Below are 127,789 nucleotides of genomic sequence, written 5' to 3' on the forward strand. Positions count from 1 at the left end.
GGCCAGTCCATTACAGGGCTAAAACTCAGACAAACATATTCACACCAATAATACATTTTTGAGTCTCCAATTCACTTGACCTACATGTCTTTGAGCTGTGGAGGAAACTCACATGAACACAGGGAGAACATGCAAACTCCACACAGAAAGGTCAATTTGAGCCAAGACTTGAACTAGTGACATTCTTGCTGTGAGGCAACTGTGTAACCCACTGCATCACCGTGCCGCCCAGTAAACATACCGTAAACACTTCATTTAAAATTATGCTAATTAAATACTAATTAGAATACTAAAAACTTGTATCTATTTGAAACAAATATAAATTCATGGTTTATATTCAAAATATCCCATAGACATTCATTGAAAAGGTCCCCACACATATCTATGTATCAGGACGTCACAGAGACTTGGGAAGGTCTGTTGTATTGGGCTAGAAGGCAGCCATTTAGTTATGCCCTAACAACCACCTAGCAACACCCCTAAAAGAGGTAGGAAAGAGAAATCCATAAAAGAGAACGAAAGGGAGAAGGAGAGAATGAGAATATAAAGATAGAGTGGGAGTCATTTGTGCCAAGTAAGTCGATCTGAATCAAATGAAAGAAGAATAGAAATATGAGTAAAGATGCAATCCCAAGAATACAGATGCAATAACGAGCTTTGTAAAAATAAAAAGTCTGTAATAGCTCAGATAGTCAGGGCTTGAAAGCAGAAAACCATGGCAACGTGCAAAAAATGAAAGGAACTGAACTGTGTTGCCCTCAATGAACTACAATCACACCAGGCTGATATATTCTCATCAATCCATCTCGTGCTTTAAAGATATCCACACGTTCCTTTCATTTCCAGCATAGAGCATATCTCTGAATCACATGTGATGATCCCATCTGCTTCAATTTAAGACACAAAGATCAAATTTAATATTGCACTGATTTATGTTTGGTTTGAAATACATATGTTTCTCTGCCAAGCTGCATTGGGTTTACATTCTTTTCCATCAATTAAGATTAAAACAAACTATGTGCTGGGTTGTACCTTGTACTTTGTTCATTCATTGAACGGATTTTCCCCCAACAGAAAGTGTTTGAATAATCAATTGTCATCTGATGTGATTCATGATCTCTTTTGCCCTGATCTTGCTTGCCATTATAACAGTAGCCTCTGGTATTTCATGGAATAGAAAGTCACTTGTATTTATTTAGCTAGTGACAATCTTTTGTTTTGAGCAAAACAAACTTCGCAATGACCCCATATGTGACTAAAGCTAATCTAAATGGGAGAAAATGTTATTCTTGGCTTGCCAATACTGCTTTAAAGGGCACTCTTAGTGTGCGATTAAATTGTGTATATTTTACAAACTTACAAACACAAGTTTCTTACACAAGTTAATATCATTATTTGAACCTTGATTATCTAGGGATGTGAAAGTGCTTATTGTTGTCCAAAAATAATGAATAATCACTAAATAATCCTATGGATTAATATTTACAAAGGTAGTAAGCTTGCATCTACAATCAGTCTTTTTTCTTTGTCGTTTTCTGTATTATTATTTTCTGTATGTCGTAATCAACTTGACACAGGTGCTCTGTATTGTTGCAGGATATACAGGGAGCTTAAGTGTACTGTAAACTGGAAGGTCTGGTTGATCTGAACTGTACATGTTTTGTTTATCATGTGCAGCCTATTTAGAGTGCAACCCCCTGTGTGAGAACATTACTTTTACCATCCACCCTGATCGCTAACATCACATTTGAGGGTGAAGTGAGGTGCTACTAGCATCACCAAACAGAATTGTTTACAGAATACCCTCCCCACTCCTGTCTTCCATTGATTGGACAAACATAGGCTATATTTCTGCCCCAAACTAACACTATTGTTAAGCCAATTTTGGGCTGGTCTGGATGCTCCAACAAACTGAGACATTTTTTGATAATGCTACAGAGCCAACGTGTTTACACTTTTTGGGGAATTTAATCAGCGTGGCTTACTTATAGCAAATTGACTGCATTCCAAACTGGGATAGGGGAAAGTATTTTAACATTGGAAAATTACACACACACGACCTTTAATTATTATACATAAATAAATACTTGCTTTTCCATTACGGGGTTACTAAAGATTATTTTCTCTAAGACGACATAATTACTAGATTAGTTTAATTAAACATAGATTAGATAGTGCCCCTCCCTAATTGTCTAATTAAAAATTAAGCATGCAGATGGACTGGGTATTTTACAAATGTGAACATGCTACCATTATTGAGTTGGAACAAAAATGAAAACTTGTTTTTCAAAGAATTTTACAAAAAGGTATTTGAAATATGATGATATTCACTGAAATATAAGCAATTTGTGGTTAAGTAAATATACCAGAAAAGATTAAGTACTTTTTACATTGAATAATTTCGTTTCAGCATGAACTTGAAAATATTAAAGGTACACTGTTTAACTTTTGGCCCTCTAACAGTTAAAAAATAAAACTGCATGTGTCTTGCGGAATAACATTGTATTGGTAATGACGTAAGTTGTGCTTCGGCTCTGCTCCTCTGCAGATGAATGTGGTTCAAGGCACAGGTGTACACAAGGATACAGGATATCTTATCAGAGCAAATGGACAAATAAATAACGAAAGAAAGAAAAAGACGGATATCTAAAAACATGTCATCTGAGCAGATAAGTGCCATGTCTTATTGTAGTGGTTTCTACTCAATTCACTGATGACGTAGTGATGTGACTTAAGGTGTGGTTATGAGTGTATTAGATGACCCCTCCCCATTTTCAGTACGGGGCACCAGTTAAGAAGAGGTCCTTTGTGGACTGGGCTGTTAGCAAAAGCCTAACCTCAACTATCTTATAGTCTCTTTCCTCATCAGGTCAGAAACAAAGGATGTGGTGTGTCTGTTGGTGTCTCCTTTCCCGTCAAGTTGGAAATGCTGAACAAGAGTGTGTCTACCCGGGGGACATATTTATCCTTTTTTGATGAGGAGGAGATTGAAATCTGGTGCCTTTCTGATCCTGGTGTGTGATTGACCACTGGTGTCTGAAGTTTTTTGCACTCTTTCATTAATAAAATTGTATTGTTTTTAACAAAAATTACATAGTGTACCTTAAGTAAACTCAATTAAATTATTCAATTCAAGCATGTAAAATGGATGCTCTAGCTTATAAGTAAATATTATTTATGATTGTTTGTTTTCTTAACAATGTGACATCATCAGTAGTATTCGGCTGGTCATGTGATTTAACACGTCTGTCCCGAGGGGAGCTCCCTCCAGGGAGTACCAGAGCGGGCAGTTGGAGGATCCCTGGAAAGCAAACAGGTCTACCTGTGCTTTGCCAAATTGACTCCAAATTAGCTGGACCACCTGGGGGTGGTCGAAGGGTCCAGGCCAACCAATGCGAGGGGTTGAAAGCACTAGCCACTTCCAAGCTCTGGGCGTAGGGTACTAAGGGGATAATCGCATCTGACATACCTGGGGGTGGGGCCTTGCAGCAGGGGGGAGCAGGAAACGCCACATCGAGGAGCGTTGCATCGTCCCAAGGTGGCTGCACTAAGGGGAAACTTGAAGCACTTACCTTGCTCCATGTACCTGGCGTAGGGCAGGTCAGTGACTGAGGAGAAGGGCCTTTTGGGCCGTCCTCAAGACTCATCACAACCGGCTGGCCGGGAGTAGGGTTCATGTGGTGCAGCCGGACACGTGAAGGTGGGGGGAATGCATTTGCGGGGCCCTGGCTGCGAGTGCTCGGTATCCAGTTGCCATGGTAACGGTGGCCGTGGGCACCAGCTTTGTGACCCAAGGAGAGAGGAAACTGCTCTTTTTTGACAATGTGGGTATGGCAAACACAAAACAAAAGGGAACAATTAATTCTCCCCCTGGCCCTCCACCAGAGGACGGAGTGGTCTGGTCACCAGCTCCCGGGTTCCAGTGGACATTTTCCTCCTTGGTTCGTCCGTCTCATGAGTGCTTAGGAGCCTTCTTGGGGGTCTAAGCGCCAGGCCGTGAGGAGGGGAGCAACAGCCTCTTGTGGGGGCTCTCCTCTGGAAGAAAGAAACCTGCGACCGCAATGTTGCTATGGTCATGTTCTCGCAATGAGAACATGAAACATCCACAAACGCTTCCTCAATGTAATTAGGGCCCAGACACGTGAGGCAGCGATTGTGGCCATCAGAGGTGGAGAGATAACGACCGCACCCAGAAACTAAACAGAGACAGAAAGGCATCTTTAAAAAGACGCATCATTAGACAGACGTTCACGTCAATGTGTTTGCTCAATTAGAGAAAATATACTCTTTTTCAGGAATATTTACTCTATTTGGCTGTCAAAGCACCCCGGGGCGTAATCTGCAGCAACCACTGCAGAAGGTGAGAAATGCGCTGTATATCCAACAGCTATTTGCTTCTTAGAGGTGAACGGACCGGCAGAGTAATTCAGCTTGCAGAACTGAAACGCTCGGCTCCGAAGAAAAAATCTGAATGAGTGGTTGCGAGCCAGCTTTATACCCGTATGTCCGGGGGAGTGGCATGCAAATTCCAATCACCAATTCTCATTGGCCTTTTCTCAAAGATCTGAGGTGTTTGAGGCTCCCAAATGCGATCCCTAATGTCACTACATTGACACAACGTAGAGTGAGTGACAGATAGGGAACTATATTTTCTAGCGGAAGGATGGCATTTAATGAATTTATTTACAAATATAACAAATATATCTTTTAATGAACATTTGTGTTCTTAATATTTTCATTACGTGATGACCGTTTTATAAAAGCAAAAAAGGCACTCGAGGCTCTGCCATATTGTGAATATAGTCATTGCTGAAGGGGTAACAATGCCCTTCAGCCGTGACTATATTCACAATATAGCACTTATTACTTAAATATAAATGAGTTGGAGTTATTTATTTGAGTATTTGATGCTGATTGGTCAATACAACATTCCATCAGTGCTAAAATAAACAATATAGTAACAGGCATGACACAAAACACCTGTTCATAGCTTCTGACTCACAGTGTAGCACCCAAAGAATAAAGTTGCTGTGACTTTATTCACAATGTTGCACATCCCCTCGTACCTTATTACCTATTACTTTATCATGGAATGCCATCAGAAATATCATACAAATGTTGTGGGGAATTTTTCTTTTTTTTCACAAACAAAAATCTTTCTCACTGACACACACATTTAAACAGTGCTCTTCCACTGCATACATTGTTTCCATTTATTCTGCTCGTGTGGGTGAAGAAAAAAAATATTTCTTGTCTGAATTTGTTAGTACCATGGTCTCTATGCACCATGGAGTCTAACCATCTTCCTGATCCTATAAAATATATTTGCTCTTTTTGTTACGAATGCAGACAGCGAAGGCAGACGAGGAGAGCGGATCTAAGTGCAAGCTTTACTTTATTGAAACACAAAAACACAAAGGAAAACCCTCAATGGGGAAATAAACATAACACAGAAAACACAGGCAGGGAACACACACTGGGCTAACAACATTCAACGAAAGAAAAGGACTGAACCAAAAACCAGGATATAAATACACAAGGACAGGATGATTACAAATGATACACAGGTGAGAACAATGAACAAAATGGCAGTGATGATGACAGGTGGATACTGGGAAGTGTAGTTCTTTTAAACAATAGACTAGTGAGACAGTGGAGCTAAACAAGGGACAAAAGTGAAAACTACAGAAAACAAAAGGGACAAAAATGGAAACCAAAGGGGCAACGGTAAAACAAGACAAGGTAACCCTAACATAGCCCCCCTCAAGGATCGGATTCCAGACGATCAACAGTGACAAAACAAAAAACAGGAAGAACAAATGTCCATTGACTGGGGGGGGGGGGAGCTTGTGGTGGGCAGACAGACCAAGGGGAGCAACAAAGGGCAAACAGGCAGTCCAGGGGGCAACAAGGGGCAGACAGACAGTCCAGGGGGCAATGAGGGGCAGACAGACAGTCCAGGGGGCAACGAGGGGCAGACAGACAGTCCAGGGGGCAACAAGGGGCAGACAAGAGGTCCAGGGGGGCACAGAGGGCAGGCAGGAAGTCCAAGGGGGCACAGAGGGCAAGGACAGGTTCAGGTGGTCTGGGAGCTGGCCACAGGGCAAGGGTAGGTTCAGGAGGCCTGGGAGCTGGCCACAGGACAAGGACAGGTTCAGGTGGTCTGGGGCCAGGAGGCCTGGGAGGAGGCCACAGGACAGGGGCCGGGTCAGGAGGCCTGGGAGGAGGCCACAGGTCAGGAACAGGGTCAGGAGACGGAACTGAGGAAGGCTTAGGAGGCGGAGCCGAGGAAGGCTCGGGAGTCTCTGGGGCCTGAGCCGTAGGAGGCTCTGGAGGCGGAGACGTAGGAGGCTCAGGAGGCTTTGGGGGCAGAGCCGTAGGTGGCTCTGGAGGCGGAGCCGTAGAAGGCTCGGGAGGCGGAGCCGTAGGAGGCTCAGGAGGCTCTGGGGCGGAGCCCTAGGAGGCTCGGGAGGCGGAGCCGTAGGAGGCTCGGGAGGTTCTGGAGGCAGAGCCGTAGGAGGCTCGGGAGGCGGAGCCGTAGGAGACTCGGGAGGCGGAGCCGTGGGAAGTTCTGGAGGCTCAGGAGGTGGAGCCGTGGGAGGCTCAAGAGGTGGAGCCCTAGAAGGCTCGGGAGTCTCTGGGCTCTGGAGGTGGAGCCGCAGGAGGCTCGGGGAGAAGGGCCGTGGAAGACTCGAGAGGCTCTGGAGGCGGAGCCCTGGAAGGCTCGAGAGGCTTGGGAGGCGGAGCCCTGGAAGGCTCGAGAGGCTTGGGAGGCGGAGCCCTAGAAGACTCGAGTGACTTGAGGGGCGGAGTCCTGGGAGGCTCGAGAGACTTGAGAGGCGGAGCCCTGGAAGGCTCGAGAGGCGGAGTTCTGAAAGGCTCGAGAAGCTTGAGAGGCAGAGCCCTGGGAGGCTCGGGAAGCTCGAGAGGCGGAGCCCTGGAAGGCTCGGGAGGCTTGAGAGGCGGAGCCCTGGAAGGCTTGAGAGGCTCGAGAGGCTTGAGAGGCAGAGCCCTGGGAGGCTCGAGAGGTGAAGCTCTGGAAAGCTTGAAAGGCGGAGCTCTGGAAAGCTCGGAAGGCGGAGCTCTGGAAAGCTCGGGAGGCTCAGAAGGCGGAGCTCTAGGAAGCTCGGAAGGCGGAGCTCTGGAAAGCTCGGAAGGCGGAGCTCTGGAAAGCTCGGAAGGCTCGGAAGGCAGAGCTCTGGAAAGCTCGGAAGGTGGAGCTCTGGAAAGCTCGGAAGGCGGAGCTCTGGAAAGCTCGGGAGGCTCAGAAGGCGGAGCTCTAGGAAGCTTGGAAGGCGGAACTCTGGAAAGCTCGGGAGGCGGAGCTCTGGAAAGCTCGGAAGGCTCGGAAGGCAGAGCTCTGGAAAGCTCGGAAGGCGGAGCTCTGGAAAGCTCGGAAGGCGGAGCTCTGGAAAGCTCGGGAGGCTCAGAAGGCGGAGCTCTAGGAAGTTCTTAAGGCGGAACTCTGGAAAGCTCGGGAGGCGGAGCTCTGGAAAGCTCGGGAGGCCGCAGGTGCTGGCTCGCTCCCCGTGACATGCGTAGGCGCAGGCTCGCTCACCGTGACATGCGTAGGCGCTGGCTCGCTCACCGTGACATGCGTAGGCGCTGGCTCGCTGACCGTGGAAGGCGTTGGCACTGGCTCGCTGACCGTGGAAGGCTTGGGAACAGGCTCCTTGCAGTAAGCCGCTAGATCCATTTGTGGTCTTTCGTTCTGTTACGAATGCAGACAGCGAAGGCAGACGAGGAGAGCGGATCTAAGTGCAAGCTTTACTTTATTGAAACACAAAAACACAAAGGAAAACCCTCAATGGGGAAATAAACATAACACAGAAAACACAGGCAGGGAACACACACCGGGCTAACAATATTCAACGAAAGAAAAGGACTGAACAAAAAGGGACAAAAATGGAAACCAAAGGGGCAACGGTAAAACAAGACAAGGTAGCCCTAACACTTTTATGTTGACAAATGTAATTTTGTAGACATGTTAAGGCAGGGACAGTTGATTAAGTACTATTAATACAAATTTTTCGATAATATTGCAAACAGCTTTTAACACATCTAAAAAGAGAAGGTAAAGTGATTTGGTCACGACATCTCAAAGCTAATGGGATACACATACAGTTATACTATTACTGAATGGCATGTTACTTCATGCACCACAGAAAACAATTCACCTTTAAAAAGCTCAGTACCATTAGTTTGCTGTTTGTATTCAGGGTTCATTTTAAGTAACGCTTACACAATATGGTTACATAAAACTCCACCATGCAGATGTGAGTGTTGGTTGAAGGGAGTTAGAAAAAGGTGTCAATGTTTTTTTTATTTTCTTCTTCATTTTTCTTCTCTCATAAATTATTTAGGAATTCAGAAGGCAAAGTCAACTTTTCCAGTGTAAGACATGCAGTGGAGTGACCATTAAATTTCAGTAGTGCTCTCTGTGGTAAGGAATACATCCTTGAAATATTGATCAGAGGACATGAATGGATTTGTTTGTTATAAATGTTCCAAACCTATGCAGCATCTTGTAACAACAAGCACGACAAAGATAGACTAACTAACTAACTATCTATCGATCGATCGATCGGTCGGTCGGTCGGTCGGTCGGTCCGATCGGTCACAGGCTCAGATGACAAGGTATCAGATTTATACAATTAGTGCTTCTAGAGAATTACTGTAAATAATCACTGCATTTGTCCCAGTTTACCAGGTTAGTGGCATCAAATCTTAGAAAGATATTCAGTGTTTTGTTGAGGTGCTTTATAGCAAGTTAACTAGATGTCCACAAGAAAAACTGTACATTCCACTGTCTGGTTGAGTAAAATCTCTGCGGATATTCTAATCTATTAACATCTTTAGTTGTAAACCTTTTAATGAGGATAAAATAACTGAATGCATGTTTATTATATATGAATTCCATCAAGTTTTCAGATGCACTAAAGCATAAACTAACATTTTACTCATAAGTCTATATAATGAGATGTAGGTCAAGATTAACAGTCAGGCCAAACATTAATAGGAACTCTACAACTTTGATATGCTGAGCCAGAAATAGACAATCACCATTCAAAAGAAAATGTATCTCAATCTTTTCGGCTCAGTTTAGTGGTTGCTACGAGACCAGTTGACCCATCTGAGGTGGACAAGGTTTATTTTTATCCTCTTGGTTGGTGTTTTCCAGATAGATAAGACTGTAATCTGATAAAAATGCCATAATAAAACTGATATATGAACAGAGCAATTTAGGCTTGTTTAGGACATTTAATGATGCTCATATGTTTTGGGGTTTTTCCTACATATAACAAGGACACTAAACATAAATTAGAGTACACATATTATTGCTGCCATGTGCAACATTTGTATTTTTACTTTAATACTCATTTGGTACACTTTGTACACACACACACGGGCGCGCACGCACGCACGCACGCACGCACGCGTATGGTATAAGTTTTAATGCTACATTGTACATGGTACATTGCAAAAACGAATGCTTAGAAAAATCTAAAAGCAATGTTATATAAGATTATAATACAATAGCTATCACAAAATTTGTGAATTGGTTTTATTACTATCATTATGTATTTTTACCACTTAAGTATTACAGTAAGAACCTATTCAGTACATAAAAATCACTGTAATGAGTCAACCACTGAAATTCAGCACGAAAGGAACATTGCATAACAAAGATAAATAAACGGTGAGTAAAAGACTTTTCAGCAAAGCTCACTTTGGGGATGTTACAGTGCTACAGTGATCCTAGTTCAACTTGCGAAGGCATTAACAACATCAAGGTCATTGGTTATTTTCCAAGTTGCTTTGTATAAAAGCATTTGCCAAATGCAGAATTGTAAACATTACACAGATTTTCCGCTGCTAAATCTGTTTTGGGATGCAAAACACAAATATGTATTTTAGTTACACTTTACAATAAGGTTGTATTATATTAGTTAGTATGAGTGTTATCATAATTAAATGCATTATGAACTAATATGAACAATTAATTATTTATTTATTTATTTATTTATTTATTTATTAATAAATTAACATTAACCAAGATTAAAAAATGCTGTAAAAATGTGTTAATTGTTACTTTGTGATACCTAAGGTATACTGTATTTAATAATGTTAATAATTACAACCTTACTGTGAAGTGTTATCTGTATTTCTATACAATAATAATATTTTACACTATGTTATATTCACCACAACTTAAATGAATTCATTTACAGAACTTTTCTTAAATATAAGTTTTAGATGCATCTTTCAGTTGGAGAGACCTCAGTTTATTTTATAGTGTTTATGAATAACATCAGTTTCTGTCTGTCTATCATAATCAACCTGCAGTCTATTATAGCCAAATCGCTGTACTTATTAAACTAGAAAAGTTTTCAGGAATTTTGTAATAAGATCACTTAAACTCTGATGGACCTGTCACCTTGACTATGCAGCACAATCACATAATATGTGACCTATGTTTTGTCAGGCCTTCATTTGTTTCATTTCTTTCTGATGACACATGGTTGTTTTTGTCACGATTCCCCGTTGTCTGCTCAGTGTTCCTCCCCTGTCACCGGTCCCAAACTACACTTCCCATAATCCCCTGCTCTCATCACTGCCAGTGTCATTGTTTCCACCTGTGTTTAATTTACTTATCATCATCCTTCTGTATTTAAACCCTGTTGTTTGTTCATTTGTTGTTGGTTGTTGTATGTTATGGTTGTCCTTGATTGTGTTCCTGCCCGTGCACTCCGTGGTTGTGTTTCATGTTTATACTTGTTATCCCCTCGTGGATGTTTTGTTTGTTCCCTGTGTTGTTCAGTTATTTTGAGTTACCCTGTTCACCCTTTTGTTCCTTCATTAAAGAACTGCATTTAGATCCTCACTCCTCGTCTGCTTCATAACAGTTTTAATTGTGAAAACAGCAGCTTTGAGACCTTGACTACAAAATGGTAGGAAAACATCAGGAGAGCGTGTTTATAACACATTGCCACAAAACTGCCATCTGCTGTTTATATCATACAGTGCAGTGGTGTTCACAAGCTTGAGTCCACTAATGTCAACATTGTTTCTTTGTTATTTCATTAACATTTCGAGCGAAAATTGAACTGAAAATTAACATGAATTTTATAACTTCTTAGAATTTGGTTTTCCCAACTCAAGCTGGCATGGACTCCACAAGTTTGTACAAAACCAGATGGACCATGTAATCCCAGCCTGGCCTGAGAATTTTCTGAAAAGCATCTTGTGTGCTTCAGTGGAAAAACTAAAAGTATTTACATACTGATGGTAATTTAGATCAATAAAAAGAGATGCACAGACATCTTGTGGCCATCTGTGGTGGTTCGCCTGCTCAACATCTCACTGCCAACACATTATTTCATCCTTTTTTACACACTGAAATAAATGTGTGTCTAGCTGGAATAAGACCAACACTGTTACTTCATTTGCAGCTTTATTAAATCAAGAATGTAGGCATTCACTCATACCCCTTAAATCAAGAACGTAGACGGCCACGGCATTCGCCCACGGCATGGAGAAGATATCAGTATTGCTTCCTGTATTTCTAGGATATGTGTAGAATTGTTACTCATGCCGCATGCACAAAAAGCGCAAAGTGGGCTGATATGCACGATGCCTTTGAAGAAAGCATTCATTTAAATTAATAGTTCACCCAAAAAGGAAACTCATCACTTATTCACCCTCGTGCAAACCTAATGTGTATGACTTTCTTCTGCAGACAAACAAAGATTTTTAGAAGAATATTTCAGCTATGGGGCCATACAATGCAAGTGAATGGTGATTAGAACTTTAAAAAAAGCACATAAAGGCAACATAAAAGTAATTCATAAGACTCCAGTGCTTTAATCCATGTCAACTGGACGATATGATAGGTGTGGGTGAGAAACAGAACAATTTTTGGAGCTTCAAAGATTTTGGTTACCATTCACAGATTTGAGATATTCTTCTAAAAATCTTTGTGTTCAGCAGAAGAAAGTCATACACACCAGGGATGGCATGAGGTGAGTAAATGATGAGAGAATTAATTTTTTTGGGTGAACTATCCCTTTAATGTAATTGGCACTTCAATAAATACAACAAATAAAATTCTAGTTCATATTTACAACATTTAGTAAGATATTTCTGATTTGTGCAGAGAAGTCGTAAGCAAGATGAATCTTTGTGATAACAATATTTTTCATAATGAAAACAAAATGCCAAAGCAATCAACATTAGTGGTATGAAAACAATGTTTTTCAACATAAGGCTCAAAATATCACAGGACAAAGGACGCTTTAGTTTATTGAGATAGCACCATAAAAACTGCATTGCGATGTCATGGTGCAACTAAACTGCAATTTGGGACATCTTTTTATGCTGGAAATTTTCAGTTTTATGTAAAATGAACCAGATGTTGACAAATCATTCAGTAAACATTAAAAAGTTGAGACAATGATATCATAATCTTTTTCTTTTTAGAATCACATGTTAGAGAAATATGTCAGTTTATCAAATTCAAGATTTATGTGGGTCTCTTTCTGTGCCACTAGCAGCGCCAAAGGGAACAGAGCTTGGTTCTAGAAGTAAAATATTTTTTTTCAAAGGGGAATTGATGATTTGCGATTATTTATAAACCTTTAAAGCCAGACTTTCTATGAGCGCCAAGGTTGTTAATTGATGGTATATACTTCTGCTGCATCCATCAGTCTGAGTTATTTCAACTTTTTACAAAATTGCACTTAATAGCAGAATTCCTGGTGAAGAACTACACTTCCCATGTTCCTGCAGAGAAAGATCATCCAATCAGAGAAAATCGCAGCAAACAAACCATCAAATGTCAAAATGTTGTGATATAATTTAAATATAACTTTAAATCAACATTTTTATATTTCGCCATAGTTTTTAATTCAATGATGTCATTTGCAATGCATCGTGTGATTGTAGTTCATTTCCTCATGAAAGATGTGAAGTGCACAGTCTTGTATCTTTGTCTTTTTATCCGATTTTCAAATAGTTTTGCTTTAGATCAAGATTTGTAATGTTGTGATTCACCTCGGAGCTGGTTGGTTTGGTTCATGGCTTAGAACTATTTTATGAAGTATTTTATGAAAAGCCTATGGAAAAAATGAATGGGAAAAATGGGAACCAAGATGGCTGAAAAAGGGGGTGCACCCATGGGCACTTTTAAGTTCTATTGAAAAATAATTACTGTTTTCAAAAAGGTTTCCCTAAACACCCTATCTTCCATTGGTTGATCACAGATAGTCCCACCCCCAAACTCACTCTATCGGTTGAGTCAATATTAGAACAAACAGTTGTTTAAATTGGAATCAACCTACAAAATTGATTGATTGTTTAATGGAATCAACCTACAAACTCACTAGTTGTGTTTGTATATTAAGCTGGGATAGGATAAAGTATTTTAACATTAAAAGAACTGGACACTTCAACTTTAAAACATTAGACAAATTCAAATGTTCATTAAATCTGTCTTTGAAATAGCAAAATGTTGTAAACCAATGGGATACTGTCATTTTTAGTTAAACATTGAATATGGTAATGTTTCTTTCCCGGATCACATGTATTAAGATTCCTTGAACAGATATCACAAGTAAGGCTATGATTTCATGTTTCTTCCTGTAAAATAATCTTATATGTACTCACAAAATACCATAAGATCACTAGGGATAACAGAACAGGAAAGAGAGAAAACAATTTATCATTTTCTTGGCTTTCTTTTCCGTCTTTGTAGGAGAAAGTCTTGCCTCCTTTTCTCTGCGAGGAGCTCTTGAATCCTTTTATTTTGTGTTTTCTCACGGAACGGCACTAGCTTTCTGAGAACAAAGTGGTTAAGTGCGACTTCGTTTAGACCGACAATTCTGTAGGACACATCAATGGAGTTATTTTCCTTTTTATCCTCTGACCTATGGAGAGTAACTATGGCAGGAGGGCTTGTTGCAGTAACTCTAGGCAGTGGTGTTGTCATAATAGTTGTGTCAAGTATTTCATCATCAACAGTACTGGTAAATATCGAAGTGACTGGCCAGGGCTCTGTAGAAAAAGAGATGGACTCTGATGATTCTGATTCTGAGATGTGTTCTGCTGAGGCACCGCTCCAAGTTTCCTCCTCGTAGAAGGGGGCGCTGGTGTCCTCCTTGTAGGTGGGTGTGCTGGTATGCTGGTTTTCCATGGTGACAGTATTAGTGGTGCAAGCGATTGTCATTCCTCTCTTTAGGGTCAATGGTTTGACAGTGGTTGTGTAGCCCCAAGGTGTGGCAGTGGTACTGGGTCTTCTCCACCTGCTGACAGATGGTGTGCCTGCTAAACGGCTGCTGTGGGTGCTGGGCTTCAGTGAGGTCCTGTGCATCTGTGTGGTCTGAACAGGAGCTGTTGCAGAGGGGGTTATGGGAGGTGCAACAGTAGTGTAGGTCCAGGGTCTAGTAATGTTGAATTCAGTGGTGTAGTTGCCCTCATTGCAAGACTTGCAGCACATCTGTCTATAGCCAGGATTGGAGCAGTACTTACTTAAAACCTCCATCCGACAGAACACAGACTTATCTCCTTTACAGCGAAACCCTGGAAGACAAACCAACAAGAGGCTTGTGTTAAAGGAATAGTTCACCCAAAAATACAAATTCAATAATCAAATACTCGCCCTCGTGTTTTACCAAAACCTCGTGATTTTATAAATTCTGTGCCGTACAAAAGGAGATGTTAGGCAGAATGTCAGTATCCGTCACCATTCAGTGACATTGCATACTTTTTTTCCATACAGTGAAAGTGAATAGAGGTTGACATTCTATGCTCCACAGAAGAAAGTCATATGGATTTGGAACAACATAAATCAGAATAATTTTTGAATGCACAATACTTTTAAGAAATTATAGGAATCTTATAAGTATCTATAAGGTGATTCTCACTAAACTTGTCAAGAAAATTTCTTGCTCCTGTTTTAATTCATAATTAAAATAAATAAATAATACATAATATTTTGTATAAAGAAAATGAATACTTTTTTTTAGGCCATTGAGATTTTTTTTTTAACATAGTGACATCATTTACACAACAGTTATGCACATTTTACCCCTCAATTCTCATTACTGCAATGCGAAAAATATAATATAAATATAAATTCTAAAAATATTTAAATATCATATAAGTACTCCCTTGGTACCTTTCACTTTAGCTGATTTGAATAAAAAAAAAGAAAAAAAAAAAGAATTTTGCAAAAACTTTTTTTTATTAGTTTATGGTGTTTGAGTAAAAATATTACTTTTACAATAATTAGAGTTATCATAGAAAACCATGGAATAGTAAATGTAAAATGTCTCAAAGTATTACGGTAATAAGAATTGTGGTGTAAAATGTGCTTAAGTATCCTGAAAATGTATATATATATATATATAGTCCTTAATGTAGGTTTCATTGCCTTTTTGGTTTAGATATCCCCTAGACATTTTCTGACAGGTTTCATGAGAATCACCCAATATGAAAAGGAAAGAAATGAGAACACCAGGAAATGAGGAAAGAAGTAAAATTCAAATTATTCAGTTATTCAGCCAGAGAGGAACAACACAAGCATCTAATTATCAGTATAAAATTATGAAGCACAAGTTCAGAGAGTATTAATATTTATTTTTACTTGACTCTTTATTCCCAAAAACACAGCTGACAAGAAACCACATTAGTTACATAGAGACTTTCTGTCAAACACAGAGCGTGTACAAGACAACACATATCATTTTGCTCAGTACAATGTAAACTGCTTTGAAAATGTCACACCATTCACAGTTTAGTAAATACTTTGGTAAAAAACCTCTTGACACCATCAAATCCATTGGAATAAGTGACACAATTCTGAGGGATAAAACTGTAAAAAAATTGCAAATGGAAATGGCACATCCTGGACTACATTTAACCAATCACATTTTGCAATCGCAGATACCGAAAATAAGATGCTACAGTCTGGAGCATAACAGCTTTGACAAATACGCCCTACAGAGGCCAGCATTTGACAAAGATTTGAGAACTGACTCATACTAGAGCCAAATGCTGCATTCAAATCCATGGAGGGGATTTCAAACCTAGGTTAAACCAAACCTTCCAGGTTAAATTAAAACAGTCTTAATGATTAATAATGTGGCTAATAATGTATTAGATGTGAAGTTAGTAGAAGGTGTAATTCCAGAAAAGGTCTGGAAGAACAGTCTAAAATAAATGCTACCATTACTGCCATTTGTTTTTTTGTTTGTTTTTAATTGCAAAGTTTGTTTCCAAGTCCTGTGTGTTTGGATAAAGGAGGATTTTTTAGCCTGGACCCTGTTATATTCATTTCACTCTTAATTACAAAACATAATATTCTTAATCAGTATTCTTGTCTTGTTTTGCAGTAAAAATGTCTAAACATCCTTAAAACATGGTCAATTTACTAAGAAGCACAACTGTGTAAGAACTTGTTTTCAGAGAATATATCTTGCATTAAGTTTCTTTTTCTGACTGTATTGGGGAATATTTTTTCCTTATTTTAAACAACCTCTACACAATTTCTTTTTTACATTTATGCTTAAAACAAGAAAACAAAAAATAATAGTAATAAAAGATAATGTGGTAAGTAAAATAAACTTAAGTCAAGATATATTCTCTGAAAATACATCTTAAAGGGATAGTTCACCCAAAAATGAAAATTCTCATAATTTACTCACCATCCAAGATGTGTTCTTCTACAGAACACAAACAAAGATTTTTTGAAGAATATTTCAGCTCTGTGGGTCAATACAATGCAAGTGAATGGTAACCAGAACTTTGAAGCTCCAAAAATCACATAAAGGCAGCATAAAAGTAATCCATAAGACTCCAATGGTATTACATATGTCTTCTGAATTGATGCAATCACTTTGGGTTAGAAATAGATCAATATTTCAAAACGTTTTTACTATAAATCTCCACTTTCACTTTCAGAATATGAAAGTGGAGATGTATAGTACAAAATAACTTTAATATTGATCTGTTTCTGACCCACACCTATCATCTGAAGATATGGATTTAACCACTAAAGACTTAAATTTAAATTATTCCATTATTTATTTATTTTTGGAGCTTGAAAGGTTTGGTCACCATTCACTTTCATTGTATGGAACTACAGAGCTGAAACTTCGGGAATTCTTCTTAAAATCTATTTTTGAGTTCAGAAGAAGAAAGTCATACTCATCTGGGATGGCATGAGGGTGAGTAAATGATTAGAATTTTCATTTTTGGATAACCCTTTAATGTCTTTTGCAATTTTGCTTATAAAGTAAATATGTCTTGTTTTAAGGATATTCAGGTATTTTTTAAAGACAAGACAAAACTATAATAGCATTTACCTGACACACACATAGGCAGACATGAATAAATGTTATAATCCTTTAAAATATCACAATAACCTAAAATACAGTCTTATATATATATATATAATCATCACTTTTCAGTTAAGAAAACCTGCCCTGCAAGGTATACATAGATAAATACAATAATTTATTTTAGTAACTTGTGTAAGAGATAACAGTCATTGAATATATTAATGTTACTAAGTATATTCAACATCATTAATATAGATACATAATAGCTGTATAGTTAATAAAAGGCCTTCAGACACATGGTCTGCATTGCTAAAGTTTTGTTTTTCCACAGACTTGCAGTCATGATACAGCAAAGAGACCATGATATAATCAAAATATATTAGCAAGATATATAGCAGCATCTGACTCTCTTTGCTGTAAACATCCATATTTGTTGTTGTTTACCTTCTATCCTTTAGCTGCCTCTTTTTGGATTTCATGGGTATACAAACCGAAAGTGATACCCATATCTTTTCAACCAAAATTAAGGCAAAATTGTCTGATGTGAGTGGAAAAATAAACTCTTTTGCTGTTTGTTATTCTTTTAACCAAGTTATATAGAAGCGTGAGGTATTTTTTTTCTTCAATACAATGTCAGATCAACACGCAACCAATTTATCAAATAAAAATGCAAGAGTGATAAAGCATGCACCGTCATACCTAACATTTTGGTCTTTTCATAGAACGTACCAGTCCTCCAGAAAATATACAGAAAAATAATTTGGGTAAAAACCAGCTTAAACAGAATGAAACATCACTGTAGATGCTGCGTCATCTATTGTGATTTTACCCTGTATACTCAACTCTCAAGATCTTAAAACTTTTTCCAGAAAAAATATATACAAAAATACATAACATATAACAGTCAATATAAGTTGGAGTTATGACCTTTGATGTCTTTTTAGTGATAAAATTCTTTACGCTCATATTGTATATGCATATAATTGTGTTTACATAAAATTCAGTCACCAACAATCCCAGATCACCTCCCTGACACAGAAGGGTTGTTTCATTTATTGAATAGATTGGTTGATTGATTCTGCCTGGAAGTCGTCACAACAGTCTTATCCATATTACCTGACACAGAATTACCATCGAGGCTCCTCAAAACAAGGCCCCTTTCCTCATAGGCATTTATCGCCCTCTTTCAACTCAATTTAAGTCGCCATGTTGACCCCTCAGCCCTGTACAGAGTGAACAAGGGCCGAGAAAAGACCCACAGAATTCCCTTAGACGAAGGAGAAGTTAGGTGAAGGAGCAGACTCAGAGACACAGAAGTGGTCAGGGCATAGTATAACAGAGCCATAGCGTAAGAGAGAGAGGCAGGGTCCAGGAAAGAGCAGACATGCAGCAAACAGCAGGCTCCTGATTGGAAAGTGGCCGTTTACTTGAGGAGATCTTGGGAGCTGGGAACTCAGGGTCCGCTCTGGAGAGCCACTGGATGAGGAAGTTTCCTTTGTCATCTGAGTTTTGAGATAGAAGGGCAAGATGATTTAGGAACAGCTTAATTTTTTTGGATTAAAGGGATAGTTTACCCAAAAATGTAAATTCTGTCATCATTTAGTCACCCTCAAAATCCCCCCCCATACATTTTTTTTTTGTCAAGTTCCATAAAGGGGGAAAAAACTCCTAAAAGAACATAAAGCACCATAAAAGTAGTCCATATATAAGCAATTTTAGTAACACTTTAATAAAGGTTACATTCATTAACCTTTTAGCTACAACTAACAACAATACATTTACAGCATAACCAATCTTGCTTAATGTTAATTTCTACATATACAGTACTAAAAAATATTTCACATTAAAAGTATGTTTTCATTTGTTAATACCCCCCTGATGGAGGGAACGAGAGGCTGTGTTGATTGTAGTGACACAAGGGGCTTCTTCCGTGAGCCTCGGATGCTTCTGAATATGAAAAAGACCAATGCCAAATTGGCGAACAGTATTTGCATGTCCCGCCCCCGGACATACAGGTATACAAGGCGGGATGTGCCTCTGTTCAGTCAGATTCTGCACTGAGGAGACGAGAACAAGGTTCGGCCATTACAACAGCTTGGTACAGTGTTGTGGCAAGAGGGACACAACGTCTCGTTCCCTCCATCAGGGAACGGGTTTACACTTGTAACCTAGACGTTCCCCTTCTGTCACTCACTCGACGGTACGATGGGGATATACCCGCTGAAACCGTGCCCGCTAAACTCCCCAAATCACCTCCATCGCCAGCCGGGTCGTCCTCAATTTGTGAGAAGAAGGAGCAACATGGGGGCAGCTGGAGTGACGTTTCTTTTAAGAAAGGAAAGCCGTGACTGCAACGATGCCATGGTCAGTTTCTCGCAATGAGTACACGAACCATCCACAAATGGTGCCTCGGTGTGATCTTGCCCCAGACACACAAGGCAGCGCCTATGGCCGACAGAAGCAGAGAGATATCTGCCGCATCCAGGAACAACTCAAAGGTGGAACGGCATCTTAATAAAGACACGTCTTTAAAAAGACATTCAGCGCTAAGCGTCACTCTTTTATTTTCTCTTGAAAATAATACTCTTTTAGAGGAGTGTTTGCTCTTTTAAAAGACTTTCAAAGCACCTAGGGGTGCGGATTGCACTGGGGTGAAAAGGAGGGAGAAAGCCACTGGCAATGCACTGTAGATCCAACAGGAAGCTCTCTAGAGGTGAAGTGGAACAGAGTGAGGTTTCAGCTCCCTGAACACACACAACCGCGGAGCTTGGCTCCGAAGAATCTCAAGACGTGTTTTTCAAGTTTCAAACTAGATTTTTTTTTTACTTGACACAGTAACCTAAAACAGTTTATGTTTATGATGTGACACAAACAAAGTGAGACGTCCCAAAAGCAACCTTTTGACACAGGTGCACATTTACACAGGCTTAGAAAATAATTCTCGGACTGACTGACAAATTAAAATTGCGAAATGTATTGCTGCGAACTGTGGGCCAATGATTGGCATATGTTCAATAATATGGAAATAAACAATATATCTGATTCTATCAATGGAGTCTTATCAATGCTTTACTCATCAGCCACAATAATGAAATGCATTTTAATTACAGGAATTATTATATATATATATATATATATATATATATATATATATATATATATATATATATATATATATATTTAATTTTAATTATTTAAATAATTTAATGATTATATATATTATATTATTGTTATTAGAGGGGCTTTCTTTGCAAATATTTATATATAGGTTTAATAGTGATAAATTTGATTAATTAATCAGCATACCATGTAATACATTTGATGAAGATTTTTAATCAATTGACAGCCCTAATTTTTATATTTATAATGTATCTATAATTGACACCTAAACCTCATAATGAAATATACTTTGGTCTATTCCTCACACAAAGCTATTGTATGGCTTCAGAAGATTTGGAATGCACTGCATGAGTCGTATAAACTACTTTTAAAATGCAATAATGATGTTTTTTAATCCTTTTTGGAGCTTGACAGGTGTGGAAATGTTACGTAAAGATTTTTCTCCACATGTGTACCATGAAAACAATAAAAGCATACAAGTTTCAAATGACATGAGGGTGAGTAAATAATGACATCATTTTTATTTTTTGGCGGAATTATTCCATTGAGGAAAATAAAGTTGTTGTTTTTTAAGAGTCATAAGTGCATTAACAGTTGCTTTACAAGCCACATTGGACACTCACTTGGACATGGCGCCAGCTGACATGTTCTAATGCTCTCAGGTTTGGTATCCATGCAGATGCCAATGGCATTGTCAGGTGTGCTGCACATAACCTGCCGCTCCTGAGTTCCATTGCCACAGGTCACTGAGCACTACACACAAATGAAGAACATATGCTCATTACACATATAAAAACTCATTGTAGCATTCATTTCATTCTCAACATTAATGTCAATTCTTTATTCTTTATTGTATGATGGTGTGGCTGGGCTTTTTGCTTTATAGACACAATGCAGAGAGTTATTGGGGGGAGAGAAAGGAAATGGTAGGCATTGTATGAAAAACCTGACCCACACACACACTTACCTGAGACCAAGGTCCACTTCTCCATTGTGCAGGGCACAGGTGCCGATTACAGGAACGGCGTCCCTCTGGCCGGTCGTCGTTACAGTACTTGGCGTTGACAGGTTTGTATGATCCGTCCACCTCAGGTCTCACACAGCGCACAGGTCGAGTCTGAGATCCAGTCTTACCACATGATTTACTGCACTCCTCCCATTCTCCTGTCACCCATCTGTTATACAGAACACACACACACACACACACACACACACACACACACACACACGCTAGTTTTAGCATCAGACAGCACGCCCAATAGGCTGCATCGTTTTAAAGCTCCGTCCACTAGATTTCCCACCATATTTAATTTCAAGAAAAAACTACTTTTCCTCCTAGACCGTTTGTCCGATTCCCTAGAAAATTTGCATGTATCATCAACAAAATCATCTACTTATGACAAAATTTTTTATCATGATAGACCTAAACGTTCTAGTATAGCTCATGAAGAAATTCAATGGTGAGCTCGCCAAAATGGACATTAGGCTGTATCTACGCAACGCTTGAGCATATTTACATGAAACATCTAGGTTACTGTTGTAACCTCCATTTCCTGGAGGGAGCGAGACGTTGTGTCAAAGAAGCGACACTAGGGGTCTCTCTTGAGAGCCTTGTGCATCTCTGAACTTGAGAAAAGGCCAATGAGAAATTGGCAGACAGAATTTGCATGTCCCGCCCCCAGACATATGGGTATAAAGGGAGGAAAATGCATCTGTTCATTCAGGATTTTGCCTGAGGAGCCGACAATGAGGTTCGGCCATAACAGTGAATCGGTTCAGCGATGTGGCCGGGAGGACACAACATCTCGTTTCCTCCATCAGGGAAAGGAGGTTAAAACAGTAACCTAGACGTTCCCCGTCTGTCGCTCACTTCGACGTTGTGTCGAAGAAGAGACACTAGGGGTCCAATTTTAATCACGCCATGCACTGAACCGTGTATGTCCGCTGTTGACACAGGTGCAGGCAGGCAGTTGCGTGCCAAAAACGACAGGCCATGTCAGACTGCACGTACCCTTCCCCAACGCCCTATAAGATCGGCATAGCCTTCTGGTTCCCTACGCCCCGATGTGGGGGGAACAAGGTGACGTGCCAAGCATGGGAGCAAGCCGTGACAGTCGTGCCTTTTCTCTCTCTATGTTTCTCGCATAGAGTTAAAGCGACTGAGGCCATCTTAAAGCTATCACACGCATTGGGGAAGGCGTTCTTTCCCAATTCCTATTCTTTCAGGGGGGAAAGACCCTGCGGAGACCACACCTGCCCAGGCTGGGGGAGGTAAAGAGTGGTGGAATACATCATATGGGATTCAAAGTCGCATGTGGAGAACGGCACGGTGGTAGATCCTACCTTATTGGGAGGGAGGAGTTGCTACAAACACGGCGACCGGGGGGCAGTGACGACTGCCCAAGGGAGATGCGGGTCCGCTCGCAAGGGGACTGTACCACGGAAAATATACACAGGGGGATAAGTCCACACGGGGGCCCGACCTGTGGAGCACCTATTCCAGTACAGAGTAATTTGAGTACTCTCATTGGGTTTGGTCGGGGAATTCCTCCGCTGAATTCGCGGACCAGAGGGCTAGGGAGGAGTCATCTAGGGAGCTGAGTTAGTGGGATTTCCTGGGATAAGAGCGCATGATATTACCTCAGTGGAGGGAAAGGGCGCTAGGTGCAAGCGGTACACCCGGTCAGTTGTTACCGCGTTACCAAGTTGTACCGGCTCGGACCTGAGAAAACACGGGATGAAACCGACTCAACCCTGAGATTGTAAAATCTCGTAAAGGTATTGGGTGTTGCCCACCCCGCTGCTCTGCATATTTCGGCTAAGGAGGTGCCTTTGGCCAGTGCCCACGAGGATGCCACACTAAAAAACAGAGGTCTGTCAAGGGTCCGAGTCTGGTGGCAGGCGGGGGTGATAAACACACGGTGCGTGCCGCGGTGCCATGCTCGTCTTGGGACTTGAGTGCTGAAGTGGTCTCATATGCATCAACCCCAGCGGCACGACCGCCACGGAGGAAGCCATATGCCCCAGGCGCTTCTGGAAATGTTTTAGAGGGACCGCCGTGCCTGGCCTGAACAAGGTGAGGCATTCCAGCACTGACTGCGTGCGCTCGTTGGTGAGGAGTGCTATCATTGAGACTGAGTCTAACTCCATGCTGAGAAAAGAGATGCTCTGAACCGGTGAGCTTGCTCTTTTCCCAGTTGACCTGAAGCCCTAAGGCTGAGGTGCCTGAGCACCTGGTCCCTGTGGACGCACAGTAACTCTTGTGGCAAGAGCTGCCTCTGTGACCTTCGTAAAGAAGCGAGGGGACAGGGACATGCCGAAGGGGAGGACCTTGTACTGATACGCCTGGCCGTCGAACCGAGCCCGCTGCCATCCCCAAATCGCCTCCATCACCAGCCTGGTCATCCTAAATTCCATTGGAAAAAGGTGTGATGCGGGGGGCAGCTGGAGTGGCGTTCCTTTTTAGGAAGGGAAGCAGCGATCGCAACATTGCAGGGTAAGGTTCTCGCAGTGAGAACACGAACCATCCACAAATGCTACCTCGTGTGATCACGGCCCAGACACATGAGGCAACGCCTGTGCCCGTCAGGAGCGGAGAGCACTTGACCGCAGCCAGGAACTACACGGGGCGGAAAGGCATCATTATAAAGACGCATCCTAAAAAGGACGTTCAACGCCGCTGTGTAATGCTCTTTTAGAGAATTAAACTCTTTTACAAAAATTATCTTTTAGAGAGTGCTGTCGAGTGCTGTTTTGCATTTCCCTCCCTTTATACCCGTATGTCCATTGGCGGGACATGCAAATTCTTTCTGCCAATTTCTCATTGGCCTTTTCCCAAGTTCAGAGATGCGCAAGGCTCTCAAGAAAGGTATATACCAATCAAGATTGGTATATGTCATCACTAGCATGACATGAGGGTACCTACACAGTTTCAGAACAGCGCCACCTGGTGGTTTAGAAATATGAAAAATGGCTAGTTTGGCCTTAAATCATGAAATTGGTCTCTTTAGATTCCATGGGGCATACAGAGTCGAATGATACCCAATTTGCTATGGTCAGCCATACTTCTTGTCCACCATTTTGAATTTAATGTCAAACCTAATTTTTTTTATCTCCTCCTAGGCCATCCATCTGATTTGCACTGATTTGCAAATTGTTGTGTAACATCTTGGGTTTCTCATGTCAAAAATTTTGTTACACAAGACCCAAACCGTTCTTGTGTAACATATAAAATAATTATATGGCAAGATGCCAATAAGGATCCGAGGCTGTATTTCATGAACACTTTGGCATATTGACATGAAACTTCATTTGTGGAATTGTGAATAAGCCCTGACAATATCATGTCAATTTGGTGACAGCACAACCTATTGGTCAAAAGCACTTGTATTACAGTATAAGTCATTAAACTAATGTCTTTTTTTCAGCACTTAAAATAATCATCAGAATCCTAAATTCAATCAAAGTTGTTAAATAATGAGTGTTTTTTACTATCAGAAGAACAAAAATTCAGATCTCAAATCAATACACATTGTCCCCTTTTTATATTGTTTTCTGTATAAATGTTTACAGAGTCTGCCGTGCCAATATTTGAGTTAAGTTTTTCACACCAGCCTGTTATTGTTGTATAATGTATTTGAGATAACCCTGCCCCTAACTGGCACATGAAAACAAAACAATCGGTGGTTGGCCGCTTTATTGTCAGTCACTCTGTCAAAGTGGGTGGTTCATGACCAGAATTATTTTTTTGCCTCAGGTCAAAAGTCTGGCTATGGAAGACTAAATTACAGCTAATACACTAATCATCTTTCTCCTGTATCCTCGTGTCATTCTCTGCCTCTTATCTGGACATTTACGTTTAGAGGTTAACTTTATGATATTGGTTAAAAACTACCACATGGCAAACCCTGCATGCTTACATTGGTTCTGAGCACTCCTTCTGGTTACAGGCTCGACCAATGGCTCGAGGTTTGGGTATGTTGGAGCACAGCGTGCGGTGCACCATTTTGCCATCCGACTTCCTTCGGCACCCAAAACGTGTGTACTGTTTCCCTACAAGCCAGAAAAACAGACACAATACATGCTGCTGTACCATTGATCCACATTTCACACAAAGCTCTTGTCTATATGTCATACTGCAATGTACCTCCGCCACATGGCTTGGAGCAGTGCGACCACTTCCTCAGAGCCCACTCAAAGTAGACCGTGTCATCCTGAGGTAGGGTATTCTCCATTGATGAAAGTGGATCTTCCGCCAGTATGTACTTGTATGAAAGTGTGACTTTAGAAGTACTCTGGGAGTGAACCTAGTGAAGATGTTTGACATTGTAGAACTTTTTGTACTTTTTGAAATGACAAACCTTTTTAACACCATTTCTCACACCACAATCTTACTACTATTATTTAAATCTGCAATAGTACTAGTGGTCTTATCTTTTCTTAAAGCCCTGAAAAGTGACTGAGACACAAACACTATGCCTAACATCTCCTTTTGTGTTCCATGGATGAAAGAATATCATAAAGGTTTGTAACAACATGAGGGTCAGTAAATTCAAGGAACTATTCCTTTTAGGTAAAGTGTTTGTATTGGATTTGTATCCTTAATTGCCAGCTTATGTAATTTTCACAACGCATAGGGCCCTATTATAAGAGCACCAGTGCTATGCCATGAGTGATACATGCAAAGTCAATGGGCATGGCAAGGAAGTTTTGGTATTTTCATGCAATCATACGCTACGTGAAATTGCACACGCAAAGCGCTAATGGGCTGGGTCAAGTGTAATTTAATTCTGAGGCTCTTCTCCGGTTATTGCACTGTCTATGTCTTATTATTTAGTCCATTCCCTGTCAAGTACCAGCATTATAAACAATTACAGCACATTCATAAGTTGTTGGTAGTGTAAATGGACTGTATGCAATGAATTAGCAGAATAGAATTATGAACTTAAGAGTATGTCTGCAGGCAGGCATATTTCTATGACAGTGACACGCTGCTTTTATCAGAATGGAATTCTTGTTAGGATTTGGATTTATGCTCTGTTAAATGATAGAGAATGTAAGTATTATTAATAATTTACTGACACACAAATCATGGCTAGTATTAACAGTGATTGTACCAGAACGCACTTCACTTCTACTGGTTGATATTGATTTTTAATAAATGTATTGAAACACAAACAAATTAAAGCAAAAATGTTTCTAAATTCTAATTCTTATGAGACGTTGTGCATGGACGTAGCATGTAGTGCTGCTTTCACGCAATGGTAATGAACAATTTTATAATTATTCCTATTATCCAAAAATGTTATAGCAATATAAATACAATACTAGCGTATTGCTCATTGCATACTGCAACATATACATTGTATACTGCCTAATATTTAAAACAAATGATGTATTATCAAAGCATAATTATTACATCCTGGAGGACAAGTTCAAGTATAATACAGTTATGAACATAGACTAAGTATCTATCAATTAGCACCTGCTACTGACACTCAGCAATCAGTTGGTCAAAATATTTTAATACTCACCAGATTGTTCTTGTTAGGTATGAGGGTGGATATAATTATCATTCTCACCATGATAAGAACTCCATATTTGAGTGGTCCGGTTGTCTGGACCGTCTCCATGTCATCATCGTTGGTGTACTCCCATGCCACACCTTTTTCGATCACTGTACGTGACTCTGGAAAATCTCCCTCGTCATTCAGAAAGAGATGTTCTGTGGCTTGGTTCTTCACCGCTAGGAGAGGACAGTTTAACTTTCACTACATGCAGTGAAACTCATAATAAGGCAGTGGAAAAAACGATCAATCTTCTTTAAGCTGATTTGATCTGTTTTATGTACCTATAAATCAATTGTATTGGAAGGCATTACTTCCAACTAACTAAGGTGCTTCACGGCCACTGAGCTGGAGCTTTTAATGTTCTCAAAGCCAGGAAGAGTCCAAAACTCTCCATCAATAAAAAACAGTGGGAAGCCAGACACTTGAGTTATGTGTAATTAATCACACAGGCATCTGGTAGGAAGAAGGTCCTACCAAGAATATGTGGGGTTCCTTTGAATTCACGGATCATTATGTGCCGTGCTCCTCTCGGAATCTCCAGGATCTTCAGAAAACCTAACAATAAAATTCCCCAAAATAAAAATGACTGATGGGACAACATACAAGTCTTATAATTTTACCATTAATAAATATTATTACCAATGCCTATTTACATGTAAGCTACTTACATTCAACCTGCAATTGTTACCTTAAACTTAACCTTTAAAACTAATTTTAAAGATTAGATCAAGCAGAAATAGGTAACCTTAAATATGGGTTTCCCACAACTAGCTCACTCCCCTGAAACATTGATGATATTTTTTATTAAGCTATCCTACTCATTATTTAAAGCATATACATGAATCACAAATGATGATGCAATATAAAACTATGGATTTATAGTAATTGCTTATAATTATAAAAACTATTTATTTTAGTTTGAGACTGTAGGGGGACTTCATTATATCATGTGCATCCAGGGAGAGAAGCTCACCTGGTTTCCTCGTGCTGCGGGTGAAGTTGCCTTTAACAATCTTGCAGGTGGAGTTATCTCCTCCACACACCCCACACTTATCGTCCTCAAGCTCTGAGGCAATCACATTGTCACAGCCCACTTTCTGTGCAGAGAGCAGAGTTAACAGAACCAAGAATAGCCCTTAAGAATATCTATTTATATGTAGGCCCATCTCAAAGGGACAGTTCACCCAAAAGTAAAATTCTGTCATAATTTAGTCATCATGAGAGAAGCTTGTTGTAAAAGAGCTTCTCTCATAGTGCTCATGAACATGACATCAAGATGAAAAATGACATCAATTTCAGGATGTTTCTCACCAAAATCTATTGTATGCCTTCAGAAGATTTGACTACTTTTATGAAACTTTTGGGCCCTTTTCTAAGCTTTAAGAGAGACTTTATCCACTGCCATTGTATTGAAAAGATGAAGTATATGTATAAAAAAAAAAAAAAACACATTGCATTAACAGTGCTAGCATTTTTTTAAGGATGTATTTTCATATGGTTGTATATTTATGGCAGTGAATATTTAAACTGAAAATATTTTGCACCAAAAAAATCAATAATAACATTCACCTTCCAAAGTTCAGTTCCAAAATATTATTTTTCATTTTATCTTCAGTTTTTCACAGGTAATATTATGCCCATTATATTTCATTTTGCAAATTCGCCTCTAAAATTTCAGTGGTTAAAATTTGGTTGTAAATTCACCCTTGTGCATTCTGGCATTGCAGAAAAAGCAGTAGAGTGCCGATACACAATCCTCATTTGCTGCTACTAGGCTTCATCACTATGAACATTGCTAGTTTTGACAAATCAGTTAAACTAACTTGACAATAAAATAATTTTGAACAGTTTCTTTATTTTGACTTGCCACTTTACAATGTATGTCATCTTCCATTTTAGTGTACTGTATAGAAGTATCTAAGTGAGGCGATTGTCAGAGCAAAGTGTTCCTTGTGGCTAATGGTTAAAGTACACAACTCAATTACAAAGAGACTGTTTTACATCAACTTTTATTTTAAATGTTATTGTTTTCATTGTTTCCATATGTCAGATTAATCCATTTTAAGCATAATGCAGTTGTAGATACCATGAATTTTTCATCTTTTTTTTATTTATTTTTTTATAATTTATTTACATACTGCATGTGTTTATTTACACTGCATTAAAATCAGACGAGGAACAACAAATTCAAACTCAGACTGCCTTTATCTTGTTATGTACATTTATATACAGTGATTTCTAATCACTGCACTCAACCCGGGAGGATATAATGCTTCATGTGCTATTGGAATGATCCTACTTTCCACTTCTGAAGTGGCAATTACAAGTACGTCACATTCAGAGCAAAATATGACGACTTCTTTGATGGTGATAAAGGATTATTTGGCGAGGGCCTCTCCCTGTTGCTCTTGGTATTCATCAACTCCCAATTATACCACCTAGTGAGGAAGAGAGCAAGTAGCAGCAAGGTTGAATTTTCAACCGAATTTGAACCACTGAAATTTCAGACAAATTCTTAAAGCAAAATATGATGGATCGAATATTATCTGTCAAATAATAAAGATTAAAATAATAATAATATTTTGGAGCTGAACTTTGGAACATTGGAAGAAATTTTTAATGATGAAATATTGTGCTAAATGTTTTCAATTGAAATATTCACTGCTTAAATTTACAACCATATGAAGGTGTATCCCCAACAAACGCAAGCACTGTTAATACAATACATTTATTTTTCAGTTTCAGCAATTCAGTGTGCTTTTTTGTTTCAAAGACATTTATCATAAATATACTTCCATACAGCTTTGGAGCGACATGAGGTAAATGACAATTTTTTTTATTTTGGGGTGAACTATTCCTTTAAAGGAATTTTGTTTTATTTCCTCCCCTTTTCTCCCCAATTTGGAATGCCCAATTCCCAATGCGCTCTAAATCCTCGTGGTGGCGTAGTGACTCGCCTCAATCTGGGTGGTGGAGGACGAATCTCAGATAAGATCTCCACGCATCTTATCACGTGGCTTGTTGAGCGCATTACCATGGAGACATAGCGTATGTGTGGAAGCTTCACGCAATTCTCCACGGCATCCACGCACAACACACCACGCGCCCCACCGAGAGCAAAAACCACACATTATAGCGACCACAAGAAGGTTACCCCATGTGACTTTAACCTGCCTAGCAATTTGGTTGCTTAGGAGACCTGGCTGGACCTTTAAAGATGTTTAAGGTGATGATCTTAGATCAGCCTAACCTGTCACTGAAAGTCTTTTCAATACAAGCAAAAATAAATTAGGACTTTTCATTTAATTAAGACATAAAGCTGTAATAGTTAACCTGGATTAAAGTAAGATTTATCTGCCTTTGCACCAACATTTTTATCTTAGATTTACAGTAACATAACTTTATAACAATAACTTTAATCATGTTTCCTTATTACTTTAAACTCAAATTCAAAGATCAATTATGGGTTAACTTTAGAATTGAGGGGATTACATGTCCAAAATATATAAGACGTAGCATATATAAAGTAGATTTAGAAAAAATGATCTAGCTCGTTTATAGTAGATGTTTTGTTCTGCCATTTTTAGGGCCATCCATCATGAAGGTTTGAATCACAGGTTCATGTTTAAATTACTGATTTATTAAGCTATGTAATTAATGCAACAAATGAATGCATTAACAAAGTAGTATAACAAAGTAATATAACACCTATACATCAAGTAATCCTTGATAAGTTTAAACTCTGTGTATTTGTCTTAAAGTCTTAGAGACAAACTGGAGAGAATATAGTTTCGTGTCTGCCAATAAAATCAATAAAAGCAGCATACAATCAGGGAGGCATAATAAAAGCCCATGTTGGTTCTGCTTATTTACATGGAAATCACATTCTTGTGCATATAACTGCATGGAAACAATCCCAGATCCTGTCTTTCCTTCACTGCCAATACACATAAAACCAGTCCTCTTCTAGACTTTTATATCCCTCTCAGATTAAAAAGCATTATATTTTGGAATGCACAAAATCTTTTAATCCCAATAGCAAAACATAGGTATCCAAGAATGCACATAATCAATCTGCCCTACCCTCTCTAACATGAGGATTCTTCCTGTATATTCCATCAATAAAAAAAATAAAAAAACAGAGTAAAGAAAGATAAACACCCCATGCAAGATAGCATCAAATTCAAGCGAATAAACACATGGCAAAGATAATTGGAAAGGGCTCATCATAATACATATGTAGACAGAGAGCAGACTGAGGTTTATCTGATTAAGCCTGATATTATTCATTCTATGGCATTTTGGAGGGTGGACTTCAGTGATGGATGGTTTGTGTGTGTGTTTGAATAACTTTTACCTCACACTCTCCTCGCACACACACGCTGTAAGGGTCTTTGTAGGAGCACCGTGTGCCGTCATGCACCATTCTCTTCATAGACACCACATCTCCGGTCTCTTTTGACTGGCAGTAGAGCTGACATCTCTCCTCAGCTGTACAAAAAATAAAAAATAAAAAATTAGACCCCAGACAAAATGTTTGAGTGGAAAACTGCCTTGTGTGGCATTCTCACTCAATATTGCAGATTGATTGTTTGCTGTTTGAGTTTTTGTAATTACCATATACAATACAATAAGTACAGTATATATATATATATATAATTGGGAAATATTTGTCTCTTCAGTTCAGTTATATAGTGTTTCGTATAGTGTTATCTTACCATACAGAACCTTATTGTCAAGTCTTACCAAATATTTAAATATATGAGCAGTATCTCCATTATAACGTTGTTTATGCTGTGTGGGTGAGGGTGAGGCTGGAACAGTTATAAGCTGGCTAACGGCATTCTCACTATTGTAAGAATAATCTGGCCTCAGCAGATAACTGCAGATGCCATTGCTGCTTAATCACATTTCCATGTGTCTTTCTTCCAAATACTGCTCTCCGATGCTTGGCTAAAGCCTGTATCCCTCCTAAGATCAACTAAGTCAAGTGTTTCCAAGCAGCTCTCCAACTGAGTTTCAACCTTATTATTCTTTCTAAAGTCACATTATAAAGCCATATGTAATAATACACTATCCTACAGGACACAGAAATCACAGCTAAGAGATACAAAAACTTTTTTAAGACAGCAGTTTTGTTCTCTTTCTCTCCAGCAATGTAGTTTCCATCCATGTTGCAACTGCTCATATTATGTAACAAAGAGATTTTGATGGTGTGCTATAAATCTCGTGAGATATCTCAAAATACAGAATTGAGACAGCAGAATAACACAACCAGAAGCCAAAATGAATCCCTAAAAAAGTTGCTTGTGGATAATATTTAAAAAGTACATTCCTTCAACATTAAAAAGAATAAAAATGGTCCAAGACATATTGTGATATACATATATATATATAGAGAGAGAGCATAGCTACTTATGCAATGGAAAAATTAAAGCCTGAAAAAGTTGCTTGTTGATAATATTTAAAAAGCACATTCCTTCAGAATGAAAATGGTCCAAGACATATTGCGGACATCAGGAGGCAATAAAATGTATTTATCCCTGTCTCTGCTGTGAGTGTGCCAGCTACAGACAAATATATGTTTCACCACCATAAAATTAGATTTAATAAAAGAGGAAAATGTATTTGGTAACAGTAAAACCACTCATATCTATTGCTGATTAATGGGCCGTGTAATTACAAGATAATAAGTGTATAATAAACAGCTTTTGGAATACAAAAAAATCCATGGCTTCTCTCCAGGTTATTACTTACGTTCAGGGTGTTCGTAGGGCAGCCAATTGTGTTTGGTGTCCTCATGCTCAAAGTGGGGGTTCCACATCTTGCACTGCTCTTCTCTGAAGTCAGCCAGGGCCTTGGCACACTCCTCAGTGTTACAGAGCTGGAACTCGTAGTTGTTTCCATAACAGGTGCGCCCCCCATTAGCCGGTCTACAATATGAAAAGGTTTGCTCAAGTCAACAGAGGAGAAATGCAAAGGAATGATGGTACTGTTTTTGTAGAGTTGGTGTAAGACAGTGGCTCTCGACTGATGGTTCATGGCCCAAATATAGATTGCAGGTCTGTTCTGATAGGGTCACAGTCAACTTGGAAAAAGCAATGCTGAACTGCAATTAATAACATGTAACTAACCATATAATTGTACGGCTAGTAATGCTGCACAATTAATCAAAAAAATAGTCAAGATTACAATTACAGATGCCACAATTAAATCATCGTGCAAAGAGTCTATCAGCTTTTAAAAGGGAAAATATTTTCTGTATGTTTTGTTGTTGACATTGAAGGCTGTGTCCAATCAAACTTTTCAGTAACAAATTCATCTGTCATTTGGTTGAAAGTATCCAAATTGAACAGATGCCAACACTGACAGGTTGTAAAAGGTAAAAACAAAAATACAACCCAGACAAAATTAAATGAAGTTCACTTGCAATAGTATAAACTTGTACAGTCTACAATGTGTTTTGTGCAGAATTAGGGTGGTTTCACACACTAAATTCCAAGAGAAAGAAAGCAGCAAAATTCAAAAGACATTTTGAATCCAAAATTGTCCATTTTCCAATTCAGCAAGGAATTCTGCATATTATTGGGCTTAATATGCAATATTTATTTTGTTACTCTTGTAATCTAAACAGTTTTGGTACTGTGTTGGAGCGTCAACTGATGTCCAATGTAAAATCTGGGTTCTGAAGCAAAACCAGCTGAGGACCACTGATTTACGGCAAAAAAAAAGAAAAGAAAAAAGACTGTGGAGAAGTGAATATAGCAGATAAAGACTTTCTAAATTAAGTTATTTAAAGTGTGAACTTGAAAATATTATGTACATTTCTTTCAGTATCTTTATTATTTATGATTGTTGATATGCATGAATCCTAAAGGAGAAAAAATTGTCATATTTTTTACCTAACTTGAGTAAATTTCACAGGTAAATAAAATAAGTAATCTTTACTTAACTTTTCGAAGCAGGTGTTCCCAGCATACACCGGGCTTGAATTACTAATAACAGTTTGCAATTTGATTTACACCAATTTCATTGTTGAGTTTCTTGTTACTTTTGGTAACTTCAAGATTTGTGAAGTCTGAAGTTCATTTTGTACACAGAAAAAATATTTTTATTGGTTTAACTTAATTCAGTTTTGGACACTGGATCCCTACAATGAAAATAAGTCTCTTTGATATGAAAATTGATATGTAGGCTCTACTCTTAGTTAATACAAATATGTATGAACTGAGTTATCCTAACTTAAATTTGATCTGTTCAAATAACTCTACTGAACCTTGCAGCTTGTTACTAGCTAACAGCAAACACATTAGCATATTATATTCCGGTATATATACATTTTTTACTGTGCAGCATTTATAGTGTTGCTGAGAGTTTACAGATCCCCAACTACTCATTATACTCACAATCCCCCAGTATTTGCTTCATGAGAAAATAAATATGCACTGATTTTTCAGTAGTAATGTACCCAACCTCGACCTAACCAATAGCTCCACTTTTCTCCACATGACAGAATCTCCTCTAAACCAACATAACAGAACTTTAAACACTTACAAGTTTCCTACTCATTTAATTTAGCCTAGAAATACATTAAAATAACACTTAATTTGAAAATGTACTCTCCTGATCCAGTCCCATGTCCCATTTCTATCGCCATTAAAGCAAAGTATTGTTGTCTAATATACTACAAAGCATGCATTAAACTTCCCTTTGAAAGGCTTTTGTGTGTCATGTGATACATTATTAAGTATGTTAAAAAAAGTATTGAAATGCCATTATAATTTTAAAAGCATGGCTTAATTTAGTGCTAGTTTGCTTGATTAAAATGTACAAACAGAAAGTTCATAAAATTTACTTAATAGTATTTGCAAAGTATATTCTACTTGATGAGCCACTATGAATTATTTGTAGCCTTTATTTTGAAATATGGTCTGTTAAATTTACTATCAATTTCTGCAAGGAAATTGTTTACTAGGTTTTTTAGTAGACACCAATCCAAAAAAAATTTTCCAAGTATATTGTAGAAGACACTCACATTGGGTTGTTACACTCACGAGTGCGGAACTGTACTCCACCGCCACAGCTGCGAGAACAGGAACCAAACTTGGTCCACTGACCCCAGTGGCCATCCTGCCTGAGAATGTCTGGTGTCAACTTGATACAGTGACCCTTAAAACAGTGCTGGAGAGACAGAGATTACATAGTAAGAGATAAAAAAGTGTTTTTCCTGCTTTAGTTCCTCCAAATATATTTAACGTAATAGTAGAACTGAACTGTACAGTTCCAACCTTCCCTGTTGCACACTTAGTTCCATCGATGGGAGGGCCCTTTTTGGTCTTGCAGAAGAAAGGGTTCTCTGGGTGGCTGCACCACAGCTGCTTGCATGGGTCGTAGGTGCTGTACTAAAAGAAACAGTCATGCTCGCATTCATACATGCAACCTGTGATGAAGTTCACCAGGCTAAGCAAACCAGCACTGATTACAACATGGATGTATGATACATTGGAGAGTAGTAGATGTCAAGTTTTCACTCTTGTTGTTTTTTAATTGTATTATTTATATATATATATATATATATATATATATATATATATATATATATATATATATATATATATATATATATATATATATATTTATTTTTTTATTATTATTTTTATTTTTATTTTTTATATATTTGCTTTATTAAATGGATGGCATAGTTGTTAATTATCTGCTTGCACCTGTTTTAACAATATTATATCAGTGCTTGATATTTCTCAAACATTCTGGTTAGGATTATTTCGAAACCTCTAACTTTTAGTATTACAATTCTACAATGAATTATGCCTCAACTGTTTAACGTAACTGCTTATCTGGCTAATAATATTAGCTTTAAGCCTATTTTCTTTATTGATTTATTTATTTATTGTTGTAACTTGTACTCTTTTTAAGAAATGTAAGATTTTGAAAAATGTTAAAGATAAATAAAAAATTTGTCCCATTGGTTTACGTTGATAGAAGTTCACTATTCAAAATCGAACTGACAGCGATTATATAATTGTAATATTCGCACAAGTATTATGACCAGTTTTCATTCTTGCATCTATTTGCATACTAAATTGTGATTGATCTTCCTGTCTTGCATCTATTTAACCATATATAGTTAACTTTACCTAAAACCCAAACTTACCTAAAACATTTACACTGTTCTTTTGTTCTAATGCTTTCTGGGAAAATGTTGAATATGTAAACTGCATTACCAGATTTAAAAACAGTAAATCAAGGTTATGTGGAGTGAGATGGAGAAATCATGGCATGTCACATTGTCAGTGGGATGGTGTCTCTCTTTCACTCACCGCAGTGCACATCATATAGCCCATTCCAAAGTCAAAGCGGCACTGTTCATTCATAGAATAGTGGAGACCAGGCAGCTGGGGCAGAGTTGGCCACTCGTGATCAAAGGGGTCGTCACGGAGACAGTCATATGTACTACAGGAGAAAGATAACTATTTTTGGGGTTGTAATCAATTTAAAGGAACAAAAGAATATTTTCTTATAGTACAAAGCAGTGAAAAGAAATCTGAATCTTCACTGGCCTACTATACTATTCTTAATGGCCAAAAAGTCTGAAAACTCATAACAACAATGTAATTTTACAGTAATTAGCTGTACATTATTGCAGAAAAACATAAATATAAACCAGGTCATGGGAAATGTCTGTTGGAAATTACCTATATTACTGGATCCCGACCGCAAAGACCACAATAATAAACGTGCTTATTTTCTAACAATTGTTTAAAGATATTTAAGATATTTTAATGCATATTTTACCTCTTAAAACTTTTCCAGAACACTCCATCGCTTACAACAAAAATAAACTTTGCAAACTGATGCCACAGGATAACTTTTTTAAGTTTCAAAGAACCATACAGCCAACTCAGCAAAAACAATTATATAATCTTCTTGATAAGAAGGTGCTGCAAAGAACCACCCAAAAACTTGTACATCACGAGTGTGAGTTCATTTACACATCGCATCAGACCTGTGATCCACAAGATACAGGAGATCTACAGCTGATAGGAGGCCCGATAACTCACTTGAGGTATCGACTGAGCTCCTGTTGACTGCATCTGGACCAGTGGAAGCGGTGGAAGGCTGCTTGAACCAGAGGAGCCATTATACTGCCCATGGGCACCTCATCTCCACACTCATTCGCCTGGCCATCATGTTCCATCCCCAGCCTGACCACAAAACACATATACAAATAACTCACTAAATCTTTAGTCACTTTCTGTGCTCAAAGAAATTATGTTCGAGAATGTGCTTTTATGTATTGTTCAGTGGCACCAAAAAGTATTTGGAGACTTAAGCCAAACTTAAAAATATATGAATGTCATTACATTACATGGTATAGCATAAAGAAAGATAGCACAAGCACACTTTTCAGTCCAACCATTTCAGAAGTTCAAATTTGATAAAACACTAGATTTATAATTCAAAATTAAGACTTAAGTATATTTTGGTTCTTTCTTGTTGCCTTTCTTTTTTCTACAGTATACAAGCAAATATTTCTTAATAATATTTTAGCTCTGTAGGTCCATACAATGCAAGTAAATGGTGATCAGAACTTTGAAGCTCCAAATGTCATATAAAGGCATCATAAAAGTAATCCATAAGACTCCAGTGGTACAATCTATATCTTCAGAAGTGATATGATAGGTGTGGGTGAGAAACAGTTTAATATGTAAGTCCTTTTTTACTATAAATCTCCACTTTTACATTCTTTCCTATTCAGAAAGTGAAAGTGGAGATTTAAAGTAAAATGTTTTTTAAATATTGATCTTTTTCTCACCCAAAGTGATCATCTTCACTTCAGAAGACATATATTAAACCACTGGAGTCATATAAATGACTTTTATGCTGCCTTAATGTGATTTTTAGAGCTTCAAATTTCTGGTCACCATTCACTTGCATTGTTTGGAGCTACAGAGCTGAAATGTTCTTTAAAAACTCTTTGTTTGTGTCCAGCAGAAGAAAGAAAGTCATACACATCTTGGATGGCATGAGGGTGAGTAAATGGTGAGAGAATTTTCATTTATGGTGAACTATCCCTTTAAATGTCCAAATACATTTTGGGTCACTGTATACGTAGCTTCTTTTAATCTACATTAAAAACTGATATATCCAGTGTGTATTGAAACTGTGATACACTTTTAAAAAACTGAATTTAGTGAACCATGTGCTAAATGTCCATTCAAATTGAAGTTATGAGATTCAACATTAAAGGTTATGTTAGGATTGGTAGATGTTATGGTGGAAGTGCTGGTCAAGTTTTTCTCACACATGTCCTGTCTCATGGGCCACAACAAAAGCAGAGGAGAAGCCATCCTCATGATTCAGAGTGCAACTTCTCACAGGATGACACATGCCTGTTACAGGAGCATAACCTACAAACAGTTGGAAGATACATTCTCAATTAAACCTAAAAGTATTATGTTGACTAGATGCTTGAGGCCAGACTGGAGCTTAAACAAATATAAAAAACTAGATTTTCTCTTAAGCACTTAAACAATCTTTAAAAAAGCTGAAGTGTGTAATTTCTGTGCCACTAATGTCAACAAACGGAATTGTGAAAAATAATCAATTATGTTTTGTACATCTGTCCATGGCACCTCTGTATTAACTTTATGGCCCCAGAAGTCTGCAGAAGGTCCCAGGTTGTAAATCCTGGTGTTAGTGTTTTCATGTAAATTTATGGAATGTCAAAGGACTAATTTTACCCTGCATGCCAGTGGGCCCAAACTCTTGTCTGGTAAGGAAAATAGCATGATCATGATATTCAGCATCATTCTTTTCCTCTTTCTGCTGCAGGAAGGCCCAGCGACACACATTCTCTAGACTCTGAGAGGCGTTGCCCAGCTCAATCAAACCCATGGACTGAAAAAAAAACATCAACAACACAAAATGCCAGTTAATACAACACTGTAAAGTGACAACATTTATTTTCAGAAACCACTTCCTGGAAACTATCAATTAAATGTTTGTTAACCCCTACACCTAACCCTACCCCTACACCTAATCCTACCTTACAAAAATTAACCATGGTTTTACTACAGTAACCAGTATCACTATATATGTTAGAAAAATCAATACTATCTCTGTTGGACAGCTAGTAGATTTTCATATCTTTTATATCTGAGACATTTTTGCACTTTTAAGTTCTGTTAATACATCTATTGTCATCCAACAATTTTGAGAAGAAAACTGGATGCCGAGTACAGTCTTACCTTGGAGGAACAGAGCATCATGATTCTAACCAGCACAACATTAATATGGGCACCCAGAGAGCTGTCCTGATAAATCTCATTCACCTGTTGAACAATTCATAAGAAAAACAAAAAGCACAAACAATGAGAAAATAAAAGAAATAAACATGAAATTACTACTAAGTGCCTGGATGTGACGGATGGATGTGTAATTCTTCTGGACAATAACACAGCTAAAAAAATCAAGTATGTGGGAAAAACATAGCCAGGGGTGAACTGAGAAGACTTATAGAGTTTTACAGGCACAGAGCTCACACAGTTTACTGCCAGTGAGCTAAAAAGCTCAGCACTTAACATCACTGTCATCTTCAGAAGGATGTGGTGTTGAAGTTTGAACTCTCATCATGATTTTCTGTGCTTGAACATGTGTGCACATCTGTAACCCCCTTCTTACAAGATAGACTTGATAGACTATACAGTTGAATTTCACTGTCACATGGTCCTATAGAAAAGAAACATAATTTTTTATTATGCTCACACCTGGCTACAACTCCTCACTCATTTATACAACGCCTTAGGGCAACATGGAGAGACATCTGTAAGGAGGTGTGGAGGCTCTGGGTAGATGTCCAGGGAGTGAGAGAAAAGTAATGAAAGATTCGAGAACTGGAACTAACTTTTATATAAAAATATTTAAAATAAAGTATTATTTTTTTTTTAATTGAATGGCATTGAACATTTTCACATATTTCGTTATGCTATATGTGTTTACACATATAGCATAACTCCATCTTAAGAAAGATACTGTCAACTTAATAATAAGTAAATATATTCCAGATAATATTTTTATAATTTATTTTGGCTTTAGTTGGATAAAAATATAAAAGCCAATTATTACATTTTTTAACTGAGGGTCTCTCGCAAGGGGATCTTCTCAATTTAGGAGTCCTTGGCATCAAAAAACACCTGATCTAACACATCAAAACTGGACCAAAAAAGGGTAAACAAATAAAAAAAAAAAAAAATATATATATATATATATATATATATATATATATATATATATATATATATATATATATATATATATATTATGAATTATTTACAACCTAAATCATGAAATTGCCTCAATTTTACCAATCCATAATTTTGAAAGGTTTATTCTTATTTCATTGAAAGTTGGTAGACTTATCAATCCACCAGTTGTTCATGAACCGCAGAATGAGAACCACTGTTAATATTCTTATTTCCCATGACATTTGTATGACTTGTTAATATAACAGTTCATGATCATTGTTGCTAAGGGTGAAAAAGCACAAGTAGCTATATCTATGAAACAGTGCTATGTAACGCTGTACCCACCTGAAGCTTTGTCTCTACCCAAAACATTCTCAGCCACTAGGCAAGCTCTTTAATCCAGCACATAAATGACTATTATAACCAATGCTTAAAAAAATCTCTCATTAGGACATTTTTATAATGTTTGTATGCACCCCCTCTCTCTCACACACACACACAAACACACACATTTACACAGAACTAATGCCTTTGCTAATTAGCACTGTCTCTGGCCTTCTGCATGACCCTGTAAGTATTTTATTGGTCCAGTTGTATGCTAGTAGCAGGCAGGTAGCTAATTGACATGCATGAGGCCAAAGTGGCAGAAAATCATTAGGACTAAATTAATAATGCAGCAAGGTCTTCCACCTGAGCTTACCTTCTGCTTAGCAATGGAACCACCACACAAACAAGAATAAACTGTGTATGAAAGAATTATACGGCTGGAAATAAATAAGACATGGAGTGACATTAGAAGAGCTTTCTTAATTGATACCTTGGTAGCATGTCCAGTTTAAATTCTAATTATGGCATGATTTATATGTCATTCACCCTAATGTCATTCCAAACCTGAATGCATTTTTATTAGATTTTTTTTTGCCATGGCACACAATAAAAATAAAAATAAATAAATACCAAAAAAAAAGCCTCAGATGTCAATGGCATTTTGGTCACAATCAGAAACGGAGCTTTGGCGGATGGAAACATTATCACTGAATAATTACTAACTTTTGGTTCTTTTGTCACACAGTTATTATATGGGTTCTGAAGGCTTACAATAGCTCTAACATATGGGACTTTCCCCTAGAGGACAGTAGGTGTCACTAGAGGTATGACTTTTACTTTGAAGTTCTTGTTGTGTCTTTGTTTTTAGTGTCTCCCTTAACCGTTTCCAGATGCACTTGTTGCCTAGTTAGTGCTTGTGTGTTTGAACCTCTCCCTGTCTTTGTCCAGCATTGTTTGATTGTTTGTTTTTTGCTTTTGGAAGCTTGAAAAATGTCTTCTCAATTAACTATGGTTGTGTGGGAAAGAGCTGTGAGAAGATTATCAAAAATGTTATATTTTACATTTATGCATTTGGCAGACGCTTTTATCCAAAGCGACTTACAGTGCAATTATTACAGGGACAATCCCCCCGGAGCAGCTGGAGTTAAGTGCCTTGCTCAAGGACACAATGGTGGTGGTGGCTGTGGAGATCGAACCAGCGACCTTCTGATTACCGGATATGTGCTCTAGACCACTATGCCACCACCACCATTTTAATTTTGTATTCCATAGAAAAAATAACTGCATATGGGTTTGGAATGCCTTCACAATTTTAAGTTTGAGGTGAGCTATTCGTTTAAAAATTGGAAAATAAAATGGGAAAATAAAGATTTTAGAAAAACAAGGAAATACTGGGGGGAAAGTTTAGGGGTTGTGCAGGTTCACTGCCAAGTCAGGTCTAGTCCAGGATCTCAACTACTTCAATCTTTAAGTTAGAAAACCTTGTCAGGGATGTGGGTGGAATTTCTTAACTTGAGTAGTGGTCAAGGAGACAGATGGAGGTTCTGCATTAAGCTTGCTTAGTTTCCAACCCTGAAGTGTACAGTTATGCTACTTTCCCTAGACCAAGTGTTTTATTCCCAAAGATTTTGCTTACACCAGGTTTAACCAAATATTAAATGGTGACAAATGATGGCATCCATGTGAATGTTTGTGTCTGATATAATCATGGTCAGATATTACCATGGTGCAGCATACCTCCAAATGTGGTTTGATTTTTTGCACCTTGTTTACACCTGTATTCAGATTATATTACCCTAGTACTACTAAGTGTAAAAAGGGCTATAGTGATATGGTAAGAGGGTTGTTTCAGTTAATTGGTTAATGGGTTACCCCACCTGAGTTCAAACCTAAAAATGCCTTTGTATCTTAGAACAATAACCATTAAGCTACCACCCCAAATATCAGATCTAAAAATATTTATGAAATCCTATTGGGGTGAACATAGTCATGCAATCACTAAACACCAGTTGTGAAGAAGTGAACACTGTGAATACATAATAGATTGAGGGAAACTTACAATGTTCATAAGAGTCAGCAGATACTTCTGGATATGTTCTCTGCCATGGAACATCACCACAGAGCAGTCCACCCCCAGCAGAACCTCGATGTTAAAGATGTCATCTTCATTAGTCTCTCGGCGTGCTCGTGTATTACTCTTTACTCTCTTCTTAAAACTGTGAGGTAAGAACTCCATTCCATTCAGACCACCTAGAGGAGAACCTTCAAGTAGAACACACACAGATCCTTACAATCAAAGAGTATTATTCAAATGTGACATCATGACTGCTGCCAAAAGGCCTTTGAATGTAGAATAAAGGGATAGTTCACCCAAAAACAAAAATTCTTTACTACATAATAAAAAGTGGAAAAGGACTAGGGCTGTCAAACCCTAAAATGACCAAAAACAAGCACCATAAACGTAATGCATAGTAACACTAACTAGCATCAACAAAGCTTAATAAATGCTGTAAAAAATATTGTTGATTGTTAGTACATAATACCTAATGTATTTATGTTAACAAATGGAACCTTATTGTAAAGTCTTACTCTCATCCACTATATTCCAAATATTCTGAATTTATACTATAGCTTTGTGGGAAGAACACACCAAATGTAAGCCATTATTCACTCATAATCTTCTCCTCTCTTAGTCAGCTAATAACTGCTGCGACTGGATATTTGAGTAAGGGAGTTGAACTCGAGAGCCAGATCAGTCCAATTCATGAATTAATCAAGGTCCAGTTTTGTGAACTGCATCAACCAATTCATTGATAAGATCTGACTCAAAATCACTGTTCGTTCATGAATCAGACATCGCTACTTCTCTCAAGAACTCTCATGAATGTGCAATGGAGAGCTATTGTAACTCGTTTTGTTTATCTACAAACAGGTCCTCCACAAAAATAGTGACAATAGAACACAACACAGCTGCACACAAAACAGAGAACAGAACTTACTTAACATATCTTAAGAGTTTGTAGTCGAAGACTTGATGGATTTGTATGCCCAGTCTTATTTTTTTTAACGGAGTACTAAGAAATCAAAAAGAAACATAGAGGAGGCTAAAGGCAGCCACAGTTACAGCATGTCCTAACCTGACATCAAACAACATGCTATAAAAGGTATCTTACCTATGCTAATCAGAGTTTTTGTCCTAACCAGCCGTGACGAGCAGTGGTACATACCATCTTTCGCTTGTTTTCTATTTTCAGCATCGCACGGGGTAACTCCGTCCAATGTGAAATGTCACCGGTCCAAAAACGTTTAAAAAAATAATAAGGCTGAGCACAGAAATGCATCAATTATTGCAAACTACAAAGTTAGACATGTTCAGTAAGTTATTTTCTCTGTGTTATGCTCTGCTGTGTTATCGCTGTGGAGGACCTGCTTTTAGATAAACAAATGAATTTTCTCTTGAATGCCCCAATGTTGCGAGGAGGCCATGTGAACTGTGCTCTCGTGCCCTATCATGAATGTGCACAGGAGATAAATTGTCAGTGAACATTTTCACTAAATTCTACATTAGATTTCAGTTTGTTTCTTACCAAACCTTATCGTATACTTTCATAACAATCATGATTCTAATTTAATAATTTATTAGATTTCTGAATTATAATTTTGTATCCTTTTGAAGCTTGAAGAGGTGGTTACCATAAACTGCCATTGTATGACATCACAAGTTTTTTTTACACTTTCTCCCTTTGTGTTAAGAAAAATAAAGAAAGTCATATAGGGTTATAACAACACAGGTGTGAGTAAACAATTACTACATTTTCATTTTTGGGTGAACTATCTCTTTAAGATCCTTATTCAGTCCATTAATGATTATGGAAATGTGCAATAATACACAAACAAAATGGAAAATAGTACATGTCCTTGTGATCTCTCAAAAATGTGCAGTCTCTTCTCTCTGTTTCTATATTTCTTTCTTTCTCTCTTTCCTCTTCCTTGCTCTCCTTCTTGTCACCTTATACACAGCACAATCACTCTCTCAACTCAAAAAGCTTTCATGTTCAGATGCGGTACCACTGAGGTATGTCTCTCAGACTCAGCCGGTGCCAAAACTGCTTGAGTGAGGGACAGAGTGAGGTGAGAGAGAACTAAAATGGATGAAACATGACTTTGCCTTTGACTCCCCTTAAAAGTAAAAAAAGTACTGTGGTGGCAGCCTGGTATGTTGATGACCATGGCACTTTGATATACACTATGGTACAGACGTATTACCATTTTAATATAGTATGTTATTTATATTCCAAGGTGTATGTGTATATATATACATACACACACAAACATGCATAAAGTACATACTGTATATATTCGTAATGTGTGTATATTTATGATATACAAATGTTAAGAATACATATGTACTGTATGCATTTACTCTGTAGTTACTAGCTGGACCAACCTTTTTGGGTGAAAACATGAATTAAATAGAAGCACATACTGACATTCTTTCTTGGGATCAGCAATTGGGATTTTCAGATCAATACACACCAATTAGACACTGTACACTTGGTACATAGCATATACAAATAATACACTCTCTCTCTGTGTAGAGCCTAATTCAAACAAATGTTCTTCTTCAGTTCCTTTGTTTAAGAGTGTAGTCCCATAGTATAGCACTTTTAGAGTAATTTATGTAAATATAGTCTATTATGGTTCAGAATTGAGGGATCTTGGCTAATGTTTCTAGTTTAGGGAGAGGAAAAGCAGTATGCATTCTCTGATTAATGATAAAGAGAGGCCCCTAGAGCTTTCATAAGTTCTTAGCAAATCTTTTTCTACTATAGCTGCCTTCTGGCTTGTGTTTAAGCAATCTAATTTAAATCAGGTGAACTTGTAATGAAAGTCTTGCATTTACAGGGTTGACTACAAATTATATGTAGGGGAGACCAGGGTTAGTTGTCACCTTTTTTATACATCTCAGGGTATGAATATTTCTCAGGGTAGGTTTATACTTTAAAGTCAGTGTCTGTATAGCTTAAAGTTTTGGCCACAAAAAGGTATTGGACATTCCCATTATTACATGGGATCAAAGATTCTTAAATTAAAGAGGTATATAGAACACAGGTTGACAGTTTGTGACAAGGCACTCCAATGCCAGGGCATGTTGCCAGACTATATGGGGTAAGTTATCACAATGGAACCTGCCATTAAAAGCATATTATAGGCTTTTCAGCTAAATGTAAACATTAAAACAATTATTAAAAAACACAAAACTATTTATGAAGCGGCTACACAAATGTAAAAATTATGTACAAAAGTATCAAACCATATTTTTGGAAAACACATATTGGAATTAATAAATTGTATACATGTTTTAAATATAATATAAGACAAATTGCCTCAATAAAAATGTGAAAATTTTTGACAGTCTCATCCTGAGAACACAGTTTAACTTTTCTATAAAAATCAATCTTCATTATACAGCTGACCCTCGCCTTAAAGGGATAATTCACACAAAAATTTTAATTCTCATTATCATCATCCTTATTTAATCACCCTCATGCCATCACAGATGTGTATGACTTTCTTTCTTCTGCTGAACACAAATTAAGATTTTAAGAAGAATATTTCAGCTCTGTAGGTCCATACAATGCAAGTGAATGGGTACCAACATTTTTACGGTCCAAAAAAAACACATAAAGACAGCATTAGACTCCAGTGGTTATATCCATGTCTTCAGAAGTGATATGATAATTGTTGTTGAGAAACAGATAAATATTTAAGTCCTTTTGATGATCAATCCCCACTTTCTCTTTCACTTTCTTCTTTTGTTTAGGCAATTCACATTCTTTGTGCATATTGCAACCTACTGGGCAGGGAGGAGAATTTATAGTAAGAAAATACTTAAATATTGATCTGTTTCCCACCCACACCTATCATATCACTTCTGAAGATATGGATTTAACCCCTGGAGACTCATAGATTACGTTTATACTGCCTTTTTATGCATTTGTGTTTAGCAGAATAAAGAAAGTCATACATGTCTGCAATGGCATGAGGGTGAGTAAATGATGAGAGAATTTTCATCATTTAACGTCTGCTAATGTGGTTTTATTGTATTCACTATTTTTCCAAACAGCTATTAGAAAAATATGATAATAGTAGAACTCTAGTTTGGAGGATTAATTAATCAAAAAAGGAGTTTGAACTCCACATGCAAAACCACTGCTAAAGAAAACACACATTTGTGTAACTGGACGTAACTTCTCAACGTGACAACTAGCCCAGATCTCCTTTATATATTAATTAAATGGGCTGTCAAACAAATGAACAAAAAGAATTAGGAAGGTTTGCTGGCATTACATTAACAAACCTACTGTTACTTCAGAGAAAATGATGTAAATGTATCCACGGAAAGATGAAATTGGCAGCCCTCCATTCACATGTATGAAAGACCAATAATAGCATAAATTTCAATCAAGACATGCAGTCATCTGACAATGTTTATTAGCTTGTTAAACATGACAAATTAAAATAGAAATGAGCAGGTTTTGCTTGTGCAATCTATTTAAAAAAAAAAATGTAATCATCATATTGCATATTTAATAGCACAGTACAGTTGGATTAACCAGTTAAAATCCACGATCCCGGATCCGGGATTTAAAATTACGTCAGTAATAATGTACTTCCAATTTTAAATGTATGCGGAGGAGTTATGAGCTCATATCTGGTAGGGCTGTCAAAATTGCTCAAAAATGACATTCGAATATTCCCTCTAAAAAAACACATATATTCAACTATTCGAATATCTGGTTAGCGATTTGGTCAATGACGCCATTACGCCAATAACAGGACAAATTAATACAAAGAGACATAACTATTTGTATAGGTAGTTTATTTAAGTTTAAACATATTTGACAACGTATTACCTACACAAAAACAAGTAAATCAACTAATGGCCAAGACCTCACTCTGCCGCGACGCCGCAGGCACTTTTCTCTCTCTCTCGCCCTCACGCTCTCTAGCATAACGGTTTAAAAGAACAACAACAATAAACAAATGTTGAGTGCTGATCAAGAGTTTTGTGCAAGCAATATAAGGTCGCGACTCTTGTCCCAAATATAGCAGGCTTCATTCAGTGATTAAAACAAATTATTAACATTAATTGAAGTTTTACAGTATATAGAACCGACATTGAACGCTCCGAGCCAGCTGTGCTGTGGTAAACATGGAACTTTTCCTTGACATGAAACGGTAAATAATCAAACCAGTGGAAGCCTGCAGTGCATGAAACTGCTGTATCTAACCTACCTTATTCATGCAACATCTATTCAGTCAGTACAGTAGCCTTACATTTTAGTCATGTTTCTGTTTAACGTTAAATAAAATGAGGCACACAATTCGAGAAATGTGACAACAAAGACCCTCAGGCAGCACGCCCACTGCTAAAGCAGACAGCCGCGACATCTGCTACCAAGGGCTGCTTTTTTCCACATTCGAATATTAATTTTCACCTTCGAATTTCTGTTTTTTAAAACTATTCGAATATATATTCGAATTTAGAATATTCGTTGACAGCCCTAATATCTGGTACCATTTGAAAGCTTAGAATGTCTACTTTCTTGAGATATGCATCACTTTGGCATTTGTTTTACACTAAGTAACTTATTTACAATAAATTACATAGTTCCACCCATCAAAAGTCGTGTCATAATTATGATGCGTTTTTGAATACATATATGTCTCATATCGCTCAAATATGACGCACATGTACAAACCATGTATCAAATGAAAGCTCTCATTGCCAGTAAGAAGTTCCAATAAGTCTTTTTATTGAGGTATAATCACATATCTAATACACTTCGAATGAATCATGAAGTATACAATCAACATTTGTAAACATACAAGTGAAATTATTGAATATTTGCCGTGCTACTCGCGACTAGACAGCACAGTTAGCCACAAATGCTACATAATCCTTTACCTTAGGTTATTCTCTCCAAAATGAGCCATTTTTCAGTGTTTTCTGTGGTTGTGTGCCCAAGTAATCCCTCGAGTGCAGAAACACCACAAAGTAATGTTATATGATATTCAACAATCCAGGAAAATATGTAAACATCCGATCCGGATAAAGCATATATTGCCGTAAAGCTTAGACCCTCCGCTTCCGGCAATGTCTCTCAAGATCAAATAGACCAATCAGGGGCTGTGATATTGCATCCAGACTGTGAAGTGATCACTGGGTAGGTTACGTGCCCAAAACACACAGACGCTGCCTCACCAGACACCAGAGCGCATATTTACCACTTTCAACAGTGTTTTATGTAATGACAAAGGGTTTTCTGTAAAATTACACTGGGATTTTGCATTTATAGCACTGTATATGGGTATGGGGAGACTTTAGATTTGGGTAGGTGGAAAGTACACCAAAAAAGGTAATATTCCTCCCTTCAAATAAATTGAAATAGATATTAAATAAAACATGATACAGACAAAATTCCTTTTTCAGGTATTTGCTGACATCTAGTGGAAACAGCCAAAACTGTCTGCTTGCTGCTAGGGTTTACAGGGCTTGAGTTATACACTTTCAAAAATGAATTTATATAAAAAAATCAAAAAGCTCTCTTTTTTAGGAGGGTTATTACTGTTCAGACAACATATATTTAATTTTTTTTTTATTTTTAGCAGTGTTTTATGCAACTTTAAAGGGTTTCCTGTAAAATGACACCAAAACTGTGTATTTAGGCCAAAGTATGTGGGAATGGGAAGCTTTTTAATTTGGGTAGGCCAAATCCAGGCGGAAATCCCCAAAAATGGCAAGGATCTAACTAAACAGCAAAACCAAAGATATTCATAGTTTTCTTTTTAAAGTGAAATTATACAATAGACACCAAAAGCTACAGTAGCATGTTAGGGTGACTTTAGTTTTGTAGTGATAAGGACAAAAGCCAATTACCAGGACATCAAGACAAAAGGTCATGGCAAAAGGTTAAACATTGTCTTTGAATAAAAATTATTTTCAAAGTAGCATTAGGATTGACCACACAATTAATTCCAGGGTTAAGTGTCATCCGAAGAAGCAGCTAGTGAGACCAGTGAGCAAAGATGTAGACCCTAGTCTAAATCTAGTCTAAGCATGCAAGTGTGAAAATCCTATACATTTGACATACTGCTTTATACATACCGTTACTATATATTGAGAAACTACATACTGTATTTTCAGATGTTGGGATTTCACCTTAATGAACAAAGCAACACAATTCTAGAACATTTTTACACAACTTGATTTCACTCCATTTGAGTTGGAACTACATGCAAACTCTTAGTAGCATTGAATAAACTGGGCAGGGGATTTCCATTTCCAGTTTGCTTTGCTTGGGACTGGATGAGGTGAACAAATGTTGAAATTAAGTATTATTTTATGCATTTTTGAGCAAGATGAGAATAGTAAGAGATTTGTTCATGTTTAATGTTCTGTTATACTGGTACTTAAAAAAGAGTGTCTGTTATGCTGGGTTACCATTGTAGTGAAGATTGGCGATTTGTGCTCCGATTTAGGATGGACTTTCACTTTTAGGTGATACTTAATTTGAGTGTTGCTTATCTCTAAAAGCAGTTGCTATTAAATTGACAGTGCAACAGTTTCACTGTCATTACACCTGCTCACATGGCATATAGAGTACTAAATATTAATTATTTAAATAGATTAATAAAACAAATTAAGTTGGAGCAACATAAGAAAATGAATGAAATTAAACATTAATACATTTAGTTTGGTGAACCTAATAAAGTTAAGTTAAAATTACTACATGGGTAATTTAGTTGACCTAATTCAACTAAATCATGTTGGCTGAATAAAACTAAGAAATGTAATTGCTTTTAAAAACTTTCTTAAATTCAATTATGTAAGGGTAATGACTTTTAGTAGTTGTACGTGGCAATACAATGGTATACACATTGAGAACTAAGATTAGTCAAGTTTGGTATTAAGGTTTACCTAAAGTGACAATAAAACAAAACAATCAGTCAGCATCACTTCACTATACTCTCATTGCTACAGTCAGTTGAGTATTACAATGTCAGCTCACTCCCATTTGTATACCACAGTCATCATATTTCAAGGTTAACAGCATTCAATGTGCCAAAGAGTTATTTAGCTATTGACTGAAAATAGAAAGCTACATATAAGCAGTTCCTGTGTTTTTGGTTGCCAAGCAGAGAGATCAAGTCTGCTTCTAGTTATGCCTTGACCTATGACACTGCTGCTTAAATTGTAGGCTGGGCAGTCAGTAACCGTTGCCAATTATCATAATTCCTAGAAATCAATGAGCGCTGGGGTTGTCAGTTCTGACATTTAAGGCTCAAAAGGGGTATTCGTATTCAGGAAATGGGCACATCACGAATAACTGCAAGTATAAAATGAAAACTAAATCTTTCAAGTAGAATCTTTGCTTTGAAAATGAAATCAAAGTCATTCAGATCTGCTAACAACTGGAGAAATCCTCTTTGAATATGGCAGTGGAAATTTGGATACACTTTAGAAGAGTCTTTCGACTTGTTTTTCATATAAATATGCCACAGAACCCCCTTGTTTTCCCTTTTCAAATTCTTAATCGTAAAGTTAATCTTGAACCAAATTCTAAATGGTTATTGCAAAACACACTGCGAGGCAAAACACATTTCCATGCGGAAATCTTTTTTTTAGCTTGCCATTTTCTCAGTGCTCCCAGATTTAACTTTTATGGCAACCCCTGGAAAAATATGCACTGAGAAGTCTTGAAAATAAAGATGTGATAAGTGTGGAAAAACAATGGAAAGCTAAAGTAAATGAAACCACAGTGAGTTAATGGATTTGACATGAAAACAAAGAGAAGCTGTAAGCAAATTTCCTTACGCTCCAAACTGCACATACTTCTACAAAGTTGGGCACAATGTCACATTAATGCAACTGCTGTACCTCAACTTGTTGTACGTGGATAAATAAACCCATGATTATGACTGTTGCATAAGTTTTGGGTTGTTAATGAATGTTATATCTTGTTTCTTTCATAAGAGGGTTCACCTGCACTGTTTTTTCAGCAACTTGTGTAGGAGCGCAGCGTTTTTAAAATGCCGTTTAACATAAAAGAATGAAAGTCCTTTTGTAGGTAAGTCATTCCACTAGGCAGCCATCTTGGGAAAGCTTCCGGGCAGCAATTTTCGATGGATAAAAGTGGCGTAAAAGTACAGCTCCTATCTACTTGAATGTGGAAAGACTGAATTCTCCAAAGCAATTGGTCAAGATTACAATCAAATAAAATTGATAAAATCAGCAGTAAAATCTGTAAACAGTGGTATCATAAATTGTGCTTCTTTATCTCAGATTACGATAAACACACTCTTCTTTTTTAGGCTGGTCCTGCAAATGCACATGGTATTTCTCAAATTAACTGGCAGGCAATGTCTGTATCTGAAAGGCGATTGGCTCTTTTACTTGTGAGGTGGGACTTCCTTTTCTACGCCCCGATATTGGTTGTTCTAATTTCTCCTATTCATTTTAAAGGGATAGTTCGTTCAAAAATGAAAATTCTCTCATCATTTACTCACACTCATGCCATCCCAGATGTGTATGACTTTCTTTATTGTGCTGAACTCAAACAATTTGAAAAACATCACAGTTCTGCCGGTCTATACAATGAAAGTGTACAGTGGCCACCATCGGGCAGAACAGTTCTCATCGCAAAACCGTACAGTTCTGTCCCGATCTGGGCCAGCTGGCATGGATACAGTTTCTTTTTCCACTGTGGTGCAGTGAAATTAGGAGAATGTATGCAACAGATCCATCTGTTGGCAACGGTGTGAAATGTAAACATTGGAGCGAGTGCGCTATGGAGAATGATCGCATATTCCATTTTTTAGGAATACTTTTTTCTCTAGTTTTACTCTGCTAAAAAGCAGCAAAGACACAGACTATGTCACAAAAAGGAAAGAGAAAAAGGTGAGAGGTTTACCATTTTTTGCTGAGGGCATGTGTTTGCCCACCGGATACGAACATGCAGAAATATAAAAGTTCCCAGACAAAGGATATTTATTGACAAAATATTATAAGTATTTTATTAACATTTACATTTATGCATTTGGCAGACGCTTTTATCCAAAGCAACTTACAGTGCACTTATTACAGGGACAATCCCCCCGGAGCAACCTGGAGATAAGTGCCTTGCTCAAGGACACAATGGTGGTGGCCATGGGGTTAGAACCTGTGACCTTCTGATTAACAGCCCTGTGCTTTAGCCACTACGCCACCACTATATTAAAATAGTATATGAGAATATATTGTTGTATTTTGAATTTAAAGAGCTAGTAATCTACTTCCCTGATGGAAAAGGCTTTTAGAAAAATAAATGTAGGCTACAATGCCAATTAAAGGAATAGTTCACCCAAAAAGGAAAATTCTATCATTTTTAACTTACTCTAATGCCATCCCAGATGAGTATGACTGTCTTCAGCAGAACACAAATTAAGATTTTTAGAAGTACATGGATGCCAGCACTTTGATGCTCCAAAAGTCATATTTAGGAAGCGTAATCCACACTCCAGTCGGTCAATGAATGTCTTCTGAAGCAAATTGAAACGTTTGTGTAAAAAATTAATTGATAATTAAACTATTATTAACTTTTAAAAAGTGCTACATGCCAGCAGCTGATTCCAAGCATGACGAAAGCGTGTTCATGCAAGAATTCGGAAGCAACGCTTATTTACAACAGAAGAACAAACATAATGCGAGAGTTCGGCCATTTTAAACCGCATCAGAGCCCTGGACGGAAGCGCCGATTTAAAGTTAAAAACATTTTAGTTATCTACTTGTTTCTTACATAAATCTATTGATTCGCTTCAGAAGACATTCATTGATTGACTGGAGTAGCATGGCTTACTTTTATGCTGCTTAAATATGACTTTTAGACCATCAAAGTGCTGGCACCGTGCACATTCATTATAAATTTTCATTATAAGGACCTGACAGAACTCTATCTTCTTCTAAAAATCTTAATTTGTCTGGGATGGCATCAGGGTTAGTGAATAATGAGAGAATTTTTGTTTTTGGGTGAACTATTCCTTAAAAACCATCATAATAAAACCATGACGATACACTAAACGAGTCGACACGTACTAAAGCAATTCCGCCAGCATGGTTGAGAGTGGTAGCATACCATGCCGAGAATTCCAGGCTAAGAATGGTTTATAAGTGTGCATTGCCAAACCATCCTCAAGTTCAAATGCTACTGTAAGTTACGTACCATGTTCAGAACCATTTGGCCCTATTGTGGAAAGCGGCTTTTATTTTTATTTTATCCCCTTTTTCTACCAATTTGGAATGCCCAATTCCCACTACTTAGTAGGTCCTCGTGGTGGCGCAATTACTCACCTCAATCCAGGTGGCGGAGGACAAGTCTCAGTTGCCTCCGCTTCTGAGACAGTCAATCCGCACATCTTATCACATGGCTCATTGTGCATGACATCGCAGAGACTCACAGCACGGGAGGCTTATGCTCCTCTCTGCGATCCACGCACAACTTACCACGCGCTCCATTGAGAGCGAGAACCACTTCATGAGGAGTTTACCCCATGCGACTCTACCCTCCCTTGCAACCGGGCCAATTTGGTTGCTTAGGAGACCTGGATGGAGACACTCAGCACGTCCTGGATTCAAACTCACGAATCCAGGGGTGGTAGTCAACGTCAATACTTTTGAAGGTCTAGAAAGCATATAAAGTCATCATAAAAGTAACCCATAGGACTCCAGTGGTTAAATCAATATCTTCACAAAGTGATTTTTTTATATGTTTTTTGGACCTTTAAAGTTCTGGCCACCATTCACTTGCATTGTATGGGCCTACAGAGCTGAAATATTATTCTAAATATCTTCACATATGCAGTACATTCAAATACATTTATCACTCCTTACATTCCCTGATAATTGAACCTGTGAACCTGGTGTTGCTAGAGCCATCATCCACCAGTTGAGCTACCTCCAGGCCACAGCATTTATCATACAATCCCTAGCTCACAATCAAATGTAGACATACACACATTCCTCTGGTCACAGGGGAGGACGAAATCATGAATCTGAGGCCTCTCCATTGAAGATGTCAGCCCGCAATCCTCTTGACCTCATTTTCACATCTCTTAACCACCATCTTAACAGCACCGCCACACAACACACAGTCCCTTTGCCCATCAATCTTAAAACAAAGAGTCAGTGAAACCCTGTAATATCTCAGTTACTGTCTTATTCACCTAAGCACCATGAGTTATTCCAGCATTGTTCTGTTAGCTCGTCTTACAGGCCAGAATTTGAGCACTTGCTCCAAGGCATAGAAAGATCATTCTCCATTCCAGACGAATGGCAGTAGTCTCCTACTTTATCTAATGTTTACACAGTCGGTGTTTGGGATTGACAACTGTATTAACTAAAAGGTGTGACTCTTGAATTATCATGTTCACACAACAGTTTACAGGGTCGGGTTACAGAGTGAAATTACATGACTATCAAAGAATCAAGAAGGCAGTTGTAGCTCTGACTAATAACTGAAGTGTGCACAGATCCGTAATTCATTCTAAAACAAAACTGACAAATGTATTCTGCTGCTACTTTAAAAGTAGCTCTGCTGTAAAGGTGGCCCAGCACAAATGGAGATATTTGCAGCACTGGAGGCTATTAGTCAGTGGAATAGTGGGATGGGAAAACATTAAATGAAAAACATATGCAGTCCACACATATTCTATAACCATACACACACACACACACACACACACACACATAGCTACACGCATAAACTTATATGATCTCTGATAGCTAGCTGGAGGCATTATAGCACATTTGGGATGCTGCGGTGTGATGTGTGGGCTGTAATGTAAGGGTGAGGAAGGTATAGAGAATGGAAGGTCATCTCCAATTGTATTAAGGATTATGAGACATTTCACTTTCAGTTATGTTGAAAGGTGCACAGTAATTCTTTCCTAATTCAAAAAGTTTTACACCTAACAAGAAGAAAAATACCTTTGAAAAATATGTTTAAAATTATGTCCACTCACATGAGATGAAGACTCCAGTCAGTAGCCTATTAAAAGCTGTTTTATTATTTCAGTATCTGGGCTGCCTCATAGTGGCCGCCAGTGGCGGATTTTGACAAGGGCTGCAGCCTAGGGCGGCACAGACAATTGGGCACCCTTAACTCCACCAGCCATCTCATGTACAATCACAAATTCTGTCATTATTTACTCACTCTCATCTTGTTCCAAAATACCTTCTATCTTCCCTGGAAAGGAATGTTTAGGGGTCATTCAGACAAGGGCTGTTGATTTAACACAACAATTTTGTTGGATTTTTGTATGTAAAAATTTTGCGTTAACAAAAATGAATGCAGTTATTCATGTCTACTGATGCGAACGTAAATTCTGTAATAAATAACAGATTTTCATACCATACGAGCTCATCATGCTTCGTACAATTTTTCTAAATATGGCTAATTCATATGATATGGTACAACTGCACTCGTTTGAATTCCTATGACTTTCACTACAGCCAATGTCTTCGCTCTATGTCGTTTCCATCTACTACGTGAAAATTACTTGCTTCTGTCACACACAACAGCTCCCTCTCATGTTTACACACTCTACTGGTCGGAAAGGTTTAGCTGAGGGGTTTGGATAAGGGCATAATATAAATAAGTATGTCCTTAACGCCTAATGCACATAACTCGCACTTCCGCATTAGACATCCATGAATTTGCACTTGATGAAGTCGCACGAGTGCCAACTCATAAATTATGTATGAATTTTCATGCAGCGCAGACACAGAATGAGAACTTCTCACTGAGGAAGCACAACAGGTGGGCGAAACACATCAGAATACAGGAATCTTGAGATGTGATTTTCAAATTTTCCACTACTTTTAACTTGACTTGACACAGCATCCAAAAAAAGAAGGGTTTATGATGCTGAATACCAGTGAGATGCTCAAAACGCGTCCATCTGAGCATGTACATAAGTGACAATTAAGGGTGCTTACACACTAGGGAAAGCTCAGCCGGAGCGTTGGACGCATGGGACTGTGAAAGGTCTGTTTGGAAGGTGTGCTCAACAGAGGTGGTAATGGATAGAGATGGCTATTTAAAATATATCTATTTGACAATGTACCAGTAAACATTGAATCTCTTCTCAAGGCTCTCTCTCCAATCTTTTTAGCCTGACAGAGAAAGATAATATAGGACAGGGAATGAATACACCACATGTTTGAGCTTGTTTTTCAATTTCACAGTGCAGCTAGTCCCGTCTCTCTGAGATTCTCATTGGTCAATGGACGCCTACACTAGAGTGCATTGCAGTAAAAGTTGAAATGTTCTCAACTTTTGATCATATGACAGAGCTTCACTATCCTATAGCGTTTTCCCTGCCCATCCTTCCGCTGCACCATTCCCTTTGAAATCAATGCATTTGCAGCGTTCTCTGATGCAGCGTTAAATCTAGTGTGTAGGTGCCCTAAAAATAGTGCAGACAGAATGCAAAAATGCATGCTGTGAGAAATGGACACATTGACTAACAAAATACAAAACAGACTGCTGTCAAATGTAGGTTTGTTCAATGATATAAGAATAAAACAAACAATATATTGAGTTCTTAAGCCACTTTTTGGGTTATCTAATCAATGCTTTATTCATCTGCCACAATAATGCAATTTATTTCAAACTGAATTTAAATATATTTCTTTTATGCCCTATATATTTTATTAATAAAATATTTGAATTATTATGCATTATTTTTAAGAGTAATCTTTATTTGGGGGCTTTCTCAGCAAATAATTATGTACGTGATTAATTGCTTTTTTTTTTTCTCCAATTAATTAATCGGCATGTCATGTAATTAATATGCTAAAAAAATGTAATTGATTGTCAGCGCTAGTTCAGACCAAATGCGTTCTGGCGCTAAAAAAGCTTGATGCATTGCAACTAATGGAACAGAACGTAGGTGTTTCGAGACGTGTTTTTCAAATGTCAAGTTCTTCTTGCACGAGATGCTGAAAAAAAAACAGTGGAACTTGGCGCAACAGTCAATAACTTCCATCTAGTGCTTGTTTATATAGAAAACATTTGAAAAACAAGCACTTTCATTGCATTGCAAGAAGATGCAATGAAAGTGAATGGTGACAGAGGCTAACGTAAAGCCTAACATCTTTTGTGTTCCACGTAAGGAAGTAAGCCATACGGGTATTGCACATTTCATTCAACTTGCCTTTTTGGGTGAACTTTTTGGGTAATAATTAGCATATAATAATGGATTTAAAATGACAAATCGTCCACAGAAGAAGAACCCTCTGAATTTATGTGTATTATCCTCTTAGCTTAATGGACAAAAATGCCAGAAGCCATGTTAGAAGACAAAGCAGAAACTATTGATAAATCAGGGTTGTAAAGGATAGCCCTTTTTCTCAGGTTACAGTAACAGGAAGTCCTTTTCTGATTCTGTAAGTGATCTTTCAGTTGTGAATCAGAGGTCTTTAGAATGAGTGCTGCTATAGCTTAGGTGCTCTTTTGAGGTCATATAAATACAGGCGTATGCAAAAGTTTAGGCACCCCTGACAATTTCCAGTGATTTTCATTTATAAATAATTGGGTGTTCGGATCAGCAATTTCATTTTGATCTATCAAATAACTGAAGGACACAGTAATATTTCAGTAGTGTTTATTGGATGAACAAAAAATGTGCAATATGCATCAAAACAAAATTAGACAGATGCATAAATTTGGGCACCCCAACAGAAATATCACATCAATATTTTGTTGAGGCTCCTTTAGCAGAACTAACAGCCTCTAGACGCTTCCTATAGACTGTAATGAGTGTCTGGATTCTAGATGAAGGTATTTTGGACCATTCCTCCTTGCAAAACATCTCCAGTTCAGTTAGGTTTGATGGTTGCCGAGCATGGACAGCCCGCTTCAAATCACCCCACAGATTTTCAATGATATTCAGGTCTGGGGAATGGGATGGCCATTCCAGAACATTGTACTTGTTCATCTGCATAAATGCCAGAGTAGATTTTGAGCAGTGTTTTGGGTTGTTGTCTTGTTGAAATACCCAGCCCCGGCGTAACTTCAACTTTGTGACTGATTCCTCTACATTATTCTCAAGTATCTGCTGATATTGAGTGGAATCCATGCGACCCTCAACTTTAACAAGATTCCCAGTACTGGCACTGGCCACACAGCCCCACAGCATGATGGAACCTCCACCAAATTTTACTGTGGGTAGCAAGTGTTTGTCTTGGAACGCTGTGTTCTTTTGCCGCCATGCGTAACACCCCTAGTTATGACTAATGTGCGTTTGCATACCTCAAGTGACTCTGTTTGTGGCGTGTGTGCAGTAAAGTCTTCTTCCGCATCACTCTCCCGTACAGCTTCTCCTTGTGCAAAGTGCGCTGAATTGTTGAACGATGCACAGTGACACCATCTGCAGCAAGATGATGTTGTAGGTCTTTGGAGGTGGTCCATCCTTCGCCTTTGCCTCTCCGATATTTACTTGGTGATTTACTTGGCCTGCCACTTCTGGCCTTAACAAGAACTGTGCCTGTGGTCTTCCATTTCCTCACTATGTTCCTCACAGTGCACACTGACAGCTTAAATCTCTGCGATAGCTTTTTGTAGCCTTCCCCTAAACCATAATGTTGAACAATCTTTGTTTTCAGGTCATTTGAGAGTTGTTTTGAGGCCCCCATGTTGCCACTCTTCAGAGGAGAGTGAAAGAGAACAACAACTTGCAATTGGCCACCTTAAATACCTTTTCTCATGATTGGATGCACCTGTCTATGAAGTTCAAGACTTAATGAGCTCACCAAACCAATTGTGTGTTCCAATTAATCAGTGCTAGGTAGTTACAGGTATTCAAATCAACAAAATGGCAAGGGTGCCCAAATTTATGCACCTGTCTAATTTTGTTTTGATGCATATTGCACATTTTCTGTTCATCCAATAAACCTCATTTCACTACTGAAATATTACTGTGTCCTTCAGTTATTTGATAGATCAAAATGAAATTGCTGATCCAAACACCCAATTATTTATAAATGAAAATCATGGAAATTTTCAGGGGTACCTAAATATTTTCATACGCCTGTATCAGACATCAATCTGATAAATCACATGTTCACCACTGTCCTCACAATTAGAGCTTCATTACAGTATTAGAGCATACAACAGCATGACTATGCTGGTCCACCAACTAGACCAGCACCAAACCAGCACTAACCAGCCTGTCAGCATAGAAATTCCTTCTACACTAGGCTGGTCTTTTCGGCAGGGTAAATTATGGTCAAATTTGCTCCACACATGGCAATTCACAAAAATATATATATAATGAAACTGAACCATCTAAACTATGATACAATTGTGTAAACAGAGCAGAGGAGTTTTTTGTTTGTTTTTTCTCCAGCAGGCTGATTATGAAACTCAATTTTGCAGTCCATTTGTAAGGAAAAAACTTCTCACTGTTCTTTCTGTGTCTCAACTCCCACCACTTTTACAGTAATTCTGAAGTTTGCATGTCCCACGTTTGCCAAGTAGAGCTTAAACTCTCATCAGACTTGCCACGTAGACACTGACTACATGAGTCCAGCATGCCTCTGCTAGAATTCACTGAGAGCCGCAGCTTCTCAACATTCTTCTATGCACACACGCACTATAATGATGTCGCTAAAGACCTACTTGCATGTTGTCCTGTTATTTTTTTGTATTTGGCACATCTGTTCTACCACAGGGCAATGTGAATTGTGAAGCATATTGTTTTCTGCTAACCAGACACACACATCTGACATTTGATTAATATAGATTTAAAGGAATAGTTCCCACAAAAATGGAAACTATGTCACTATTTATTCACACTCATGTTGTTCAAAACCTATAAGCTGCTATTTTTTTCCAAGAAACTTCTTGCAGCTCTTTTTTTAATTCAACGACAGTTTATAGTGACCATCTGCTACAATAAATCTATCATAAAAAGTAACATAAAAGTAGGTTTGTGTGAGGAATAGACCGAAATTTTATTTTCTTCCATCAGCTGTAGCAGTCAAATCAAGTTTTTTATTCTGCATATTGGAACTGGTGTGCTAAGATGACACATGTGAGAACAATTGGCATTTGGTGTCAATGACATCAAACTTAGTGCAAGCAAGCAGAGCACTTTTGCTGATGGGAAGTTTATCAGTGAATAATGACTTAAAATGTCACTGTTTTTCACATTAGGTTCCAAAATAATAAAAACAACATATGGGTTTGAAGTGACAGTTAATAACTACAGAATTTAAATTTTTGGGTGATCATGGGTTGCTGTCTTCAAACAAAATATTTAAACTGAATATATTCATATTTAAAATTAAATTCCTTTTGAAAGTATGAAGTATTTTGTCAAAGACACAGGATGTAACAATCCCAAAGTATTACTGAAAATCTATTCAATTACCAGAGAGGATTCTGTCATATGGATTTGAAGTTAAGCACTTCATGTAGCCCTCCAAAACAACCATCCTGAGAAGAAAAATGAAAACGCAAAGGGACTGTGACACATGTCGAGCCGCCCCATATCTCCCGGCTGAACTCAACCGCTCAAACTCAAAGTGACATGTGAATCCTTTTTAGAGATGTTTATGACTTCATCTAGTCACTCTGGTGCACACATCCTCACACATCTTACACAGCGGATGCTGAGAGAGACAAAGAGAGAGAGAGAGAGAGAGAGAGAGAGAGAGAGAGAGAGAGAGAGAGAGAGAGAGAGAGAGAGAGAGAGGGAGGGGAAGGGAGTATGGAACTAAGAACAGACTGGTAAGTGACTCAGCCCTGGAGAAATGTGCTCACTTGATCCACGTATCTCAGTTCTGACCCATTCATAAAGTTAAATGAATTAAAAACTCAGTTAATTAAAATAAACCCGAAAACAGGAGTTTGCAGCAGAACAAAAACTAAACTGAAATGTGCACAAAAATATTATGAATATACACGAAAAACAAAATTAGAGAAAATAAATCTGACTGTTGACGATGACAGGTTTTATATTTTCAATCAATATCCCAAGTCTGACCTTAGTCTATACAGTACAACCTATTCGTCTATATAGTAAAAATCTATTTTCTTCCAAAGAATATTTTTTTTTTTAATAAGGAAATTGATTTTTGACGATAAAGTATAAATCTTCAAAGACAGACCTACCATTAGCTCAGAGGTTGCTAAACAATGGTATATGCTTCTGTTGAAGTCATCATTCTGTGTTATTTCAACTTAATAATAATACAAAAAATGTTGTGTAAATAGAGGAATTCCTGTTATAGAACTACACCACCCATGATTCTGAGGAAAAAAGATCCACAGAGAATTGTGGTAAACAAATGCTGCATTCTATTTGATATCTCCGATCTCTGACCATAAAGGCCTTCCATTGGCCGATGCTCAAAAGATGACGTATAAGGGAACAAAACTGCAACATTCCAGTTAGCTTACCAGGTGTTCAAGATCAACAGAGTAGTCCCCTAGCAATAGATTTGTGGAGGAGAAACAATGCTGTGTAATCAAAGCATTTGTTCTACAGCTGTTCAACGATCAAAAGAGAGTACCATTTATCTTATTTTACATACCTGCTTTTGGAAACATTTGCCAAACAAATTTATAATGTTGTAATGTAGGAACTTTGATTCATTTTTGTTTTATTACTATTATCATCACACACATTACAAAAAAAACAAGCAATATACAGTTTGTCTGAATAGAGAAAACAAACAGATAATCAGGGATTTTAGAGAGAGAAAGATAGAGAAAGAAAGAGAGAGGGGGGATATTAACAAAAGAAAAGAAAAGAAAATGAATGATTATCATAAATTTGTACTTCTGCCTGGGTGCTGCTATTTTTGCTTGACATCACAAACGCGCACTCCACTGCACTTTTACTAGAAGGAAGTTGGATATTCCGACTTTCGAGTTGAATGCAGCGCAGCAAAACAACAGCTAGCGAGCTCTGCAGCGGCCATCCAATTCCATAACGCACTGCGAATGAAGCAATCGAGTCTCCCTAAACTCTCAAATTACTTATACTGTATGTCTGTGTATATCTCAATATTTTGCAATAAACTTTAAATATGCTATTTATATACTTTAAATTCATAGTTTTCTACTTTTCCATAGTTTTTACATGTTTAAACATATACAGCATAGTACATTTGCCTTTTTTTTTAGACTCAAATCAAAGTTTGTAATGTTGTGATTCACTTCAGAGCTAGTTGGTTTGGTTCATGGCTTTGAACTCTTTTATGAAGGAATTTATGAAATCTATATAAAAAATATGAATGGGAAAAATACTTCCGGAACCAAGATGGTTGAAAAAGTGGGCAGGGACTATTGGGCTCTACAGCCATGCGTCTCAGTTGTCATACTATCCGCCCTAATTAGTGTGTGAGATGAAAATTAGTGTGTCTCAAACGAAAGTAAAAGAGTGTGCAAAAATTGCATGGATGGTCTACTGTTTCCGATGTTACTGCATGACTTTTCAGCTAATATTGCCCACAACCTCTTGCTCAACATAAGGTTTGCTTCAGAAGTACATTTGTGAATGTGCAAAAACGAATCGGTTACCCAACGTAACCTCGGTTCTCTCTAGAAGAGGGAACGAGTATTGCGTAAGCTAGCTTACGCTACGGGAAAGATTCATCTTTTCTGAGATATTGAAGCCAAAAAATTATCCTTAATTTTGTATCATTTGTCAACGCAGTGCAGCAACTGCAGACCTTGAGCGGGCTAGCTAGCGAGCTCATTGGTTGCTCTGCGGCAACTGCTGCAGCCTATAGACGAACTTGGGCGAACTCGCGTCCAATGAGAGGTGTCCGCGTGCTCAAAGCATCAAAGCCCGCCAAAATGGGCGTGGCTAGAGTGCATATAAGCGTAGTTCGTAGGCTGGAACCCTGGTTTTCATTGAATGAAACGAAAGTCACCCGTGGCGCGAGCACGGCCGGCTACGCAATACTCGTTCCCTCATCTAGAGAGAACCGAGGTTACGTTAGGTAACCGATTCGTTCTCTTACGAGAGGTTCTCTCGTATTGTGTAAGCTAGCTTACGCTACGAGAACCCATTGTCAACGCCGTGCGCGCCAAGCATCCACTGCATGAGCCCCGGGGGTGGGGGGACCCGGGGGAGCCCTTGTGAGTGGGGAAATAATATTTGGCCGGCAAGAGTGCGGGCCAGTGTGTGTGTAATACATAAGCACATAGTGGGAAGGGAACGACAGAGCGGCGGTGCCGGTCTGTGTGGAATGAGTCCCATCAGTGCAGCTCACCAGGGGAGCTGTAGCGTATTAAACCGCTAGTAGTTTTGCCAGCAGGGCGGGCACTTCCAGATTGTAAAATCTGACAAAGGTGGAGGGGGAAGCCCAGCCAGCTGCCACACATATGTCGTGAATGGAAATCCCGCTGGACCATGCCCACGATGAGGCCATGCCTCTAGTGGAGTGAGCCCTAATGCCCAACGGGCATGGCAGGTCTTTTGATGCGTATGCGGCAGCAATAGCGTCCACTATCCATCTAGACAGTGTCTGTTTCGAGGCGGCGAGACCTTTGGTGCGCCCTCTGAACGAAACGAAAAGCTGCTCAGAGCGTCTGAAAGAGGCGGAGCGCGCAGTATACAATCTCAGTGCTCTGACTGGGCAAAGGAGATTGGCGTCGCGTTTGCTATCGGATGCTGGCAGCGCCGATAGGGAAATGACCTGTGCTCTGAAAGGAGTACCGATCACCTTGGGAACATAGCCGTGTCTAGACTTTAAAATGACTTTGGAGTCACTTGGTCTGAACTCAAGACATGCAGCGCTGACAGACAGCGCGTGAAGGTCTCCCACGCGTTTGACTGATGACAGGGCAGTCAGAAAAACGGTTTTGAGTGAAAGGTATTTCAAATCCACGGATTGAAGCGGTTCGAAAGGGGGGGCTTTCATAGTTTCGAGAACTATAGAAAGATCCCAGATAGGAACCGATGGGGGGCGCGGGGGGTACATCCTTCTAGCTCCCTTGAGGAAGCGGATGACCAGCTCATTTTTTCCCAGTGACTGGCCGTGCAGGGGTTCAGTGAACGCCGCGACGGCCGCCACATACACTTTGAGCGTGGATGGGGATCTGCCCTTATCCAGCAGCTCTTGTAAAAACACGAGCAGCGACGACACCCCACATGTCCGTGGGTCCAGGTCTCTGTCGGTGCACCATTTTGAAAACACAGACCATTTTGACGCATAGAGTCTTCTCGTGGAAGGGGCTCTAGCGTGTATGATGGTGTTTATTACCCCTTCTGGCAGAGCGACGGGTAGTCGTTGATCACCCACGCGTGCAGCGCCCAGCGCTCTGGGTGGGGATGCCAGATCGTGCCGCGAGCTTGAGAGAGGAGATCTGCTCTCACTGGGATGGGCCACGGCGCTGTCAGTGACAGCTGCGTAAGCTCCGGGAACCATGTCTGATTCTCGCAACGCGGGACTATGAGGAGCACCGAGTGACGTGTTTCCCTGATCCCCTGCATTACCTGTGGCAATTGCGAGACGGGAGGGAAGGCGTAAAGCGGGCGGTTGGGCCAGTCCTGAGCCAGCGCGTCCTCGCTTTTTAAGAAAAATATTGGGCAGTGAGAGTTCTCTTCTGACGCAAGAGGTCTATCTCTGCTCTGCCGAATATGCGCCATAACTTCTGGACTGTTTGAGCGTGCAGGGACCATTCCCCTGGAGGAATATTGTCTCTGGACATTCTGTCTGGGCCGTCGTTCAGGTGGCCTGGCACGTGCGTCGCCCTCAGCGAGCGCAGGTGGCACTGGGACCAACTCAGTATGCGTTTCGTCAGATGGAAGAGGTTCCTGGATCTGACACCGCCCTGACGGTTTAGGTAGGATACCACAGATCTGTCTGCGATGGACTGGCGACCTGTCCAGGGTGTCCCCCGCCTTTCGCCCAATGTTAGCTGGGATAGGCTCCAGCCCCCCGCGACCCTGTACACAGGATAAGCGGTTGACGATGGATGGATGGATGGACCACAGATCTGTTGTCCGAACGGACCAGGACGTGGTGACCCTGAATGACCGGGAGAAAGCGCACAAGCGCGTACTCGACCGCTATCATTTCCAGACAATTTATGTGAAGGAGCTTTTCCTGAACTGACCATAGGCCAAAAACCGGAGAGCCCTCACAGACCGCGCCCCAACCCGTGTTGGACGCGTCTGTCGAGATGACTTTTCGGCGAGATACAGCTCCCATCGTCACTCCCCGGTGATACCATTCGGCCACTGTCCAGGGCTGCAGAGCTGAAATACAGGTCTGAGTCACCTTGATCGGCTGGCGGCCTGTGGCCCAAGCCCGGCGAGACGCGCGGGTGTTTAGCCAATGCTGAAGCGGGCGATGCGCAGTAAACCCAGCTGAAGTACTGCTGCGGCTGAGGCCATGTAACCTAGCACTCTCTGAAATTTTTTCAGAGGCGTGAGGCTGTTCATCTGAAAGGACGCGGCTAGTCGCTGAACACGGCACGCGCGCTGTGTAGATAAGCGAGCCGTCATTGCCACGGAGTCTAGTTCTATTCCAAGGAAGGAAATTGCCTGACTGGGCTGTAGTGAGCTCTTGGTCCAATTGACTGCAAGACCCAAACTGTTCAGATGGCCGAGGAGAACTGTTCTGTGAGACAGAAGCTCCGTATGTGACTGTGCCATAATCAGCCAGTCGTCCAAATAGTTCAGAATTCGCAAGCCCTGACTCCGCAGGGGTGCGGGCGCCGCATCCATGCACTTCGTGAAAGTACGGGGTGCTAAAGACAGGCCGAACGGAAGGACGGTGTATTGATAAACCTGGCCGTCGAAGGTGAATCTCAAGAATGGCCTGTGACGGGGATTTATCTGAATCTGAAAGTAGGCATCTTTCAGATCGAGAGAGATAAACCAGTCCCCCTGGCGCGTATGCGCGAGGAGTTTCCTGATTGTAAGCATTTTGAACGGTCTAATTTGAGATCTAATATTGGTCTGAGGCCGCCGTCTTTCTTGGGAACAAGAAAATAACGGCTGTAAAACCCCGACTCGCTCAGCGAAGGCGGCACTTTCTCTATGGCCCTTTTGCACAGAAGGTTTGCTATTTCTGAACGAAGCATGCAGGCTGCTTCCGTGTTCACAATAGTTTCGAGCCGCGCTCTGAAGCGGGGAGGGTGGTGATCGAACTGTAGCAAATAGCCCTGTTTTATTGTGCTTAACACCCATTTGGATATCCCTGGGATAGCTTCCCATGCTTTGAAGCGTAACGCTAGAGGGTGAATGGCCAAATTGCCCTGATTGCCACACACAGCGCGCTGAACAGAATGTGTGAGCGTGCTTACTGTGCTTATGCATGACTGCTCGCAGACAGCAGGGACAGGCTGTTCTGTGAGTGACTTCCCGATTGAGGTGAATGGGGAAAGAGTCACATCTGTTAAGTGATGCGCGAGCATAGTCACGGGCACGGGACTTACATACAGAGAAGTGTTTGCTGGCCGTGTGACAGAGCGGGCAGAGAATGGGCGCGCGCACGTATTCGTGAGCGCGTTTATTGACTCTAACACTCGAGCGGGTTGTGTCCGCTTTATGTGAGTGGGCTCTGATCGGGACACGGGAAGTGTAATGCTTGTGTGTAGAGGTGAACACTGGATTGTGGGCACATTTTCTACACATAAGGCTGGTCATGTGACAGAGCGGCCAGAGGAGGGGCGCGCGCACGGATTCGTGGGCACGTTTATTGACTCTAACACTCAAGCGGGCTGTGTCCGCTTTATATGAGTGAGCTCTGATAGGAACACGGGAAGTGTAATGCTTGTGTGTAGGGGTGAACACTGGATTGTGGTCACATTTTCTACACATAAGGCATGTTTGCTCTTTACAAGATTTCTTTGGGTCGCCGTGAAAACGGCGTTTGAGTGCAGGCAAGCGGGCAGTATCACCGGCTTGTTGGCTGCTGAATCCACCACTGTAGTAGCCTGAGAGAAGGGGACTGACAGGGGGCGAAGCTTTGACGGTGGTCCGGCCGCGGCGGGACTGAGCCGTCGTTTTTCAACAAGGCTAAGAGGACTTCGGTTGCTCAGGTTTCAGCGCAACCTTAGACCGAGGCCCGCGGGGGGGGCGGCGGTCTGCGGCGGCTGTCTGAGCACGATCGAGGGCGGCCGCCCTGTCGACGCTGAGAAGTCTGACTTTGTTGAGCTGGGCGCTGTGAAGAGGCTCGTGCAGGAGGCTGGTCACGTGGGCGGCCTGCAGAGGAGCTAGCGCGACGCGGCAGGAAGAGGTTCATGGCTTGGGTGGCTTGCTGGACTTCTGAAAAGCGGTCAACAATGCCACTCACCGCGGAGCCGAGGAGACCGGTCGGAGAGAGCGGTGCGTTGAGGAACGTGGAGCGCTCTGCTTCTCCCATGTCGGCTAGCGTTAGCTACAGACGTTTCTCGGTCACAGTCAGCGAGGCCATGCGCTTCCCTAGAGCTTGGGCTGCAGCTTTGGTGGCACGAAGGGCGAGGTCCGTCGCGCTTCTTAGATCTGTAACAGCCTCTGGGTGCCTGCCTTTCATCCCACTCCGAAGAAGGTCCGCTTGGAGGATCTGTAAGACGGCCATGGAGTGCAGAGCAGATGCGGCTTGGCCGGCGGCGGAATAGGCGCGGCCAACATAGGCGGAAGTCGCTCTGCAGGCCTTAGACGGGAGCACTGGCTTAGACCGCCATCTCGCGGAGGGCGGGCAAAGGTGTGCTGCTACCGAATCCTCGACCGGGGGGATGGAGGAGTAGCCCTTGAGTGTGGAGTTCCGGCAGGAAGGGAGCGGCCCGGGCCGCGGGTGTTGCGCGGCGACGGCTCTGAAGAAAGCAGCCGTCGAGTCTGTTGGGAGCCTGCTCAGGGGGCGGTGACCACTTGAGCCCGAGGCGGTCGACGGCCTGTGTGAGGAGGCGTGTTAGTTCCCCTTCGACTCCGGCGCGGGTCCTGCTGGATTCCTGGGCCGAGGAGGAGGCGTGGGAGCCTGACCACTCCTCGCTGTCCGAAGCCATGATGGAACAGCCCTTATCCTCCGCCTCGTCCTCCGAGATGGCAGCAGTGCGGCCGCTGGGCGGCAACTGCGCGTCCCGGGGGGCGGGGAGGGTGAGAACGATGCTCGAGGGAGAGGCTCCGGCGAGGCAGTCGCTTCTATCACTGGTTCTGGCAGCCTTTGGGAGCGGCGCTTTTTCCTGCGCGGCGGAACGGAAGGCGGCGTGGCGGCTTCGGTTCTGAGTGCTTCGAGTCGAGCCTGCAGGGTCGACATCGGAAGCTCCTCGCAGAGGTCGCATCCACCTTCAGCGAGGGAGAGCTCTGCATGCCCCAGTCCCAGGCAGAGAGCGCAGATGATGTGGCGGTCTCCGGCGCTGAGAGGGGCGCGGCATGAAGCGCAAGTGGTGCGAGGCATCTTAAAAAAGACGCTCGTTACTATTTTGTGAAGTTCGTTAAGAACTAGCTTGCTCTAAAAAAGGATACTTCGCCGGATGGCGTAGCTCGCAGGATGGCTGAAGGTGGCGGAGACGGCCGGCTTCTTCGAGCGCTGTCCAAGCTTGCTAGATGCCCCTCGAACGGCGACGCGGCTTCCAGTTCAGAGATGCGAAGAGCTTCGCTGAAGAGATGAAAATCAGGGTTCCAGCCTACGAACTACGCTTATATGCACTCTAGCCACGCCCATTTTGGCGGGCTTTGATGCAGTAAGCGCTGGACGCCTCTCATTGGACGCGAGTTCACCCAAGTTCGTCTATAGGCTGCAGCAGTTGCCGCAGAGCAACCAATGAGCTCGCTAGCTAGCCCGCTCAAGGTCTGCAGTTGCTGCACTGCGTTGACAAATGATACAAAATTAAGGATAATTTTTTGGCTTCAATATCTCAGAAAAGATGAATCTTTCCCGTAGCGTAAGCTAGCTTACGCAATACGAGAGAACCTCTCGTAAGAGAACTACAATAATGGCAGTGAGACCGCTGGTGCTTCATCGGTTCTTACATGTTTAAACAATTTAAATGTCACAAATGTTTAATGGTTGAATGGTGTTAAAAGTACTTTTTTCTTGACCTTCTGCAGTTTCAGAACTCAAAACATCCTTCTCACTGCAAAGAGAGCTGTTCTCTACTTCCTCCACATTGTGATGTCACACTGTGGTAGACATTTGCATCTGACCGCCTCCACATCAACACATAAATACCTTCTTTACTTTTTCATTTCTCTAGCCCACCCAGTAGCAGCAGTGAGATGGCAAGAAGAGAGAGCAGGTCAGTCAAGAGCAGAGAGCCAATTAGAACAGTAGCCGTGTACTGTTCGGTTTTAAAGGAGTAACAGCACCAAAACTAAGCGTTTCTGGGAGAGGGTCAGAATGAGGGTGGAAAATTATCATGTTCTACAAATATATGTTATAAACAAAGGTTTGGGAGGAGCCTTCTAATCTGATCCTATTAATCAATTATGAAAAAACATATATAGCAGAGCTCACCTCTCTCCCAGCCCTCATCGCTTCTAAAAACCATCCACTTTCCCAACTCCATCTATTGTCATCATCCATTAGTTAATAAACTAATTTTTTTTAACTAATGGGGGGTCTAAGATCGGGACATCTCTCTCGTTCAAGCCCTCCTTGGACAGCAAGCCAAACACATTTACCATTATCATAATATTTACCTCTTCCGGATCAGGCAAGGAGGTGAACTTGTGAAATGACTTTACTAATATTATAAGTGAACCTCAAGGAATATAAAAAAAATGCATGGCATGACCCCTTTAAGGTAATGTCTCAGCGCCAAAATCCAAAACAGAAATATGAATCAAATTAACTACCTGTTCTAATTTATTTTCACTATTTATTGTATCACTGAAATATAGCATATGTCAGGTTCTCTTTCAAGTGACAGTTGTAATGATGCAACAGTAATGTGATGCTGCTGAAAAACATACAAACAATAAATAAATTGATCCAGGACAATGTCGTTCCATCTTGGTTTAACATTCAAGTAAATTACAGTAGCTAATCGTAGATTTTTACTTTAGTTTATGGTAAATCATTAGGCTACATATTTAACTTGTTCATAAAGGTTTATTTGCTCTAATCAAAAACATCAGCGGCACTCTGAACTAAAGACCCACGACAGATCTTTAACGACGCTAGGAAATATTGTGTTGTGTTAATGAAATGGAATGGAATGGAATGGGGAATAAAAAATGTATGATAGTATAAATTACATTAGGAATGTGCATGTCATGAAAACTGTAACAGGATGATTGACAGGTCAGTGTATGGAGGATGAGCGTAACTATGGGACCAAGGGGTCTGTGGTTTCAAGACAAAAGTTTACGACAAGATAGTAGGCAATGTCATAAAAAAGTATACACTCCATCACAACACGAGTACATACTATTAAGGTGCAGTATAAGTAGGCGAATCATGATGCAGTCTTGGTTTATTTTGTCAAAAGTATCACCCAATTAGAGAAGAAGCAGCCGGTCTAATTGACATGTAACACAACCAAACAGTAGGCCTACACATGTGTAGTCCACGGGCAGATGGAATAAATTTTTGCTGCTGTATCATTAGGGATAAAATACTGAATACGCTAATATTGAAAATAAAATAAAAACCAAACTAAAACGATACATTTCCAAAGATAGAAATTAAATCAAAACTATTTATGAATAATTAAACTGGTGTAAATCATAATTACAAAACAAAATTAAAATAAAAACTAGAGATTCTTTCAAAACTATAATAACCCTTTTACAATAACATGGCACTTTGCCCCAAGCTCATGGTCATATGCTGCGAGACTATTTCAATCAAGAATGTCAAATGTCTCTGCTCTTACTCATCATAACCCTTCAAACTATAAGGCAGAGCATGCATAGCTGTTGGCTTCAAAAGACATTGAAGCTACTGTATAGGTTTAAACTAATTGAAAATGGACCAGATACAGACTAAGCAGTATTTGCAAAGACTGCACACTTTGGCTAAGAGGGAACATTTAACATTCTTTAAAATGTAATGTGCTTCACACATAATTTTTTACACCCTTGCAAAATACTTTATCTCACAGAGAGCATTAATCAAATTTGAGACATTGACCATATTAATTACTTTGTACAAAGGTTACATTTCTTTGCTTCCATTGAAATGAAGCCCTTTGGAACATTCTCAAAGCACACAGGGATAACATGGATCACCAGGTTTTGTACAAACTTGTGGAGTCCATGCCAGCTCAAGTGTTGTCATCAACAAAAGGTATGTTAAATACTAAAAAAATCTCAAATTAATGTGAATGTTTTAACATTTCACTCAAATCTGAGACTCAACAGCAGGAAACTTAACCAATCCGTTTCCTCAGCATTACTCGCTGTTCATCAGCATGCATGTGCGGGACTCACTGCAGAGCTTCATGACCAGTGTTGTGTTATAAAGAGGCAGGGTGAATGGATCTGACCTCTCGGCTGAAAGTCAGCAGGCTGATTGACAGGTGGCCTCTTGATGTCTGAGGAGCGGTAGACAATGTGATGTCGCCCAGGCCCTCCTTCCTCCTCTCCTGTCATATCGCCTCCTCTCTCCAGTGGTTCGATAAAAAACTCCTCTTGACCTGCACGGATCATCCCCGCCTGACAGAATGCAGGGCAGGTAGAGAGAATAATAGAGAGAAAGAGAGACATTAGCAAAGATAGCCAGTAATGGGAGAGAATATGTACATTTACAATACAATAGGTTCCACTGGTGAAGATGCTGCTATTTTACATTTTTCTAATTTAATACAGTTTATTTCATTAAAAAAATATTATCAGCATCACAATTGGAGTGAAAAGTAAAATTTCTGATTATTGTTTTAATGTAAATAAATAAATGTACATTTTTTAGTTTCAAATGAATTTGTACTTTTTGTTGGACAGGAAAAACTAGATTAATACCATGTGAACACGTGTTTTTCGACCATTGAAAATGGGCAGAATTGGTGTCATAACATTTATAAAAAGTTGATATAACAGAGCATGCGTCGACTCTGAGCTGACGGTGGTTCTGCAGACAGGGCGGAGTTAAGTGGTGCAGAGTTGAGTAGTGTCTTTTCGGTAGGCTGCTAACTAGTTTGAGAAATACATACTGTAAAGATAATATACAATGACCCCATAATGTCCATAAAACTCATAAAACTAATGTAACGTTAACCCTGTCCCTGGCTACCATGTAACTCATCTTTATCACAACTGTTTGCTGTTAGCCAGCTATACAGTTTGTCAGTGCAGTCAGTAATGTAGCATATTGAAAGGTAAACATCAGAGCATCTTTTTGCTGCACAGCAGATAATGGTGCGGTGGTGGATTGTGTCTGTTTAGTGTTGATTTTATGCTACGTTGTATGTAGTTGGTGAGACGCAATGCTGAAAAGTAAATAAACAACGTCCATCTTTTCTCTCCGTGACAACTAGCTTATAGCTAACTAGCTAACCTCATAGCTACTTTCATTGCTTGTCCGCTGAGTGGAAGCTAATGTGTAAACATGTATTCACCAAATGGTTTTGTTCAGGATTCGCAGTTTGGTACCCCTTCAACCGAACAATTCCAGTCGTTGCATTTACAAAATATAATATTTAAAAGTCTGGTTTTCCACCGTTGAAACTGTTTTTCTCATGACTCGGCAGGTATAAATGCTTCTATTTTTTAACAATCTACCGCTAATTGACTGGCAGTATTAATATAGTCAGCATTTGACTGATATTAAACAATAATACTGATGTTTATTAAGCTATTTCTTTTATTTTAATTTATTCTTTATTTAAATGGTCAGCATTTGACTGATACTGAACATACAGTTCTGATGTTTTTAAGCTATTTATTGTATGTGTATTTATTCTTTATTTTCTCAGTGTTCATTTCAAGAATTTGTTGACAATATATAATAATAATGTCAAATATTCTTTGATAAAAATATTTGTTTAAGAAAGCAGCTATATGAACTATATTGGCCACCGCTTTTTGGACCTACAAATATCTAATCACCATCCTCTCCCATTCTAAGGACATGATGAGCCTGGATCTTTTTCTACAAATCTTCAAAAGTGTTTTGCAGAAGAAAGAAATTCAAACACATCTCAGATGGCTTGAGGGTGAGAAAATTATCAGAGAATCATTTTTGATTGAACTATCCCTTTTAGATATCTTTAATACTTCTAGGGTTATAGTCACTCCAAATTAGAAAAACAACACAATCCCCCTAATTTGTGGACTTACTGTAACCATGCAAGAAATGTTATAAAACAAAACTATTTATTTCCAGGTCTAAATTAGATTTGGAATCACAGAATTTCAATGTGGACTCTGGAACACCACTGTATTTTTAAGACAGGTACAGCACAAAGCTTGCACATCAAGTCCATTAAGTGAATCAGCTATAAGGGCTATTTCTGTAAGCCTGCTATATCATGTTTTCATCAGCTTTGGAAAAAACCCTCGGGCAACCTGATCTCCGAATCGATCCATCCTCTTTCTGTCTCTAATTCATGTGTTCAGGTCACAGCCATCCCTAAAACTGAGTGGCATTGCCTGTCACAATCTAAACCAAACTCATTCTTATATTTCTGAACAATCTACCAGTTTCTTATGGACCAAACACAAGATCTTCTTGTTTAAGCTACTTAAAGATGACAATTAGAATAGTCCGTGAGGGGAAAGTGGGAAATTCTAACTGTGAGCCAAAATCAATATGAATCTCTCTGCCAGAGTGAACAAACTCACTGACAGATATACTTGACAGCTCATGTTCACTTCGTGCTGTGTTTAGTTGAGATTCATTCTGTTTGAGTGACAGGTTGCGTCCACTGCCAGGGGCATTGTGCACATAACAAGACAGAGAGAGAGAGGGAGGAAGAGAGAGAAAGAGAGAGAAAGAGAGAGAGAGATAGTCTACAGGGCTTTAGACACACAGGGCTAATCGACTAAAGAGCATGGATGGGACACATAGCAGTCCCTACGACTTATTGACTTTTTCACTGCAAGAAAGAGGGGTCTTTTCCCTTTGCTTCCATAGCAAATTATACAGCTCCAACGAGAGTGCAAATTGATGGCAAGGTTAGCCCCCTTCTCTGATGTGCTGGAATGTCAAATGTGAACTTCAAGCGTGGCCGTTAAAGTAACGTCGGAGCTCCCTCAGTCATCACAAAATGTAAGCCCAGCAGACCGCAGAGGCTGGGCCAGGCCGCTGACTTAGTCATTTAGATCGGTCTCCCAGGAAATATTACACAGAGAGCCGTCATGTCCACCTCCCTCACTCCCTCGTGTGTCCCCTGAGAGTTAATTACAGAGGAAATGTCTGCACGCTGCATAAATCGACCCAACTGCATAAAGGGCTGCCATTGCACATAGTCACGGAGGAAGACTACCCGGATTGAAAGCAAAGCAGAGTCACATACTTTAGTTCTCCCCCAAATCCATTCAAAACAGGCCTGTGTTGTCTCTGAAGCAGCTTGAAACATCATTATCACCAGATAGCTTAAAGAATGTTCTTTTTTAATGACCTGAATAGTCTACCAGACATCCGACAACTGGGAAAAAGTGAGTGGTGAGAAAGATTAAAGGGAAAGTTCACCCTAAATTGAAAATTCTGACATCATTTACGCACTTAAATTTTATCCCAACACATATGACTTTCTTCAGTGGAACACAAAAGGATATATTAGCGGAGATTAGAGGACTGACAGACTAACAGTTATCATCTCAATTCCAACAGTTTTTATGTTTGTTTGTTTTTTTTAGTCAGAATGGCTACTTTATGTAAGCAATAAGGCATGAGAGGCCATACTATATTTTGAATATAGTCACGGCTGAAGGGCATTGTTAGGGAAAAAACGTGTTCAAAAAAACTTTTTTCTGTTGTTTCTATCACTGAGGCAGACCTGTTTTTAGAGTTTATGCTTGAATGCCCCATCTCGTGACATAGGCTTTGTATTCTGTTGCTCTCGTGCACTCTCATGAAAGCACACAGGAGATTAATGGTCAGTCAAGAGTTTCACTAAATAATACGTTAGATTTCGGTTTGTTTCTCTCCAAACCTTCTTGTATGCCTTCAGAACAAGACATGAGTTGCATACAACGATTAATTATACTTCTGAATTATACTTTTGTGCTCTTTTGAAGCTCAAAGAGGTGGTCACCTCATAAACTTTTATTGTATGACATCACTGAGCATAACATTGTTTCATAATTTCTCACTTTGTGTTAAGAAAAAGAAAGTCATATGGGGATATAACAACACAGCGGTAAGTAAACAATAACTGAATTTTCATTTTTGGGTGAACTATCCCTTAAGTAAAATAAAAAAATTATATAAAATAAAAAACAATTGAAATAGACACTAGTCTCTAATAAATAAATACTTATTCCAGTGACACTGGAATAGATAATAGTCACTATTGGAATAAGTACTAGTAAATCAAATACAAAATTATATGAGTCACTATTGGAATACTGTTATGTATACCCTGTCTTGTTTCACTGTTGCCCTTTTGTTTGCCATTTTTGTCACTTTTGCATTCCTTAGTTTTCACTTTTGTCACCCTTGTACCTCCATAGTCTTGTTTTCCCTCGTGTTCACTGTTCATTGTTTTCACCTGCCCTTGTTAATTTGCCTTTGGTTTCTGTTAATCACCTTGTCACCTAGTTTGTGTTCTGTTTGTTAATTAAATAAAGTTTAAACTGCGTTTGGATCCGCATCTCCTCGTCTGCCTCGTTGCTCAAGCGTTACAGAACGATAGACCACACATGGATCCAGCAGCTATACGGGCCAAATGCCGGCTGCTCAACTTGCGGCAAGAAGACCAGCCTTTGGTAGACCACGCTCTCTACTTTCTCCTCCTGGCGACCTTTACGGACTTCCCGGACTTCGCATTGGTGGTTTTTTAAGGACAGCTTAAATCACTGCGCTGAGGGAGCGGGTGCCACAGGCAACGCCCGGCTGCACTCTCGCGACTACCTGGAGACGACCCTACTAGCGTGCAGCTCACCGCTCCCTGTCACACCAGCCTCACCTGTCAGCGAGCAACCCCCACGCCAGTGGCTTCCCTTGAACCTGCACAGTCCGCTCGTCTACCCGGAGGAGGAGGAAAAGACAGGCTTCCGCCTCCCGGCCCACGCCTGCCCGGTCTGCGAGCCAGAGCCCACGCCTGCCCGGTCTGCGAGCCACGCATGTCACAGTGGCGAGCCAGCGGCCGCATGTCACAGTGAGCGAGCCAGCGGCCACGCATGTCACAGTGAGCGAACCAGCGCCTACGGCCTCTACCGTCAGCGAGCCTGAGCCCTCGTCAACCACGGTCAGCGAGCCTGAGCCCTCGTCAACCACGGCCAGTGAGCCTGAAGCCACGCTGACCAGGAACAGCATCCCAGCTTAGCCAGTCGCATCAGCCGGAGGAAGAGGAAAAAGGAGAGGTCTCTGCACTCCAGCCTCCGCCTGCCGCAGCCCCATGCCCTAAACCCCCCTTGGCTCTGCCCTCAGCGCCCGGCGAACCCAAGCCGGCACATACCACGGTAACCCAGCCAGAGCCTGTAGCCTCAGACGTCAGTGAGCCAGTGCCGATAGCCTCAAACGTCAGTGTGCCAGTGCCTGTAGCCTCAGATGTCCCTGAGCCAGCGCCTGTAGCCTCGACCGTCCCTGAGCCAGCGCCTGTAGCCTCGACCGTCCCTGAGCCAGCGCCTGTAGCCAGGACCGTCCAAGAGCCAGCGCCAGTGGTCATGCCCGTCCTAGAGCCAGCGCCTCTCGAGCCTTCCAGGGCTCCGCCTCCCGAGCCTTCCAGGGCTCCGCCTCCCGAGCCTTCCAGGGCTCCGCCTCTCGAGCCTACCAGGGCTCTGCCTCCCAAGTCTCTCAAGTCTCGAGTCTTCCAGGGCTCCTCCTCCCGAGCTTTCCAGAGCTCCGCCTTCCGAGTTTCCCGAGCTTTCCAGAGCTCCGCCTTCCGAGTTTCCCGAGCTTTCCAGAGCTCCGCCTTCCGAGTTTCCCGAGCTTTCCAGAGCTCCGCCTTCCGAGTTTTCCGAGCTTTCCAGAGCTCCGCCTTCTGAGCTTTCCAGAGCTCCGCCTTCTGAGCTTTCCAGAGCTCCACCTTCTGAGCTTTCCAGAGCTCCGCCTCCTGGGCTTTCCAGAGCCCCGCCTTCCGAGCTTCCTGAGCTTTCCAGAGCTCCGCCTTCCCGAGCTTTCCAGAGCTCCGCCCCCCGAGCTTCCCAGGGCTCCACCTCTCAAGCCTCTCGAGCCTTCCAGGGCTCCGCCCCTCAAGCCTCTCGAGCCTCCCAGGGCTCCGCCTCTCAAGTCTCTCGAGTCTTCCAGGGCTCCGTCTCTCAAGCCTCCCGAGCTTTCCAGAGCTCTGTCCTCCGAGCTTCCCAGAGCTCCACCTCTCAAGCCTCTCGAGCCTTCCAGGGCTCCGCCTCTCAAGCCTCTCGAGCCTGCCAGGGCTCCGCCCCTCAAGCCTCTCGAGCCTCCCAGGGCTCCGCCTCTTGAGTCTCTCAAGTCTTCCAGGGCTCCGTCTCTCAAGCCTCCCGAGCTTTCCAGAGCTCCTCCTCTCGAGCCTCCCAGGGCTCCGCCTCTTGAACCTCTCGAGCCTTCCAGGGCTCCGCCTTCCAGGCCTCTCGAGCCACCCAGGGCTCCGCCTCTCGAGCCTTCCAGGGCTCCGCCCCCCGAGTCTCCTACGGCTCCGCCCCCAGAGCCTCTTGAGCCTCCTACGGCTCCGCCCCCAGAGCCTCTCGAGCCTCCTGCGGCTCCGCCTCTCGAGCCACTCAAGCCTTCGACTGCTCCGCCCTCAGAGCCTCCTACGTCTCTGCCCCCAGAGACTCCAGAGCCTTCCTGGTCTCCGTTCCTAAAGCCTCCCACGGCGCCGCCTACCTCGACTCTGCCTCCTGAGCCTCCTTCAGCTCCACCTCCTGAGCCTCCCTCAGCTCCGCCTTCTGGGCCTTCTGAGCCAACACCTCCCTCGGCTCTGCCTCAGAGGTCCTCCTTGGCTCCGCCTCACGTGGCTCCGCCGGCCTCCCCTGTGGCCACTCCATCTCCTAGGCCACCAAAATCGGCCTCTGTCCTGTGGTCACCTCCCAGGTCCCCTGAACCGGCCCTTGGCCCACGACCACCTCCCAGGCCACCAAAGCCGGCCTCTATCCTGTGGCCTCCTCCCAGGCCTCCTGACCCCGTCCCTGTCCTGTGGCCTCCTCCCAGGGCTTCTGACCCTGTTCCCATCCTGTGGCCTCTTCCCAGGCCCCCTGACCCAGTCCCTGTCCTGTGGCCTCTCCCCAGACCTCCTGACCCAGTCCCAGTCCCGTGGCCTCTTCCCAGGCCCCCTGACCCAGTCCCTGTCCTGTGGCCTCCACCCAGGCCTCCTGACCCTGTTCCTGTCCTGAGGCCTCCCCCCTGGCCTCCTGACCCAGTCCCTGTCCAGTGGCCTCCTCCCAGGTCCCCCAAACCTGTCCTTGCCCTGTGGCCAGCTCCCAGACCATCGAAACCTGTCCCTTTGTGCCCCCATGGACTGCCTAATTGTCCCTTGTGCCCCCGTGGACTGTCTCATTTCCCCCTTGGACTTCCTGTCTGCCACTTGCACCTCCATGACCTGCCTGTCTTGCCCTCTGTGCCCCCCGGACTTCCTGCCTGCCCATTGTGCCCCCCTGGTCTGTCTGTCTGTCTGCCCATGTGCCCACTTGGACTGTCTGTTTGCCCCTGGTGCCCTCATGTTGCTTTTGTGGGTTTTTGTCTTTTGTTTTTTGTCTTCTAGGATCGTCTGGAAGCCGATCCTTTGAGGGGGGGCTCTGTTATGTATACCCTGTCTTGTTTCACTGTTGCCCTTTTGTTTGCCATTTTTGTCACTTTTGCATTCCTTAGTTTTCACTTTTGTCACCCTTGTACCTCCATAGTCTTGTTTTCCCTCGTGTTCACTGTTCATTGTTTTCACCTGCCCTTGTTAATTTGCCTTTGGTTTCTGTTAATCACCTTGTCACCTAGTTTGTGTTCTGTTTGTTAATTAAATAAAGTTAAAACTGCGTTTGGATCCTCATCTCCTCGTCTGCCTCGTTGCTCAAGCATTACAAATACATACTAGTCAGAAGTGAATTGTTGATATCTGAACCACAGATTCCCATAGAATTCAATGAAAAAAATTAAGCAATTTGTTACCAGTAACAATGGAATAGTTATTGGTCATTAATTGAATAATGATTTATCGCAAAGGAATAAATACTAGTAAAATTGAAAAAGATACGTATCCTTATTTGAATACTTAGTAGTAACTAAAAATAAGTACTAGTAACAACACTGTCTCCTTAAGATGATTCACTTATGTTTTCCTCTTTTGTAAGTCGCTTTGGATAAAAGCGTCTGCCAAATGAATAAATGTAAATGTAAATGTAACATAAAAATAGATAGGCTACTAGAAAGATACAGAATAAAGCTCTTGAAATACTTCACTGGCACTTTGGCACAGTTCTTGCTCAGCATACTATAAAATGTGCACTAACCTTTATGCTGATACTCAAAAAGTCTGGCTTGTTGGACTAAGTTGAGTTTTTACTTTTAACCTTTTAGCAAGTTCATGGTAAATTTTTCATGTCATGTGGTATGACACTGTTGACATAAATCTGCAATAATTTACATATAAACATTATGGTGTGATATTTGATTTCTTTTTCTCTTTAATTCATTTCCCAGACTGTCTGATGTGAGCATACAACATGATTGTTAAAGTTTCCTTTAAGAATTATTAACGATTATTGCAGTCTGCTCTTTATGTTAAGCAAAATATACATTTCAGTCCAGATTTTAATTTCAAATAAACCTGAGCAGACGTCCAATGTGTTCATGTTACAAGAAAATTCATCTTTGCACTTTGGAAACTATAGTATAACTTTGATTCCTGTCCTGAGCCAATGTACAAAACAGTGTTTCCAATGGAATGTTTCTGCAAAACAGAAAATTCTTTATGCCTGTGTCACTAGCTACTTGGATAAACCAGTCAACATAGGGTTTACTGGATAATCAAACAAGTCTGTTTCAACCAACACATTTCTGAGACATCTCCAGATCCAGTAATCTGAATTGGAACCTATCATCAAAATCAAAGCCAATCTTTCCTTGTTGAACTCTCTAGCAGAGCATTAACATTTTTAGGCTCCAATGGTCATGTATGATCAATCTAGGGTTTCTGTTAGCCGGTAAATACAGGTTTTTGACCATTAAAACATCCCAATGTCTGATAAATAAAAACAATTTTGGGCACAATGTGTTAGGTGAAAATATTAACACGAAGCATCAGTAACCCTTTAGTTGATGCCACAAGTACAGTATACAATGCGACCACATCCCAATTATAATAGCACACCACGACTCCAGGCTTATGCGCATCTGAAGCTGTAGAGATACGCTGCACACATTTGACTTCACTTCAGCAGCAAAACACTTCTGTGCTATGTACTGTAAAATTGGAGGAAAACTGTCATAAAAATGAAGAGAAATTAGCATTAGTATAAGGTGAGAAATTAAATGACACAACCTAATTATTTTTGTTATTTTAACATTTCTTCTGAACAAAACAATATGCAGCAAACTGAAGTTTAACTTTTGCTTTGCCCTATGTTTTTGGTTTGAATGTTTTTTAAATAGAAGCTAATTGTATGTATGCTGTTTTGTAAAGGGTTCATGACATAGCTTTTTTTTTTTTTTTTTATAAATTTGTATATGTTCCTTGAGGTTCACTTTTAATATCAGTAAAGTTTTTGGCAAAACAAGCAGTCATATATTTGATCATTTTCCACCCTCATTCAGACCCTCTGTCCAAAATGCTCAGTTCCCCATCTGTCGCTCACTTCGACATGTGTGGATGAAGCGACACTAGGGGTCTCTCTTCAGAGCCTCGCGCATCACTGAACTTGAGAAAAGGCCATTGAGCAATTGGCAGACAGAATTTGCATGTCTCGCCCCCGGACATACCGGTATAAAGAGAGGGAAATGCGTCTGTCCATTCAGAATTTTTCTTCGGAGCCGAGCGGTTGTGTGATCAGCTGCATTCACTGACTGTTCACTTCATCTCTACAGAGCATATGCTGTTGGATCTATGGCGCATATCAGCGGCTTTCTCCTTCTCTTCACAATAGTGCAGCTTTGCCCCTGGATGCTTCGACAGCGCTTCTAAAAGAGATTATTTTCACTAAAAAGAGTTTATTTTCTCTAAAAGAGCAATACACAGCTGGCGTTGAACATCCTTTACAGGATGTGTCTTTTTAAAGATGTATTTCCACCCCTGTGTAGTTCCTAGATGCAATCAAATTTCTCTCCACTTCTGATGGTCATAAGTGCTGCCTCACGTGCCTGGGCTGCGATCACACGCAGGCAGCGTTTTATGAGTGGTCCATGTTCTCAGTGCGAGAACATAGCCATGGCAACTTTGCGGTCGTGGCTTTCTTTCCTCAAGAGAGAAAGCCACTTCCTACGGGATTGGGGCAGGCACGGCTGGCGATGAAGGTGATTTAGGACATACAGTGGCTTGGTTTCACCGGATAAATCCCCACGAACCACCCGCTCCCAGAACGCTCGTTTGCTTCCGTTTGGGTTCAAGGTGAGAGCAGGTTGCCTCACGGCCAGTCTGTTTACTCCCTCAGACCCCGCGAGCTGGATGATGATTTCGCAGCTGCATCGGAGAGCGTCACATCGGTGTCTGATGCTGATGACTCGACTGGGCTGCCACACCGGCATCTGATGCCGATGACTCGACTGGGCAGCCCCCGGTTCCTTTTTTCCCGGAGGTGCATGACGAGTTGACGAAGCCGTATATGACACATTTTACTGCCCAAAACCGGCTACCTCGCTCCTCCGCTCTCACTACCCTCGACGGTGGAGTTGCTTCAAGCTGTCTCCGCCCTGCATGCCATGGCCCCCCTGCAATCCACCAGGCCAAGGAACTTGAATATCTGCACTTGGGTAGTCCTGATCCTGATGTGCTGCAGGAACTGCGCTCGATGACCGATCACACCCCCTGGGGCCACGATGGTCACAGTGCCGGCACTTGGATGGGCGATGGCCACCCTCGTGGTCCAGGAGTGTCATCTATGGCTGGACCTGGTCGAGATACGGGAGGTAGACAAAGCACGCTTTCTCAACGCCCCCGTCTCCCAGCTCGGTCTATTCGGTGACACCGTTGACGACATCGCCCAGCAGTTCTCAGCGGTGAAGAAACAGACAGAGGCCACATTATGCCCCGCAGCCGTACCAACGTGGGTCCTTGCTCCATCTGCTTGCCGAGGCGTCCCCCTGCGGCTTCCTAACGTCAGGCAGCTCCGCTTCAACCCAGCGTTGAGCACCCCGCAGGAAGCGCACACACCCTGTCTCCCGAACGACCTCGAGGACCCGGAAGGCTCCCAAGCGTTCCTGAGACGGACGAACCAGGCAATGAGACATTTGCTCCGGAGCTGGTAAGCAGACCACTCCATCCCCCGGTGGAGGGTTGGGAGGAGAAATTTCAATTAAAGGTATGTTTTTGCCACACTCCCCTATGGGCTTCGGTTCCAACATTCTCAATAATAGAGCAATTTCCTCTCTCCCTGGGTCACCTGGCCCACAAATGCCGTCCTCACGGCAACCCGGTGCTACACTTCAGCAGTCCCGGCACCCCAGATGCAGACCCCCTGCCTCTGGACCCATGACGGCTGTCCCCCGGCCGGCCGGTTCTGATGAGTCCTGAGGACGCCTAACTGGGACCTCCTCCTCTGTCACTAACCCGCCCCCTGCTGGGTGGGTGGAGGTAGGTAAGTGCTTCGAGTCTTCTCTCAGCACCCGAGCCTCGGGAAACGCTTTTGCCTCCCGACGCAACACTACTTGCCCCGCCCCGCCACGAAGACTCACCAGGTACGTCGAAAACGATTGTCCCCTTAGTGCTCCTCACACTGAGCTTGGATGCGTGGCTTTCACTTCCCAACCCGTCGCGCTAGTTGGCCAGGACTATCCGACTCGGCTATGCGATTCAGTTCGCCAGGGCCCCGCCCCATTTCGGTGGCGTCTGCTTTAACTCGGTGCACAGCAAAGATGCCAACACCCTGCTTGCGGATATCACGACCCTTCTACTCAAAGACGCACCCAATGACACAGTCTCATCATATCCAAGAAAGGCAGTGGCTTACGACCGATCTTGGATTTGCGAGTTTTCAACTGGGCCTTAAACAAACTCCCGTTCAAAATGCTCACGCAAAGATATATTCTAATACGGCATCAAGATTGGTTCGCAGCTGTAGATCTGAAGGACGCATACTTCCATGTCTCTATCTTGCCTGGACACCGACCCCTTCTACTGTTCGGGTTCGATGGCAAGGCGTATCAGTACAAGGTACTGATGCACGCAGAGCATTAAATGTGCAGCTCTTTGTCTGCTTTGGTGGACAGCGGAAAGGGAACGCTGTCTTCAAACAGAGGCTTTCCCACTGGGTCACCCCCCTAAGGGTTTGAGCACACTCGATGAGAAGTGTGGCATCCTTGTGGGCACTGGCCAATGGCACCTCCCTAGCAGATATATGCAGCGCAGCGCAGCGTACACCCAATACTTTTACGGGATTTTACAATCTCAGGGCTGAGTCGGTCTTGTCCCGTGTTTTCTCAGGTCTGAGCCGGTAGAACTCGGTAACGCAGAACAACTGACCAGGTGTACTGCTTGCATCTAGTGCCTTTCCCCTCTACTGAGGTGATCACGTGTGCTCTTATCCCAGGAGATCCCACTAACTCGGTTCCATGGATGACTCCTCCCTAGCCCTCTGGTCCGCAAATTCAGCAGAAGAATTACACGACAAGACCCACTACCTGGTACTGAAACTACTCTGTACTGGAATAGGTGCTCCACAGGATGGGCTCCTGTGTGGATTATCCCCATGTGTGTATTTTCTGCGGTACGGTCCCTCTACAGGCGGCCTTTTATCAAGTTCAGCAGGGACTACCCTGCGTCTCCCTTGGGTAGTCCCTGCTGCCCCCCTGGTCGCAGAGTTTATAGCAACTCCTCACTCTCAGCAGGTAGGATCTACCACTGTGCCATTTCCACATGTGGCCTGAAAACCCATGTGATGTATTCCCGCCACTCTTTACCTCCCCCAGCCTGGGTAGGAGTGGTCTCCGCTGGGTCTTTTCCCCCTGAGAGAATAGGAGTTGGAAAAGAATGCCTTCCCCAATGCATAAAATAGCGTTAAGATGGCCCCAGCTGCTTTGACTTTATCCGAGAAACATAGAGGGAGAAAAGGCACGGCTGGCGCGGCCTGCTCCCATGCTTGACACGTCGCCTTGTTCCCCCCTTCCGGGTGCTGGGAACCTAAAAGGTTTATGACGATTTTATGGGGCGTTGGGGAAGGGTATGTACAGTCTGACGCACGCAAGTTGGCGCGCAACTGACTGCCCGCACCTGCGTCAGCAGCACACATACATGTTCAGTGCATGGCGTGATTAAATATGGACCCCTAGTGTCACTTCTTCGACACAACATCGAAGTGAGTGACAGACGGGGAACGTCTAGGTTACTATTGTAACCTCCATTCCCTGATGGAATGAACGAGACGTTGTGTCCTCCACTCCACGATGCTGAACCGAGCCACTGTTATGGCCGAACCTCATTCTTGGCTCCTCAGGGCAAAATCCTGAATGGACAGATGCATTTCTCTCCCTTTATATGTTCGGGGGCAGGACATGCAAATTCTGTCTGCCAATTACTCATTGGCCTTTTTTCAAGTTCAAAGATGCATGAGGCTCTCAAGAGAGACCCCTAGTGTCGCTTCTTTGACACAACGTCTCCTTCCCTCCATCAGGGAACGGAGGTTACAATTATAACCTAGACGTTTTTTGTGCTGCTTCTCCTTTAAGACTTAAAGTAAATGCTCACTGTTATGATTGACACTCTACTGTTGACTGACCTGCCCTCTGCTTGCCAACTAACTTCTCACCACTACTGGGCAGGTTACGGAAGTGATAAGGTAAATTAGCCATTGATGTGGTGTTGTGGAGGCAGTCGGATGCAAATGTCTACCACAGAGTGACATCACAATGCAGAGGACGTAGAGAACGAGTCATTTTGGCAACTTGGTTTAAACAAATGCTTTTTTTTTCAGCGAGGAGGAAGTTTTGAGTTCTGAAACTTAAACTATGTTTTTATAGTACAATGGCTCATATTTCAAAAGATCAAAGTAAATTTGATTCTTCATGTCATGCCTTTAAATGAAAAAGCAGCTATAATGAACAAACATTATGACTTGATTGTTCCATTATTATATAGCATATTATGTATTTCATTATGTTACAGTGTAAAATTAACACTGAAACGAGTTGACCAGATTTTTCTAATTTATAAATCACGGACACGTTGGCCGTTACCAAAATGTCTTAGCGGAATCTCTGGAAGAAACTATACATTTTCTGGTTTGTTGCAGTCTATCCACAGGAAAAAAATACAAATGAGACATACATTTTTGGACAGAAACACAGAACAACACCTCCAACAGAACAAGACAGGCCAGCTGCACCATTTTTGTTTGAGCCAACTTGTATGATTTCTTATGATTTTGCCATCTCGTACTATTATTATAACTTGCATGAACCTGGGATGGATTGACAACTGTACTCTGATTCTGTGTGAAAAGCTTGTGTCTGCGGCTCTTCACAATGCTGGCATATATTTCACAATTTCTGATTTCTTGTGTCCACTACATACTGCCTCAAGTTTTCATGACTCCAGGTGGACATTCAGCTCCAAAATAACTTCTTATTTTCACATTTAACAGGAGAACCTAAATGCTTTAGAAAGGATTTTTTCAATGTTTCGCCTCCTAGAAATTACCACTTCAAAGAGGAAAAACTGATATTTTTCATTTACACCCAATCCACACCAGGCAGAAAATACAATCAGTAAATTTCAAAGCTTCTCTTTGAATTTAGGTTTCACATTGGAAAACAAAAACCTGCACCATCATGACATAAGACAAAGTCTCTTGCCTCTTAGCTGGCTGATTCAATTCAAGTTAGAACAGAGATGGAGCCAAGACAAAGTGCTTGTGTGTAAGACAGAGACACACACAGAGGGAAAGACAAACAGAGAGAGAGAAAGATGAAGGATTAGTCTGAGCTCAGTCCTTGATACTGAGAGGAAGTGCAGTGTGGCCCTTCTCCAGCATTGGGGCCCAATAGAGGCCAGATACTGACAACACAGGAGGATATAACCTGGCTGTTTATAAAGTGTAAAAAAGAGAAGTGTGTGTGCATAATTTTATTTAAACACTAGTGATGACATACAGATTACACTTATCATACCAATTTGCTCCATAAGGCACTGGGATATTTCCTGAGTGTGAACCAAGACAAATGTGAAAGAAGATATTAAAATGCTCCTCTGAAACCCAAAAACAACAAAATTGTTGATACTCATTTTACATGGAAAAAGATTAGCTTATCATATCAGACATAATTAACAGAGACATCTTTTTTTGGTGCAACTTTTACTAATATAGTAAGTGGACTTCATGGCACTTTAATGTCATTTTAGAACAATATTTTTTACATTTAATTAACTACATGAGTTGTCATGGATGATTAATTAAACAAATTAATTGCAATGAATTATATATACTGTATCAAATCTACTGAGAAATGTCCCAACTTATAAGTATAATTCACATTATTCAAAGACTTTATATTATTGTGGAAGATGAGTAAATCATTGATTAGACAAGTGTTTCACAACATTTTTGCTGTAAGTGCCCCCACAGCACCATTAGTTAGGCTTAAGTACACCTTCATCGAAACAAAACCAAATATGTGTGCCAAAGGCTAAATATTATTTAAAGTTATAATTAATTTTATTATATCCCTGATGTACATAATGAAAAGATGAAGCTGCCAGGATGATGTTTATTCATCTACAAAAACAAAACAGGGCCAAACAACTGACTGTAAAGAACAGAAAGGTTATTAAAGGAATAGTTCACCCAAAAATGTAAATGATCTCATCATTTACTCACCTTAATGCAAGATGTGTATGACTTTTTCTCTTATGCAGAACACAAACGAAGGTTTTTAGTAGAATATCTGAGCTCTGTAGGTCCATACAATGCAAGTGAATGGTGGCTAGGACTTTGAAAGCCCAAAAAGCACATAAAGGTTGCATAAAAGTAATTCACATGACTCCAGTGGTTAAATCCATGTCTTCAGAAATGACATGATAAGCGTGGGTGGGAAAATTTAAGACCCTTTTTACTATAAATTCTCCTACCTACCCAATAGGTGGCGATATGCACAAATAATGTGCATCGCAAAAAACTAAAGAAGAAGAATAGGAAAGTGAAAGTGGAGATAAATAGTAAAAAGAGACTACTGTTTCTCACCCCAAATCTATCACATCTCTTCTGAAGATATGGATTAAACCACTGGAGTCATATGGATAACTTTTCTGCTGCCTTTATCTGATTTTTGGACCTTCAAAATTCTGGCCACCTTTTTTTGCATGGGACCACAGAGCTCAAATATTCTTTTAAAAATCTTTGTGTTCTGCAGAATAAAGAAAGTCAAATTTCAATATTTGGGTGAACTATTCCTTTAAGAGTTTAATTTTGCTTGGCCATAGTGCGAAAGAAAAAATTTATCTGGCCCCAAAAAACTACGATTTAAAGACCAAACAGCAGCATCTCTGCCAACTGGTTGTGTCCACAGTGGACTGAACAAACCCACAAGTGGTAAGAGGTAATCCTACTATGGCTAGCTCCCATCTGTCTTTCATCAATTCAGTTAGAATGACGACTTCTGAGTGAATGTTACATCACCTAATTAATAGTTATGAGCCAAGCTGATAAAGTTTAGAATGCCCCCTCCCCACTTTTATGATTGTTCCAATGCCCTTGAATATTGAACAGAAAACCAGCTGCGTATGATTCTTGGCCCTCTGGCTTCCAGATGAGAGCCATTTTTCCACAGTTCCTGATGGTCTGTTATTCAATAATAGCCTAGGGAAGGAAGAGGGGTAGCTAAGGTTTCATTCAAGCTCAGATCTGGATGCTCTCCAAACTAGACCTGGTTTAGGAAAACGGGATTATGACCTTGTTTTTAAACAAGCTTTGCTTCACTGCAAGAGGATCTGCTTTTCTAACGCAGTGACTCATGTTTTCATTCATACGGATCATTTGCAGTGTTTTCATAATTTTTGTTTCAACCAATGCCAACCCTGAGGATTTGAGTGTATTGATCCATGACTACATTTATTGACGATTTAAGATCAGACTTATGAAGTACTCAGATTTCTCAGGTGTGTATTTGTTGGGACATCAGAGACGATTGTTCTTATCTGTTATCTACCTTTAATCTGTTTATATCAAATATCACAGTCTACAGTGAAAAAAACTTTATAAAATTAAATACAAATATACTAAGCCAAAAAAATGACAGTGCTTTGTGCAATATTTTCGTAATATTACATTCTACATTTTCTTTTAGAAAATTGTATTATTATAATCTTTTAAATATATTAAAGGCATTATAAACAACATTTTCCTTTCTCTTTTGAAACAAGTCTTTAATGTGCTATATACACATTTGCTAATATTCACAATGCTAGGGTCTCATTTTGAATGTCAGTTTGAGTCATGCCAGTTTGCGTTACCAATGTGGCAGATTTTGCCGATCCAGTGATTCAAGACAGATTACACAAGCATTATTGAATCCTTATTTAAGACAGGCCTTGATCCCAAGAAACATGAGCATGCATGAACTGACACAGTGGAGTGGAAAAGCCACCAGAAGAGCCATCCCACAGAGAGAGAGGCACAGCTTTACATGTTCCATCTGATCATTTATCTCCTGAGCTCGGCAAAGAGAACCACGTTCTTTGAGACAAATCTGCTGCTCTTCTACAGCCTGTACAATGGCTGGCCTGTATTTCATATAGACATTCTCTTCACTAAACAATTGACAGGGATTATTGGCATCTCTTAGAGAGGAGGAAGCACTCTGAACTGCTTCTTAGATTCTTTCTGGTTTTTTGAGGTAACCAAGCCATTAAAGTATGGCAGATGTAGAAAAAATATTAAAAGAGAGCCAGATTTCCTCAATTATGGCAAAGAGTTTTAGAGGGAATGTGTATGCGATAAAGCAATGCTGGCAGTGCTAAACACCGGAAAGTATTTAATACACATGTGCACACAAGCACTGTATGTTAATCACAGGTCAGACCTCACACACACACTGTTTTCTGTCAGAGATCTGGGCAAATCTCAGTGGTCGAGTCTCGGAAATCATTACTTATAGAACTCACATTTTTCTCAAGTGCAAACTAGAGCATAAGGAAGTTCAGTCAAATTCTAGGCTACAACTTATAACCTATTTAAAGTTACTAGTTCAAAATTCTGTCATTATTTATGTACCCTAATACCTTTCCACACCTGTATGAGTTTATTTCTTCTGTGGAACACAACAGGAAAATGGTACATGTTGCACTTTTCCATACAATTAGTGGAAAAGTGGAAACTCATGCTATCAAGCTTCAAAAAGGATGCAAAAGCAACATAAAAGTGGTCCACACAACTTGTGAGCTTTATTTCAGGTCATACAATTATATTTAAGTAATTTTTCATTGATAATCCTTCACTTATGTAGCTGTTAATATGTAAGCTGGCAGTTGCCTTGGACTTATACTGACACCTAGTGGTGTGGATGCAGCATCGCGTAAAAGTAATAGTTGTTCCCTGTGTTCCAAACAGGATAAATCAGTCTCCGAGGGAAATTTGTGTCTCAGCAGAACAAATTCAAATTTTCCCAATCGGTGGGCGTTTTCAAACCGGGATAGGCATTTTTTCGACCACTTTACACGATTTGCCTACTACGTTAGGTTTCTCTACTTTCATTGGATAGTTTAGAAACCACCATCATGGTTTGGAGACACCCACTGATTAATACATTGAGATTTCCTACTTTCATTGGATAGTTGAGAACTGCCCATCCTGGTTTGAAAATGCCCACAGATTGGGAAACACCCATTATTGTTCCGCTGAGACCTAAACTTCCTCCAAAGGGCACTTAGAATGGAGAACAATCATGATGCCCATGCTGTGAGATTGCTTCATACAGAATAAACTTTTTTTAGCCCCACACCTTTCAACCCTCCAAAGCTCTCAGAGTGGATGGTAAAGTCTTCGAAGGGATTAGGGCATAGGGATGATCACTTCTGAATGGAACACCAATACCAATGCCATTGTAGAAATGTGCTATTCACTGTCAGTCATGATTGATTTATTATGTGAGTCAGGTGTCCGATAATAGGTAGGCTACAGGGATAAAACAAAGTAATATTCAGCTGGTCATGTGATCTCAACATAGCAGCCCCCATGAGGCTACCCACTCCATGTAAAATAAAATGGAGCATTTTACAAGCTTTTATTAGGCCACTGATATGTCTGAAGTTTTCACCTCAAGTGAGTGTGTTTTTTTAAAAAAAAAAGAACTATTCATTTATTTATTTTTTATGAAGAGAAAACAAACGCTCCTCCGCTGAGATCAGATCATTCAATTGGTGAAAACCGATTCAGATTCATGAATGAATCATTCAGATATATTTCATTAACTGTTTCATGAAGTTTCGGTCATGAATAAAACATTGTACTTCTCTCATGAACTCTCATAAATGCGCCAAGAAGATTTTCAGTGAATAATGACTTATATTTTTGTTTGTTCCTCACATAATGCTACTATATTGTTTCAAAAGATTTTATAGTGATTTGTACATTCTTTATGAAGTCCCGTTCATTTTAACTGCTTGTAATAGCGACCAGTACAATTCAAAATTTCTCCTTTTTGTGTTCCACGTAAGAACGAAAGTCATACAGGTTTGGAATGACATGAGGGTGAGTAAATTATGACAGAATTTTCATTTTTTTGGTGTACTATCCCTTTGGAAATGGAAATCTAAATATATTTAAACAGAACTGTGATTTCCAAAACTTTTCCCATTAAGTTACCCTTCACTGGAAACCTTCAATGGGCTTTTGGAGAATTCTGCTCTTTATTGGTAACTGAAACCTATGATCTCATTTTACAGGCTCTTCGCCACATCATCACCAGAGAGGAATTCATTGTCTTTTTCCTCTCTTGTTCTTAAACAGAATGAAAGTGGATACTCACACCTCACTTTCACACTTAAAACAAGGTTAAATCTGCACACATTCTCAAAGAAGAGATTAAATCAAAGCCACACAAACAACAAAATGCATATGTGTTGATGTCATATTTCAAGGAATGAGGAAATGTGGGTTTACTCCTTTGTTCTAAATCCTGCTGGCCTTGTCTACTGACTTATGCAGATTTCTATTTGAAAAACACTGTCATCAACTGGGCTATGCCAATTTGATCGACTAGAAATCTCAATATTGCAAAATATCACTGTAAAACCGTAATACAGCACACATTCAACACAACGGACTTGGTGATTTTTTCCAAGATGGTATTTTATACATACCTGTCTTGTTTTATGGTTAAAATATCAAAACATAAAAAAAAAAGATAGGTTCATTTGAGAAGCAAAATTGTTTAAGATAATAAGGCTTGTTTTCTTATTTTGCCCTGGACGAAACCCACTTCAACGTGTCCCTAAAGTTGTTGTTGCCACCTTGACCTTTTAAATTGTCTCGTGCCGAATAACGTGTCTTTATTCTACATGGTGTGGGTCTCCCTTTCAATGTGTTTCACCATGTTGAAATGGCATTGTCAGCTGTGTTTCACTAAATGTCGAAGAAGAGAATCCTCACAATAATTGGCTGCCGCCTGTGTAGATACACTACGCTACACTTTAGCACAGTGTTGTTTGGTGATGTGAAGAGTGAAAAGAACACAATGGAATAAACTTATTATTGTGCTTTAGAAGCAGAGTCAGTAGTTGTACTGCTGAAGAAGCAGAACAGCAGATTTTATTGAAAGAAAAATATTTCACAGAGCTGGAGGGGGCTGCTGAGACGATCATGTTGATACACGTCGATAGATGATAGATGAATATTTCACCCAAAAATGAACATTTGCTGATAATTTACTCTCCCGCAGGCCATCTAAGATGTATCTGAGTTTCTTTATTCATCAAAACAGAATTTAAGATTTTTAAGGTTTCATTTCAGGCCTTGCCTTTAAACAATGCAAGTGAATGTACTTCATTTTTTGGGTGCATCAAAATAATCCACACAACTCCAGATTAACAAATAAAGTTCTTCTGAATACAAAAAAAGATATTATTATTAGAAAAAAAACAATATTATAAACTTTTTAACTCCAAATGTTCGCTTCCGTACATCTGCGAGCTCATGAGAGGGATGACGTATGCTCGTTGGTAAGGAAGAGGCGGCAGGAAGCACGTCATTGTTTACAAGAGAAACTTGCACAGACCACAGACCAACCGCCATTCACCAAAACAGTACAAAACAATTTCAAAAACAAAATAATTTCCAAATAATAATAATAAAAAAACATTACTGCAGTAAATAACCTGAGAGAGCCTGAGGGAGGCGTAACTATGGCAACGTTTTCACACATACCTGAGTTCGCTGGAAAAACAGCACAGGCACAGCCGATGAATTCAGATATCGACCCTTTGTTTCTTTCGATGGTCTGAAATCCTCAAGGGTAAAATGTTCACTGCACACCCTCCAATATTTGAGAGAATATAGGGGTGTACTAATATCCAGATTCAGCACGATAAGCCAGAGTTTATGAAATCTTAAAAATCTTAAATTCTGTTTTGATGAAGAAAGAAACTCAAATACATCTTGGATGGCCTGAGGGTGAGTAAATTATCAGCAAATTTTCATTTTTGGGTGAACTATTCCTTTAAAGTACACAAAGAAGAGCAATGCTAGCATTAGCTAGATAACTACTGAATGCCCCTTTAAAAGTATTGTTTTATAGATTCTTTCTTGTTATAAGCATAAACCTTGCTGGATTTTTGTTTCAATTATGCTTAAAACAAGAAAAAACTACTTAAATTCATGATATATTCTCTGAAAACAAGTCTTAATCTCCTATTCAGTTTTACTTGTAAGTAAATTTAGAAAATGTACATACATTTGAAATAAAAAGGATGTTTAGATGATTTTATTGGAAATGACAAAAATACTGATTAAGAAAAATATTTCTGCAGTGCAGAGAGAAAGATGGAGAGGTGAGCGAGAGAGAGAGAGCATGAAATAGAACAAAAAAAAGAGAGAGAAGCAAAGATTATTTTTTTTAAGTTCCACATTTTAACGGAAAGCACCTCTTTGTCTCCAACAAACCATTTCCATTCAATTCATCCAATAACTTTAGGAATTCTGGTATGAGGTTCTCAAAGTATGTTCAAGTACAGCCTTAGGGAGGGACTCCTTATCTAGCTTTTGTTTCCCTTCATAGTCCTCCCTGAACATGTATGTGTGTGTGTGTGTGTGTGTGTGTGTGCGTGCGTGCATGCGTGCGTGTGTGTGCGTGTGTGTCAGTCCAGTCTGTGTTATTCCCTCCTCAGGAAGTAGAGGCGCGTGTTTAAGGTATCAGGAGACTACTCTGATGCAGCTCAGACCACTCTTCCACTCTCTTTCTTTCACAGCTGCCACATCACAGGAGTCTTAAAGGAATAGTACATCCAAACATGAGAATTCTGTCATAATTTACTCGCCCTCATGCTGTTCCAAACCCATATGACTTTCTTTTATCAGTGGATACAAAAGGAGATGTTCAGCAGAATGTTAGCTTCAGTCACCAATTAGTTTCATAGAATCTTTTTTTCTGTACAATGAAACTGAATGTTGACTGAGGATAGCATACAACTAAATAACATCCCCTTTTGTGTTCCACGGAAAAAAGAAAGTCATACAGGTTTGGAACGACATAATGGCTACTAAATATTGAAAGAATTTACATTTTTGGGTGAAATATCCCTTTAACTTTTCATTTTTCTATTACTTCGGCACACTGAGCTATGCACTCTGGCATTTTGTTCTAACTATTTATTATTTTCTCTGACACTTTATGTTTTGGAGAGCCTTGCTGTTGGAATGTTAATGACATTATCAAAGCACTCCAAAAGATTCCCAGGTGACAGGTGCCAGGAGATTTCTGGAGCAACCCCACCTGACTAGTACTCCCCTTTCATCCCTCGATGCAGTGCGCTGACACACACACACACACACTGGAAAGTGCCATCAAGGCTGCTTAAGTCTGACAGATGGCTCCATAAAACGGTGCCTGGTCTCCCAATTTAAGCATTTTTTTACTCATTTGAGACAGCTTAGGTCACTAGAGACACTCAGCATGCTAAGCTTGTGCAAAAGGCACAAAACCAGCACTCTTAAGACACTCCCTAAACCCACAATGAACAAACCTGACATCAAAAGAGTGTGTTTGGAAGATTAAAGGCTATCGGTCTGATCCTGATTCAGAGATAATGTACACTCGGTTTCATCAAAGGTGAATGTGTTAGAATGGGGAGACAGAATTGTATTGACTGTTGGAGTCAGGTAAAATAAAGACGTTTAGAAGAATATTTCAGCTCTGTATGTCTTCAAAATGCAAATGAATGGTTGCCAAAATTTCTAAGCTCCAAAAGCACAAAGTCAGATAAAAGTAATCCATATGACTCCAGTGGTTAAATCTATATCTTCAGAAGCAATATAATCGGTATGGGTGAGAAACCAATATTCAAGTCCTTTTTTACTATCAGTCTCCACTTCTCTTTCATCTCTTTCACATCCTTTTTTTTTTTGTCCATTCGCATTCTTTGTGCATATCACCACCTACTGGGCAGGGAGAAGAATTTATAGTATTAAGGACTTAAAGGGATAGTTCACCCAAAAATGAAAATTCTCTCATGATTGACTCACCTTTAAGCCTTCCCAGATGTGTATGACTTTCCTTCTTCAGCAGAACCGAAGTGAATATTTTTATAATCACATTTCAGCTCAGTATGTTCATACAATGCAAGATCATGGGTGCCATTACACTGCTGGATATTTGATGGTCCATAAGGCATATGTAGGCAGAATAAAAGTAATCCACATGACTCCAGTCGATCAAATAATGTCTTCTGAAGCAAACCGATCAGTTGGTGTAAGAAACAAATAGATAATTAAAACGTTTTTAACTTTAAATCGTTGCTTCCACTCAGAGCTGTAATTTTGTTTGAAATGACCTAACTCTTGCGTGACGTTTGTTCCTCTGTTGAATACAAAGCGCGCTTCCGATTTCTCAATTGCTGGTAGGAAGCGATATTTTAAAAAGTAAATTTTTAATTATCAATATATTTATTACACAAATGTATCGATTAGTTTCAGAAGACAATAATTGACTGGAGTAACGTGAATGACTTTTATGCTGCCTAAATATACCTTTAGGACCGACAAATATCCAGCAGTCTAATGGCACCCATTACCTTGCATTGTATGGGCAAAAAGAGCTGAAATGTGATTATAAAAATCTTTACTTCAGTTCTCCTAAAGAAGGAAAGTCATACACATCTGGGATGGCTTAAAGGTGAGAAGTTTCATTTTTGGTTGAACTAACCCTTTAAATACTGATCTGTTTCTCACCCACACCTATCATATTGCTTCTGAAGATATGGATTTAACCACTGGTGTCGTGTGGATTACTTGTATGTTGTCTTTATGTGTTTTTGGAGCCTCAATATGTTGGTACCCATTCACTTGCATTTTGAGGACCTACAGAGCTGAAATATTCTTCTAAAAATCGTTGTGTTCAGCAGAAGAAAGAAAGTCATACATGTCTGGGATGGCATGAGGGTGAGTAAATGATGAGAGAATTTTCATTTTTGGGTGAATTTTTCCTTTAAGTTTTAGGATAGGATGTTAGGTTTTGTTGATTTAAAAGGCGATTTACTTTAAACCATTTACTTTAAAGCCCTAATCTTTTTGGGAGAAAATGTAACTCGCTTTTAGTGCCACACAGTGGACATTTCACCTCGGAACTGCTGCAATATGTGTAATTAACTACTTCATATAATTTTGCTAAAAGGTTGCCACAGTCATTTAATTTTCCAAGTTGAAAATTCACGTTCACATAAGATGCATTCTTGCGTTCAAAACCAGCTAAACTGACAACAACTGAATGGAACAGAATGCCGAGACCTCGAGACATCCTTTTAAAAGTTGGACTATTTTTAACTTGATACTTTTTAACATTTTAAACTTGCCATCATAAAAAACAGTGTGAGACATGACGCAATGGCCAGAGCCATCCATCTGAATGTGTATGGCTGTTGCGGAGGTATTTCATTGGGAATGAATTTAAAGATGCAAAGTTTTTGAAAAGGGTTTTACCGCACAAACTGTCTAACAGCCGCAGCATGCTGTCAGTCCACTAGTTAAGGGAGGGTTGAGTCACATGGGATAACCTCCTTGTGGTCACGATTACAGGTTCTCACTCTCAATGGGGCACTTGGTAAGTTGTGCGTGGATCACGGAGAGTAGCATGAGCCTCCACATGCTGTGAGCCACGTGACAAGATGTGCAGATTGATGGTCTCAGAAGCAGAGGCAACTAAGTCTTGCCCTCCACCACCCAGATTGAGGTGAGAAACTGTGCCACCATGAGGACCTCTTAAGTAGTGGGAATTGGGCATTCCAAATTAGGAGAAAAGGGGTCTACAGGTGTGGAACAAAATTAGGGTGAGTAAATTATGTTTGAATTTTCATTTTTAGGTGAACTATTCCCTAAAACACACACCTCTTTACAGAGGCAGCCACACTTTTACTAAAAACCCAAATAATCCCCTTGTATTTTGAGCTAAGCTTTATTGCGTAGGAGTATCCTGATAATTTCAGGCTTCCAGCTACAAACTAGCTTTGGCTCCAGCAACAGCTTGTGCCCCTGCTGGAGAACTGAGGCACACACTCGTGGTTCACCTCCCACTCACTTCACACTCTGCAGGGGTTCAGACCTCACAGTGCGCACCTGCCCTACTGAGCTCCATGACAGGCTCTGCACCAATGAGCTTTGAGCCTGATCCTCTGCTGCGGAGACAACATAAGCATGACAGTGAGGAAACAACAAGGTTTATAGGTTGTTGTCCTTGTTCAGATTTTAGCTACAAAAGGGACACATGGAAATAGCATAAGTTATGTTACCCTATACAATAACTTTGTTAATAGCTTTCTTTTATGACGATTCATTGTTAGAGATGTTCACTCCAAAAACTGACATTCTGCCATCATTTAATCACCCTTATGTTTTTCCAAACCTGTATGATATTCTTTCCTCTGGGGAACATAAAAGTATGTGTTGGGTATAATGTTAACCTCAGTCACCATTCACTTATGTTGTATGTGGTCTGAAACTAGTTTCCTTAAAAGGTGCCTTCATAATGAAACAACGTCTGTTATGTCATTGACTGACTGGGCAGCGAGGCAGCTGCTTCTGGTTTTGGACACAGTTCTTTGCAGTTATGACAATGACTATGAGTCTGGGTAAAATAGGGTTAACACAAAGAGGAGCTCATGGATGAAATGAGTCAATGATACCAATGCCAATACCAATGTTTGGTACCCATTACAGACTGTTAAAACTTGCGCAACAGGTTGTACAATGATTGTGCAATTAAAAATACAAATAGCAAGGTAATAGCCATATTAAGGGATAAGAGATGTTCAGAATGTTTAGTTTTACACTGAAGAGCCAAGGATTTATGGAAACTTAAAGGTTCTATCATGTGAATTACATGTATGTATGAGTTCGGAATGGCTACTACCATACTACTTTTATTATTTTATTTTATATAAAGACATAACCGAATCATAAGTGTAGTATGGTAGACTGCAATTCTGAACTTCAGGATTTTTGCTCAGGGGTAGAATAGGCATGGTCAGAGGTAGTGTTCTCAGCCAGTCATGAACTAGTACTCCTTAAAATCTACTTTCCTGCAGATAATGCAGAGTTTCATTCAATTCGGAAACAAACAATTTGGAAGCACAGATAATGATAAGCATTCACTTTTAAGCTAATAAAATGCATAAATAATGTCAATGTTACGTGACGATGAAACCTGCTTGCATACACGTTTGTGTAAAACAAGGTAAATTTGCTTTTCTGTTGATAATTCAGACTGATCCCACAGTGAATTTGGTGGTGGTAGTTTGAAAGTTCTTCTGCTGAAATCAGACTGTTTCCATGTGCTAAAGAAATTCAAACTACTGCCCCCAGTGGCCAAAACTGGAAGAGTTGTTTAAAGTATGGGCACATGTGAACTCCAAAAGTGAGCTGTACTTGCTTTTTACCTTTATAGATCTAATACAGTGAACAGGAATTCATATCTTATTAACCATACACCCTAAACCTGTCCGTCAGTGGAGTCAAAATGTCATTTTAGAGGGTAAATGCAACCTCAAAATAGATTATCATTGATTATCTGTACGAGATTACTTCCTTGTTTATATGGGACCAGAACCTGTGTCGCTGAGGCTAATCAAACAACACTCTATCACTAGTGCCACAAGAAAAGATAAACACAGTTGAATTGATGAAAAGATTTCTGATGGGGGATGGGGCTTGTAAGTAACTTGGCAAAATGGGGTACTGAGGATTCTGGAACATGTCAAGTTCTCTTGTGATCATGATGGATAAATGAAACACTTACAAAACAAATACTAGAACTGTGCACACCTTTATGGTTGGAAGTGTGTGAGAGTACTCAAGTTAAGTTTGAACTCAACTCAGCAGGAATGTAGAGTAAATAAAGGAGGAGGTCTTAAATGTTTCAGGAAATGGCGAATAACATTTTCCTTGATATAAGAGGTAACTATACTATAAAAACATACTGTAAATTTCAGAAATCCAAACTTCCTCCCCAGTCTAAAAAAGCATTTACTGTATAGTTGCCACCCTGCTGAAACATGTTTTTGAAATCTGTCTATTTGTGATGTCATGAGACATTGCGCATTTGTATTTACACATCCCACAACATGTGTCATTGCGCCCTTGTCCCCGCCCACTGGCATGCAGTTCAAGTGAGTAGACTTTCTGTGGATAACTATTCCTAACATAACATCTACGGGGACTCATCTGGACTAATTTGAATTATTTTGTATCTAAACTTGAACTACACAGGCTCTTTGACCGCTGTCATGCATCTCGCTGCTTTTAAAACATGCTGTGTCAAGTTACAACTCTGAAAGTGAGAAGCAATTCACTGTCTTTCAGCTGCTGCCTCTTGTTGTTTTGAGCACAAATGCATCATGGACACATTATATCAACCATCGTCACTATTTTTAATGGACCCTTTTCACAGACCTTTTATGAAACATAAATGTAGCAAACTTTTTTTATTTTTCCAATATTAAAAATCTTTAGTGTAAATTTAGAATGTTGTACTTTGTATACGATTTAAAAATCATTTACCATAGCTGCGATGTGACTTCTAACACAACTGCTGATGGAGTGACAGAAAATTTGGCCTGTTTCTCTCTTCTTACTGCTGTTATACAGCACTCTATATTTTTAACTTATTTTACAAAGCTGTGGAAACTGAATCGTTGGATTTTTTTATTTATTAATGTTTTTGCTGTTGGAAGCAAACGGGTGTGCAAAAATGTATTTTGCTGTGCTCCTCCATTCACCACCATTCAAGTTTACCCTGCTATGCATCTACTTCCAATCTCCAACCTCGATATGTGAAAAGGGTCCAAAGTTGGTGTATGTAAACATAAACACCATCGTTACGATGCGTTTCCGGGCGATGTGCACCTCAGTGCGCCTAAAATATGTGTGTGCTTCATTTCATCGTGCTTTGGACTGCGTGTTTTTTTGGCTCCTGTCATTGTGGACCAAACATAATACCATTCAAGCTTTGCAAAGGAACTGTTATTGGCAATGACGCAGTTAAAAACACCTTGACCCGATCAAAAACTTAAGTAAACATTCATAAATATTTAAAATGTCATGACTGTTTGATTGTGTTAACAGTTGTGCTTGAGATGAACAGTTTAATATATTCAGATGCAATGTGTTGGATGTGCGTTATGTGTAAACCTGCAATTTTATTCAGGTTTACTCTTTTATTTAGTTTGCTGAATTTGAGGGGCTGCACGATGTTAGCCAATCATAACGGTGGGCGTTTACATTGGCGTTTTAAGGAGCAGCTTAGGCCTAAACTGAGTGTTTCAGACAGTGGGCCAAAAAGAGGGTGGAAAATTATCACATATTACTAAATCATGATTGTTTTGGTGCAAATATTTTTTAATAATATTATCAGTGGACCTCAGAGAAGATAATAAATGACAGAAAATAGCACTTCATGAATTCTTTAGCATTTTAAAATTTCAAATGCGTATATCCAGATCATTTATTATTTATTCGTTTATAAAGGCCAGCATGTGTCTAAGCCACTACCACAGACCCTGGAATTATATAAAAGGAGTTTGTAAAAGAACAAAATTATATTAGTGCTGAATATACATGTCTGCATCAAAAGGTTGTGAGGTTACATGTTTTGAACATATTATTGAGTGTATATGTGTAGTGGTTTTGCAATTTTGACATGTTGACCATGTAGGAATTTAAGTGCTTGTTTGGCAGTGATCTCTGTGCGGGTGGTGCTTCATACACAGCTACAATTTAAATTCACAATGGACAAGGATATCATTTCAGTGGCAAAGTTATTTTTAACTTAATAAAGTAAATTTTTTTGTTGGTTTCAAACGTGCTCAATATCTGCCCACGCCTTCTTCGCCCACTTAATTTCGCCATGCAAAGGCAAATGTTGCCATGCCTTAAGAACAAAACAATTATCTAGTGACCAGTGCTGGGTAGATTACTTTAGAATTGTAATCTGGTACTGATTACAAATTGCATGACTAAAATTGCAATCAGTAATGTAATCTCTTGGATTATACTTTTTTACGTAATCTAATTTGATTATTTTTGAATTACTTTTGGATTACCTCAACCTAACTCAAGTAGGACAATCCATGCAATTTTGACATAATGTTGCTTAACAGCATTTTATAACCATTAATTTAAAAAAAAAATAGAACTGAAATGGTTTCGTGGATTTTACTTGCTATTTCTGGCAAAGATGGCAGAAAAAGTCTGTGAATTATTCTTATTTCGAAGAGGATTTGTTTTTTTAACAATCATCTTTCAGGTTTTTTTTTTTGTCCATTTCAATAATTAGTGAAGGTCACTGGATATGATCTAGACATAGTATTTCACTGCTATACATCAGCAATGCTTAGTAACTGTCTTAATTATTTGTCATGAGAAGGCATGGTCTTACACATATCAGCATTAGACTGATTTAGAATTAAATGAATAAAGATTCAAAAAAAGAGTTAGGAGGATCAATCAAATATGAACAATATACTGCCTTTGCCTGATTATATGTAATCATGTAATCCATAACAAGTAAGTGTAAACTGTTTATGAGTATTTTAAAATGTAATTTAATCTAATTACAATTACTTCATTTTTGTAACCTATTAGGTATACAGATTACATGTAATCCGTTACTTTCAGGCACTGCTAAGGACAAGCAGTGCATTAGACTGCATTTCAAAGCTGCAGGGAAGTTCTACTCAAATGCAACATTAAATCCTTTTTACTTTTTTATGAGAAATCTAAAAAGGTGACTGTTTTCCTTTCAGATTCCTCCTGTGGTGTGACATCCCTGTGGGTCAGATGGAATAATCCAGAAATCCACTCTACATCGACTAAAAGCCAGCCCTTGCTCTCCTGTGGTGCTGTATAGGTCTAAGAAGTTCACTGTGGGGCTACTCTTACCCCACCTCTCAGCCTGCTGTGTTGGAGACAGCTGGAGTGGAGGAGCAGGAGCTTGTACTTGTGAGGTCACTCCAGAGTGTTTTCCGAGGCTGCCGAGACATGTTCTGAACTCCACGTGCTCCAGGAGCAGAAATATAACACCCTCTGCGTGAGAAACGCCACAAAGTTACAAGTACAGACAGTGGTGGGCTATTGTATCCATCGCTGTGAGACTGACTTCTAATGGCAAAAAAATGTGTCATTCCCTTGATTCTTAAAGCCCCATTCCCACCTGAACCTTTAATGTATGTATAAAAACTCAGCAAAAAAAAAGAAACGTCCTCTCACTTTCAACTTCTTTTTATTTTAAGCAATCTTAAAGTAAATATTTGTATGAACATAAAAAGATTCAAAACCTAAGACATAAACTGAACAAGTTTCACAGACAAGTGATTAACAGAAATGTAATAATGTGTCCCTGAACAAAGGGGGTGTCAAAATCAAAAGTAACAGTCAGTATCTGGAGTGGCCACCAGCTGCATTATGTACAGCAGTGCATCTCCTCCTCATGGATTGCACCAGATTTGCCAGTTCTTGCTGTGAGATGTTGCCCCACTCTTCCACCAAGGCACTTGCAAGTTCCCGGACATTTCTGGGGGGAATAGCTCTAGCCCTCACCCTCCGATCTAACAGGTCCCAGACAAGCTTAATGGGATTGAGATCCAGTCTCTTCGCTGGCCATGACAGAACACTGACATACCTGTCTTGCAGGAAATCATGCACAGAACGAGCAGTATGGCATGTGGCATTGTCATGCTGGAGGGTCATGTCAGGATGAGCCTGCAGGAAGTGTACCACATGAGGGAGGAGGATGTCTTCCCTGTAAAGCACAGCATTGAGATTGCCTGCAATGACAACAAGCTCAGTCCGATGATGCTGTGACACACCACCCCAGACCATGACGGACCCTCCACCTCCAAATCGATCCCGCTCCAAAGTACAGGCCTCGATGTAACGCTCATTCCTTCGACCATCACCCCTGGTGAGACAAACCTGCGACTCGTCAGTGAAGAGCACTGCCAGTCCTGTCTGGTCCAGCTAAGGTGGGTTTGTGCCCATAGGCGACGATGTCTGAAAAGGACCTGCCTTACAACAGGCCTACAAGCCCTCAGTCCAGCCTTTTGTGGACAGTCTGTGCACTGATGGAGGGATTGAACGTTCCTGGTTTAACTCGGGCAGTTGTTGTTGACATCCTGTACCTGTCCCGCCCGTAGGTGTGATACTCGGATGTACCGATCCTGTGCAGGTGTTGTTACACGTGGTCTGCCACTGCAAGGATGATCAGCTGTCCTTTCTGTCTCCCTGTAGCGCTGTCTTAGGTGTCTCAAGGTATGGACATTCAATTTATTGCCCTGGCCACATCTGCAGTCCTCATGGTGATGTGTATCATTTTGATTTTAGAATCTTTCTCCTATACCAGCTTAATGTTCAGAGACAACTATAATTAAGCCATTCGTAGATTGATTCCCACAAAAAAGTAACATTGCAGCTGTTATCAAAACACTCTGCTTGGGGCGGGGCTCTCTTTTTTTCTGACAAATGGAATGTTCAGGAAATCTGTTTGAACAGTTTCTATTTTTACTATTCCATTTGGTTAAATAGAGATGCAGAAATTACACACTTCTCCTTTAAAAACTAATGCACCTAGCTGGGACTGAGTTGAACTGTGCTGGAATAAAAAAAAAATCAACCCTTCTCTGCCACATTCAAACCAATAAAGGGTACGAGAATTCCTTCAATTTCATCCAAGATATAAACACATGATTAATATCTATGTCAAATTCATGTTCAACTGCCAAAGCGAATAGCTTTTCAAGGGCAATTTGTGGGGAGAGCTTTGACATTGGAGAATGGAAGTAAATCCTTGGGGTCGTCCCTTAGTAAAATGTGAGTGGTGTTATTTGCCATGTAAACAAAATGTACAGCAAACCATTTGCAGCATTTCTTGCAATGTCAATAAGTTGCAACCTCCTTTTAATAATGGCATTAACCATGCCAGTCGACAGACAAGCACATAGTACAGCCCTGCAGGAAGGACCTCTGGCGGGAATCCAATAAAATAGCAATTCTGTAGTTGCTAAATAACCTCTTCAACGCTGCTAACAATGGTGATGACTACACACAACTGACCTGAATCACAGCTAACTTTGCAGCCTTAATTGAAAACACACTGATCTATTTGTACATTTAATTGGAAGAATATCATACATAGTAATACCCTACATCAGTCAGTACGTTTACATGTGCAATTATAATTGAGCTGCAGCAGGTTGTTGCCTAGTCACGACAGTCTCCATCAGTCTATCCATGTATACATGACACAATGCATAACTGAATATTTGTATGTTTTTTGTTTTTTTTACTAATGTCATTGTTGAAATTCACTATTCACAGTAAGCCATGATTTATTTGATCCATGACTGAAAAAGTCCAATAACAGGGTGGTTACTGAGATTACTGAGAGTAGTATCCAGCTTGTAATGTGATCTCAACTTGGAAGCCCGAATGTGGGGACCCTCTTCATGAAGAATAAATCAGATTTTTTGAGGTTACTGATATGACTGCAGTATTCATCTCATGTGAGTGGTCATGGTTATATATATATATGTTTCAAAAGTACTATTAATTTCTTTAGGAGTAAATCTTTTATAATGAGGACAAAATTATTGTGTGCACCTTTAAAGAAAACTGCACAGTAAAAATAAAAAATAACAGTGGTGTCTCGGGCTCATTATTTCTGGTGGGCACAAACAATCATTTAACACAACAGGTCAGGGGTTGAGTTAACTGAAACTTTTTCATCACGTCATTTACAGATTTTTTCAACAGAATGCTATATATCATTTTGAGAGATTCTTGTGCATCAAGAATCCAGACACCAAGTGCATCAGTTTTGACTTCACTCTGTCTTACACACTCCCGCTCTGTGTGTGTGTGTGTGTGTGTGTGTGTGTGTGTGTGTGTGTGTGTGTGTGTGTGTGCGCGCGCGGACCCTATTTATTCCCTGGTGAAGATGCGTATTAACAAGAACCATCTCCATTTAAACCTGGTAATAATGTGTCTCTTTTGACCAGATGTGTCAGAGGGTCTCTGATTGCATGACTGCATACATCAATCATTATGTCAGCATGTTAATGCATTATAATAACGCAGAAGAAAGTATAATAACTAAAAGAAGGCACAGAAAAAGCTGTACATTGTTTCTGTCAATTATATTTGCATTTGATATTAAGTGCAAACATTACGTTTACAGCAGAATTCTTTTATATGATGAGTTATTTTAGTGGAGTACATGAGATTTAGAGATGTGTGTGCTTCTCATCTGTGACACTTTATGTTGATATTTGGTACACGGAAAAAGTTCAGTAAATTTGTGCATGTATGCACTTTAACCTGTAAAGTTTTAAAAAACTTGTTTTAGCGCAGCAGTTGATTGACAGGTAGAACTTTCACCCTAGATCTTCTTGGTTTCACCGGGCTCAGCACAAAACACCATTAAAATGTGCACATCCATGTCAAAAAGCTCAAGTGACCGTGAAATCAAACCAGATATAGACAAATCGTCAAAGGCTGTGCATATTTTCTCACTAACTCACATGAACAGCAAACCAAAACTGATCAAACAAAAGACAGCATATTTTGCATTTATTGTAATCTATTACAAACCAATGCATCAACAACACCACAAAGCAATGGCATACAATTAACTGAAATGATAAGCGATGCTCTTTATCTAATCCAACCAGCAACACATTAGATTACAATTTGCTTTTTTTTAATTGCACTTTTTATGTGAAAGAATATGAAAGTTTACATGGAGATTTAAAGTAAAAAGGGACTTAAATATTGATCTGTTTTTCACCCATACATATCATATCACTTCTGAAGACAAGGATTTAACCACTGGAGACATATGGATTACTTTTATGCTGGCATTATGTGATTTTTGGAGCTTGAAAGTTCTTGTCACCACTTGTCACTTGAAAGTTCTTGTCATTGTATGGACCTACAGAACTGAAATATTCTTCTAAAAATCTTAAAAGAAAGAAAGTCAAACACATCTGGTATGGCATGATGGTTAGTTAATGATGAGAGAATTTTCATTTTTGGGTGAAGTGTCCCTTTAATAATTAAAGAATTTCCCAAATGAAAATCTACGGTTGTCTTGTATAATAGACATAAAACAAGTTTAAGATGCAGAAAAATATATTATTTCTTAAAATAAATGTATTATTATGCCAAATATTTTGTACAACAGCGCCACATCTGCAAAAAATGTTGCAACATAAATTATAATTATTTTTTTTTGTTACTTAAAACTGCTTGAAATCTCAGGGGGTACTTCTAGAAAATAATTTAGGTCATGGAGTTCAGTTGATTAAAAAGGTTGTTTGTGAACCACTGCCTTACGTAATAGAGCAAAGGACTTACCAGGCCATCGAAGTTGCTGATTGCCACTGATGTATCCTGCATATTGGTAACATAACCCACATATAAACAGTCACTGGGCAGTAAGGGCTCAGAGTGTGTTTGGTTATTGTCCTCAAGCCACTCCACTTTGGCTCCTGGGGCCACGAGCCTGGAATTTAGCCTGAGGCGAAGGTGAAACTCCTGCCCGAAAACAGTTACGTTATAAAAGAGTGTCTCATTGTGCCTCAGGTGGTCTTGGTCTGAGTTAATCTCCGACTCATTGGTCTCTCCATGCTGGTTGGCCTCTCGCCTCCAGCGCCGGTGGGACCACTGCCCACTCAGCCGGCTGGCAGAGACGGCGTGGGAGAGGAAGTGTCCGTCTGCATCCACACTCACTGGCCTCACTAGCCCGTACTCCCTTAGGACATGCTGCAGGGAATCTGCCAAGGGCATGCACACAGTTGCACACATTTGCAAATGCAAACACACACACACACACACACACACACGCACAAACACAGAGGCAAACACAACGTAAATAGGTTTCCCAGCCCATGCACCAATTGTCAAAACTCAATCAGTCTCTAAATCAGCAGCAATGGTTACATTATCCAGGCAGTCCAGCTGGCCAAACAAATGAAAATTGAGAACACATAAAAATAAAAATTATTACAGGTGTAAAGATGGATTCAAAAATGCTGGTACAGCCATGTTCCATAAAGGTAGAAGTCCAGCGCCCATGAACACAGGAAATATATGAAAACATATGAAAATGGTTATAGTGTGTCATGCATTCCTATTAAGCTGATGAGAGAAGCAGTAACACTTTTGCTTGCTTTGTTTATGTCTATGCGTCCTATGCAAAAGTGCCCTTCACTTTATGAGGAAAAGAGACTGCAGCAAAGTAATCCAGGATAATGTGATTTATTTATGAGGTCAAATTTGACAGTAAAGCAATGAGCTTGGCTATTCTGCAATTCGGCAATCTGTATACCTTTCGGAAACATGATGACAGTAATGTCTATATTGTAAGCCAATGATTTCAAACAAGAGTCTCGAGATCCGTCAGCTGTTTTACATTCATTGACAGGTTGCGTGGATTTTATTTGCTCTTACTTTGAGTTTCGCAGTCACACGATGGGAATAATACATTTGTAATAAATGTATCAATAACGGTATTGTATTATGGCGTTCTTTTAACTGTAACAAAAGTTAGACAGATTTATAATTAGAAATTGCAGTGAAAACTTTAGACACTTAAAAGTCATGGAAAATATTAATGACACTAAAATTCTTCTGGGCGTAAAACTCATTCATATCTGTTCTATAAAAGTATAAGTTGCTGAAACATTGAAGAAAAAGGAAGAAACTGAGTTGCTGATTTATAACAGTGGATATCTGAACGGATCGGCATCTTCGGCGTAAAGTAGCCAAACCCTGAACAGTATTGACAATACAAACATCTCCACGTACCTATATTGTCGGCGATGTAAAGAGTATCCGCATAGTGAAAGAGAAGGAAAATAATAAAGAATGCACATCCAGGAGAAACATCCATGGCAGGTCCGCGGAGTGGGGAGAGCACACGGGCGAAAGGCGGACTTTGAAATCTCAGATAAGCGATCCAGCAGCGAGCGCTGCCCCTCCTTCCCCCCTCCCCTTCCAGACTGACTGCAAAGTGCACTGTGGAAGATATGTTCTCATTCTCCCCCTCCCTTGACCAGCCCCCTCTCCCCCTCCACAGTCAATGATAAAGATATAGTTGAAGTCAGACACTTAGGTTGAAGTCATTAAAACTCCTTTTTTAAATACTCCACAGATTTCATATCAGCAAACTATAGTTTTGGCAAGTCATTTAGGGCATCTACTTTGTGCATGACACAAGAAATTTTCCAACAACTCTTTACAGACAGATTGCTTCACTTTTAATGGACTATATCACAATTCCAGTGGGTCAGAAGTTTACATACACAAAGTTAACTGTGCCTTTAAGCAGCTTGGAAAATTCCAGCAAATGCTGTCAAGCCTTTAGGCAATTAGCCAGTTAGCTTCTGATAGGCTAATTGGAGTCAATTGGAGGTGTACCTGTGGATATTTTTTAAGGCCTACCTTCAAATTCAGTGCCTCTTTGCTTGACATCATGTGAAAATCAAAAGAAATCAGCCAAGACCTCAGAAAATCAATTGTGGACCTCCACAAGACTGGTTCATCCTAGGGGGCAATTTCCAAACACCTGAAGATACCATGTTCATCTGTACAAACAATAGTTTATAGCTTGTATAGATGCCATAGGACCACGTAGTCATCTTACCGCTCAGGAAGGAGATGCATTCTGTCTCAACAGTTTGGTGCGAAAAGTGCAAATCAGTCCCAGAACAACAGCAAAGGACCTTGTGAAAATGCTGGAGGAAACAGGTAGACAAGTATCTATATCAACAGTAAAATGAGACCTATATCAACATCACCTGAAAGGCTGCTCAGCAAGGAAGAAGTCAATGCTCTAAGCTAGTTTGTTAGTGCACATGGGGACAAAGATCTTGCTTTTTTGAGAAATGTCCTCTGGTCTGATGAAACAAAAATGGAACTGTTTGGCCATAATGACCATCGTTATGTTTGGAGGAAAACGGGTGAATCTTGCAAGCCGAAGAACACCATCCCAACCGTGAAGCATGGGGGTGGCAGCCTCATGTTGTGGGGGTGCTTTGCTGCAGTTGGGATGGCATCATGAGGAAGGAAAATGATGTGGATATAATGTAGCATCATCTGAAGACATCAGTCAGGAAGTTAAAGCTTGGTCGCAAATGGATCTACCAAATAAACAGTGCAAGCATACCTCCAAAGTTGTGGCAAAATGGATTAAGGACAACAATGTCAAAATATTGGAGTGGCCATGACAAAGCCCTGATCTCACTCTGAATCTGGAAAAAAAATTGTGGGCAGAACTAAAAGAGCATGTGTGAGCAAGGAGGCCTAAAATCCTGACTTAGTTACATCAGTTCTGTCTGGAGGAATGGGCCAAAATTCCAGGAACTTATAGTGAGAAGCTTGTGGAAGGCTACCCAAAACATTTGACCCAAGTTAAACAATTTAAAGGCAATTCTACCAAATGCTAACAAAGTGTATGGAAACTTCTGACCCACTGGGAATGTGATGAAAAATAAATGAATAAATCTTTCTCTTTTCTATTATTCTGATATTTCACACAGTGATCCTAAGACAGGGAATGTTTTCTACAATTAAATGTCAAGAATTGTGAAAAACTGAGTTTACATGAATTTGGCTAAGGTGTATGTAAACTTCTGACTTCAACTGTATATATGCACCCACACACACACACACACACATACACACACACACACACACATATATATATATGCATACATACAGTAAATGTATAAATTATATAATATTTACATTTTATGTTAGTATTTGTTATACTTCCTTTTTAACTTTATTTTTAAAAAGCATACAGCAATTTTGGACTATTAACATTGGGAATAACAATGTAAAACACATACACAAGTGTGTGTGTGTGTGTGTGTGTGTGAGCGTGTATTTATCACTTTGTGGGGACCAAATGTCCCCATAAGGATAGTAAAACCCGAAATTTTTGACCTTATGGGGACATTTTGTCGGTCCCCATGAGGAAATCAGCTTATTAATCATACTAAATTATGTTTTTTGAAAATGTAAAAATGCAGAAAGTTTTCTGTGAGGGTTAGGTTTAGGGGTAGGGTTAGGTTTAGGGGATAGAATATAAAGTTTGTACAGTATAAAAACCATTATGTCTATGGAAAGTCCCCATAAAACATGGAAACACAACAAGTGTGTGTGTGTGTGTGTGTGTGTGTGTGTGTGTTTGTGTGTTTATATAATATATTTTGAGTCATCTTGTCCTCTTGAGGCCACTGCTATACACCAAACAACAATCAAGAACATTCAAATCTTGACACGCCAATATACAGTACAATATAGTGAACTGAATCATAATTTTCAGTGAATTAAAAGTTCATGGCTATGACCATAATGCTGATTTTCTGATTTGAAACCCGAAAGACAAATGGAGAGCAATTACTGCATCATGTTTCATTGTTGAATGTTGTTTCAGAAGGACACAGAGATGATTTAGATGTCCACTTCCAATGCAGAAATTTCAGAATGAAGAATTCTCTGAAACTGTCACATGGTTGTGTATATGATTGATGGTAAGCATTATCTACTGTCACTCAACAAAGTAACAGTAATAGCTCCATGTGAAAGCACAAGGTTCAAAGCTGTGGATAATTTTTTGATGATGTGTTATAGAAATCATTCCTCATTCCTCCCTTTTCGAGTCTTATATCCAAAAATAAGTCCAGCCGGCATTGTACAGTATTTTTAATATCATACATTATATTCTCACAGGACCACAAAGCTGTAGGGAAACAGCTCTGTTATGAAGTTAGTGGATTATTGAACTATATCACCTGGTGAGATTGAATGCTGGGTTCTTGGAAAAAAAATAACAAAGGCATCTCTGTGGCACAAGAGGAAATGGATCATGTGCCATCTTTTTGTCAACTCCTTTACTTCAACAACCATCTCTGTGAGACGAGTACTCTAATATACAATGATAAGCCTTATACAAAAGGTGCTGGGTAGTAATGGATTATATGTAATCTGTATTATGAAATCAGATTACAAACATCAGTTACTTGTTATTACATTAAATTGCATTTCAAAATACTTGTAATCAGATTCCAATGACTTTTTTATAGATTACATGATTACATATTAATCAGATAGAGACAGAAAATTGTTAAGAACTCATAGAGAGGGGTGGGGTGGGGGGGGTGGAATCGCACACACAGACCTGATATTACCCACTAGCCATAATTACACTGATGATGGAGCAGTAATGTACACATAAATGCCGAACCAAATGCATTAGTGTGGTAAATTTAGTTTTAGTTTTGCAAATTGCTTACATAAATGCACTTTTGTGAACTATTCAAAAAATGTTTTATGTTGATTCACAAATATAACTGGCCTGATTTGTTACAACACATAGATGGTGTTCGTAATCATTACCAGAGTAAATACATTTTCTGTGTCTTTTTTAAGTCAAACAGTGGAAAGAAAACCCCCACAAAAAATAATGTCAATTCTCATTTTCATGCATCTAAGCAATATTGTGTCAAAATGGTACACGCTTATCCTACTCAAATGCATATGATATCATATTTAAAAAAAATCCTAAAGCAATCAGATTAGATTATTTTAAATATATAATCCAACATATTAATTACTGATAACAATTTTAATCATGTCATTTTTAATCAGTACCTGATTTAAATTCAGAAGTAATCTACCCAGCACTGTGCACTGATGAGCAATAACATGCAAAGATCCTTTACCACAGTGCTTTTATAATGAGATAAAGAGCTTTCATTTATTATGGGATAGAGCTTTTGAGCAAAAAAACTTATTTTAATATTGGTAACTAGCTCACATGGCTTTTGAATCTGGTTTAAGTACCAGTAATTGACTGCTTTGATTATTGAGATACCCACACTTATAAACTGCAGTGTTAATTGCCTCAATAATCAATTTTGAAATGATGAATAAATGCTAGCAGTTCACACTGATCACACTGTGAATTCGGCGACAGGATGTTGAAAGTTCTGCTGCTGAAATTGGTCTGTGCTTACCGAAATTTCAACCACTGCTCCCCCAGTGGCCGAAGCTGAAAGTGTTGTTGACCAGTTTACAGTTTAAATGTCCACAGAGTGGTGCCAAAAAAGAGTTGTGTTTTACATTAAGTGATGTATTACAGTCATTTATTTAGCTCTACTCCTAACCAAAACCCCCACCCTAAACAGTCAGTGGAGTAAACAAGCTCTAAACTCAGTTGACGAAAGTCGGCTGTGGTTACGTTTATGACATAATTGCAAAGAGACCTCAGATTGTGGGAAGTTTTAAGTGCAGGGCAGAAGAGAGACTTTCTTTTGGGGGGTGGCACTAGGACAGCTGGGACTCCGTCCATTTATCATGCTTCCCTGAATGAAGTAAAGAAATTAGGTTGTCACTGTGGTTAAGGCAGACGGTGGTTTAATCGAAATTCTAAATTCCATCTCCATAGCTCAGCCAGATGGGTCATGCTGTCATGCTCTACGCATGGTGATCGACTTACTGCCTATCCTGTAGTTGGCATCCAAATTGTAAACTAGGAGCAAATTGTTTAAATTTTTTTGGGATAATGGCATTTTAAAATAGAATATTACACCAAAAGATGGATTTCAAGCTTTTGGAATTTGCATTTATGGGGAAGGTCAGAGAGTTGAGTGTTTTGTGGTTTGTGCTTACATTGTGGGTCAAATGAGGAAAGGCTACTTGCGTTTTAATTCACTGAACTGAGAGAAGTAGCAAAAGAGTCTGAAAGCAGATGGTCATGTATATTAATTCTTGTCTAAATAACACCCTCATAGGCAATCTGGGAAATTAATATTTTCTCTGAGCATTTTTAAGAATCGCAATACCTCTACAAGGTTGAATCGATTATATAACACTGAGCTATTGGATAACTAGCACACAGAAAATGACAAAGAAAACACATTAATGTACTGTTGTCCCTAGAAACAGCAAATGTAGAATACATATTGTTTATTAACTCTAAATTACAAAATAATAGGAAATTGCAATTTAAACTCAATATTGCAAGGAAAAAAGGACTATTGCTATTTCTAATTTACTGACCACTGTGGACAAAACAATGAGTCAGCAAACTTGCTGTAATAGAGCCTAGGGGAAAAACCAATAGATGCATACCGCAGCTAAACACAACCTTTAGATACATAAACCAACAGATATGCCATATATACTGCGGCTGGACTGAACATAGACACGACCAAAATCCTAAATCGTTGCCATTAACCATTATTGTACAGAACAAAGATGCAATGAAAGTGAATGGTATCTGAGATTGACATTCTGCCTAAGATCACAATGGAAAAGATTTAATTTAGGTTAGGAACAACATTAAGGTGAGTAAATAATTACAGAATGTTCATTTAAGGGTGAACTATCCATTTACATTTGCAATTACATTAAGTAATTTAGTAGATGCTTTCATGCAAAGCTACTTACAAATGAGCAACATAACAAGCGATTTGTCATACAAAAGTCAGCATTATCTTCAGCATCGAAGGAGAGTCAATGCCTTGAATTCAATGCGAGCAGCTACTGGTAGCCAGTGGAGTGAAATAAAGAGTGGGGTGACATGGGCCCTCTTTGGCTGATTAAAGACCAGATTGGTTGCTGTGTTCTGGACCATGTGCAGTGGCCTAATCGTGTGTAACAGTTAAAGGTTGGGCAAGGAGGAGGTGGGAACTGGCTGAACAGTAAACATAACCTTTAATGTAAAAGTCAACTTAAAACAACATAAAACTTAAGACAAACACACACATGCAGCGCGGCCGCGTGTATCTCTCTCCCAAACTGGTGCTTCCAGCTCATCTTTATCCCCCTCCCGGCTGATTAGCCTGATTCAGGGCCAGCCATGTGTCCTCATGGGGAAACCCCAGGCATGACACCCTCCCCTCCGGAGATGTCCGACCCTTGCCGGATGGAACCGCTCCTCCCCTTCATCGGTGGATGGCAGCAGTTCCTCCAGGTCTCAATGGCCGATAGTTACCCCTCTGTCCCCAGGCAGATGGGCGCGGCTGCTCCCCTGGAGGATGGCAGAAGAGAGGACTCTGCAAAAGTGCATCCCTCCTCCCTCCCTGGTGTTTCGGCACCACTGTAATAGTAAAAGGTCGGGCAAGGAGGAGGCGGGAATCGGCTGAACAGTAAACTTAACTTTTAATGTAAAAGTCAACTTAAAACAATAAAACTTAATACAAAAACACACATGCAGTGCGGCTGCTTGCATCTCTCTCTGCTCATGCTTCCGGCTTGCCTTTATCCCCCTCTCGGCTGATTAACCCAATTCAGGGCCAGCCGTGTGTCCTCACAGCATGGCCCCACCCTCCTCCTCGTCACATCATGCTAGCTGGGGGGCTGGCCAACAGTGCATTACAGTAGTCCAGTCTTGAGATGACAAGAGCATGGATTAGGAGCTGTGCAGCATGTTTAGACAGGATTTCTGATTTTGCCTTTAATTATGTCCAGCAATATTTCAGCATTTTGTCAGTCGCATACCACATGTGCAACATGTCATAATGCATGTACCACACTGTTTGAATTCCTCTTCTGTTCCTCTTCTGTTATGTGGCCAAGGCAACCATATGTGTCTGATTCATTCACTCATGTGCATATTCTGTACAAAGCCACAGATCAGGAAGAGGAGGACAAATTAGTGAGCCGATAGATATGATGACTTTACTGTATTATTTTGGCTCAGGTTTTACTGCAAGAGTGCATGGATAGGGCCCAGGACTAGCAGTGGTAAGAGGAACTTGTTACTGATTAATGTTTGTAGAACAACATTCTTCCATCTCAGAAATATTGCTAGGTTATGACATATGCTCTCTGTTTCTAATGACGAAAAACTAATTCATGCGTTCATGACCTCAAGGCTAGATTATTGTAATGCATTACTGGGAGGATGTCCTGCAGGTTCCATAAATAAAGTTCAGTTAGTTCAAAATGCAGAAGCTAGAGTGCTGACTAGAACCAAGAAATATGATCATACCAGCCCAATCTTAGCGTCGCTATATTGTCTACCTGTTAAATTTAGTATTCATTTTAAAATACTCATAACTACTTACAAAGCCTTGAATGGTCTAGTTCCACAGTATTTATGCAACCTTCTATCAAGCTATATTCCATCATGTTCACTAAGATCACAGAATTATGGCCCGTTAATAATACCTAGAATATCAAAATCCACAAAAGGAGGTAAATCCTTTTCCTATGTGGCTCCTAAACAATGGAATAATCTTTTGAAGATGGTTTTGGAATCAGACACACTCTCTCAGATTAGACTAAAGACTCATCTTTTCAGCCAGGAATACAACAATTGTATCTATCAACTCATAGTTATGCTGCATTAGTTAGGTCTGCCGGAACCGGCATATTCTATAATCCTGTTTTAAAGTAAATGGCGTCTACACAAATATTGTATCAAGATACATATCCTGAGATGGCCAGAGTCTGCCAGATCCTGCTCTGGTCCTGCATGATGACCAACTCCCACTACTACATGTTGCTGAGTGATGGCGACTAACTGCTGTCTGTGCCAGCCAGATATCACTTCAGTCTTCTACGATGAACTTCAAAAAGGATAAACTGATGCCAGCACCAACCATCAGACATGGGATATTTTACTGGACACTGTCTGAAACTTGGACTTAAGAGGGACTCCACCGGAAATTAATCTGCCACAAGCTTACAGTCAAACTGCAGTGCTCCTTACTGACCTCTGCCTGCATCATCTTGGCCAAAGGAATACATGGACAATAAATTAATTGCTGCCTTCATCAGCCAAATAACAAAAGACAAAGCATCTATTTGCACTTCCACAGTTAATTAAGAATATAAATTCTAAGACTTTAGTCATTAGTCTTACAGTTAATACAATGTATTTTTGTTTAAACATTGGCCCCTAACACTTAAACTTATTTTACTAATTTTAAATCTTGACTTGTTCTGCACACAAATAACTAATATCGGCATTACATTCATGCTGTTTAGCCAGAGGGGAACTGGCTCCCACAGTGAGCCTGGTTTCCCCCAAGGTTATTTTTCCTCCTTTAACCAACATCTTTTGAAGTTTTGTGTACTTTGCCACAGTCGCCTTAAGCTTGTTCACTGGGGTCTAAATATAAGTATACTTATTTTCTATTATTTATTTTAAGGCACAATTTACAATCATGTCTTTTTTTTAAACCACATTGTTATGACTCAAAAACATTATTATTATAGCTTTTTCTGTTGAAGAATAATTTTCTGTAAAGCTGCTTTGAAATGATGTGTGCTGTGAAAAGCGCTATACAAATTAAAATGACTTGACTATAAAAGACAGTTTGGAACTGTGTTGCTGTCACTGCTAGCCCTCAAACGGACCACGGCTGAGCCAGAGTGTCCCGCCAGGGCGTGTGTTTCACATTTGTTCCTCCGCTCCCTCTCTTCCCTCTCCTCCTGAAACTCCTTTTGCACAAACTGAACAGACACATGGGTTACATAAACACAAAAAGACACTTAAAGGGATAGTTCACCCAAAAAGGAAATTTTGTTATCATTTACTCACCCTCTTGTTGTTCCAAACCCATATGACTTTCTTTCATGCCCATTAAAGGTATATAAGTACACCTAAATACAAGTACTGTCAAGAAACCTAAGGAACCATAAATCTGTTGAGTGCAATGAATGAATGCACAAACACTGAATAGTAGGGCATTATGGCTTTCCCCAGAACTATGTTGTAGAACTGAACGCTAGCGAAGTTTCATGCCATGCCTTTCAGTTGAAGCACACATCACACTGTTTTGGTGGATACAGATTTGCATATGGAGCAAAGAGTATCACATCACTACTCATTTCGAACAACTCTCACGAGAGCCTTTTACCTCAACAGTGTATTTTCCATGACAAAACTTGTTTTGCTCTCACTTTGATGAAAGAATTATGATTTCATACAGTGGTTCAGCGCACAGTAAAAATGACTTTATTGTAAGGTTTTCCTTGGAATCCTTCAGGAGTCAAGCTTAATTTCTGGGCAGCTTGATTTACACATGACATTTACAGGACCAAAAAGAAAACAGCAGGCTAGTAAAGGGAGCAGGCTGGCAATGTTATAAAAACTGTTGTGCAGCTCTCTGAAATCTGATTTGGGGTGAATTCACTACACACAATGAAAAAAAAAAAATGGTAACCTGCAATTGTTACATCAAGGATATTTTTCTATTTGATCTAACCCAAGGATTCCCAAACCTTTTAGTGTGTTGAACCCCTTTGCCCTAAATTATTTATATGAAGTATACCCTGATATTTTAAGTAATGTCAGGCTTTCAAAATATAAGTAATTTTACATCTTTGCACTTCTAATTCTTGTTATATTTTAATGAACCTTTACTATATACAGCCTATTGTTATTTTCTTAGAATAATTATACAGTTAATTTGATTTAATTCACCACTGTCATTTCAAGTTGTAAATTTACATCATGGACTATTTTATCTGTCAATTGTTCATTTACCTTGTAATCTTATAAATGTATGTCATGTACGTTGGCTACATTTTATATGTTGAAATAACATTACCAAAATGTAAATTTTCATTCATTAAAAATGACTTTTCATAGAAATAACAACTAATGTACAGATTTTGCTGTTTCGGAAGGAAATCGGTACTTAAATTCACCAAGTGGCATTCAACCGATCACAAAGTATAGTCAGGACATTACTGATGTAAAAAACAGCACTATCACTTGAAAAAAAGGCATTTTTGATCAAATCTAGACAGACCCCATTTCCAGCATCCATCACTCCAACACCTTATCCTTGAATTATCCTAAATTGTTAATTTGGTACTAGAAAATCACTTGCCATTATATCAAACACTGCTGAAAACTATTTGGTTCATTAAATGAAGCTTAACATTGTCTTTGTGTTTTTGAGTTGCCACAGAATGCAATAGACTGGCATGTCTTAAGGTCAATATTAGGTAAAAAAATGGCAAAAAAAAGAAACGGCTTTCTCTAGAAACTCATCAGTCAATCATTGTTTTGAGGAATGAAGGCTATACAATGCTTGAAATTGAAAAAATAAAAACTGAAGCTTTCATATAAACTCTACAGTATTCAAAAACAAAGGACACCTGGCTCTAGATATCTTTTATTTTTTTTTACATTATTAATGTCCTGACTATGTGATCAGTTGAAGGCCACTTTGGTAAATAAAAGTACCAATTTCTTTCCATAAGAGCAAAATCTGTACAAAATTCCAAAATTTTGGCTGCCAGTGTATATAAAAAGAAAGAGTGTGCCATGGGCGTGGTGGCTCAGTTAAGGCTCTGTTACTGATCAGAAGGTCGGGGTTCAAGCCCCAACACCACCAAGACACCACTGTGGGCCCTTGAGCAAGGCCCTTGAACCTATCTGCTCCAGGGCGTATCATGGCTGACCCGACTCGACCCCAGCTTAGCTGGGATATGGAAAATAAATAATTTCACCATGTTATGCAGAAATGTATGTATAATGTGAAAATTGGTCAAATAAATTATTAAAAAAAAAAAAAAATTAAATAATAGATAAATTATAAACAGGTAATATATCAAATACAGTGTGGAGTAATGCTGTACAGTCCTGATAAAGCGTGCCAGATCACTGTAGTGTGTTGCATCCTCCACAACCAGTGTTTGGTGTAATCTGATTACAAAGTAATTACTTTTTGGTCATTTTTAATTCTTGTAATTAGATTACATTTACTGACTTTCAGTTAAGTTAATAACTTTTAAATACATTGCTTGAGTTACATATTTTTCGAAATATTACTATGCTACTAATATTATAGAAAAATTACAACTTTTCAAGAAAGTAAATTAGAAGTTATTTGTAATGTAGTTACCTTTTTGACTAAGTAATCTGATTTCAATTTTAGATAAGTAATTAGTCATTTTTATTCAACTACTTTTTTGAGACACTTACCCTCTGTCTACAACCTAGCACTTAGAACTGAGCTGCAAGATGGGGAATTGCAATGTGCAATTTGCATTCAGCACAGATTATTTGGCCGTTTGAGCTGTTATTTGATTTGCATACTTCCTTTAGTGAATCGGGTGCTAAAACAACACAGACAGCACATGCACATAAACAGTGCTTGGGCACATGCATTACCTTTTACTCATTCTTGATGAGCAGATCCAGATGTGTTAATAAATCAACGCTCAGTTCACTGAATATTGCAGAAGGATTTTTGAGGAATGCATCTACTGCAGTAGCAGGTAAAGGTTCAGGTAAAGGTCATCCCTTTCTGTTGTAAAATGAGAAAATTTGGACACCTTTCTACTGTAGCACACAATAAACCCACTGCGCAGTCATATGCCCGATCAGCAGTGCACATTGTGGTCCAGGAGGACCACAGGGACTTCTGGATCTTCTCCTGCATTAAATGAAAATTCACCAATACAGAACTGTGTCTTCCAAGTAAATGTGTGTGGGCAGTTTGAGATATTGTGACAGCAAACACAGGAATCTGTCTCTACAGTGGGCCAGAGAGACTGTCATAGTGGATACACACAGCGTCATCAGCGATCCTCATTAGAGGGTGTTTCTTAGACAAGATGTCTCCTAAAGCAAACGTGTCCTCCTCTGAAGCTTTTCTTCTCCATTTCGATGCGCAGCCACAGCTGAGAGACACAGGAAGGGGGTATCATATTAAAGAAAACAGAGGGGACAGATTACAAATACTTGATAAGCTTTTACACAATGATGATGATGTGAAAAAAAAAGGATTTCACGAGCTCTGAAACTAAGTGAGGGCTATTTAACACTTGTGTGACCTTCAGGACATTTTTGTCTTTTTAATTTTTTTTCCCAATTATTTTGGCTGGCATAGATTTTGCCTAAGGTGTGTATTTTGGGGGGAATTTTTGATATTTCAACCTCAGTTCCTATAATTCATCTATAATACACTGTGTACACAAAATAGTTACACTCAAGACCTTCTGGACAAAAATGTCCCAATTGAAACCCATTAAAACTGCAATATTTGATCCCAGTGCCATTAAAGAATAATAATTCTATGACATTATGCTTTCATTCCGGAGCCCTGACTTCAAAAATTTTATTTTTTTTATATTTTCCACCAGATGGCACCATTTTTCTCATGTTTAGCCTGTGGAGCAAATACATGCTTTTTTTCCTGTTAGCTGTATTATAGAGCACTGCAGGCGACTTGCCTGTACACACACACACACACAACAGTGGCATTATGTAAACAACAGTGGCATTATGTAAACAAACTGGCATTTAAAAGGTTAAAATCCTGACAATCAATGCATATTTGGTAGTTATGATCAGGACTTATGTTGGTTAAAAAAAATGTACTAATTGAAAGTGGAAAATAATATTAATGTATAATATTATTATGGCAGTTTTTTGACGCAGATATTTTTGTCCTCTTAGGACCTCTGAGTAACTTTTTTTTTATTGATGCTCAAGGGTTAATTAATATCACACATGCAATAGTGTTGTTGTACTGAATATTAAGAACAACAGAACAATAGAGTGCAACAGAAAGTCTGTTTCCGGAAGTAAAAATTCAGTTTTTTAACAATCAATCTGTTGAAGCCATCAGTCTGTGTGTTTTTTTTTTTTTTTTTACATAATATTTAAAAAAAATCGTGTTTAATAGCAGAATTCCTGGTGAAGAACTACACTACCCATGATCCTTAAGAGAAAAGATCTACCAATCAGAGAATTGCAGCAAAAAATAATACAAAAAAAAATGTGGCAAAAGATATCTGCAGAGACCCGCCCACTTCCTTGATGCACTGTGAATGACATAATCAAGTTGGTCTCTCTACACTCTCAAACTAATTATATATTTGTAAATGTCTGAATATTTTACAATACAATTTTAATATATATATTTTTTATACTTAAAATCAACAACTTTAAAACTTTAAATTTAAAATTGTTTTATGCTTAACATTGTTTGTAATTCCATTACTTCATTTGCAGTGCTTTATGGGATTGTAGCTCCTTCCCTTATGAAAGACGTTATGTACACAGTCTTGTACCTTTGTCTTTTAGTTAGATTTTCTAAAACTTTTTTGCTTCATATCAAATTTGTACTGTTGTGATTTACCTCAGAACTGGTTGGTGTGGTTCATGGCTCAAGAATTGTTTGGAATTTTATGAAAACCCATTGGGAAAAATTTATGAGAAAAATACTTCCGGAATCAAGATGGCTGGAAAAAAAATTTCAGTGTTCATTTTTTTTTCTCCTGTCCCATCTTAATATGCAGATACAACTATAAGTGAGCTATCATAGGCAAATTTTCTTGAAAACTTTCCTCTTTCATTGAGCGACCCTTTTAGACCCGCCCCGACAACATTGCTCAAACCAATGGCGTGAGTTGGAAGCGGGACTATATCTTTGTTTGATTTATGGCAGGCATAGGGTGTATTCAGAAAGCTCTTTGAAAACAATGTTTATTTATTTTCCAAACTGCGTTTGGAAATAGTTCAAAAATTAGCTAAAACATCAAGCTTTGCATTACACTAACAACGCACAGACTGAAACTCCACAAACTCGAATTAGTGGAGTGATACAAACAGTGAAGCCTCCCAATGCTGTTATACGAATTATCTGCATTCTTGACCAATCAGATTAAAGGACAGAAATTAACATAAAAAGGGTTAATAAGAGCATTTCCATTCTTTGGAAACACTTTCATGATGTGAATGTATGAAATGAAAAACATGCTATGCACCAAACAGGAGTGTATACACTGTTTGTATCACTCCACTTATTCGAGTTTGTGGAGTTTCAGTCAAGGTAGGGGGATATTTTTTTAGTTGGAGGCAAGCTTCATAATTATCTAGCTCCAAGCATGCATAGAGTTCTGTGAAACTAGAGGTGCCTATGTCCACAAACCAGCTATGGAGATGGGTCAGGACCAGTAAACCTTTTTTTGCACATCAATACATTCTATGACTGAAGAAATTTGGCCTGTGTGTGTCACCTCATATTTATACTCCAGTAAAATTATATTGTGGATTTTTTCCCCATTTACTTTTTATTATTCAATAATTTTACTTGACTTAAAGGTTTGATTTTTTTTTTGAATATTTGAATGAAAGAACAAGAGGATAAACAGCCTGTTTAGCTCATATTTGCCAAGGGTGGCAATATTTGTGGAGGGCATGTACATGTACATCTGATGTAAATGAACCAATATGACTTTTCAATTTGTCAATTTACCACTCAACAGCATCAACTTTGTCTCCTGAGAGAGCAATTCATTTAAAAGAATGGCTAAAAACAATACCAGACCACAGGACCAGGTTGAGCAGTAAATGAAAGCAACTGCTCTTTTTAGGGCTCACTGGATTCGCCAGGACAGCTCCAAACCAATATCTGAGATTTTATCAGAGTTCCCTCGTCTAATGGATACCACAGGCATGGTAAATGCAATATATCCTCAGTGTCTTTTTCGCTTTGTTGCCTAGTAGATTGAAGCAGATGGATTTTAAATTTGATTTTATAATAACTATAATAACATTAATCACGTGATAAAGTGCCAGCCTCACTTTCATCAATGAGTAAAATAAAAAATAAATTGAATTTATCACTAAAATTCTATGATGTTATAATCATAATTGTCATAATATTAATTTCCAACTACAGATATCTCAAGACTTTAGTGTACTTCACCCTGATGCTGCTGACAAATTGTGCTCATCCTGGTTGCCTGAATTTGCTGACAAGATCCTGGCCTTTGCTAAAAGTGATGGACGACAAATGGATTTCCTCAATTTAGACAACATATCTGCAGGTTAGTGATTATGTGAAGAAACAGTTGCATTAAAAGTACTTGCCCCTTCTTGATCTTCTCTTTTCTCACTTTTTAAAAACACTAAAATGCTGTTTAGCTTATTTAAAGATGCGTTTCATGTGAGTTGATCACAAGTGGCCAGGCGAGACATCAGGGAATGGTCTCTGATTTCATCACCTTTATGTCATCTCAAACTCAAATAACTTTCATTCCCCTGCAAAACACAAATAAATTATTGTTGATGTGTGCAACCTATAACAAAATTGTCACACCAGTTGAACTATTTTGTTGCAATCTGGAACCCTGGAAAAAATAAGTTACATTTTAGTCTGTTTCTTACTCAAAAGCTATCGAATCAGATGACAAGGATGAAACCACAGGACTCTTCGTGTTGCCTTTAGGTCAATTTTGAAACTTGAATGTTTCAGACCCCATTGACTTGTATTAAAAGTACAAACAGACATCTCCTTCAAAATATCTTTGTTTGTGTTCTGCAGAAGTAAGAAAGACATATAAGTTTGAGATGGCATAAGTATGAGAAAATTATGAAAGTATTAGATATTTTAGGTGAACTATTCTTTGAAAGCCACACAGAACCAGCAATGTTTAAAACTGTTGTTAGTGCAGCAGTTGTTTAGGAGCTGAGATGTGTACTTTAGCTACTGTCCAGTTCGCATTGAGGATGGATTAGTGTTTAAACCTAAAATGTGATGTGGTCACTTGTGTTTTTGATGACCTCCATACAGTATATGCTTTTTGTGATCCAGTTACATAACACTTTGGGCCCCATTTACACCTGTAATTTGTGCTGATCGCTTGTGATTGGATCACTGAAATTAACGTGTATATCCTTTTAGATACCAAAGGCACCATGGCACTGAAAATGTTACTTGAGATCCTTCCACCATCAGTGTACAAGATTGGCAACAAAACCTTCCTGCCAACTATTGGGGGTAACTGCTGATCTCCTAGGATTTTCACATACAACAGTCTCTAGAATTGACACAGGATGGTGCCAAAAACAATTCAGTGAGCAGAGGCTCTGCAGACGGAAATGCATTGTTGATGAGAGAGGTCAATGGAGAATGGCAAGGGCTGCATTTCCCAAAAGCATAGAAGCCCAAGTAGAACATAGAAACCATTGGCACCAATTTTCTTTAAAGACCTACTGTATTTGATACACTTTAAACATTATTTTCCATATAAATGTAATTGTTGTTGATGTAGACGCTTTAGAAAGTCATGTATAAAATGTTATTTGCCTGGCTTTACAGTGTTAAGGACCACAGCACACTTGCTTGTGTGATATTGCTTAAACATGACTCATCTGTTTCCTCCATTGACAGCAGCATTTCCCCTGTTAACGGTAATCACTGAATTTAAAACACACCCACTCAAAACATGTATTTTTTATTATCACCTATATTACAACCCATAGAAGCACTTTTAATGGTGGAATAGCGACCCTTTTCATTGCATTCTGATGCCGTGGATATTCTAAGGCCAAACTTTACAAGCCCAACATGAGCAGTAAAATGAACTTCCCCATCTTTCTTTTCTCCAGATTGTCAAAAAACTAGTAAAGCTGCTTGAGAATCTGTGCCACGGACATCAAAGCTTGTAGAAAATTCTAAACCAAAAACCTAGCTAAATCCAGACCATAACGAACATGTTGCAACATGTAACTTCGGTATGAACATAGTTGTTCTGCTCTGAAAACTTTTCCTTTCAAGGGAACCTAATTTTAGTGTAATAAATTGAGGTTATGCACTGATCTCGGCATATTTTAAATGTTGAGCTCTTTTGAAAACAAAGCACATTCTCTTATGCGCATATTCTGGTAAACAATACAAAATTACCATCTGCTCAGTCATATTTGCTCTGCTTTCTCACCCCACACCCCTCTCTGCACTTTTGCAAGCTGCCTGATCTGTTAACTTCACATCAGACTGCTGAGCTCAGCGTTTCCCCACAGATTCAGCAGCGGCAGCTACCTGGAACTGCTGTCACCCCTCATCTCCTCATTCTACCTGCACCTCCAGCTGAACCTTGCTCCCCGCTAACAAACACCAGTGTCCTTGACGTCCCGCCAACACAGTGGCAGAGACAAACGCCTCTCCCCAGCTCTAGATTCTGCCGTCTAGAGCCAGTCCTCTAAATCTCTCGTCTCAAAGCATGGCTTCATAAACAACTCTATTTGAGGGGGTTTGCTTAAATAACTTGTTATTGTAGTATGGGTCCTTGAGAGCCTTAGATGGATGATGGCAAGAATAAGAAGTGACAAAAGCAAGGAAGGCAACTTGCAGGGTGACAAGTAATCAATAGGATTTGTTGGGTAAAGAGTGTAGGGTGTTCTCTGTGAAATTAACTTTTTTGCTTTTAGCCAAAGGGAAAAAACAGGCGAAATAGTGAGTGGAGCACAAAACTCGAGGAAGTGTAAAAGATGCATTTGGGAGCTGTCCACAGACATTTACATCAAGTGAAGTGACTGCAGTCAAGACCCATCTGTGAATGTCTGTGTTTGTGTGTGGCAGCACTTTTCGTGACGCACTGATATTGGCATTGCCACTGAAAATATTCCTTCTCTGTAATCCACATCTGGGATGTGAGACAGCAACTTTTAAAAAACATTGGTCTCTGTCTGAGTTAAAGACTTAGCCTGTTATCCTCTTCACTGGATTACTTGAAATTAAGTATCATATTGTTGAAAAAAATGGTGGATATACTACCAAAGATAATTGCGTAAATGATACCACATGAATTTGGTAACTAAAATGTCTTTGAAAGTCACTGAGCAACATCTGAAATCTGTTTGCAGAATATGAAATCCCAAATTACCAAAATCCACAGATACAGTACTACCATCAGCTCAGTTTGAACATAAGGATTCTTAATTTATTCTATGAAACACACTAAGCTATTAATGAGCCATAGGGCTAAAAGCAAAGGACCAAAATTTACATAACCTGGACATCTCAAGGTTATTACTTTCAGCAATGACCTTGTTTTCAACTGTTTTAATCACATATCCAATCCTGAGCATCATTTGAAGAAAACAAAATAGTACAAACAATCAATAAAAAGCAATACCAGTAAAAGGATGTGACAAAGTCCTAATTAAATAAGCAGTGGATAATGTACTGTACAGTCAGCGAGTTGTTATCACAAAATAAACCCAGACAGCGTGATCAGGACACCTAACACAAAGCACCGCTTATTACACAGCTACTTATTACATGGCCACTAATCAAATAAATAAACAAATGGACCTGAAATATTAATTTGCATTGAAATTGTGTTATGTGAGAAGAAATCACTGAACAGTTGATTTGCACCTCTGGTTCTGGTTGTTTATTTTGTGAAAATGACTGCTCATTATCCAGCTTATTACAAGACTACTTGCCAAATGAGTAAGTAAATGGACATTAAATATTTATTTGCATTGAAACGGTGTTATTATGTGAAGAAAGAAATGGTTATCTATAAATGATATTATAATATAATTTTATATTTATATATATATATATATATATATATATATATAATGATAAATATGGTTATCTAATCTGATTACTTTTGGATTACTCATTGCAAGTTTTAAGTACTATATATCTGTTTGTGTCATTTTGTCTGATAGTCCCAACAGTGTAATGTGATCCGTTTTAACCCAGGTCATCGTCTGGACTTTATCTTTTTATTACATAGTGCGGAGACAGTTCTGGAACATTAATCTGAGGTCGAGAGTAGATATGCATGAAATTTTCCACATTGTGCATATGGACATGATTATGTGTCTCAGATTCTTAGCAATTCAAAATTTGCACTTGGATGTCTTATTGACAAAGTTAAACAAATTATAAATGACATGATTTATTCATCTTGATGCTGCAGATTTTTGCCGCATTGCTACCCTACACTGACTGTTTGTGCTGCCTGTGTTGATCGTTTAGCAGGAGGGTTTGTCTCCATGGAAATTGCATTAAATCACAATGGAACTGTGGGGAAATGTCTTTTCATATTCATAGTCAATTGGAGGGTTTTGAAGACAATAGAATACATATTAATCGGTTTAGTAAAGACGCATGGTAATTGTCTGAAACATTTTTACAACTGTACACTTGGGAAACTCAAGTAGTTATTTTTACATTTCTCTGTATTGACACATTTTTGCCTTTATGAAAGTAAAATCGGTCTACTTGTCTGTAAAGTATTTTCCAAGGCGAGGGGCTTCTCCAAGCAGATGAAACATGCACACCATCTGCTGGGTGAAGCACATCAGGGCAGCCAAATCTACAAAAAAAAAAAATTAAACACTTGCACTAGGTTAGGAAAAACAAACACTTACACAAAAGGACATTTCGAAACTACAAATGACTTAATTTATAGCTCAGTAAGTTAATTCTTAAATTGTATCTACTGATATGTGCATTGAGAAATGCAAGATAATTTTTGAAAAGAT

The 127,789-nt window shown here is 39.6% G+C and overlaps 1 protein-coding gene across 1 annotated transcript; it reads right to left on the reverse strand.

Annotated features, from left to right (window-relative positions):
• Positions 1-11,418: 11,418 nt before the first annotated feature.
• On the reverse strand, positions 11,419-108,496 carry LOC127628054 (A disintegrin and metalloproteinase with thrombospondin motifs 2-like). The gene is made up of 22 exons (XM_052104714.1): positions 108,322-108,496; positions 106,870-107,288; positions 72,102-72,270; positions 42,680-42,882; positions 39,298-39,381; positions 38,791-38,947; positions 38,352-38,457; positions 37,108-37,251; positions 36,367-36,499; positions 35,317-35,430; positions 35,064-35,209; positions 32,786-32,961; positions 31,386-31,519; positions 28,002-28,125; positions 27,503-27,583; positions 27,041-27,204; positions 25,606-25,765; positions 25,379-25,511; positions 21,427-21,634; positions 21,083-21,212; positions 18,767-18,841; positions 11,419-14,577 (listed from the first exon to the last, which is right to left on the reverse strand). Exons 1-22 carry the CDS (start codon positions 108,404-108,406, stop codon positions 13,721-13,723), a joined length of 4,002 nt encoding a protein of 1,333 aa, XP_051960674.1. The 5' UTR covers positions 108,407-108,496; the 3' UTR covers positions 11,419-13,720.
• Between the last annotated feature and the right edge of the window lie 19,293 nt (positions 108,497-127,789).

The sequence above is a fragment of the Xyrauchen texanus genome, chromosome 34 (genome assembly GCF_025860055.1).
Source record: "Xyrauchen texanus isolate HMW12.3.18 chromosome 34, RBS_HiC_50CHRs, whole genome shotgun sequence".
Lineage (NCBI taxonomy): Eukaryota > Metazoa > Chordata > Actinopteri > Cypriniformes > Catostomidae > Xyrauchen > Xyrauchen texanus.

Bases quoted from the DNA above. Each gene is read 5' to 3' on its own strand.
- LOC127628054 (XM_052104714.1), bottom strand. From the start codon at position 108,406: ATGGATGTTTCTCCTGGATGTGCATTCTTTATTATTTTCCTTCTCTTT. The intron at 42,883-72,101 runs GTCAGATCCATT...TTCTACTTGAAG, and splicing joins TGCTGACTTTCAGCCGAGAG to GTTCTCCTCTAGGTGGTCTG. The intron at 37,252-38,351 runs GTGAGAAAAACT...TTTTGTGGTCAG, and splicing joins GCCCATGAGACAGGACATGT to GCTGGGGATGGAACATGATG.